Below are 144,179 nucleotides of genomic sequence, written 5' to 3'. Positions count from 1 at the left end.
TAACTGAGAGATGTTAGGAGAAAAAAAAAAGTGTCACTGTATAGAATGAAGGTTAAGAGAGAAGCAGCATTTCAGAATGTCACTGTTTTTCACTGGCCTAGCCTTTCAGCTAATATCTGTTGTTAGCATAATGTGATTGGGAGCTCATATTAATACCCATCTTTGTTTTAAAATGTAGTTGAGTAAGTAGAAGCTTTTAATCAGACAAACCAACAAGACATGGGCAAAGCATGGACACCATTGCAGGACTGCATGCGAAAAGTGAATAGTGTAGCTATTCTGGAATAGTTTTGATGGTATAAGTCTGGAATGACTCCCTGTTGTGACATTTTTATTCCACAAAATCATTGATTTATTTTGGAAGACAGCACACATACGCACAATTACCCTGAATAGCTATTCTGGCCAACAGCACTATTTGGGCAAGCATAGAGTGTGATTTTCAGAGCCATATGTAGTTTTATTGTTGTCTGGGTCACTGCAAAATCTCTGGGAAGATAATGGTTTAAATCTCTCAGTTCTCAACACAAAAGCTCGAGTTCACAGCTAGAGCAGTGTGAAGAGTTTTAATTTGTGTCAGCAGTAGTATTTTATTGCTGCTTATTTAAAAAAAAAAAAAAATTTAGTCGTTCTATTATGAAGAATATAAAAATAATCCTTTCTTTTCTTATGTAGTCCTGTTCTAAAGACTGTTGACTGCAATTTTCAGGAACCCCTAAAGGAGAAGGCCTCGAAGAGGCCTTAACAGGCCCTCTCGATCCACTGCCAGAGAAACAATACAACTTCTATTCCTCCTGAAAGAAAGGTGCCCAACCCATTCTTAAAATCTATTAGCTTCAAATTCAGAGTAAAACCAAGAGCAAACAAACTGGAAAAAAAGATCATGAGTGTTCCTCCTCCTGTTTTAAGTATCTAAAGAATTAGCTGGCCTTTGATAAACTTCATTTAACATTTTATAAGGAAAACAAAAGTGATTGTGTCTATGTACATATGAAACAGTAAGGAGCTTTAAGATAAACTTTAATAATAATAATAATAATAATAATAATAATAATAATAATAATAATAATAATAATAATAATAATAATCAGTTCTGTTAAGAGGCTGGAACCTAGGATAATTCCCAAATGGAGCCACAGAACTGCAGGAATTTGAAAAGCCTCTGGACTGCTTCTGGGGGTCAGAGACAGATAAGGAAGAAAAAACAGCAAAAGAAAATTTGTCAGCCAGACACAGGTGCACAGCCATAAGGAAAGTTTTGTCCACCTGCAAACAGAGAGGCTGATCTAAACTGCTATCAATAGTCACAAAGTCCATGTACAGAAGTGTCTAGAGAAACTTGCACAGTCACTGCTATGTGTTAGCCTTGAATCCTATCAGAATCAATTAAAATATCAATATTGTTAAAGAGCTTGTCATTAATACAGTTATCTGTTTCAGTTAGGACGTACCATTTTCTCGTCTTACTGCTTATTAAGGAAAATAACTGTGCTAGACTTTAACCTACAGCAGTTATTGTTTGTAACATTACGTAGGCAAGAAGTTTTAAAAGCCACATATCTAAGTCAAAAGTGAAGTGATAAAACAAATAAAGAAATTAGTGTCATAAAAAACCCATATGTTAATGTCCTCAAGTTGTATCCTTAGGACACAGACGTATTTATATGAGGGTTCCATGACTACCGAGTTTCATCCTTTTCATAAATACACATTCTGTTCTTAACTGGTTTTGAAAAAAAAGATGAGAAACATAAAAAGTAGGAGTAGGTACAAATGCAGCAGCTAGGAACAGACTCCTCTCTTACTGGGTATATACTCAAACACACTAAGCTTTAACCTTCCAAACATCAGCAATAAGGTGAAACCTGCAACAGCCAAGCAGATACCTCAATATTTTCAGATGCACAAATACACTGAAAGGCATCTCAGTAAACTCCTACGAACAAGCTAAAAGAGAGCAAGCAGAAGAGCAAGGGTGGGTTTTGCTTGGCATGCTCTGAAATGCCAAGAGTGAAAAGCTTATTAATCCTAACGTAGCTGAGAACTCTCTCTCTGATTCAGCAAAATGTTTTAAAAGCCTGTATGAGATTTACTGTAGCTAGTGAGATTTCAAATACTTTATACTCTGACTCATGTTGTTATCTAAGATGACAATTCACAAAGCAAGGGAGTTTGTTTTAGAAAGGGAGAGAAACAAACATTTCAGACAATATTTATGGATGCAAGTCCTGTCTAGAGCTTACCTTTGACTGAACTGAATAAATCTCAGAATAACCCAAAGTGTATTTGTACATTTATTGAAAGTGAACTGTGGTATCAGAAACACATTTAAATACAGAAATAGCTGTCAAGCCATTTAGCTCTGTCATGCAGAGCTCGTATATATGGACACCAAGAGCCATTTTCATACTGATAAACATTCTTTGAAACTGCCTGTTGGCAGGGATAAGAAAAGGCAGTCTTGTTAATACCTTGGCATTTCAGTTTCCAACCAATTAAAAAAGCCACTAGACTTTGCTTCCAGTCTCAAGCAACCACAGAAGTATAACAACAATTGCTAATAATACATTATACTAAAATCTCTTTTGCAGCCAGCTTGTGGTATTTCAATCACTACAGAATTTAGACACCACTTTTAGAATATTCCTCGCTATTTTTGTGATAAAGAAAATTCCTTTTTATGTAATAAATACTTCAGATAGCAAGCATATTGTTCATAGGCAATTATGTATAAAATATCATTAATAAAGTCATTGTGATTGTTGACATGCTGCAAGACAAAGAAGCTCATTGGCAAATTGGTATCTAAGAATTGCAAATTAACTACAAAAAAAAGAAAAAAGTACATTTCAATTCTGGAATACATGACAGCAGTAGCCTTTAGGATCTTAAATTAGCTGTTTTACAGACTTTGAGGGTTGAGGATTTAGCAAGTGTTTTTCAGGAGGATAATGTATGATCCTGGTCACATGTTTATGGTCTAGAACGGCCATGGCAGCTGCCTTACATAGTTAAATGTAAGTCTGTATGGAAGAGATGATGTTACTAACCAAAATGTGTGGTCTTGTGGCCTTTTTAGGACTTGATACAGCGGCAGCGGTGTTAAGCAGGGGACTGGGCAAACATTCCCCATCCCATAACCAAAGCACAAGCTGTGCTCATGCTGTTACCACAGTAACCCGAGTAGATCCTGAAATGATGCTTGTTCTCCACTGGGTACCTGTCACAGGTACTCGGAGCCATTTGGATGGGCTGCATTCCTGCTTCCTAGTGGCTATACCTCCTAAGCGGGGCTTACGTGGCCTGACAGGCATCCCTGAGTATATAACAATGTTTGATACGCATTAAGAGAAACACTATTAGGAAGATCATGTATGCATCTCTTCTGAGTGACATATATACATGGCAAATGCTGACTCAAAGGAAGTAATCCTTGTGTTATGAATTCCAGTTATTTGTCTTACCAAAGCAAGTGTTTGGATTCTGCCTGTTAGACAAGACTGACCTCTTGCAAGATCGTTACTTTTACTAAAGAATTCCTTAGAGGCATATTTTTGCAGTCACTTATAAGAGCAGCTGCATACAATAAGGAATTTAGTAGCCCACAAGGGTGTAGTTTACAGCTTGTCCATTAGTTGGTATGTTACAGGCAACAATATTTGAGCTATCTGGCGAGTATACTATTGTCATTCTCTCAAAGGATAACCTGCTCTAAGTACATGAGTAAACTTCATCTCCAGCCACAGTCAGCTCCCAACAATTATCCCACTTACACCATGAAATAGCAAGGAAACTGTTCATTTTGCTAAGAATATCAGGAAGAAGTGTCATAAAAACAGCAACAAACAAGCAATTTTGGAAAAAAAAAAAAAGCCTGGTATCAGCGAGGGTGCCATATTTACTAAGCAGCAGTAGCATTACTTCCTTTCTCCTGAGCAGCAGGCCTTGGTTATAAAGGGCAAAGCACTTGGCACTCTCCAGTTACATCCTGTTCCCTGACCCCAGAATAGAAACTGCCATTACCTTGTGCTCACGTGTAAAAATCTCACCGTCATTAAAGCCTGAGCTTTAAGAGACACCTACCAGAGAGAAGAGGTGCCTTACCTCTCTCCTACTTCAAAGAGACCATGAAGAAAGCCTGTCAGCAACTTACGGTGATGACAGAGGGAAGGTGAATTTGCTGGTTAGTACCAGGTTATCACCGGCTGTCACACACAATGTGCCGCAGGGTCTAAGTCTGGAAACAAATTTGCATAGCGCTATCACAGAGCTCAAACTTGGTTGATTAAAGATCTGGCCACACTGATGTAGCTGCGGAATAGAGGACCGTGGGTTTGCTTATTAGACTTGTATACACACGCAATTCAGGAGGATGGGAGCAACAAACTGCTTACTGCACCACGACTTGCTATTACCTCTATCCATGCTTATGCACTAGGAAGTTGACAGAGCAGTAAGAGCATATCTGTGTGCATTATTCATGTGCATTTATCTGTCAGCAGATACAGTTAAAATCCTCCCGATAATTACTTTCAATATCGATTAAAATGGTGTGCATCTTTTACCATAAGTAGAGACAATCTTTTATCTTCTATGGATTCGATAAGCAACACTTGGTAACTCGATGATTAATTATCATGCAAATGAAGCAAGTTAATTTAAAAGAGGGAGCAAAATTTAAACTATCTTTTCGTTACTTCCTAAACATCATAGAAATTTTAGTTCTGAGCTATAGCCACCATGGTGCTGCAACTCTGAGTTGCTAAGTTTCTTGTTACATTCACCAGACTGTATTTATTTGGCTGTGCTAAAGGAGACTAATGGTTAAAATACTCATGTCTCTTTGTGGCTGAGAGAAAACATCAGAGCTCAACATTTCACAGATTTCTGGGAAGCTAATAAGATGTGTGGCTGATGCTGTGTGCCAAGAAGTGGGCAAATGGCAGCAGAAAATCATTTCGAGTCACTTCAGGATCTTTGCTGAGTCATATCAGTTTCAGTGTCTGCGTAGATAATGTTAAAGCCTGTGTGGATTCCACATCAAACTTGAATCTACCAGAAAGGATTTGTGCCTGTCTTTAATATTTTTATAGATAATTTACAACATCTGCCTGAAAAAGAAAAAAAAAAAAACAACAAATTGGGAAATGCAGACTCAGACTGCGTGTCTGAACATCACATACAGCCACTAATTTGACAGATCTAAATCCAATTGCACACACACCACTACTGAAAAAGTGTTTTCTTTAGTCTGTCTATTAAATGGTGGAGCTACCATCAATACAGATAGAACTATGATAGTATAAAATTTCTACTAATTCCTTTTCATTTTCTGACGAAGCAACTGCTGCTGCATCTGTTAGAGCATCCATGCCTTGCCTATTTCAGACCAAGTGAGTGGCTCAGGGCTCCTCCCTTTATCAAGGTGGGTGGCCAGAGTAGAAACTGATTTATTTTATCAAAGAGGCATTTTCACTCAGAGGTACAAGTTCTGGAGCACAGTTTTCCTCCCTGCTCCCTTCTTTGCTCCATGAAAGGAAAAGAAACCATGCCTCCCAATCAGCAAATCATAATAAATGTGCTCTGCTCAGCTCAACGGTTCTGGCTGATATATTTGGTCAGAAGGCAGAACCAAGATTCATTTTATTTCTCCTCTCTGCTTGTCTACTTGCTGAGAGCCAGAAGAGAAACAATACTTGCTGATCGTCATATCTTTAATTCAGACTTTGGTTAAAGGCTGACATAGCCTAACTGAACACAGCACAAGCAACTTCTGTACCAGTTCCTCATTGCTGTGTTGATATGTGAAGTAAGCTCCCACATAGCATATCACAATAATCTATCCATGAGTAGGTAATGGTAAAGATATACAGGCCAATGCTGATTCCTATTTTTTGATTAGATACAGACAGAACATAAGCCTTCATTGAAACGAGTGTCATTGCTTTACTGTTGTTGAAGATCTTAAACAATCCAGATGGGGAACGAAAGAAATGGATACTGTTCTTGCTTCATCTTTGTCTCCTTCCAACAGAGCAGCATTACCTTAGAATTAGGCTAGCCAGCTCTCACCTGTGCTCACCCTAACCAGACAAATGTTTCACTGATATGAGTTGGGTCAGGGGTAAGTTGGGAGAGGGATAAGCCTTGGTTTTACTGGCATATCAAAGCACACCTGCAACTCATCTTTCTGTCACAACCCTTTCAACAAATCCCAGCTGATACAATCAATGGATGGACTGAATGAGCTTTGGCATTGCCATTATTACGAAGAGCTTTGTTACACATTTATACAATAAGTTCCTTAATACTTTTAAAATTTACTAATAATTTGTCTTTTTTTAAGCAGTACATCAAAAAATCATACTTGGAACATAAACCACTTTATGGCATCATAATTTCAAAATGCCTGAAAAATACAGTTTTGCTGGTAGACAAGAGCAAGTCTCCCAGGGAGAAATAAACATATTCACAAGCCTAGCGCTACCATTTATATTGTCAGGGAGCTACTGTATCCCTACATCATAAAGCCTTTGAACAATGTAGCCTACTGGTTAGACAGTAGTAAAAAGATTTATTAAGTCATCCTACCTCCAATAGCAGTGTGCTTTGTTCACTCTGGAGGCTTCTTCTATTTTCCTTCAAAGATCATTTGAATTAAAATAACTCAGAGTCAAAAAATTATCAGTCTGCATGCTGTAGTTTATCCCAGCTGTCTCTAATTAAATCATACTAATTAGCTGCACTAATGTAAATATCATATTCTCCTGTCATCACTGTTCATGTTCTTTGTATTTATCTGCAGATGCCATGAGCAGTTATTTGTTCTTACTATATGGTAAATATTTTTATGGCAAGAACCCTATTGTGATAAAGCTTCTCTTTAATAAAAATCCACTCTAAGGGGGAAAAAAAAAAGAACTGTCTGCAGCTCAGTAGCAAGTGGTAATAGGCTAGCAGGTGGTAATAAACACTCAAAGACTTCACATCTAACAGTATCATGGGTTAGCAGTTTGAAATAAATATTTTCAGGAGCCTAGGACTAATCACAACTTTTTTCTTTCCTTCATTAGCCTATTAACTACAGAGTTTAGCTTTGTGTTAGCTATTATGCACGTGGAAGTAGTATGTACTTTTTTTCCCAAGCAAATATAAGAGCTAATGTGATTAAATATGATACTATTTTCCAAACAGGTAGAAAGAAACAGTGATCCTAATCTCTTTGGAGCACAGACAGGAGTTGCAGATGATCAAAGAGAAGGGAGAATAAGAGAATTCGTACAGTTTTGCCAGTTTTGGAACTATTTGGGAATCTGTTTTACAGTACAGTTCAGTACCACTGCTTCTGCATGATGGTATCTTCTACAAAGGACTTGTTTGGATGCAGCAGTCACAAAATTTAGCTTGAAATTTTGCAGTCAAATGTTAAATTTCTATTTTTTATGTCTCTATTGATATTCCATGAGCTATCATCAGGTTCTGCTTTTTAAGAATGTACTTTGTTATATATAAGTACATAAGTAATTACAATCAGATGTTCAATGTCAGATTTTGAGGTTTTATGCAATTTAACTGCAATCCAGGTCATGGGTTTATAAGATATATTTTTCTTATGAAGAAGCACAGTTTGCATAATTCAGAAGTTTTACACAGAACTGTATTCTCAGATGGATAAAGATGTGTAAATTCCTCAAAATCAAAGAGAACTGATACCCAGGAGGGCAAAGCAGACAAAACAGCCCATCAGCAACTCAACCACATGAAAGACCACAAAGAAACTCCAAAGCCACCCACGCAGCTGCCTGAGGAGTCTGTCAAGGAATGAGAGGCTCTTGTTCAGCTCATGTTGCTGCTGGAAATGTGTTTGAAGAGCTTGGCAGTACATCTGGATTTTACGAGTGGCACACAAAGATGAAAAAAAAAAAGAAATCAGATTGAATTATATGCTGCAGTACATTGCCAGTGTCACATCTCTGCTAACTAGCATGTAATATAATTTTCAAGATAACGGAACAATATCCTGCATTTGTTATTTCTAGAGGGGCAGCTGATAAACATATCCAGCTTTTATGTACAAATTTAACATGATAGTCACCTAAAAAGCAAAGAAGATGGGATCCTTTTCATAATACCTTAAAGTACAACTTTTTTTTTTTTTTAATATATATAGAAATCCTTTCTTTTTGAAAAATGAATGTACAGACCTTGAACACCAGGATAGGTATGGTGAAAAATCAATCCATTTGTTTGTATGCCCTTTAGAAACTACCAGTACTTTCTAGTACAGTAACAGAATAACAACAGCTAGTATATCAATTGTTATTGCTTTCTATCTGTTTTATGTAAAGGTGGCAGAAACGTCCCCAGTCTGACTTAGTCTTTCCACATCTGAAAGATACTCCTTTAAAAATTCTTTGTTTTCCTCAGTCAGAAAGGAACATGGCATGACACATACATTCAAAGTATTTGTCCAGAAACATTCAAAACAATTTGGCTTAAATTTTTACCTCTATTACAGCAACATGGCTCACCTAGCTGCACTGAAATTTGAAGAGTTTTTGATGAGAAAACACTTATTTAATGTATGTTTTAAATTAATTATTTTAGATAATCCCTAATTGCTCAAGGGAGTAGAAGGAAGAATGAGGAGGAAGCTGAAACATTGTACACTTGTTAAATGCTCCCTTTTTGTTCACTTTGTGAATCTGTAGTGAAATGAACATGATCTTAAACACACACAGGGAAGGCTGTGAACTCCTTACTCAGTCTCTGTTTAATCTTCCACAACACTTCTTGTTTAAATTTGTGAGTGACTCACAGCAGTGGCTTCAGCCAAGCTCAGCACAGACAGACTCTGTGCGTGCCTACACAAATACTGATGAGTCTATTCCCACTGTTGGCTTGTAAGATTCCCACTATCGCTATCCTGAGCTCTTCTGGGGAGAGATTATTCTTTGCATTGGTCTCTGCCAAAGTATCTCATATTCTGGTGATGGGAATAGCTAGAGACAAGAGACTATATATCCATTTTCATTTATGACCTAATATAGCAGATTATTTTTTGCATTAGTTCAAATGAAATACTTGTCCTGTGAATTATGCTTTTCTAGGCATATGCAGGGGCATAATGCTGTCTTATTTACAGTTTAAAAACTCCGTAGGCAGTAACTTTTGTATAAAACAAATGTGAGTAGCAACATTCTGTTCATGAACAAAAATTCATTAGCTTTGACCTTCTGATTAAAATCTTAAATCCTCTTTCACAAGAGAATCCTCTTCTTGCAAAATTCCAGCACATGACTAGGTTAAAAAATTATTGTATAGTCTGTTCTGTGCTGTAGTCACGCTTCTATTCCTGCAATAATTAAACAGCATGCTTGTTTAATATGAAGATCTGCTTTTTAAAAAGCAGGCAGGATGTGATTATCCAGCATAGAAGGTCCAAGCAAGGGGATCATTATTGTGCTAAAATGATCTGAATTTTTAAAGAAAGGGTTCTACCTCAGCCTATTTTTCTGAGATGGATTACTTTCTGCTGGTGAGGTTGGTTTTAGACAGATTAATTTTGTCACCTGATATATTTCCTGACTGCTCACACGCCAGTGTCAGGCCTGAAGGAGGCTGTGCAAACGCACAGCTTGGGGCAGAGGAGGATCTCCCTGGTTGGGGCTGAGCTTAGGTCTGTCTCGATGATCCTGGCACCCCGCTTGAAGATTCTGGTTGTCTATTTTTAAGTGCACCAGCAGCAGTGAAATGTAACAGGATTTAGCTCTATGGGAAGTTTTACAGCAGTTCATCAGAGTGCTGCTCTTTGTGGAGCCAACCAATACTAATTCCTGGCTTTTATCCCTTTAAATATGCAAGAGCATTTCATACATGGTTTATACTCTACTGAGGCATTAGGGGAAAGTATATACAGTTTGGGATTAAGTTAGTGTTGAAATTCATGAGATTTGTCATCAAAATTGAGGCAGGAGTTGACTATATTGGAATATTATCCTGAGAGCTTTTATATGACTTTTGATGTAAACCCTGTACATACTCTGATGGATTTCTATCACATTGAAATTTGTCTGAACTGTATTTGATAACAGGCTGCTTCTAGCCTTAGATCTGCCTCATGGTGAAAAGCATACTTCTGAAGCTTGTATTCAAGGAATAAAATTAAAGTTAGGAGTTTGCCTGAAGAAACTTGGTGCTGACATTTCTGGTTTCAAGCTAACATTTCAGGACTTTTCCTTAACATTTATGCAGGTAGATTAAGACCTTATTTGTCTGCAGGGAGACTATTATTACCTATGGGCCTCATAATGCACTTACATCTCTGAAGATTTTCCTGTGTTTTGATGCTCTCAAGCAGATAAATTCTGAGTTGATAAACCTGCATTTCTGGCCTTCACTTCAGCTCTCTGAAGAAGGCATTTGTGTCTCAAACTTCACATAGGACTACTGTAATATTCGCTGTATTTAAAGTCTCAATTTTATCATTGGCACTCTAGTTACTCTCCAGTCCAAAATTTCAGTTAAAAATCTTACCTTCTCGTTTCACAAGCAGCTTTGGCTGACTAACGCTTCCCATACTGCACACAGCTGAAAGACTCCAGATGTACCAAGAGGTGCGTTTTACAATTGATCAGCAAACAAAGATCCTTGAGAGAACAATGGCATGCGCTAGGTCAGCCTAGACCTTAGGGCAGCAAATGTGACTCATTTCTCTTCTGATTATATCATACTTTTTCCTGTTATTCTAATTATACCTATTTCTACAGCAATCGGATTGATTAGAATTTGTGGGAACTTGGCATTACGCAAGTAAGCTGAAGTACTACATAACGTAGCATACCTTAGAAGAAGTTACGGTAAGAGAAAGTATCTTCAGAGCTCCCCACAGTTATTGCAGTCTACAGAACAGTACTGACTTGTAAAATGAAGGCTGAAAGATAAGGTTCTTAAAAGATGCCCAGTGATGAAAATATTTCTTCTGTGCACATTCTGGTTTCAAGGTTCTATCAGACATGGGGGCAGAACTACAACGGGGCCATCTTTGACGACTAGCTGCCATGCTAACTATGATAACCAAAGTGATAAATAATTAGCCAGTTGCTTTCCTAGATACTTTAAAAATAAATGATCTTTTATGCTTAAACCTATCCAGCTATGTACTTATCAAAGGCTGTGATGAAAATTGACAGCTTCATATTCAAGCATCCTTCAAGCTTCAGAGAAGGCAGGAAAAAAGTTCATAAACTGTTTGCTGCTACCGTTGTGACACCAAACAAGCTTGGGACTTCACATCAGCTTATGATGCCTCATCGTAACAATAGGGTATATAGAGAAACAAGAAGGAAGTCATTTCAAACACCAGCTGGGTTCACATCATCCGGACAGCTGCCAGGTGGTGCTCTGAGCAGCCTGGACACCCCACCTGGGTAGTCAGAGTTGCCCACACACTCCACAGCAGGATGAATGTGCTCTCTGCATCACCTCCTCCCCGAGCATGAGGCCAGCTGATTGCACCTGGTGTGGATCTTGAGGAAGATCACTGGTGCAGTCATCAGCAGGGAGCCCATGGGCAGAGGGAAAGGCTGACAGTGTTTCCTACATTGTCCAGAAGTTCCTTAACTGTCAGTTTTACGTGATTTATTCTCTCTCTGGGATTAAGCAATAAGCCTCTGCAGCTAGAGATAATAGGATGGTTTTCAGCGCTGTCCTACCAGCCAAGGCAGGCAAAGGCTTCCAAAATCCTTTCTCAGACAGAGGTGAGGAGTTATAACAAAGGGAACATGAAATGAAAAGGTAACCAAAGTCTACCTGTTTAAATTTCCATTAATCAAAATGTACAATATAAATACAAAAGCACACTGGATTATTAATCTCTAATACAGGTAATTTTAACAGCAATTAAAATGATTATTTTTATTTTTGGTGCATCAGATTTAGATGTGTATCACACAGCTAAAATACAGCTGATTTTCAGCTGTATCTTGACATCAAACTTGAAATGCTTGATCTCAGAGTTGGCAGGTAGATGTTTACCTGTAGTGACACTTAAAAATCAGAACAAATTTATACATTAGGCTAAATGTACAGGCTTACTCTCTAACCCATACATCTTAGTCTTTATCAAAGACAATGAATCTCAATGCACTTGAAAAAAGTGGAACTTAAAAATAATGTTAATTCACAAGGTTTTGTGTGTTTGAATAAGTAGTTTGAATAAGCTATTTAATTTAGAAATCTACTTGTGCATTATTACACTTTTTTTATATGTCTTGAATTGAAAAATATGAGTTTCTTAACTTTTAGTACTATATGCAGTGGATTGCATTGTTTTTGTTAAAATTTTCACTATCTATTTGCTAGTTTCCTTCTTGATTTGTATCTTCTTGTATATTTATATGACGGAGGTCAGGTCAAGAAGTCTATTTTGAACAGAGAAAAAAATGATGGCATGATTTGCAATAATACTTAGGTGCTTTAGAGAGGTTGTTGAGAAAAATATGTCTCTCTTGCTGATGAGTTTCAATTTTCTTATGGTGAATATCACCACATGACTGAGCTGGACGCTATATCCCTTGTGTTCTGGTCCACCAGATTTTATGTATGCAAGATAACCGGTCCCACACTGGAAAAGGAGTCATCTTGTAGCATTATGCAATTATGACTGCATAGTCACACTGGACCTGTCTCCGTTTGGAGAGGTGATGATAGGACACCACATACCCTCCTGGTAAGCAAGAGGGAACAGCACTGGTTACTCCTTCATAATTTTTTATTATTTAGTCAAAATGCTGCAGTATGTATTTGCATATTTTGCAAGCTGAGCTTGTTGGGAAATTCTCATCCCTTTATGCAAAAAGTACTGCTGAGTTACTGGAGACATGATTCCCAGAATATTTTATTAGTTTTGGTTTATCTTGAAAGCAGACATCATGACAGGAAGCAAATCCGTGTCATTTTTTCATTCCTTTATTAGCAACCATTAGGAAGAAACTAACCAGTTAAATGAAAACTTTAACTTTGTTGTAACGACATGGTTCCAAGAATAAGAGCTATCAAAATGAAGCTCCCATTAGTAATCTAATGAGTGACGCTATTCTTTTTACTGACCAAGACATGAACTCACAAGTTTTGTGCTCCTACAAGTGCCATTCCTTGAACAAGATATAAAAGAAAAATATATTCCATATGATTTAATGAAAGATGAATAGAGAAATACTGATCTGGATAACTGTGTTCCACCAATAAGCCGAATCTTACTTCTGTTGCAATTGACACATGGTTTTGCTCTGCACTCATATCCACCATGATTAAACCATGATTAACCTGGAAGTAGCTGTCTTTTAACAATAATTGTAAAGATAATTAATATATACATACTGATTTATCTTGTGTGCTATCTGCACTAAAATGTGGACACAGAAGCGTCTGTCTCTCTCGACATGTCAAACCAAATGAAAAAAGAAAGCATTTAAATCACACAAGAGGTCGAGGTTTTCAATCTTGTTTTCAAACTAAACCATTCAGCTTTACTTCAGAAACTAATTACATCTTCTGGATCCTTTCTGAAGAATAATGAAAAAATATAAAAATAAATAAATAAATGAATGAACAAAATCTTTATGCTTGAAAGAACCATTCTAATTTTTCAGCAATACCACACTTTCACTGATTTTACTTCTTGTTTGGACTGTTGATTAGATGCCATAAGAGGAAGACTGGCAGTGAGCAGTCTTCAAAACAAATTACTCCAGGTTGTATGGCAAATACTTTGATGTTCTATATCAAAGAGGCACATTCTGATCACATCGATGAAGAAGCATTGATGCAAAAATGTTCAAATCAAGGGGGAAAGAAACCCCAGCCTTCGAGGATTGCTGTAGACCAGCAATCAGCTTTGAGATATGAGATGAAGCACAGCAGTAAAAGCTAAAGCAGGACTAAGGAGTAAAAAGGTAGTCTGATCAGCATCTCTGAAAGGCTTCTTTTCCTTTACCGTTTTCTTCACAGAGAAATTTCTATTTCTATTGTCCATTATGTTCACTCTTCTTCTGCTTGATTTTTTTGAAGTGAAGCTGAATAAGAAAATCAAACAAGTGTTTTTTTGTAAAAGCTTGTGCATTTATGCTAAAACGTCTGCTTTTGACAAAGCAGTTTTGTGTATTTTCTTTACCTGCTGTACAATGGGGAAACAAAGTTCCATTCACTTTGTGCAAGCTGTAACCTTCTGTACTCTTGTTTTATTGCACCTTGTGCCCATCGCTGCAATTACAGAATTTTAAAATGCCCTGAAGAAACATGCTTCCTTTTTTGAATTAAAAAAAAAAAAAAAAGAGTATTTATGCACACATACTCTTGAATGTTTTGCAGTCTGAAAGGAAAATTCCTCATTGGCTCCTCAGTTTAGGGACTGATGTTTCATCTAGCACTGCACAGCAGAGAATAAAACTGATCTGTTCTGGGCTTTACAGAAATATGGTTACGTGTTAGACACAACCTCTGAGAAAAAATACTTAGACGACTGAAATTAATACAAGGAACCAAATGTATTTTCCTTCTTTCTGTCTCATACTCTGGAATGAATATGTTTATTTAGCTGGCTGAAATTTATCCACCAAAAATATCAACTGACAGAAATTTTATCAAACGTGATATATTTGTATGAAGGTTGAAAGTGAGCTGAATAATTCAATGATTAATATAGTGGTGAGGGACATAATGGCTTATTTCTGCTCGTAGATGACATCATGCCTTAATTTGCTGGAATTATTCAGGCCTTGAAATGGGCCAGGGGAACAATGCTGATGCCTCTCAAAGGGAAGGGTGTGGCACATGCCTAGGAGAAAGAACTGATAGAAATGGAACATCCAAAATGTTCATGAAATGCATCAAGATGAGCACTGCAGGCCCAATCTGGTAAATCTACAATAAATTTCCACATCCTCAAAATTTAGTTCATTTCAGACTATTTTAGTTTAAATTTAAATTTTATTTTATTTTTAATTTATCAATTAATTTATTTAGTTTAAATTTTAGTTTAAAGTGTTTTGTTGGTTTTGTTGGAAGAAAAACTTCAGTTAAAGGTAGTGTAGGAAGACAAAATTTTGCTGGATGCCAATCAGCCCAGCTTAAATTTTAACAAGGAAGTGAAAATCTCTACACGTGCCAAGCTTCTACTAATGCCAATTGTTGGCGATACCAATTTCTGCAGATAATCATAAGGAAAGATGACATGAAGTTTTCAAGGAGCTAATAATGGGCTAATAATACCCAGGCAGGTAAAATCATCACTTGGTCTATATCTATAACTGAGCACTCTTTTCCTTTTGTTGTGGTAGGCAGGATATAGGGAGATTTTACCAACATATTCAAATGTTTAATTTTCTATCTGATTCACATGGTAACCCCTTTGCTTTCACTTGTTTCTACTAATTTTATTTTTCTTCTACGAATCACAGTATTCTGGAAAAGGAAGAAAGCAATTTCAGAGGAGATAGTAGCAATGAGCTGTCTACCAGTCAGGTAATAATAAATTCAAGGGCTGGAATAATGCAGAAATCCAGAAGCCCGCAGTCAGCTTAACTTACTGGCTGGCTAAAGAAACATAAGGCACAGCTGGGGTGAAGCAGGGATGGAATAGGTGGCTAGAATGTACAAGGCCTGGGCAGCAGACTTCCAGCTTCTCGGCCTGTCCCATCCAAGCTCAACATCTGTGGAGCTCGTGAGAAGCAAAAGCAGAGGGAAAAAAGGTGGAGAAAGTGTAAGAGAAGAGAGAGCACATGGCTTCCCTTAACGTGCATGAAAAGACTGGTGAATAAGAGGGAAATAATCTTCTTCCTGATGATCTCCAAAATATGAGAAGTTTTTAAACCTTGAATTTGTAAATAGTGATTATAGATGGGTATATGTCTGTGCACATGGGGGTATGCATATAAATCCATTGCTTTGGATTTGAGATCACTGGCTGTTTAGCTAAGGGGGAAGATGTGACTTTCTGCATACAATGTATTCTTCTCTGTCCATTCTTGCTTCATTAATATTAATACAAACTTGTGTGTCCAAGGCATTTGTAACACCGAATTACATTAGTCAGTGGCTCTAATTATGTTATTTCTTGAATTTGAAATTGATTCCCAGCCTTACTCATTTTACCAGGTTTAAATAAGAATATGATTCATCATTTACAGAAAGCATATTACATAAGTTACACAGTTTCACAACTGAGCATACTGTCTACAGGTAAACTACAAATACGAATAGAAATAGAGAGGATTTTCCATCCTTACTTTGAAATTAAACTTAGACTACTGTGTCAGTCATGTGAGCTCTGGCTTTAATGAGAACAGAAAACATTTGTCATGTTTTAGATGTTCCAGACTAATAATAGTTTGGGACTGGTTTTCAAAGAAAGATACAGCTGTGCTTAGGAAGGGTGTGAATCCCAAGTACAAATGCTGCAAATAAATGCTTTGTTTCTTTCTTTTTATTTATTTTTTTTTTCTTTTCTGTTGGTTTCCTCACGAGGAAGATTTACTCCATATGTAGTACATATAACATTTTGCAAGTCTAATGAAAAGCGTTAACTACAGGCAGATTTTACAGCACCAAAACTCTGGTAGATCCAGCAGTGTACTGTGGTTTACAGATGTGATTCCAATAATAGTAAGTGAGCTCATCCTTAGTGCAGAAGATTATTCATTAGGGAGAGAATAATGTAAGTGATATGATCATTACATCACCTTTTCCTGTACATTATTCTCACTACAGCTGACAGGAAAAACATTTCTCAGTTTGAAGTTGCATGATGTTCAAATTTTATAGAGTATAGATAAAGTGGTGTTTGAAAGTGCCTGTACTTGTAAAATTTGATTTGAACCCAAAGAAGAGCTAATGCTACAGTGCTGAATTATTTGTTGAGAACATCTATCTGTTTTCTTTGTACAGAATAGGCATTCCATAGTATTACATCCCACATCTATTAACACTAACAATTTTACTTTTAGGTAACTGTTATGAAGAAAAGACATTTTGAAGCTATATAAAGAAGATGTGTTTGAATGATAAGATCAATCTGATTAATATAAAAGAGGTCTTAATACTCATTTCAAAAGAAAACTGATAGAGGTTACAAACTCAGTGAAATTTGAGTTCAGATTGCAGCAATAACATATTTCCATGAGGATGGAGACAATGCAGAAATATGACAAGATTTCTTGGCTTTTTCTGTGCTTTTGGTAATCACAGATTATATCACTATATTTGAGGATGGGGAGAAAAAACGTTCATTATGATCAGAAAGGAATTCATCATAATTAACAGTGTTTACTGATACTACTGCAAAAAGGAGGGAACAATGCAAAGCAACAGCAGAAATTCTCCTAATTTAGAGACTATGACAATCACAGTTTTGATAGTATGGGTATTTTGATCTTAGTTTTCCAAATCAGACTGCTGGTTCACAATGTTCTCAGCACCTACCATTGGAATGAGAAGTATTATCAACAGTTTGTAAAACCCCTAGCCCAGACTATGTAAGTACAGACATGCACATTTGTATACCATGGCTTAGTTTTTAACATTTCCATGACTTAAGGATGCTGTGATGATTTAGCATGCTTATGTGTAAATCTAACTTCACTTTTTTAGAACTGAACTAATTGAACAACAACAAAAAATACTAATTTCAAGATGTAAAGAGTAGTCCTATTAGTGTTGTAGACATGCTTCTTTAAAATAAACTCATTCACTCCACGTGGTGTATTTTATATTTTGCTTACACCTCTTTGCATAACCACTTGTCACTGCCAGCCTCAGAAAAAAAAATGTTGCTGACTTGATCACTGGAAAGTACAACTGACCTAAGTATTTTGTAGAAGGAAATCACCACAAAATATTTACCCTTGTTTTGGCTTCTTTGCTATGGTATCTACTTCATGTAGTTGTTACACTCACAAGGATTTCCTGCAGTTGTATACACCAAACTACTTTACTACACGTTTCTACTTTTGTACTATATTGTTTTTACTGCCCGAACAGTTACCAAGCAGTACAGTATCAGTCACTGTGCTAAATCTAAATCATCTAAATGCTACAACATAGACAAGTCTCCCAAACATGATTAAATCAAATTCTGGAAAAGTGCTTGTAAGCATAAAGTTCCATTTTCCTTTCAGTACTGTCATCCACAGATGTGAATGGAAGAGAAAATGTTTTCTCTTTTTAAAATTCAGACATTACTGTAGGACCAAGTGTGAAAACTATGACAAATAAGTGGTCTCTAAACAAGATTTCCCTGATCTAAAGCATTGCAGTCCTCTGAGGGTCTACATTTTTTACATGCAGATACACTTGTAGACTCGTGGTCTCATAAAACACTTTGCAGGGACCAAGCCCATTCAGTAAGCTGTGCAATAAAGATCGGGTGACTACGAGCTGACATCCTACTTAAGCTACCATGACTTGCCTCTTTTCATTTTGTGTTTTCTTCTTCCCCTTCCCAGCCTCGGTGTTCTGTCTGTTTTGGATCAGCAAGCAGTAATATGCACTATGGCTGGCGTGGAACTACATGTATTTGCGAGTAATTTGCCTCACTGGCACCCACACGGGTTAGGCAACTGGCTACAGCTTCTTGTAGGCAAAAGGAGATGGGTTGAAAAGCTCACTCCTGTCATGGAGGGCAGAAATATATTTGGGTATCCTGAAGTCTTTGACACCCCTACTTCTCCATCAAGTTTGGCTGACCAAGAGGTTTAAAGATTATTCCAATCAACTGCAATAACAGTCTGCAAGTAAAAGGTTTGCTTCCATAGAAAAGCAGAACAGAAATATAGTGGAAAAGATGAAGGTCTGGAAATAACAAAATACTCATTTCCTTACAACTGGGAGTACAAAATGATGTTAATGTTACTGAGACTGATAAAATGATTTCCCCCCTGGTCCCCCTGCTGTAATTAAACAATTGAGATCTGTTTTACTAAAATATTATTTCCTTCTCCCTTCATTCAACATTTGCATAATTTATTTTTTTGTTAACTTTCAGGTTTCTTGTCTGTTGTTCACATTTTTGGGGGTTCAAACCTGCAAAATTTTCTCCTCAAAAACCAACCAAACAAAAAACAAACAAACAAAATCTTTGATCTTTGTAGCAATGGTATTATTAAATAATCACCTGATTATAGGTGGACCTATAAGAAAAAGATCAGGCACTACAAGATCTTATAACTATAAACTATCCCTAATGATTTTTAAACATTAGTGTTTGTGATGTGAACAAAACCACATAGCTTATAAGGTTGAATTCAATCCTTCATACTAATAGTGTTACTTTATTCAGCAGACTCCATGATGAAGCCTGTAACTTAGCACTTTGATTATGGGTACCAGGTGTTCAGAGTAGGTGCTATCCATATAAGCAAAGTGCTCATATGGAGCCCAACACCTGAATGTTTTACCATCTCCTCCCAGAAGACCTCCACGAGATAGCTGAGTCCCATCACTCTGCACATGTGAGAAACAAAACCATTATATTTCTGCAGCAGAAGGCCTTGTTGCTAGCATGTACTGCCTCGTACCTGCTGACCTTGCTGTGTCACCAGAGTGTGTGCCCCGCTGGGTGCCTTCTCCAGGGCCGCGTGTCTATCCCTGCAGGAAATTTCACGGGTAAAATCAAAAAGTTTGCTATGAGTGGGAGCAGAAGTTTCTGGGTGCCAGTGCTGTTACATCATTTGCAGTGTGGTTTGTGGCTGAGGGTTAGTTTGGTAAAGGGAAGACAGTTTTTGTTTCTAAAGAAGGGATATGTTTTGCCAGGTTACAAACTTGTGTAGGAGCATAGGGCAACTTTGCTTAGAAAACTTTGTAGCGTAGATGAGGCCTGAGGAAATGAGGCTGAAGTTACATATATTTCACAAATTTAAAACCAATAAAAGTACTTTAAAAGTTGACTTAAGCCCTAACTCAAAAATATAAAAGTGCAACAGTATACCAAATATATTTGCTTTAAAGATCTAATCAAATTAACTGTTCACACAAAATCTACACAGTCAGCTTGACATTGCTTCCTTTCCAGCCTGACTACCTCCATTTCTGATAGATTTAAAAGGTTTCCTTCCTTCCCCTGGGATTAAAGAATGATGAGTGCTAATTAGCCACCTGCACCCACAGCACAGTGCTACAGCTTGTTTACCTTACAAAGGCTGCTGCACCCCTGGGGAAAGTCATGGTGTGATGGGTTTCTTTCTTTTAAACCTTTCAAGTTCAGTTCTTCTAAGAAAAGTTTAATTTAATTTTGGTATTACTAGGAGGAGAAAAAGGCCCCTTTTCTCACAGCGCTACCTGGATTCTATAGAAGAGAAAACAAATATCATTTATTTTCCTTTTCTTTTTAAGCTTTCCTTTGTTAATTAGCAAACTGTGTCTAACATCAAGTGAATCACACATTTTGTTTACCTACAGCGCTCTGTAACGTGTCAAATGGGAACTTTGAAAATAAAAGTAACAGCTAGCATTCATGTGGTTCTTCCAAGAGTTTTACTCATGTTAGCGTCACATGGAGTTCACTAACCAGCCAATTACAAGGAAAAAAAAAAAAAAAGAAAGAAAGAAAAGAAGCCTCTTCTCAAATCCTTTAACGCAGTGATGCTTAACTACTATTTTTTCAAACTTTTTTTTTTAATTTTCACACTATGTCTTTGACCGAAGCATTATTTAGCATTAGCAGCTGATAAGAGTCATAACTTAAACTGCATTCTGCATCTTGTTCAATATGCTTCCTTACCATGCCTGGCTAAGAAGGGTAAACACCGCTCTCCTTTGTTTGTCTTTTATACATTCTGATCCAGTGGCGGGCAAGTACTACTTACAGGCCTGATCTAAAAGCTCATGAAGTCAGCTGGGATGTTTCCAATGACTTCATTAGACTTTGGATTGGGTCTGAAGTGCAGCAATTTACTCAACTCCGGAGCATAAATTACAGACATAAAAAAACAAAACCAAATTATTTGTGTGTTGCTGGATCACTGACAGCAAAACGCATGATGTCAGAAAAATAATAGGCAGAGATAACCAGCACAAGTTGGAAAAGCTTAAAATGTAGCCAAAGATAGGGGGGTACTCCTTGGCAAGAATTGAGACAGTCTCAGGTCCAGTGCTGATGGAGGAAAGATGAGTAATTTGTCAGAAAATTAAATGAGTAGTCTAGCAGGAGAAGACACTATCTGTCTCGGTCACCACTCTGCTGCTTGATCATTGGATTAATATCTGGATGAGATGCCGGTCTGTTATCACAGCAGGAAGCATCCTGAATCAGTAACAACCGATGGAAACCCCTTTGGGAATGTTAAGAATTCCAGTGGCCTAAGCTCAGAGCAAATGCGGACGACGTCAGCCAAACACATCAGCCAAGTTTGTTGCCAGAGTAAGCACGGCAACATTAAAGGGAACTGAATGTGAAGGAAACTTAAACAACTAGAAATCAAACAACCTCCACCAGAAACGTAAAAATTTGTTTTAAAGATCTCCCGAATATTATTGTTGCTAAATTTCATACACTATGTCTTCATGAATTAGAGGAGATACAAGGAGCTAGGTACTCGTTTCAGTCAAAACTTACTCAATTTCCTCTTGTTTGAAAACCTCAAGATGCTGGCATCTGACCCTTAGCTACCTTAGGGGAACCAACAAAAACATTTGTTGCAAAGCGGTTGTTTGACTGAATCAGCTCTTTCAGATGAGTCCTGTATTTCAGCATTAATACTACATTAATCCAATCAGTGAAGAGTAGTTCTACTTTGCAAAAGGATTAATTTGGAATAAACCCATTTTTGGTTCTGGAAGAGCCTACCCAGTCAAGAGCTGTTGTCATGAAATAGCTGATTATGCAGCAGCTACATCAATCCACTTCTAATGAAGTGATCAACTGTAGTATTCAAGTACTAATTTCCTGCAGTTCAGGAACATTTCTAACTTTCAGAATTCGGTTCAGGTTACTCGTTAGCTAGGCATATATTTCCTTAGCTTCATCTTATTGGTAAATCAGGAAGGATTTTTAATTAGAAAGGTATTTATGCAAGGCATTTTGTGTTTTCAGAATGTTAAAAGGCATGCAAAATTGGGATTTAATGTGGGTAAAATACCTTTTCATCAGACGGTAAAATTACATCGCAAAACATGTAACTGAAAGACACAAATATCTTCTTTATAAAGTTGATATGCACGTTAAAAACATATTTTTTAAAAGATACAAAATTGCAAGTTCAGCTTTGACGTAAGGTGCATATTTTCTGTTAACAATTTCACCTGATGTTAATTTATATGCATAATTAATCTATACAGTAACAATTACTGATTTCTTTTTAAGGAATGCTTTGCTATTAGAATTCATCTTCCTCTCCCAAAAGCAAACAAAACCACCTGTCAATAAGTTAAAAACCAAAACAAACAAACAAAACCCACAGAACAAAACAAAAAAAATAACATTGCTTTTTTTATTCAAATTTATTCAACTCCTTTGCTTTCACAAGAACAAAATTAAAAAGGGATGGACTGCAAAATGGAAGACGAAAGGCAAGATTTTCATAAATTATTATTAAACCAGATGACACAGTAACAAATACAGAAAAGGTACTGGACAAACCAACCTTTCCTTAGATCACACTTTAAGACATATGTCTTAAACTATGGCAATTTTTTCCTTACTATATTAGTCTAATTGCACATTCTCCTCACAAACGTTTCTTTATTCACTGCCTCAAATAGTTACGTTCAACACAATCCTATCCAGGTTTGAGGAGGACGAAGGAACAGGGAGAATCAGCAGAGAAGAAAACCTTCAAATATATTGTTAATACTTTGAAAGAAGAATTCTGAGTAACTGGTAATGTCTGCCTTTTAAAAATCACTATAGAAAGAAAGATACTTTTCTGGAATAATTTTCCTCTTTCTTCTAATACTGGTAATAATAGAGATGTTTCTTTTTTTTTTTTTTTTTTTATTAAACTTCATCTGTTTCCTGCTGGCAGATCACATTCAACCTCACCTTACAGGTGCTGAACACTCTTAATTCGTTGCAGTAAAACATGCTTAATTTTATGTATGCATACTCCTTGTGAATTAATGTCAACAGATAATAAACCATTTGATGCAAAAAGCTTTGTTTCACGTTATTTAAAAAAAAATGGTAGGATTCCCAGGCAGGAGCTATACAGACATTTTCCCACATAAGATGCCCATCAGTAATTATACGGTATGAAAAGTGACTTCCAGTTCTCTAAGTTTCATTTAATTTGGGAGCCAATATGATTTAGAGGCTAGACTAGTTTAAAAGACAAGGAGCCAGAAGAGTTCAAAATTTTGAGGAAGGCTGAGCCATTCACTGAATTACCTTGGGCTAATCACTTAACTGTTGTGTTCTGTAATGAAACCAGCTGCAATACAGGGTCAAAACACACACACACAAAACCTCATTGAGGAACAGATGCTTAAGTCTGGTTCGGTTCTCCAAAGTAAATAAATTACAAAAAAGAACACGACAAATATGGCATGAGAACAAGACATTCCTTTAGCAGCCTTACTAAGTCAAACTGAGAAGCAGCTGCAATGAAAGCCTACTCAAACGCAATGTGGAGCAAAATGCCAGCACAAAATACAATCTGATGTCTGCTTGATTATTAAAGGCTTGCTTTGGAACTAGAAGACAAAATTCAGGCTTCTCAAACAGACACAATCACACTGATTTCAGGGAAAAAAAAAAAAGTGGAAATCCATTGAGCAGTATCATATGAATTGGAGCCTAAACATCACGCATACAAAAAGAGATATTTAAGTTAGGAAAATAGGCACTGGCAGCATTCAATATTTTGTGGGCTTTGTTGATACATGTGCTTACTCTAAAGCACTGTGCATTTTTATGGTACTCTATCAGACAGAAAACAGTTGTTATAGCCATTGTCCTAATCTGAATGCTAGCTCCGATTTATGGCAAACGGCAACACTATTACCATAAAAAGATGTACAGTAAATGGAAAATAAATCCGGCAATTAAGGCACAAGAACAAAGATCAGGAATCCACCCACGTTCCATTTCCAGGTATGTCAGATACTTCATAGATGATAATGTGCACATCATCAAATTTTGATGTTCCAGTTTCCTCAACTATAAAATGGACCTAACAGCACTTATGAAAAATGTCTTGTGCTTTCAGACTGAGATGAAAAACGCTTAAAAGGTCTGCTGTTAAGGAAGGAGGAACTACACATTGCTAAGCATGACAGCCATACTCGATTATTTTCCTTTTCAATTAATGCATCATTCAGTTAATTCAGCATATCATTGAATATATTCTGGAGTAGAGGTAGGCACTGTTTAAATGCACCTGTGTCATCATCAGCTATACTGACACCATCTTTTGCACAGAATACACATGAATTTTGTACTTAAAAGCACGTGGAAGGCCTTAATCCTACTAAAATGCAACACAGTATCTAGAAAATGCATAATTTCAAGCAACATTACCTGCAGTGGTTCAAAAAACTGGGAACACAATGGCATTTTCAGCAAAGCATTGTACTGTAGGTTATATTTCTTTTCATAATCTTAAACACAACTCCTTATTACAATGCTGCCACTTCACACATTAATGGTAGAACTAGACCTAACCACTGCAAGGGGAGCCACTAATGTATCACTTCAGCATACAAAAGAGCTTCTCATGGCATAAAGCCAACAAAAAAGGGTACTTCTGTGCCTGCATACAGCTGGCAGAGGCAGAATAGATAGGAAAAACAACCTGACAAGCCCCTGCTGCTTTATTTACACCTCAGAGCTGTTTCAGTACAACGCCTGGGGACAGACCAAGCTCAGAATTAGACATTCCTCAACCCTGTGCTCTGGAGCTGGGCTGTATCTTTCATGCTTTCTGTCAAAAATCTCTTTCATGTTTATTTTTCCTCCTTTGTGAGTGTGTTGGAGAGGAGTGGAATGGGAGAGGGTTGGAACAGCGTGCTTTGAGCATACTGACTGTGCTCCCCTTTACAAAATACAAGTTCAGAAGTTACTGGTGTGTTCCCTTTCCATTATCTCACACTTGAACACGTTAGAAAATTAAAAGCTAGAATGTTCGAGGAGCTAATGCCATCTAAAGGCTAATAAACTGAACTACAATATACCGTCACTAGCCTTACAACCTTAAGGAAGGCCACTGTAGTGAATTGCTACATATATTCTCTCATTCTGTTGCTGAGAACAGTAGAGACACCACAACTGGAAGAAATATTATGTAGTGATCATTCAAAATCCCTCTTCTTGTGTATAGTTTATTATTATTATTATTTATTTAGCACCAGAGCTGTATTAGTAACAAGATTTATCCCAATTTTATTTATGAGCATTATTTCATGTCATTGCTTTTGCACTTACTTCAAGCAAAGCTGTTAGGAGTATGAAACGTTGCACATTTCAAAACACATCAGAAGTCAAAGAAGGAAAATTCTTTAGCAATATTAGAGATTTCTATACTTTAGTGTTATTTTTTTCCCAGCTTTGCTAAAAGACAGGCTCCCTAAGTCATCTGTAACCTTCTTAAATGTGAAAAAAGTACCTGGTTCCTAGAAGTTTCAGAGTTTGTTCTTTATTTATGTCTAAGGCTGAAAGGTTGTTCTTCCATGGTAACTTCTCCATGTCTCTAAAATAAAATAATAACAGAATTAATTGGATCAGTTAATTTAAAACTAAATAAAATTGACTTACAAAGAACAATACTACAAAAGTAGCATTACTAGGTGATACAGACTTTCTGTTCAGGCTATATGGAAAATCAAGCTGCTGAATGATTAATTTCAGTTTACTAAAGTGTTAAAGTTTTTGCTAAGCATCTTTTTTCTGCAAGCTAGGTGGCAATACTTTCTTCATTTCTGTTTATTCAACTAGTCCATTTAAGTGATTTATCCCTAGCTGAGAAACTAGTAGAAGATCAAAAAAGCTGTTTTTCTTTTAATTATTTCCATCCATTAAGAAAAAAAAAAAGGAAAGGACAAGATAATCTCTACAAGTTCTGCAGGCTTAAAAGACTGAGTGATCAAACCAATTAAATTATCTTGCTGCAAGTGTACTTCCAGTTTTTAATAACATCTTTTTCAATGCAAAACATACTTAGATAATCTTCATAAGAAAAAGGTTCAAATACCTTGATAGTAACCTTGTTTAACTAAAAGCAATAATAAATATTTTTTTATCTTCTGATTTTTTTTCAGTTCCCACATTCATCCACTAGGCGCTCGACATGAATCACAAGCAAAGTATAATAATAATGTAGTAAAAAAGAAACAGGACTAACAAATATAAAAACTAAGAATGTGTATAAATGTTGTGTTAAACTCTGAAATGTCTCAATATATGTAGATACAGCATGTCATCTTTGTTAGCAAACAGAAATGCTAAATTATGTATACAATATAATCAGCACATTTTAATGGTTTCCAATCACTGAAAAATCAATCATTAAGAAAAAAATAGATTAAAAGCAATCATTAAAATCAAAGTTTCCTATGCGCTGATTGGAATCATTTTCATGATGGTGATTTAAATCACTCCTCTAGTATATGTTGCTGTTTACTGAGTTACAGAAAACTTTTTTTTTCTGCTTTTGAACCAAACTGCTGCTGCCAAACCCCTCACCTTTTCTAGCTGCAGTCACACATTTACTTCTGTAAATGTCTCTTCACTTCCTAACCCCTTCCATGGACTCCCCCTGTCCACCTCTTACTGACGTACAACATCTTCAAGATGTTTTGATGAAGAAGTGTTCCTCAAGGGTAGGAGCAACAGTTTTTATCACCACACATTTTTTATCATTTCTCTCATACTGAATGGCAACCATTTGCCTAAGATAAAGCAACAAAAGCAAATTTTCTTCTCCAAACTGGTGGCTGTAGCGGAATATTCTGGTCAGAATCTCAGAATGCACCCACTTAGCAGTGTCAAAAATACTTCTGGTAGGGAGCCAAGTCAAAATGTTACAGGACTGCTACATTTTTGGAGTATGATAATCTTAAGCTCCAGAAGACTGCATTTCTGTGGGTGCAATCATTCCTCCTGCAGCCATCCATCTCCTGAGATGTAATGGAAGGTATGTAATACGGGGAGTATATGATCTTTCACTCGTGGATAAGGCACAGTCAGCTATAAATTGTGTGCAGGAGTAATGCAACCATTACCATAGCCTTCCATTATTATTTATTAGCTATTATTACACAGCTATTCTGCGAGACAAAGATGAAGTCTGGGCCTATTCTTCATCAGCAGAATCACAAGGAAGTTTGACTACACGCAGAGATCCATAAAGAAAATGGCTTATATGGAAAATACTCTTATCCCTCTGTATTTAAGCCTGATCCATCACCCACTAATGTGGACGGAAACCTTCCTGTCAACTCAGCTCAATGCTGGATTGAACTATCCGTGCTAGCTACCTCTGGTGTCAGGGAAAGTGCGTTTTTTTCTTTCACCAGGTAAGAGTATCTCTTATTTACTATTAAATTACGGTGTGTGCATGTTATCAAAGCTTCTGCTTGAGGGACGTGACTGTTTTGTAGGTATCAGTCTGAAAACTACTTGGAACTGAGAACACTCACAGAAGACTCTGTGAATGCACCTCCTGAGAGAAGGTACGCTGAACTGCGCCTGACCAAGTAAGCCTGATTATACAACCCCAGACTCTTTTGGGACCAAAAATGGTCATTTCAGAAAAAAAAATAATGAAAAAAAAAAGCCATAATCGGCAGCTAAGGCAGCGGGCAGCCCCAGCAGCCCCTGCCCGGGCCCTCGGCGCAGCCCGGCCCCCTCAGCCCGGCCCCCTCGCGCCCTGGGCGCTGCCCGGTGGGGGCAGGGACGCGGTCCCCGGGCCGTACCACCGCGCGCCCCCCGCGGGGGGAGACACCCGCAGCCGCTCCCACCCCCCACGCCCCAACCCCGCCGTCATCCGCTTCGCCCTGCTCAGAGCTCCCCCCCCCGTTCCTTTACAGCGCCTGGGCAATCCTCGCCGGCCTCCTCCTCCTCCTTTCCCCCCCCCGCGCGGCGAATGGTACGAGCCGCGGCCCGCCGCACAGGTGCGGCCGATGGACCGAACCAACAGCGGGGGAGGGGGTGGCTCCGCTGCAGCCTCCGCAGCCGTTGTCCGGGGGGAGGGGGCAGCCGGTAAGCGCCAGTGCGGGGGGGGGGGGGAAGGAGGAGGAGGAGGTCGGGGCTCGGCTGTGCGGGGAGGGGGGGGGGTCGCGGGGCCCGGCCGCGCTGCGGCTCCGTGGGGCTGGGAAGGGCCCGGGCGGGCGGCGAGGCGGCGGGCAGGGCTGGGCGCGGGGTTGCAGAATAAAGGCGCTGTGCCCGGGCTGGGGGGGGGCTGCCCGCACGCCCCGAGGCTCCCGGGGTCTGCGTGGGTCCCGCCGTGTGCCTGCGAAATGGCGCCGAGTGCGGGGTGGGAGGCGGGACAGCGGCTCCGGGGGGAGCAGGGCACCGGGCAGCGCTGCCTGCCCCGCGTGGGGAGGCGGGCACGGCAAGGGGGGGCTTCTCGGAAGCTGCCCCAGCGCTGTAATTGTGTAATCTCCTCCGTGCTGAGGAGCAGGCTGTGCTCTGTCACCTCCTGGGTGACCTCGTGCACGCAGATGTTCCTAAGGGAATGTCCTCGCATCCTGATCGAAGGCACTCGCCCGGCCCCTCGCTGCCTTCAGGGGTGAGGAAAGACAGCTTGGTGGGTGTGTTAGGGTACGGCTGTGGCCCTGCATGTGGTGCACAGAGTGAGGAGGAGGATGAATGTTCCCAAGAAGCGCTCACAGTTTGTATTTGCAGCTGGGATGACCTCTCCTGGCTGCTGGTGAGAAGCCTGGGCTGTCCCTCCAGCCCCTCCCCAGTATTTACACCTCGTGCTCCCAGTCCCAGGGCCCGCGCATCCCAGCCCTGCCTTACAGCTGGCTTTGGCTGCTGGGTGTCATCTGGGCTTCACTTTTACTACTTTCAGTTTCTGTTCTCCTCCTCTGCAGCGTTCCCGGGGAATCTGCTTTTGTCTCCTGCAGACCAGTTCCTTTTCCCCACAGGAGGCCGGCTTTGCCAGTAAGGAAGTTTGATACTGCTTAGCTGGAGCTGCTACAGTGCTTTCTCCTGGCTCAGCCTGCTTGTGGCTTCTGTTTATCAGCTATGGCTATATTCAGGTCTCAGCTCAAGCCATAGCCCTCCCTGGCCTTACTGCTGTTGGCTGGAAGTAAAAATCCATGTCTTCAGTCCTTCTGTGCTCACCGCTCTTTCACACATCAAAATTTGTTCATTTAAACTAAAAAATGACGGGTAATGTTTTATCACTAGTGCCATGGAAAGTTCTTAGCTTTCCGTCTAGGTAAATTAAACTACTAGTGTAAAAAAAATATATATATATCCTTGCACATTTGGAAGACTTCCTTTTGGCCAGATTTTGTGCACCAAAGCCTTCTAAAGCCTGCTTGCAGTGCCAAGCAAGATGCAGGCATGCAATCGTAATGCAAATGTTGGTGGCTTCTTGCCAGTAAAAGTGACACACAGGAAGGTGGCAGGGCCCCGGTGGTGTGGGGCCGGGGACAGCACGGGTGCCGCTCCTCTGCCGGGACTACCGCTCCCAGCAGCGCCCGGGCTGAAAGTGAAAATAAACTCCAGGTTGCGCTTCTCTTTTTCTTCCTCCCCTGTCTCTCCCCTCCTCCTTTGGGTAGCCGCACATGTCCTTTCTCTTTTGTTTTCCGCCCCGCAGGCTGGCTGCGTGCTAGGTCTGCGGAGACCGCCCGGCACCGCTGCCCCGGGAGGAGTCGGAGCAGGAGCCCGCTACCCGGAGCAGCGCTTTGTATGTGGCCACCCGCCCAGGCCGAGCAGTAAAACTTTCCCGTTTCTCTCCGTGGTTCCCACATGCAGGTTGATAACGCCAGCCCAGCCCGCCTTTCCCCTCGCTGCTGCTACCGTGGGTGCTGGAAGGCCACCGCTCCACAAGCCGGCCTGCTGCGGCCTCCTTTCCCCAGCCCCAGGGCTGCTGGCTGGCTTTGTGGGGCCATGTGGGGCTAGGAGAGGTGCAGCCAGTCCCCGCGGCGTGAGGCGCTAAACATGGAGGCGGCGAGTAAACCAGATGGCGGGGAGCGGAGCCATCACGGCAGCGGCACGGACGCTCCCGGGGAAGCTTCCATGGACTGCTACTTGCGATCTCAGGGCTTGTACAGGAAGAGAGTTGCCAAGGATGGATCTTGTCTTTTCAGGGCTGTGGCCGAGCAGGTAACTGGTTGCTTAAAGAAAGCCGTTTCTGGGGGGAACCACGGGGAGTGGGGCTCGTTAGTAGGTGCTAATGCTAAAATGTGGACGAGTATTGGTTAAGGTTACACAGACATGCACTGAGAGGGGGGGAAAAAGAGGGAATTAGTGTCTCAGGGGGAGAGAAGTTCTGTGTGCCCAGGCTTCTCCCCTCTTCAGAACACGTTACCTCCTAAGTTGTGACCTTTCACTGCTGCCTCAGAGCATTTTTTGGTGGCAGATTTCAACATTTGGGTACAGCTGCTCTGTATGTGACTGCAGGAAGCTGAATTCAGTGGGAAGAGTTTAAGAGCCTCGCTCTGAGTTGTGTTAAGTAGTTTACTGTAAAATTAGAGAAAGTGAGTAATTTATCTTCAATTCTTCCTGTTGCGTTCCCCTCCCCCATTTCAATGTTACTGTTAAAGGAAAAAAGTGACAGCGTCATCTTGTCTTAAATACAAGCAAACAGCAGTGGGAGCTCTGGTGCTTCAGATTGTGAGAGCCTAAATTCCTGTACTAATTATACACAGTTCACATTCTCTTTACTTTTTTCCAAAGTATTTTTCCCACTGAAATTAAGTTTAGGCAAGCAAACACTTGTTCTGTTGGAACTGTGTTTTTTATTTCAGCGGAATGATCAGTGAATGCACGTTGATATTCTGATTTTTTTCATTAGTTTATAGAAAGACTTCCCTCACATTCCAGTGTATATAGAACGTTTTTAAAACTTTTTATTAATTTTTTAATACTTGATTCTTATTTTCTTAAAGGGAAGGTCTCTAATTCAGAGTTAATAGGTGTTTAGTCACAATTTTTGCTGAATCTCTGTACTCTGTGCACAAAATCTGAACAGATCTGAATAGGAAGCCTCTTAAATTGAGGGTAGTATGTAAGAATTGCAATTTAAATTGACTGGAACTTCCCCATGTTGTAGTGGTGATGCAGACAAAGTCATGCTAGACATACCTCTGAACCTATGATGAAAATAATATATGTATTTTTTCCAGTAGAGATTTGAACAGGGGGTAGAGTGCAGGTGTCACTGGGATCCTGGCTTTCCAACCACTGTTTGGGCAGCAGAACTCCTCTAAATCAAGGGAAAGCAGCCCTGTGGTCTCTTGGATTTGGTTGGATTTCCTGACAAGTGCATGTTGGTAGTTTTTTTCATCCACTCCTGCTGTAACTTCAATTGAAGTTCTTTGCAAATGATTCAGTTGAAGAATGACAACAAATGCTACTCCTTTCACATAGTAAATCCACATGTGGTTGAATGTTTCAATTTAGTAAATATATGAACTCTGTGGGTACTTAATTTTGGATAAGTAGTTGAGGTTTCACCTCCGTAAAGATGTTACTGAATGAGTAAACATTTGAAATAGTCTTAAAAATAAAACTTGAATATCTCCAAGGCTGTATGTAGACTATAGTCATCAAAAATTGTAAGACCTGGTGTCACTTTCTTTGATTTCTTGCGTTGTAGGTGTTACACTCTCAGTCTCGGCACATTGATGTTAGGATGGCTTGTGTAGACTATCTTCGGAAAAATAGGGAGAAGTTTGAAGCAGTAAGTATTCTTCTTGTTCTCTTTGTGAGCTTTTAATAAGAATATTCCTTTTTTCCTTCACTTTTCCAAAGTATATTCTCCTGTTTGTGAGTATTTGTTGCAGCTATATACTAGTTGATGTTTTGTAAAGTAAGCGCACTTTAAATTAATTAACAGGTGGCAGTAACTCATTGTCATAAGCCTGGGGAAAGACCTGTATACTGCTTGGACTGGGCAGACCTGGGATAGAAAGAGTAGAAACTCCAGTGTTCATTTAAAACTAAAACCATACCTTCTTAAACTCTTCAGTTTGCAGTGGAGTAATGGAAATCTGAACTTTATTTTAGTATAATGTCTACTCTAATAAAAATTGGAAAATATTCTTATTGTGCTGATTAATTGGTTTTATGATATATGAGGGAGTTTTCTGATTGGTGAAATTTGTTTCAGGGTCAGCAGTTTATTATGTGTTGCCACTGTGTTTTTTCGTTTGTTTTTCCCCTTTCCTAAACATCTATAACAAATTTCTCCATCAACCATGGACATCAAATATCATTTTGGTGTATATCGGACCAGTGTCATCAGTGCCAACATTCTAAAATCCTTTTTTAGTTCCCTTTAAGAGTGGTAATAAATAATAGTGCTCCTTCTTGTGTTCCGGTCTATGCACCAACTAATTAATTATCAGGATAGCCAAAACAGGATTATATTTAAGCATTTCTTAGTAGAGGACTGTTACTCAGGTCTTTGTTTTAACTTTACCCAGACACAGAGTAAAAAGCCTGCCTTATGTATACACTGTGTACTCCAGTGTAGGGAGGAGAAGGGAAGCAGGATGAGGAGTTTGTGTATATGCTGTAATTTCTGACAGTGTCCTGTGCTCTAATGTGACCGCTCACTCAATAATGTGGAAACTGTCAAGAAAGACTTAAGCAAAGTGCAGTGAATCTCTGAGAGGATTCGACCGACACTGACTTGCCGATTTCCATTTGCCAGAACTGTTTGATTTCTTTGTGCCCTGTCCATCTGATGACTTACCAACTCTTAGATACCTCTCTTTTTTTTTTTTTTTTTTACCTTGCCCCCTTGCTGCTAATTCTCTGATCCATTTCTTTCCAGAATTAGCCCATTCACTCCAAAGCTGTTTGTCTAGACTCGCTTTCTTGTGGCATTATGAAGTTCTGGGAAATGTTAGGGGCCTTCCTGACTGTAAATGTGTGTTGTTTTCTCTTCCCTGGTTCTGCCATCTTGGTTGGGTAACTGTGTTGTCAACCCTAGCTACTTTTAATGTCATGGTCCTTGCCACCAAACTCCTAGGCTCCATGTGTATAACATCTCACTGTTCTTTTTTCCCCTCAGACTTGAACTAAGCGATGTGACCTCTCCTTTAACCACCTTTGCTGTGCTTCTGAAAAGCGGAAAAAAAAAAAGTGCTCCTCAAAATAGGTGTTTCATGTGCAGGGTTGAGGTGTTTCATATCTTTTCTTATTTCCTAGTAGTTCTATTCCCTCAGATATCTCACCACAGCTCTGCTGATGTCCTTTGCTTCCCATGCCTCTTACTATGCATTGTGTTTTCTGTCTAAAATATGGCATTGTTAACTTTCTTCTCTTTAAAAGAGGTATGCCTTGTTTCCCATGTCTCTTCAACTACTTCTTCATCTGCTGTTTTAGTAGTTAAGTGCTGTTGACATGTACCGGTGGTACTCACTGAAGTTCTTCTGTCTATTGTAACCATTTCAGCTTGGATATCTGTCTCTTTTTGTCTCTATAGCATAGATCCTTCTATAACCAAAAGTTTCAGGTGACTGTGTGTAATCACAATTTTCATTTTCATCCCCATCTTTTCCTGAAGTGTCATCTTTGTTGCTGTCTTCTCTTCATGTTTGTTTTTTTTTTTTTTTTACCTCTCCAGTTTTCTGTGAGAAATTTCTGCTGCCCTTCCTTTCCTCCTTTTTGCATTATCTTTATGAGCATAGACACTCAGAAACTACTGTCTATGCTGCTGTTTCTCAGCTCCACCTTTTTACTTTATACCTGATTACTTCTGCTAAATTCTGATCAGACTTTGATGCTTCTTGGGAACATCACCATCAAGTCAGGTTCAAAATGGCTAACGCAGAACTTCTAATCCCACTGTTCCTCATGGTTTTCCTTATCACCGTGTTTCTTAAAAACTGTGATTAGAGGGGCTATTCTGCCTGTAATTTAAGAAGTAGTTCCCATTATGAACTTTATTTTGTATTCTCTCTGTGCACGTTAAGGAGTGCAGCTGAAGGATTATTTCCTTAGCCTATCACTTAGTGTTGTATGTGTGCATCCTTCCACTGGAAGTAAAAGCAGTTTATTTGAAGTGATACAGAAAAGGGAAGAAGTTCTTTGACTTGACTACACGAAGTATAGGTACTATAGAAATGTGACTCCTGCTTGTGCTTGCCTTTTGCTGCCAGTTTCTTTTAACAAGATACTTTGATAAGCAGACACATGCTCCAGTGATGCCTTGCATGCCTGGAATGAGTTCCTCATAAACATCTATGTGATGCCCTCTTTACTTTTTTTTTTGTATTCTTCTTTGGCTGCTTTTTTTTGTTTTGTTTTGTTTCTTTTGTTTTGATTGTGTGAGATCTCGAAAAGCTGTTTATATGGTTTTCTAGGATGCAGACCTATACATTTAAAGCCTTTTTTCCCCTTCATTTCTACATCACTTTATGTGATTGTGAGCGCTTTGAGGGCAGGGTAGTCTTAGATTTCTAATGATAATTTATGTGGGTCGCAGTAGGGAATACAGTGGGTCATAGACTGGGGAATCCATTTGCTACACTAATAAAAATATTACTTTTTTTTTTTTTAATACAGTTCATAGAGGGGCCATTTGAAGACTATTTAAAATGTTTGGAAAATCCACAGGTATGGTACACTTATAGTAGAAAGCAGTTATTTTGTTGATTGGTAATTCGGATTCTTTTTGCAAATATTTTTGAATTTGAGATTTTTGTATTACATGATTATATAGATGTGTACTCTATTGTAAAATGTTTTGGGATTTTTTTCTGTTAATTTAAATGTGTTATTCCCCCAAATTGTATCCAAATGTTTCCAGCCTCTAAAAATGCCAAAAAAAACAAAGCATGGCTTGCTTTTTCATCACCTAGACTTTTAGACCTTTATTCAAGGTTGTCTTAAAAACAGTTACTGACATAAGGAATATTATGTACAGTAGCTGCAGGCTGTTACAAAGATATGGATGTAAAGCAAAATTGATTTTTTCTATTTCATTTTAGTCTTTTTTGTTAGGGTGTTAACAGTTTATATAAGCTGAGTCTGTTTGCTTTGTGTTAGCGCATTTCATAAGACCATGTCAAGATGCATGTTTTAAGCAGGAGAGTTAACCTTCAGGGCTCTTTTTCCGGTTTATCTTTAGTTTAAGGCCTACAAAACCAGACGGTTCTGAAGGCAGAGAGTAACTTTTTTTTTTTTTTTTTTAAAAAAAAAAAAGCACTTGGTAGATGTCACATTTGGTAGGCTGACGATTGTTTACCAAAAGAAAAAAACGAAACACTATCACCTCTCAAAATCACCCTTTTTAATGATAGCTCTGCATTTATGTGATTGTTTTAAATTCTTAATTTAGTACGGAGCAATTTTTACTTTGGGGGAGAAGGAGAGAAGCTTCCAGCTTCTATTCCTTAACCTTACTGGAACAGCTATTATTTCAAAAAATACTCGGAATACACTCAAAGTTCCTTGGCTGAACTTCTGTCTCAGTGTCAATATATTTATTTTTGAAAATGATTTTTTGCTTCTCTTTATCTGTGCGTGAAGTATTCTAATTGTGTGTTTGAACTGAATTTTCTTTTTTCTTTTTCCAATACAGGAATGGGTTGGACAAGTAGAAATAAGTGCCCTTTCTCTTATGTACAAGTAAGAAAACTTTTAAATATGTTTTACTGAGGTCAATTCAGTTTTGTTAGTTAACCAGCTTGAGTGCAAAAGATGGAATTGTGTTTTGCATTGTAGTTCTTAGAAAATAACAAATACACTTTGAAAACTGCAGCCGTCAAGGTATTAGATAAAAATAGAAGAGCGAGCTTTCAAAGTGACACTTAATCTCAGATTAGAGTAGCAGTTTGTAGTATTGTCAGTCTACTCACCTGCACGAGTAATTGTGGGTAGAATCATACTGTTTTTATTTTTGTTTATTTTTATATCTTTTCTGTTAAAACTGCTTTTCTTCCTATTTCTCACCAAGGCCTTAATAGTAGCACTATCACTAAGCAGTGGCCTGTATCCATTTCTTTATTGCCTCTCTACAAATACTCTGATGTAGATTAGTGAGATTGTAGGCTTTATGCAAGAAAGCCATTCTCATACCTCCCCTGTGCAAAGCTGTGTAAGACTGCCTGGTTTACTGCTGGTTTTTTAGCTGTATTCTCTTTTCTGTGGAAATTTTCCTTTTTCCACTGTATCAGTACAGGCAAAATAAAGTAACTGTATCTTGAGCTATGCTTAAGAAAAATTTTGGTATTTGTGCATAGAGAAACACTCTTCTTGGTGAAAGCAGGGATGGTGATGAAGGTAGAGGGAAAGAGTTGCTTCTCTTCCTGCATGCTGGCAGACGGAGGGAAAGCAGAAGTAAAAGTTTCCTGCTCTATGCCAAGTGGAGAAGTGAGAGAGCTTGACTTCTCAAGCACAGGATAAAAATATAGTATCAATCGATTTGTCATCATTTCAGCTCCTCAGATCCATAGCATATCTACTTTGGTTATGCTATTTTTTTTCTCCTCCCTGAAGCAGGCGGCTTCCTGAGCTACAAAATTCTTCTCAGAAATGCTCTTTTTGAGTTGTAATAGAAGGATGGTAGGGGGTTGTTTTTGTTTTCAGTCCAAAAACTGCAGTGAGTATACTTAATCATTTTGCAAGACTAATTAGTCTTTTATTTTGTGAGCAAAGTTGTTGTTGAAGGAAGTGATGGGCTAGTGAGCGAAGAATTCAAAGGGAGCACTGTGGATAAAAGAGAGAGGAAGAAATAATTCGATGTCAGATCATGACATTGATTTATAACAGAAAAACACATAGCAAAGAATGAGTTTCTAGGAAAAAAAAAAGCATGTTATGTTAGTATCAGTTGTGGATTTTCTCTTTATTTGCCACTTTGACATATTATACTTTAATAAAAAAAAAAAGAATTAAAATTCTACGTTTAAGATGTGGATAGCAAACTGAGAATTTACATACCTGTAGTAGTCCAACTGTTCATTTATAGTATTTTTAATCATCTTCAGTGTAATGAGGGAGTCATTTCACCTTGAAAAGTAGTCATCACATAGGACTAAAACTCAAGTTTGCAGAAATAAAATTTTCTAAACCCGTTTTGAGAAAGTATGCAGTGGCAGCACTGCAGCAGCACACAATTGCAGTTTTGGTCCAGACTTCACCCAAAGCTTGTTTTAGTTCTCTTGGTTGAAGAGACAACAGTGTGTTTTTTTTTCCTGCTTTAAATCTGGCAATTTGAGTCCAACGAACACAACGTGATATTGGACTCTGAGCTGCTAGCTCTGTCCAAAGAGGAAAGGAAAGTGAACCCCCGGATGTCTTTTTTTTTTTTTTTTTTTTAGTGTGTTAACCATTTTACAAAGCAGCAGGCAAGAAGAGTTTCTGACCACAGGTGTGGGCTGCTCTGTTACTGCTCTGTTAGCTGGCCTCAGTGCCCAGAAGTGTTCTTGGGCACGTGTAATCGATCCGCTAGGACAGATTTAGCCAAAGTCACTGCTCAGCTTCTGGAAACATTGCTGTTTTCTGTTTCTTTTCATAAAACCTCCTCTTTCTTCTAGTGGATTTCCACATGGCATAAATGAATTTCTCTAGAAATGGGCAGCTATGAACTTTCCAGGCGCTGTTCTGTCTTGACTTCATGGATGTGCTGCACTTGTCATCAGCTCTGTGTGCGTTGCATCAGTCACTGTGTTATAGTAGGCCAATGTCTGTGCTTACAGAAGAAACACCACATTCTCTGCTCAAACTTACTGACTTCTTTGGTACCCTTTTCATGTATAATGCTGTATTTCTCTGAATTGAACTTCTGTCATCTTTCTTGTGTTGGGAATGGTTGTAGAAAGACTTTTGGGACAGTGCATGAGCATACACCTCCAAGGCAAATGGAAGAATATGCAAATGTGTTCAGAACACTGCATAAGATCATTTTTAAAAGTCAATTAACAGTAATTATATCAAAATTGTCTACCTGAAAATATTGGTAAGTTGGGAATAATAATGATTGTACTGCTACTTAAAAAAAAAAAAGGAAAGAAAACACAAGTGCTTATAGAAAATAAAAAATACAAGAAATGGGAATATTAATATGGGATGACAATTTTGCAAGAAATTTGAATGTTTGCACTGAGAGAGGAGTAGAAATAGCTTGGAAAAAAAAAAAGCTGTGTATTTAAATCACTACCAACCATTTCCGTGTTAAGTCTCTTCTGTGACATTATGAGCTAGAATTGCTATGGTGCTCTGCAAGCTCCTCTTCCTGTGCATCATGGCAGATATGGTCTTGTGTAGAAATTTGACCTATAGTGAAAACTGGAAGTATAAGGTAATACTGGATGTTAAATGTAAATATTTTCTGCTTGAACTCTTCCTGAGAAAGCAAGATATTTCATAAAAGCAGGTCTCCTTTTGATCAGCGTTTGTTGCACTCTTCTTCAGTATTCTTTTCCACTAGGTATTTTTTCTGGTTATGTATGTTCCTTGAACTTGGCTTGAATATTTCTGTTCTTATTGATGAGTTTTCACGTGAATTACATTTTTTTTTTCCTTAGGAAAGATTTTATAATATACCGGGAACCAAATGCTTCTCCTTCACATGTTACTGAAAATGGCTTTTCTGATAAGGTAAAGTAAAGAATTGGCTACTGTGAAAGACTGAATGAAGACTACTTTAATTAACAACAAACAGTATAATGGCTTTTATTATTCGACAGAAAGAAAATGTTCAGAGAATTCGATTTCAATAAATTATTTTGTACATATTTAAGGCAGCTATACTGTTAATACAGGTAGCTCTTTTAAAATAGCTGGCTCATATTTGGAGTGTGGCATATCTTCTTGGTGGTCTAAAATTCTGAAAACCTATTTACCACTGATGCAGACTCACAGCTATCAGTGTCTTAAATTCTTCTTGACTTTTGGTCAAATTGGTTTTGATTTAAAAGATGTTCATTAAGCTTTTTGGCTGTTTCATTGGAGCTTAGAGATCTTGATATACAGCAAAGCTCGTTGGCACATTGAGTTTAAAAGGCAGTGTTCATATGAAAAATCAAGTGAGATGCAAAACTTAAAATCTGTGTGTTTTTTAATAGGTATTGCTGTGCTTCTCAAATGGAAACCACTATGATATTGTTTATCCCATAGAGTATTCAGAAAGGGCTGCTCTGTGCCAGTGTAAGTATTATGTTGGTTAGATAAAAGCACGTATTTTTACTGGAAACGATATCATCAGGTTTCAGTTAAAGAGAAAAGGCTCTGTATGAAGACTTATTCTGTAGGAGCTTAGTTTTCCATTTGAATTGTCAGTGATTGTATGATTTTGCAAGAAAATAAATTCTCCTATGCTGATTCTTGAGACAACAGTGCAGATTATCTACCCAGAGGAGAAAACTTACCTCACTCCTTGAGTCTGGGTGCTCTAATATGAACAGAAAGTGTTATGCTAATTTATAATCTATTGCATTGTCTTAGGTCAGCGTTCAGGTTTTGATTTTGTTTCAGATGATGTTAGCAAACTTGTTTATATTAAGTTACATATGCAAGGATAATTTTCTCAGAGGAAATAATGGGAGTTGCATGTGCAAAACAGACTGAAAATGTCTGCATGGATTACTGTGGTTGTTTTTTTTTTTTTTTTTTTTTTTTTAAACCAGGTTGAAGCAATGCCCAAAGGTTCTAACCAGGCTTGATGGGTCACTTGGCAACCCCTGCAGGGATTCTGATTCTTGATGAAAATTCTGCCCATGTGCAGAGTTATAGGCTAAGGCCCAATTTGCCTGTCAAGAGACCTGATTGCTACTAGTAGTTTCATGCATACTTGTTAAACTATAATAGCTGCAGCTGTTTTGGCTTCTAATGACTTCAATGTTTCAGTTAACACTTCAAAATGCTCGTTTGCTTTGATTGAAGTAACTTCAAGTGCCTCTATCATGATGGTGTAAAATCTCATTTAGCTTATAATCGATTTTGTCCTGCCACTTTCTTGTCCCCCTCTCCAGCTCTTCTGTATGAGTTACTATATGAGAAGGTATTTGATACAGATGTGAAGAAAATCATCGCAGAACTTAGTGCTGCTGGTGTGACAGAGGAAAGTAATGGTAGCAGCGAAGTGTCTGCTTCAGATTCAGAAGATGACAGCTACAGGTAAATGGGGTTTAGAATTCAACACAAGATGCCTGTGAACAATACATGTCTCTTTACGTAAGGGAATACTGCTGTTGCAATGTGTCCCCCTTCTGTTGAAAACACCAGAATCCCCTGGGAGAGTTGTCAGTATGCCAGTCTGGCATGGTAAAGTCCATGACAATTTGTTGCCTCACTCTCAGCACAGTAGAATTACAAGAATTTAATCCAGCCTGTCATACTTCTACACTTGGGCTGAGATCTCTGCTTGATAGAGGGTGTTTAAATTTAGCTAATGGAGAAATAAAGATGTAGCTTGCTCTGCTTTGTTCCTTGATCATTACAAAGTGATTATATACATGGGTTTCAATTCCTCTTTCTGGACCTGGATGCTCTGGATAGCTTTTTAATATTTTTTCCTATTGATTCTTTTTGCACAGTAAGTCTTTTACAGTGCCAATTTTGCGTTTATGCATTGGCAGGTTTTCTTCTGTTGTCTAAGACTGTTCTTAAAACCCTAGCTTGTGTGAAATTCCACTGAAGCCATGAGAATTAGTGCAGCATGCCCCCTCTTCCTGTTGAAAGTCATTAAAGTCCCTTTTGGGGGCTTTGCATGCGGCAGAAGAAATTCATTGAGACTTTGGGAGCTGTTTTTTTTTTTTTTTTTTTTTTTTTTCATGCTCAAAACAACAGAGAGGAAGCTGATGGAAATCACCAGAGAAAGAATACCAAGTTCTGGGAATGGGATTAGCTTCCTTTCTTGTATGGAAAAAAATAACAGGGAACATTTCCAGTTAAAATACAAAGTATTTCTGCCTAGAGGAACAATCATTGTAGTTAAATGCCAAAGTATGGAAACCCTCTCTATTTCTTTGTGGTTTTGGAACTTTCCTGAGCTTCTTATGCAGCAGCATTACCCTGTATTATTGTAATTCATGAGCAAACACACTGCTAACCTCTGTAACACCTTCGTAAATTAAGGTCATGTGCTCACTTGAGACCATCAAACTCAATGCTTTTGATTTAAACCATATGTCTTTTGACGCAAGAGCTAGTGGGTATGACTCTTGACCTACTTAACCTGAATTATGAACATTTTGCTCTGTGTATAAAGTCTTGAATTTTTTTTTTTTCATGTCTTAAAGTTGACTCCAGCTTGTTTCTTCACTGAGTTCTCTGAATGATCTTTTTCATTTTATAAACGTTAACATTTCAGTTATGTTATTTTTCAACGTTAGAAGCTATTTTGTTTTGGAATAAGTTAACACTGATAGTTGCCTACAACTTGCAGTGATGTCAGGTGTGGAAAATAGAGTAAGTTAGAGTGCCTGGTACTTGTTAACTAATCAAGCATGTTTTTTGTTTGATTGGCTTTGATGGCTTCTTTTGTCCTCTTTTTAGAAACAGCAAAATATTAGTGGAATTTCTTATTTCCCTTGCCACCCTCTCTTTCTTTTTAAGTGATGGCTAAATTTGTTTGTATAAGGTAGACTTCCTAAAAATTGTACTTAGGAAAAAAAAAATCTTAGTTTTAGCTCTATATGGTATAGAAATAAAGTTAAATCTAAAACAAGAACTACTAGATAAAGATGCTGCATGGTATGTTTCATGCAGAAGAACAGGTAGAGAATAGTAGCTTTATTTTATCCACTTCCAAGGTGTTTCTCACTGGGTTTCCAGTCCTATTTGCACTCTGCTATCACTTTTCCCTTTGTTCTTTTGCAGAAGTAAAACTACAACAGTTGGTGATATGAATGGATTAAAGTCTCTTTCTGGCAACAAGGTATTTATATGTTAAGATTAATTTTCCTCCCATAAAATTGTATTCTTATTTTCAGTGTTTAGTGTTCGTGAGATAATGTTGAAATTCTAGTTATCCTAATGTAGTATCTTAAAAACGATCCATCTTTTGGCACATTGAATGCAAACATTACTTTTGAAAGAAATAATGTCCTTTCTAGTGCTGTTTTGTTTTCATTTAGTTAATTCTGTTCTGGTATGGTTAAAAGAACACCATACAATTAATTTTTCAAAACTCTATGCTTTGTCTTTTTGGCTCATTTGTATTTCAGATCAGAATTTTTAAGTAGTGATTAAAAATGCAAAACTTATAAACCTCTGTGTAATTGACCATTTAGCACTTTGTTTCATTTCATACAGCACCTTAAGAGCAATGGAAATCCCACCTTGTTGGTCTTGCCTAAAAAAGTTCTGAGATCACTCAATCCATCAGTGTACAGAAATGTTGAATATGAGGTTTGGCTACAATCCAAATGGGGTAAGTGACTGCATACTTACAGTTCCAACTTTTGCATGCTGATGTATGAAGGGGAGTCCTCTAGAACAGTGATGAAAATGACAGTTTCATTTTAGGCAGGAGTCTTCCTCGTATGAGTCAGTGTGTTCATTGAGGGCTACAATTACTGCTTTTCAATTTTACTATATTTATAAAATGACCATTTTAGTGTATTTAAACTAACAGTATGTTACTGCTAATGTATTTACAGATCAACAAAAACAAGATTTTTCCATTGCTGCTGGCATGCAATACTCAGTTGGTGATAAATGTAAAGTAAGTAATACAGACTTACAGTTTGAGACACTAATGTTTTCTTTTCAGGATGCCAATTTTCCCATTTAGGTAACTGTTTTTAAATATAAATTCAATAGTTTCTAAGTATTTCATGCTTGTGTATGTGTATAGCTTGGGGACATGGTTTAGTGGGTGATATTGGTGGTACGGAGACGATTTGATCAGATGATTTTGGAGGTTTTCCTCCAACCTTTATGAGGTTGCTCCTATGTTCTGGACCCCAACCTCATCAGACCTCCACCACTCCCGTCCTCGCCCCCAGCCTTCCCCCCAAAGGGTGAAAAAAAAAAACTCAAAAAAAAAAAAAATGTACGGTTGATTATTTACTGCTTAATAATGTGGGCTTAAATTTTTATATTGGAGATCCTAAGGTTGTTCTTTGTAGTATTGACTTAAAGGTACAGAAATTATTAGTAGAAAGAACTCTGTTAATTAACATACCTTCTTGGTCAAATTTTTTATATACATGGTGAAACAATAAGTATACGGGATAAAAACATAGGAAGGGAAGATGAAGGAAATAATGCAAAGTGAAGTTGACCAAATTAATACAAGCAGAAAACCAAATGCTATACCAGAATACTGTTAAGTTTGGTTTATATTTAACAAAACAATTTTAAGAACATGGAATGTCTGTTTTTATGTTCGGACATGATTAGTGTCACTTGTCTACAACTTCTTCCTTTAGTTTAAAAAACTTTTTAAAGAACTACTTCTGAATTGGAGTCCTTTATGTTCTTCCTGAAACTAAATTTTAGTGAAGTCAGTCAAGGATTTTTCTCTTCTGCACCTGGATTTTAACAAGGAAAAGCTCTGGGATTTTTTATTCTGAGAGAAGCTGAAAATTCTTGCTACACCGATATGTTCCAAAACTACATGACACAGTTTAGAAGTAAATGTTTCATTAAGTAATGTTACCTGGAAAGCTGTTGATGGTGGTGTGCTTTTTTGATTGTTTATTTTTTTTAGAAAAGCTATGAAGACTTGTTTTTGATGCATTTACTGAATTATGTAATGTTTATTTCTCAAGTGTTGTATTGCCTGGAGGAAAAGACCTATTTTTAATAACGCTAATAGTTTAAGGAGTTACATTACCTTGTTCTCTTCTTTGAGGCTTAGGTCCTTTTTTCCTTTTCCCTTAGGTGCGCTTAGACCATAACGGGAAATTTTACAATGCCCACATTCAAGAAGTTCGCTCAGAGAGTGGGCCAGTTATTGTATTTGTAGAAGAGCTTGGAGAAAAGTAAGTGTTTTATTTCTTCTGGAAAAGAGCGCCAAACTTACCCTTGGTAATGGTAGCATTACTTTAGTTCAGAGTTAGTTTCAGCCCCTGAAGCGTATATACTTCTTTACTTGAAGCAGTACTGCTACAAAAAAAAAAAGGAAATATATTTAAAAAAAGAAGAAAAAGGGGTTGTGCATTATTGCCAGACTTTTTAATGCAATGTTTTCTGGATATTACTTGCAGAGTATATAAGTAACTGCATTATTATTACTATTTGATTAGAAAAATAGCATTTTGTGTTCCTTGCTTCACTGTTGGTTGGGTAGCTCTGCCTGATATCAGAGAGAGAGAGCTAAGCTGCTGTTCAGATCAGTGTAATCTCTTCACCCTGCCTCAGGACAAATTGACTGTTTAAAATTGGTGATGATGGTTGTGGTGGTTTCATTTGCGGGGAGGTTGTCTATCTCTATTTTTATCTATAGATGTTGTCTTGAGCTCCTCTGTAAGTTCTTTGACTCTTCTGGGACAAAAAAAAAAGCCAACATTTAAGCATAATGTATTTTGGGAAGAAGAAACGCTTTCAGTCAAGATAAATGAGGGAAGGAGGAAGATTTCAGTTAAATCACATGCAATCTTCTGTAAGAAAACTGATGATTTTTCAAGAATCGGGCTGTACTTCCTGTCTATAAATAAAAATCAACCTTTTTGACCTGTTGAATACTGGCTAAATTTGCATTGCCTTATCAGAGAATTTAAAAAATAGGAAAAAGTTCCACATGCTGCTTGAGTGTAATCCTAAAGAACAAAAGACTTTGAGTCCAATGTTCTCAAAAATGGAAAGATCTGTCAGTCTTTAAAACATATGATATTCATTTATGCACACCACAGACTAGTCCTAAAGCCATCTTTTTTCTTCCTCCATCATTCTTTTTTTTGCTGTTGTTTTGTAGGCATTCTGTGTCACTGAAGAGCCTTAAACCTCTTCCACAGGCCTCTCCTATGGAGGGCTGGAACACTGTGCCAGGGAAGAAGATGAAAAAGTTTTTCCCAACGTGGGGGCAGAATGCTCAGCCTGGTAGGACTAAACCTGTCTTTCTGTGGCAGAATCTTTGTTGTCAGATACTTTGTCCCAAAGAACTTATATATATATATATATATATATATATATATATATATATATATATATATATATATATATAATAAAAAAAAAAAAAGTAATAATAATAATGAATAACTTCTGTCTTCTCTTGTCTATCACAGATGTAGATTGCAGAGGGTCAAAGAATCAGAACAAGTCAATAAAACCCCAGTCAGCACTACCTCCTCGACTTCAGCATACTGTGGGAACCAGGCAGCATCAGTTCATATGTTCTGGACCCCAACCTCATCAGACCTCAACAGAGCAAAAAGCTCCAGGCAGGAATCCTTCCCAGAGTGGAAGGTAAAACTGAAAATAACATCTTGCTTGTCTTCAACTCTTAACTGAGCTTCTTGGAGCCCTAATTCCTGTTTCAAGTGCTTCTGACTAGTCTTTTGAAACAGGTTGCCGTTGAATTCCTAGGAAGTGTTTTAAGTCTATAAGAATAAACACAAGCTCATTTTTAAAAAAAAAAAAAAAAAAAAAAAGGATTTTATTCCCTTCCCATTTATTTTTCAAAATTGCTGCTATCATGAACTCTCACTTGTTTTCTTGCATGGCAATACCTGGAAGCACTGTGTGTGAAGCAATAGTTTCTTCTTGGAAGGTGGATTTTTTTTTTCTGTTTGAGGCTGAAGTAATGTTGCAAGTTGCACTTCTTGGGCATGGCTAAGATCTCTCAGCTTCTGCAGAGCCTGGTAAAGATGACTGCCATGTATTATGACAGATGACTTGGAGTATGAGAACATCATTTTGCCTGCATTTTTGGTAGTGATTTTTGATTCATTATGCTGCTGCTGCAGCAGCAGAGATTGTTTTGATTGTTTCCACTCTTTCCTACTGGAAATACTTTATTTGCATTCATACTCTTAATGGTCTATTTTGTCATTCTTTTGTATTGTAACTTCTTGTGATACAAATGACTGGGGTGTCTTTTGAGACTGCCACACCCCACATTTTAAGGGCCTCTTTCTCACTCCTTTTAACCCAAATACATAAGTATCCTTTAAACATTTAGTTAAGTAGTCCAGCAAGCTCAAATAGTGATGTTGTTAATTTTGTGTAGTGATGTTTCAGGCATTGAAGTCTATAATGCATTTTCCCTTCTCTGTTTTATTTACAGAAATGTCCTTTCCTGATTTTTCTCTTGCACAGCCATAGCAGCTGGGTTTGGTCAGTTCCCAGTAGGCACAATTTTTTTTCCATTTCTTGAGTTTTATCCACATGGATAACTTGCAATAGGCAGGAAGAGTTCCAGTATGTGTAGAATCACATAAGCAGTGATGTAAAATTATATTCTTTCTAAATCATTAATTTTTATTATGTTTGATACTGATGATAATGGATTTTTTGATAATGTGATCCTGTTTTGCTTTTTCCTTTATAGAAAACCAGATCGGGAGAGAACCGAGGATCTGAACCACGGTGGTAGAGATTGTAACTATTTTGGCCTATCTCCGGAGGAACGCAGGGAGAAACAGGCAATAGAAGAATCTCGTTCGCTTTACGAGATCCAGCAGAGGGATGAACAAGCTTTTCCTGCCCTTTCCAATGTATGCTTTTTTGTTGTTGTAATTAATTAAGAGCATTCTTAGCACCTGTCCATGAACTGTTAACCAGAAGTTGTAGAGTTGTTGAGTTGCTGCCTTTGCAGTACGGTACAATTCAAAGGTTGTTTACCTTTTTGGATTACCAAATATGGTAGAAATAAGAGCTTCTGAAGCCATGGGATTCTTTCTTTGTGTTCTTCTTGTCTCTGGAAGGCTTTGCACTCCCCTACAGTTATTTATCTGTTGTCTTTTTCCTCATCTGGTAGGATCATGCCTGAATGTGAGGACAAAACTGCCTCAGAAGTCCAGTTTATTACTGAGAAAAAGCTCAGTAAAATGGCACTGTGGTGCTTGAAGTATCACAGACATCTAGGCGGCTTTTTCTGAGTTCACATAAAAACTTGTTTTATTTAGAACTGACTTTCCTTTTTAGCCTGAGAACTCACAGATGTGATAACTTGCCTGGTTTAATAATAATGCAAATATTTTATGTCAGACTTCCTTGCTCTTTCTGCACTAGAGCCCAGCTGGCTTCAGTGGAGTCCTCTCTCTCTGAAGGAAGATTGTATCCTGTAGATTTTTTGACAGTTTGTTCTATTGAAGTTATTTTCTTAAATGGATTGAAGTCTCTGTACATCCAGGCAGAAAACAGATCCTGTGGGTAAAAAGATGCAATTTTAAAGTGTAAATTAAATTCTTCAACTAAAGCAGTTTTTGTTTGTCATGTAAACTAATGACACAAATGCTTTCAAAAGAGATGCTGCAAAATTTAGAAATGAATGAGAGGGTGGATGAATCTGAATACTGATGAAGGCTGCTTTTTCCCCCTCCATGTTCTGCACTTAAATAAGTATATCTGTCATGAAGGAAGGCTTAACAGTGTCACGTCAGATGATGGTGTCTAATATATGTATTTGCATTTTTGCTTTTGTCAACTTCTTTAGAATCAGTCGGTCTGTCAGGCTGCTGCACAGACTGTGGATAATACAAATCCAAAAAAGTTCTCAAATAATGAGAGAAGAAACAGCAAGTGGACAGCAGAGGTGGAAGAACAAAAGGATAAAGGTAAAAATAAATGTTCTTAGATCAAAGTTTGTTTACCTTTTTTCTTTTTATTACCAATCTATTCTCTCCTCATTGCCTAAATAATTTTAGGTAACAGCACCCAACTAATGTAAGGTCAAGGTAGTAAAGGTGTGGTTGGGGAAGAAATTGCATGTTTTCCTGTTCTGTGAATGTGGCTGAAAGAAGTAGGTAGGTTCCTTGCTGGAACTTTTGCAGTAAATGGGAAGAGGAAAGAAGGGGAAAAAAAAAGAATTATCAGAGCCACCCTAAATTAGGTCTTATTGAAATTCTAGCAAGTATAGCAGAAAGTACTAGTGGGAGGAGTATTAACAGTGCTTACTGCAGTAAGTCAAGAGAAAAGCAGGTCAAAGTATTCAATGAAGTCTGGTGAAGAACTAGCATGCAATGGTACAGAAAGCAGGGAGAGGATTGCATACAGAAAAGGTGACAATACCACCCTGTTCAGTTTAGAAGGGTTCCTCTCTTGAGTCTCTTGTAACACTCCCTGGCTTCTCTTCGTTGACTCTAAGCTTTTCCTCTTTTGTCAGGAAGTGGAAAGTGGCAGTAATAGATGAAAGCTGTATCTGTCAGGAGGTACTTAATTAATCTTTGCCAAATACCTGCCCTTTCTCCTTCCCCCCTTCCCCCGTCCTCCCAATAAATGTTGCCTGTCAGCTTTGTTATAACTAAACACCAAAATTAGCCTTAGCTGTTCTGTTTTTTTCCCTTCTTCACTAAATAAAAAGTCAAACTCTAGCTGCCTCCTAGAAGCTGTTATTTTCTTGCATTTATTTTTGTTGTTCCTTTATATCTGGTAAAAGCAGAGGCATTGATGTGTGCTGATGGAACTTGTGCCTTTCAGTTCCTCTTACACCATGAAGTACCATTTTGAATAGTCTTGCAAAGACTGATATTACCCATTTTTCTTTACTGAAACACCTGAACCTTGTTTAATTTGATAGCCAGTTTCACCTGTGATGCCAAAAAGATTCCTCATATAGGGGAAGCTCTTTATTGTAGTGTCATGATGAATTTCACTGATGTTCATGGCATGTTGTCTTTTCTCTGTTTTTTGTGATGTTTTGGATTGTACTGCCTCTGATACTAAGTTAATATATCTACAAGAATAAACTGTTATTTCCTTATCAGTACTTTGATATATCTATCAGTACTTGGGGAATTGCCAGGAATTCTCATAGTCAATATTGGGTTTATTTGCATTGTTGTCTAGGTGTTACAGTGGTGGTACACACACTAAGCTTTTAAAAAACACATACCTATTTAGCAGCTGCTTTTAAACTGATGTGCGTGAATTTGGTTGACAAGCAGTGTTAGCCAGATTTGAAAAAAGGTAGAACATAACAAACAAAACAAAACAAAAAAAGTACTGATCTTATTATATGAAGATTATGCCAAGACTGTTCTTCAATAGCTTCTTTCCCCCCCCCCCCTCCCCCCCAAGTATTTGCTGGTGCTCAAGAAATTGAAGTTTCTGCATCAGTCCGAAATCTTATTAGATCTTTTGGACCAGTGAAACTTCCTAAACTCATCTATCTTCTATTGTTTTAACATGTGAATATGGAAATGCAGATCTCAAACCGTTTTCACTTTAATCAAAGTACAAATTCATTTTTAAATTCATTTTTTTTCACAGCAGGGACTTAGAATGAATGATATGTGTTTAAACTGAAAAGACAGCTACATTTGGTGATGCCTGAGGGAAGTAGGAAAGAAAAATTGTTAACAAACATCAATACAGAATTTCTGTAGAGGTTTGAAGACCCAGGTTTAAAGTCTGTTCTGTTACTTCCCTATCTACTAGTTACTTTAGGATGTTTTGATCTTTCGTAAAAACTGAATTCTGAAGTAATATGTGCTGAGGTAGGTTTTATTTTGAGGTTTAACTTTGGAAAGACAAACTTTAACTGGCTTAAGTTGTGATAGCCATAAATGGTGTAATGGTTCATTTACTAGGTTATGTCTTGGTGTTACAGAGTCAAATTCCAGGCAGATCCACTTAAGTCAGAAGCTTGAGCCAAATTCATCCGAGGTAATCTTAAAGAAAAGACCAAATTTTTTTTTTTCTTTTAATGTTATTGCTTCTCTCTTACATGATTAGCAGAGCAATAGCTGCCTTTATAGCTGTGATTGCTGCTGCTTTACAGCTTTAATTGAAATACTTAAAAGATTTGAGGCTTGTATTGCCATCAGCTTTCCTCAGCCCCTGTAACAGATACTTAAAGTCTTTCTTAACAATCGGAGTTCCCAGATCTGGGCTATCGAGAGCACTTACAAATATGCATTTGTAATTGCTTAGTACAGTCTGTACTTCCAGCACAATGGGACCACAAAAGATGTGATGTTTACTAATAGTTACTGTGCTAACAGACCACGATCTCTGAAGTTCAGTGAAGATTTGTGGCCCATTGTTGGCTTCTATTCTTTGCTGTCCTTTCAATGAGCAAAATGTTATACTAATATAATAATGATTGGGTGGTTAGCCCACTTTGTATGTAGAATGCTTTAATATCTTTGAATGCCTATTGGAAAAAAAAATCTCATTAGACTAACTGTGTTTGTCTGTTTCTAACTTTGCTTTAGAAGAATAGTCAAGATGAGAGGTGTCCAAAAGCTTCATCACCTTTGGAACAAGTAAAAACAGATTCTCCAGTTCTTGCTGAACAAGTAAGAAATGTTTGTTTAATTTCAAAATTTTCCAGTCAGGAGACTTCAGACAAAGGGGAGCTTCATCACAGCCACGTATTGTGATACTGGCTTTTAACTATGCAGTCATTTCTATGGTGATAACGCTAGAAGTCCATACCTTGAGTTAAGAGGGAATCTTTTATATCCAGTGTAAAGAGTGTGGAAAATGCTACCCTTGATAGAAAAGTAAAAACATATCCTTTCTTTTCTGAGAAAGGTGTTGATTCATATCTCTTTATCTGAAGTTAACTGTGTTTTTCACTTTCAATTCTTTTATGTATGCAACTTGATACATTTCTAGTTGATGTTTTGCTATTGTGCTGGTGGCAGTCTGGACAGTACTGAGTCTTCAAGCTTTTTTTTTTTCGAATAAGTTGGACATGTTAGGGCTCACCAACAATGCTTATTTAGAATAAATTCACCTGATCTTTTTGTTTCTCTAGAAACTGACAGAATGCTTACCAAGTGTAACTCCAACACCCTCACCAGTCTTTTCTGAGGTGCATTTGCCTCCAACAGTGCCTTCTGTACCAGCCATTGTGCCAGCTTGGCCAAGTGAGCCAACAACTTATGGACCTGCAGGTCAGAAGAAATACTAATGTGAATTAGAAACTACTAACTAGCTTTAACTGTCTTGCTACATTGAAAATGCCTTCACGGGATGTTTTGTGTCTTGTAACTTTCCATCCCAAAGGCAGTCATCTATGGGAATGTATTTATTCATTGCTCAAAGTTAGTGAGTTCTGGTAGATGTTTGATTACACATGCGTAGCTCACTTGACTCCTTATCTGAAGGTAGAAGAGAGATGTGTACTCAACTCTCCATGTTTCCCCTGAGTGGGATTGCTCTGAGTTCTGATGGGGCTTATTCTAGAGATTTGCTTAACATAGAACACAGCATGTGTAAGGTTGATAGGTGTTCTGTGCCCCACATAATAAGCCTCTGATTTGCTAAGGACTCAGAGTGGGTCTGGTAGGTCAGGCTCCCTTTGGAGCTCAGCTGACTTGTAGCAAAACCAGTGTAGTATTTTTTTCTGTGCTGTGAATGTTGCCTGATAAATGTAATTAGATGAGATTCAATTCATTATTGCTCATTAGATGAGGTGCTGTATTTTTGTATTTCTGTATAAGAACTAGTCTTGGAATCAGCATAGAATGGTACTTTAGTAACCATAATGATCCTTTCATACGTGACAACATCTGTAATGGAAGATGCATAGCCCAGGTAATCTCAGCTCAGATCGAGGGTTGACATAAATGACTAGACTGAATGAGAATTGTAAAGGTTCACGTGTATGTTTCAGTTCACACCTTTTTCACCTTTTTTCTCCTTTCCTTTTTTTAGTAAATATGATAAGGGTTTATCTATTTCTGGAAATCTTAATGGTTTCACTTCTTTCTGAAAACTGTTCCTTGCATTTAGCCAAATCTTCTGTTGTTTCGAACTTCCCAGCTCTAAAGAATTTCCTCTTACGCCTCCCCGAATACCTTTGTTATGTTTTTTCTTTTGTCTTTTGAAGCTTGTCTTTTCCACTTCCACTTTCTTTTGTAGTATTACATAGATTGTATAAGATTTTGGATTTTATAATGTTACATGTGAAATAAAACTTGTGTTTGTGTGTTTTCTGCTAGGTATTCCAGCCCAAATACCTGCTTCTTCACTGATGCCAGCCCCAACAACAGGACCTGACTCTATTGTATCACAGGCTCAGGTAACATCTGCTCCAGTTGCTGGAGTTCCTGTGTCGATGCAAGCAGTTAACCAGCCTTTAATGCCTTTGCCTCAGACTCTGAATCCCTATCAGGATCCACTATACCCTGGATTCCCTTTTAGTGAAAAGGGAGAAAGAGCCATTGCACCCTCTTACTCCCTGTGCAATAATGGGGAGGACTTACCTAAAGGTGAGAAGCCAGAACATCTGTATTTCATACTGTTTTTCCCAGCAGGCTTTCTTTGCCTTGCAAAAGACAACTTCTTTTGACACCGGCTAGCAGTAGGACCAAAGATTTATTTGTTGCCACTTCATGATTAAAGGGGTGGGAGGGAATGCTGTATACAGTTGTTTTGCTTCACTTTATGGTGTTAATATTGCAGTTATTTTAAGTGGCTACACTTAGAAATCTGGTATGATTGTTTTATGGTTCTTAGCTTGACCCACTGTAGCTCCAGGTTTTGTGAACTGATAGGATTTTATTTGGGGAACTGCTTCCATTTACACTAACAAAAGTAACAGATTGTCTGTTGCAATCAAAACCTTGGAAGTTGTTCAGCATTTCCTTACTGGTCTGCGAAAAGGCAGGTTTTGGCATACTATAAATACGGAATATGCTCATAAAGAACATGCCATGTTTGACTGCATTGGTAGTGTATGTTTACTGGACTGTACCTCTAAAAATCAGAATTTCAGTTCCATAAGCAGTTAAAATGGAAATTTAAACTGCAGGTGTGTTCCATTTACTTTACTAAGGTGGGTGGGGAACAGGAACAAACAAAAAACCAACAACAAATCAAACAAGGACATGCAAAACAACACCATACCTGTGTTTCTCTACTGAAGTGGAACTTTATGCAAGGATTAATTTCTAGATCGGATGAAGTGTTATACAAGTATTCATATTTCTATTTTTTTTTTTTCTAGATAAGAACATTCTTAGATTTTTCTTCAATCTTGGTGTGAAGGTAACTCTTCAAACTTACATATATCTCTGCTTGGTAGCTCATACAATTTGCTTTTACTTGGTAGTACAGTGCTGAAGAGTGGCTGCTGCAACTATACACTTCAAGTTTATCTTTAAATTTGAAGTACTTTTTATTTGGTCTTCTGTTGACTGGGATCCCATTGCTGGTCCACACTGAAGTTCAAGTCAACAGAAATAAATTTCTCAACAACAGTAGTCGGAACTATCTGCTTCCAGTAGTGGTTATATGCAGTCCACAGAGACTGTGCTTTACAAATTCACAGGTAAACCAATATTGGATTGAAGATGCATTCTTCTGGAAGCAGCATATAGTAAAAGCGAAATGGCCTGCTGACTTGGACCCCGTCTGGGTGCTGGCAAAGCTGTTGTAGTAAAAATACCTTGAATTGCTTTCCCTGGGGAGACTCCCTCAAGTAGCTGCTTGTCTGTCCAGTCTGCTCAGGTTGAAGACTGCAAAATTCGGCACAAGTTAAAAAGCAAATTTAGATTTGATAACTGTGTACCTAATGCAAGTCTTTTTGGTTTGTTTATTGCAAAGTCTGTAAGTCAGTAGGAAGTGCCACTGCATTATATTTAAACGGTGTTTGTGTCATAAACATGTGTTTATTTGGGACTGTCCTTATAGCACTTCGTATTATTTAGGGTAAAGCCCCTCATTTTGAGGCTTCAGCACCATCTAATGGTGAAAGTACCGTGCTCTGGTAGTGCAGCTGACCAAATAGTGTGGTAGACCTGGCAATTGTCTTCTGGGTTCTCCTGTGCACTGCTTTGGTCCCAGATCCTGTCACCCCGTTGTCCATCTTCCAGCTGCTTGTTCAGAGTGGACTGACTGGTTCCCACTGGGAGTGGGTCTGGGTAGGCTCCTCCACAGACTCTCTGTACAGATGATGCAGACTGTAGAGTTTGGGAGTCTACCCCCTTTCCTACTCTGTTGTTTTCTTATCCTTCTGCCTCCAGCAGCCTTGCATGGTGTTCTGTATGGCCTGAAATAAGTGTATTTGACACACTGTACTATAAAAACATCCTACAGTGTTGCTTGTGAGTTGTCAATACCTGAAGTCGACCACCTCAGGTAGAAAACCCTTTCCCTATCTCCTACTTCCATGTCAGCTAACAAGCACGTAGTGGCCTGTGATCACACTGCTCAGAGTTAGAGTTGATAAATGCAGGCTTTGTGTTCATGTGTTTAAATTGACTATACAGGAATTGTGTTACTAAGTTTTCTCACTGGTCATAACTGGTGCCTACTTCAGCTGCATTTGGAAGGAAAAAAAAAAAAGAGAACACAATTTTGAAAGCCCAGAGATTCTCCAGAAGTGAGGGCAGTCACTGGAATTAAAATTACCTTCCCGTAATTATTTCAGAACAGTAAGCGTGTGCTATTATGTCTGTCTACAAGTTCAAATGACCAAATACTTTTTCTTTCCTGTCTTGCAGGCATACAGCTGTCCCATGTGGGTTCCCCATTCTTACTTGTACCCCCTGCACCAGGCCTATTTGGCTGCTTGCAGAATGTACCCGAACGTGTCCCTCCCCGTGTACCCGCACAACCCCTGGTTCCAGGAGGCTCCACCGACGCAGAATGAGAACGAAACTGCACGAGCAAGCAGGCACTTTCCTATCCAGACTGAGGCCAGGTCCAACGGTCAAATTTCACAGGTTGACAGCAGATCTCCATCACTGCCGCTGATGATCCCGACAGCTCAGGTGTCTGAAAGCCAAGGACAGGTCTGTGTAGAATCGGAGAATCCAGTGCAAGCACTTCCCTACGATGAGTCCCTGAGAGGGAAAAATCTGTTCCCACAACCAGCCTTTGGACACAATCACTTCCTGGGAGCTGTACCAATAGCGCCTCCTTTCTTTCCTCACTTCTGGTATGGGTACCCCGTTCAGGGCTTTATCGAGAATTCGGTGGCGAGGCCTAACGTTGTCGTGGCACCTGAGGACAAAGAGGCAGCAAGTAGCACGTCTGCAAATCTCTACGTGGCTAAAGAATGCAGCCCTCCCGTTCCTGCAGTGAAGTGTGCAGAACAGCTTCAGAAGAGTAACAGCAGCGGCTCAAACACTGCCCCGTTCCCTGTGGCTGGTGTGAGCAGTGAATGCAGCGCCCCAAAAGAGACTACCACGAGGGCACCTCAGCTGGAGCAAACCTGCATTGCTGCTTCTGCCAAGCAGGCAACGGCTGGGCTGCAAAACCGTTCTCCCCAAGCACAGGGGATCGAGAGGCAGCCAGGGGTGTCCAACGCCACACCAGCGGTGGCAGAAGCACCCAAATACGAACACAAAAGTGCTACACCCAGCCGTAAGGAGAAGACTGATAAAGGCAGAGATTCCAAGGGTGCTGGTAACCTACAGACAGAAAGCAGGGCACAGAGAACGAAGGAAGAGAGCTCCGAAGATGAGAGCGAAGTTTCTGATATGCTGAGAAGTGGCAGATCCAAGCAATTTTATAACCAGACTTACGGAGGAGGCAGAAGGCCTAGACTTGAGTGGGGTTATTCTAGTAGGGGTGGCTACCAGTTCCAGAGAAACGAGGAAGCCTGGAAAGGACCACCCAGCAGAAGCAGAGAGGAAGGCTGCCAGTATCAGCGAAACTTCAGAGGAAGGCCATATAGGAATGACAGGAGAAGAGCAACGCTGGGAGATAATCAGAGGGGGCATCAAGCATAGAATGAATGGATAGTTTGAAATTTTTCAAATGCAAAAAGTAATTTGAAGTAGCAGTTAAAATTCTTAATCTTTCTTTATAGTAAAGTCCAAGGATATGTTTAACTTTTGGGGAGTAAAGACTAGGAGGGTGTGAGCTCCTACCATTTTGTTTGGGGGGGGATTGCAGAGTTTGGTTGGCTTAGCGGTTTATCCTCGATGTCAAATTAGGAAAAACGACATAGGTTTAGCGTTTGAATTTTTTCCACAAAGGTTTGAGTTCATGATGTAAGATGGATACGTACGTTTACTAGGGTGTCAAATTATAGCATTTGATGTGAGCTAGATTCTAAAACTGATGGTAACATTGCACCAAATATGAATATATTTTATCATACAATGCCTTAGTTCTGAACTGAGCTAAAGGAATTCTCAGCCTACTGCACTGTTGTCTTTGATATGCTTCCAACCCAAAGGCCTTTCATCTCAAAAATCTGTCAGACTTGAATGTTTCTCTTCAGTGTGTTACATGTATGGCAGCCAGCTAACCCCGTGTCTTAGGTCTGTTGTATATAGTTCTTTTAATATTCATAGGGTATATTTTTGAATTTTAAAAAGCATTTATTTGTTGAAATCAAAATCAAGACAAGCAGTCAAGAATAGCTGTGTATGATTTGGTAAGAATGGCTGTTTCCACCAAGAATTCTTAATGCTGGTGTGACTAGAATGGTGCCTATGCCAACTAAATAATTACAAAGACAATAAAAATGTAGATGCTATGCATTTCAAAGATAATTCTGCATCTGTTATAATAGCAGAAGTTTTTTTAATGCCACTTTAACACTAATGCACTGACAAATCCTAGATATTTTGTGAGAAGAGATGCATAAAGTACATGTTACATTTTTAAGTTTGTATGGTTGAGCTACTGTTCAGTATTCTTTTTGTTATTGCACTGTTAATGCAAATTTATGTTTTGCATGTACAACTCATTGCTGGAACTACTTTTTGAAAGCGAGATGGATAGTCTGTGTTCTGCTCTTCCCTAGACTTCAGAAGAAAGTGGCTTCTGCCTTATATTTTTACACTGTATCAGAGTTCTGATGCTGTTTCTTCTGACCCTTATAATGATCTCTGCTGCAGTGTTCCTGTTGCTCTTGCAGTTTGGACTTTCAAGTTATCCAAACTCGGAGTGCGGTGTGCAGTGTTCACTCAGCCCTGCTCTGTAAAATTAACCGTTGTGTATATTTTTATATCTCTGTATATACTAGTGTAAGAGGTGATGGTACCCTTTCATTCATGTCTGAGATTGTACACCCTTGGTCAGGAAATGTGAGTGGTAGTTACGTGACAATTTCTTTTCAGATGCATGCGATGTATAAAACTCCTAATTAAAATAAATGTTTGTGTTTTACATTCTTTCTAAATCATATTTATGTATTTGAAGCTGTTGCAGTGACATTAACTGTATATTTTTGTTCTGCTTATGTAGTTATTTCTGCTGTTTACAATCTTGAGGCAGGCTCCAAAATGCAGGTCAACAAGATTTCTTCCTGTCTGAAGTGGTAGCAGATTTTTTTTGTAACTTAATGGAAAAATTATTTATTTCAAGAGGCAAACCTCAGTTTTTCAAGCTGAAAAAACTGAGCAATACTGAGGGCTGTAGGAGTTAGGCTGAGTGGGGTACTATTCAAAGCCTTAGCAACAAGCTAGGTGGTGTTTTAGGTACATGAACTAAAACCCTACTCTGTTCAGCTTTTTAAAACTCCTCTAAATCTAAGGGACACTGCCAACAAACCAGCTGCCCTACCCTCTCATATGGGAGGATATACAAGAATTACTGTTTTGTCATAAGCTTTGTGTAGCTGTATTGTAGAACAGTGCAGGAGGAAGGTTCTGTTGATGAGTGGTCAGTACTTTAAGACAGGTTTACTGCCTAAATACCTACTTCCCATAGTATACTGTAGAGTGGGTAAATCAAAGCAATGAGAAACATTACCTGCCTTAACCCTACATAAGTGAAACTTGAAAGGATTTTAGTATTTACCTTAACTGATTATTCTGTAATTAGGTCTGAGAAGATGCACAGAGGCAGAGGACTTGAAGTGTAGATATCTTTACACTGTAACAGGTAGGTTGTTGTACTCAGTCTTGTTTCTTTCTGTAATCTGAGAATGTGTGCATGACAGCATAAATACACAGATGCTGCTGAAATAAAGATTGAAGAATGTTTGCATTGTATCACAAAACAAGTAAGTTAGGAGGATATTTATTTATGAAACTCTCATCCAGAGAGAGTCAGCATCTTTAAAATTAAGAGTATCTTCTGTATCTTGACATTCATGGTAAGTCTCCGTATCTTGGACAGAAAACAGCTTCAAGGATTTTCAAAAAGGGGGAAGTCCAGTCAGCACTTGGTACACGAGTAGGTAGAACATATTGAAAACCTCCCTTAAACTTTGAAAAAGCTGGAGACTTATTTGCACAATTCAAGATGGTCTATTTTGAATTATAACACTGAAAATAGGGCTATGTCAACAAATAGAAAGTGGCAGTTTTACACAGCCTAGAATTTATACACTGCTACTGATCTCAGATGTTACACGCAGCAGGAGACTTTAAGCTCCAGAAGATGAATTGTTCTAAAACCTGATTGAGCCTTCTTATCCACAAGTATTAATTTCAGTATGTGTTTCTATATGCCAGTTACAAAAGATGCTCAAATTCAACATTTAGTCATCCAAGAAAAAGTAGTTTCCACTCTTCTTTTGTTCCACATCCTGGGGAAGAAAAAAAATTATCATTACTTAAAATAGTCTTTGGCATACTTGAACATAGCTGAACTAAACCATGCCTGTCTAAATTCCTTTCTACTGTCCTTATTACTTTCATACTCATTCCTTGTGCTGTTCTCCAGCACAGCAAAAACAGCAGATGGGTCTTCCTTTTGTTCCTTATATTAAAGTTTTAGTCAATGTTAAACTGTCATGGCTTCCTCACTGTAAAGGTGCTTCTCACTTACCTTGATTGAATTGAGTTTGTTTATTCTTGGTCTGTAGTTGTTAGGGTCTCTTCTGAAAGTGATTTCAAGTTGAGATAAAAACTTATTCATTCCAGCCAAAAGAGTCTGAGGACTGTTAGGAGAGGAGAATGTTAGAAACAGCACTCACACTTCCCAAACAAATTTCCAGAAGTTCTATAACTTGTACAGGTCAGAACGCCTGTAGTTTGGAGACAGCTTTGATTTCAATCCTGAGCTTGTTCAGTTCTGCAAGCTGGTATTTGGCATACCAGGATTCGCTACATTTGCAGAAAAATGTAGCGAATGAGAAGTTAATAACTAACTACCATCTTTCAGCAGGATCCCAGCATGTCACTGCAAGTCTTCGGACTGCTACCTTTGCCACCTTTTCACTTAATATACACAGTTCTGGGTTGGCACATGTTTACTTGCATTAAAGGAAAAAAAATGAAGTTGCACCAATAGCAAGGTGTAACAAAAATCATAATACATAATGCTGAGTAGTAGTAGTTATGTGATTTGATTTTGTTCCTTAATTCAAACAAGTTTAGTCCTAGGAGGAATGCCATCAGAAACAGACTGGTACATATGAAGACCACTGTGTTTATTTCATCTAGCTCCTATTAAGTACTTGATAATTACACTGGTCTAAAAGTCTGGTTTCTAACAGGGCTACTCCTCCAAGTTCCCATAATTTACTTGGAATTGTTTACAGGAACAAAAAGAAGCGTAAGAAGGACACCTTTATACTCAACAATATAATGCACACTGTGGTGTTTGTGTTGCTGTCAAGACTTGTACTTCACATAATATTTGCATATGTGCCAGGAAGAGCCTTAGTTCTCTACTATGTCTGGAAGTCAGTTTCCATAAGCATACTCAGGTTACAGTCAGCCCTTTTCTCATTCTTCCCAACTGATGCCCCTGACTTCTCCAACTGCAATTTAATTGCTGTGCTGTTTCTTAAGCCTGGTATAAGCCAGGAGCTAGTCCAGCCCTTTCTGCCTTACTTGACTTTAATTGCAGTGTAAGTTTCCACAGGCAAGGATACTTCACCTCATTTTTGTTAATGCTTCTGATAAACAGTTTATTTCTGTTTTGTCATCTTATATATTGCTTACTAACCCAAACAAGTCCCTTACCTGTTCGCAACTGTGTTCTTGGAGGGAACGCCATCAAAAACAATCACACGATCAGCAAGATACGTAGCCATGATAAAGTCGTGTTCTACCACAAAAGCTGTTTTCTTAGCATGGAGAATGAAACTGAAAGAAAATTGAGAGATACCTAAATGTAGAATGATTGCAAAGCTACTGTAAAATTCAAATATTTTCCCCACTGTGTATACGTTACCGTTTCATGACTCTAGCAGCCATTAGACGTTGTTCAGAGTCCAAATACGCTGACGGTTCATCAATTAGGTAGACATCTGCAGGTTTACCAAGACAAAGAGCTAATGCAACACGCTGCAACTCACCACCAGACAATGTCTGAACCTAGTAAGAGGAGGAGAGAAGAGAAGAGTGAGCCGTATTTCCTTTTTGATGCTCAACTGGTACCTGAATTAAAAGTTGTATGTTGTCTCAGGCCATTAATACCTCCTGGTCAATGATGTTTTCTATTTGAAGAGGTTTCATTACATCAGTTACAAACTGGGGGTGCGTATAGGCATCTCTTATCTTCTCATGCAGCAGCTGACGGACACTTCCCTATCAAAATAGAAATTTTGCCACTTAGTTTTACATGCCACACTATAAGAAAATAAGAACAAAACCTTCTTAACTCTATTCTAGGCATAAAGAGATTCTACCTGTGTACTAACAACATGCTTTTTGCAGCAAACACAGTACTTAACAAATAAGGCTTAAACATACTGTAGATTTAGGACTGATCTTCTGCGGCTTGTAGCTGACATTTAGAATTGGGACCTCACCTATAAAGAGAGAAAATTTATAATGAAAACAAGAGTCTCTCCAGTATCTTCACAACAGGTTTCAACTGATCTATTAAGTACTACCTCCTTCATCAGGTGTAAGTCTTCCTGCAAGCATTCGGATAAATGTAGTTTTGCCAGTTCCTAAAACAAAATGCAAGTTACATGTATTTAAGACACTTTAAATAACTTAGCCTTATAGCAATTAAGTCAGTGATAAAACAAAATACTTAGTGAAGAACACATTTAAAAATTAAAGAGAATTCCTCTGTTTATTTCAAGCAATTAGTACTTGCTATTTCTTGCTTTTTTCAAATCGCAGATATCTAATGCTATAGTAGTCTAGACATGCAGCTACGCTCACTAGGTCAATCATCATCATCCTGCCAATCGGAGTTCTTAAAATGGGGTAACAAATCAAGACAATAGCATCATTAACATTCATTAACTTCAAGCTCCCACTGCATATAGAAGGTCATGGCACACACATCTTCACTAGGAAATGAGCACTTCAACTGGACTTAAAACCAGTAATTTAGAAGCCTGGCTCCCAGGCTGTAGAAAGGCTTCAGGAAAAGTATTTAGGGCTGTAGTAATCACTTCCACAAAAATTTCACTTACCATTTTCCCCTAACATCACCATAATTTCAGAATCTGTGAATTCTCCAGCTACAATGGATAGTTCAAATTCTCCCATCTTTTTTTTCATTCCTGGATATTTGTACATACACATCTTTTTAACCTCCTCTTCATTAGCTGTCTCAGCCACTTTAAATACCAGAGATGCATCTCGAAACCTTAGATTTTCAGTTGGAACGTAGCCATCTAAGAAAATGTTTATGCCTATGAAAGGAGAAAAGATAATTAAAAACTGCCTACAACAAAAGTAAAAAAGGAGAGATTTTAGCTCTTGGCTGTGAATTCCAGGCAGATATGGAGAAGGTTGGATTTTTAATGGTTATGTTCAAAGAAGCAAGAAACACTTTGTTAAAGTGTGAAAATGATGCAAATTCAATGAACAAAGTAACTAAAAATACAAAAATGCTACAGGCTCTTTTCCTGAAAACTTGTCATGAGTACTGGTTGTTTAAGGTTTACAGGAACTACTGCTTTTGGACCTGACCTCGCAAAACAATTTACTGCTAAATCTCAGTGCAAGATGGGTGGTCAATTCAGTTCAACATTACCCACCTCTGTACTGTGCAAACTGTCTCCTGCCCTTTCTTTACTATTTATAGAGTCTTTTGTCTAACTCCAGTCTACAAAAACACCTGAAAGTACCAAAATCATGTCCACAGCAAGCGACAAAGGGCCTTTTATAATTAAGGCTTTTGGATTGAGTTATAAAGTTTGGTTCAGAAAAAATGAAATTTCTGCACAGAATAAAAAACTAATTTTTTAGTTACCAAAGTACTATGTAACAGGAAAAACACATTCACATAATAGACTACCAGTATTTTGATACCTTTTTCTTCTATGGACTTTTTTGGTAGGTTTAAAAAGCAAAATATGGCAAAAATTACCTTCTCTTACGCTGAAAGGCATAGTAACAACACCATAAGCACTTGGCACACCATACAGGCAGCAGATAAAGTCAGAGAGATAATCTAGCACACTCAGATCATGCTCTACGACAATAATGTACCTGAAAAATACAGTCAGAGATTTTTTTTTTTACTTGAACACTACATTTCTAAACAAGTTTCTTTACTTCAAACACTAACTTCTTTTTAGTGTAGTCTTGCAGACACACAAGCTATCAACACGATTTTCACTTACTTACTACATAATATACTCCAATGCTGAAATAGTAACTACAGAAACAATGGGAAACGGATTTTCAAAACGTGCAGGAAGAAGATGCTACCGACTTAGAATATTTTAAACATCTATTAATGTACCATACCGAGAAATTAGCATTTACAGGGAGACAGACTGGCTTTTTCTTTACTCTGCAATAAGTCACCTACTACTATAGTTTAGCAAAATATTTTAAATTTATATTTACCTGTCAGGGTTTATTAGGGATCGAATAGTAATGGCAGCTTTCAAGCGCTGCTTGACATCTAGGTAGCTCGAAGGTTCATCAAACATGAAGCTAACCCCAAAAGAAAAAATAAGTCTTAGAGAATGTAAGCTTCAACATATTCCAATCTAATACTAACATTTCAACCACTACATAAACAAAAAAACTTACTTTCATACTGAGAAAAGAAACAACTATTATATACTGACACTTGCCTTGAATCTCCAATGACTGTAACATGAAACTGTTAAACAAGCCGAATTAAGCCTTAGCTCACCAAAAGTTCTGAAAAAGTTATCAAGTGCTATAGGGAGTCACCAATCAGCTAGGAATCTCACACACTCTGTTCTGACTCACTTCAGTTTAAGTGAAAAGTGCAAACCAATGGACCTATGAGACTGGAAGAAGGACATTCTCCACCCCCACATCAAATCAAAACAACAAACAAACCAAAAAAAAAGACAGATAACTAAGTCTTCTGCTCTTGCTTTCTTGATCCAAGGATGGACCAGGCTTTTTTTAAATTTCCTGGTCGTGATATACGTGAAGAACCTTATTTTTGTCTATTTCTTATTCAAAAATGATTACAGTGAGGTACACTGTCAAATAGCTACCTCTCTGAAATTAGAGATTTCTGTTCAGATGAATTAAAGTATAGAAACAAAACAAACACATCATATATGGAAGAAATATAGATCCAAGCTGCTGAGTTAGTTTGTAAAAGCTAATACAATTATTTTTTGTTCAAACATTTCAAACAGAAGTATTATTTTCAACAATAAATGTAAATTAGAGGACCATACTATGAGACAGGTTATTAGAAGCAATGTGTAACAGAAGTAAATCAAACATACATATCAGCCTTCTGAATGCAAACAACCGCACAAGCAAATCTCTGAAGTTCTCCTCCTGAAAGGTCCTCAACATTTCTTTCTTTCAGATGGGTTAGGTCTGCAAATAAGAGGCTAGTTTTAGATATGTTATACCCAACACAACAATTCATATGTTTATTACCTATGGACATATGTATAATCACAGCAGACATCCTACACAGAGGAAAAAGAAGAAAGAAGTAAAATAAGAACAGTGTAAGGATAATTTATTATAGACTGAATGCTTAAAGAGTCACAACAGGTTATGGTTTCTCTGCAGCACTAGCTAATTAATTTGTACGGCTGCTTCCTATCATTCAGAAGGATTACATTCCTATTTGCTTTTCCACAGTACATTTAATTATGACTTCTGTCCCTGAAAAGAAACTGTACCAATTTTTAAATCATTTCTTGTTAGACTTTCTAATGAAGTTCTAATTTTCAGGAAAATCAAATCCTCCAAGCATTATAGCAAATAATATAAATAACAAGGCCAAGTGCCGGGTCCTGCACCTGGGGCGCAATAACCCCAAGCAGAGCTACAGGCTGGGAGATGAGTGGTTGGAGAGCTGCCAGGCAGAGAAGGACCTGGGAGTGATGGTGGACAGTCGGCTGAATATGAGCCAGCAGTGTGCTCAGGTGGCCAAGAAGGCCAACGGCATCCTGGCTTGTATCAGAAACACTGTGACCAGCAGGGCTAGGGAGGTGATCGTCCCCCTGTACTCGGCTCTGCTGAGGCCGCACCTCAAGTACTGTGTTCAGTTTTGGGCCCCTCGCTACAAGAAGGACATCGAGGTGCTTGAGCGGGTCCAAAGAAGGGCGACGAAGCTGGTGAGGGGCCTGGAGAGCAAGTCCTACGAGGAGCGGCTGAAGGAGCTGGGCTTGTTCAGCCTGGAGAAGAGGAGGCTCAGGGGCGACCTTATCGCTCTCTACAGATACCTTAAAGGAGGCTGTAGAGAGGTGGGGGTTGGCCTGTTCTCCCACATGCCTGGTGACAGGACAAGGGGGAATGGGCTTAAGTTGCGCCAGGGGAGTTTTAGGTTAGATGTTAGGAAGAACTTTTTTACTGAAAGGGTTGTTAGGCACTGGAACAGGCTGCCCAGGGAGGTGGTTGAGTCACCATCCCTGGAAGTCTTCAAAAGATGTTTAGATGTAGAGCTTAGGGATATGGTTTAGTGGGGACTGTTAGCGTTAGGTTAGAGGTTGGACTCGATGATCTTGAGGTCTCTTCCAACCTAGAAATTCTGTGATTCTGTGAAATGGCTGAAGCCAGTATTTTCTTCTCAGCTTTATGAGCAAGAAATTTCAAGAATGTGACAATTTCTAAGAAGTTAAGCATGGCTCACAGACCATACTCTTGCTGGCACAACATATCGGAACCTTTACTACGCAGCTCTACCAAAAAGAACCCTGTTGGTAATTTCGCAACAACTGAATTTAGGTAACAATTCAAAACACCTACAAAAATTACCTGGACTATGCAGATGTTCTTATTAATTACTTGATTCTCAGAAGTGAATACTACTCCTATTGTAACTAACTACATATAGCTTTTTTGAGGAGTTTTTTTTTTTGTGCTTAGATTATACTTTCTATATGTAATGGTTCTCACCATAGGATACTATAATTTTGCTCAAGTTGTAAAGCAAGCAAGAACAGCAGATGGTAACTGGATTTTTTCCAGATTTAAATATTACCATGAAAGAGAAGCTGCATTTGATTCTATCAACTAACATGTGTCAGTTAGTTTGTCACTAGAAAGCATTACTGGCATTGGTTCAGATAATACATATAGCAAGCCCTAGTCTTCATTGCAAAGCATTTTTGCATATTTGTTATTTATTTTTAAAGTTGGTACAATTCAAACCGACCATTATATTAGGAGTAACTTTCCAGTAAATATCAATTTCTCAGATACTCTGAAGTTTGGCCTTACAAAATTACTTACCAAGCTGCTGACATACAACAGTTTGTGTCTTAGTTTCATCCTTTCTATCCAGAATTGATCCCACTGTTCCCTAGAAGAAAAGCATACAGAAAACCCAACAACATTATTTCAACAATAATTATTTCAAACTGCAGTGGACTTTTCACATTAAAATAAATAAAAATCTTGAAATACAAAAAAATCATTACAGGAGAAGCCCCCAGTTTTCCTTTAGCTAATGAAATTCCTTACCTTTGCAGCTTTAGGGATCTGGTCCACGTACTGAGGTTTAATGATAGCTTTCAGGTCATCTTCCAGGATCTTGGTGAAATAATTTTGTAATTCAGATCCTCGGAAATAAGTCAGAATTTCTTGCCAGTCAGGTGGATCCTAGGACAAAATTAAAGCCTATGTTTACTTATACCATTTTACATACACTAAATTTTTTTAATATTACAATTCCAACCAACACAGCAAATAGAATGTGCTTGCAAGATTAAAAAAAAAAAAGCCTGAATAAAAGCTAGTTACTAAATGGCTGTTACAAAATTTCCATTAAGAACAAAATAAACTAATTAGAAATGGAGGACAAAAGCTAGGACTTTTTTCTTTCTTCAGATGTTCTGTCATTAGCTCTTCCAAGAAAAAGCATCTTAAATTGCCACCTAGAAGGTTAAAGAAACCTGTAAGACAAACTACCTCTCAGGGAAAAAAGATGTTATGGATTTGCATAGCTGGATACATTAGCTATCTGACCGGAGAAGGGCTGGACTGATACAATCAACTTCCACAAAAGATGCAACAAGAACTGGTTGCAAAACTCTTCTCTGCTTTCAGCCAACATTTCCAAGGAAACCAAGAAACAAAGTAATGAAAAACTACAAGAAACCCATCTTGATTAACAAAACCAAAATAAACCTGTTCAGCGCAATCACCCAGGGGGAAACAAAAAAAAAACACAAACAAAAAAACAAAAACCACAACCTAACCTGCAGAGTGCCGTTTTGCACAGCGTTACTACTTTGAATAGTGCTAAATTATTTTGCTGGTTAACAGTACACAAACGGAGTGATACAGCTGCCACATTTTCAAACCAAGCAAATACAAAGAGGCAACGGTTCCTAAGTTTTGGAGCAGAAGCGACATGTAACATTTGATTCATACCACATGCTTCTGTGGTCATAATGATTTGGCTCTTCACAGGGAAGTCTGATTTTGGGAGCAATTCCATTAAGTACATTGAAAGAATGAAAAGTTTTGCTATTTCTGCAGTACTACCATCTGAAACAAGAAGTCCACAAAATAATATAAACCAAACTTGAATTAGAATGGAAAATATAGGTGGAAAATAATGATTTCTTTGCAGTTCTAAGTGACAGCCATAAAATGGATAATTCATTAAAACGATAATCTTTCAGATAAAAAAAGGATCAACATATACCACAAGGTGATGTGAAGGTAAGTAGGCGGTAACTGAAATACTACCTGATAAGAAGAGTCACAGTAGTGATTATTTACATCTTTTCTGTAATAATATCCACTCTTTGGAGTAGTTTGTTTTGTAGATAAACAAACTTGTAAATTATTTTGCTTGCTTGCTGTACAGTTTAACACCATTGCTATGTCTAAGTATTTAACAAGATAAACTAATAATTTTCAGAACAGTGTTAAAGTCTGCAGCGAGAAACATCATCAACAACTTATGATAACCACATACTTTTATAGGTCTTAAAAAAAAATCAAAGATTAAAAAAAAAAAAGCCCAAGAGATGAAAATGATACATGGTGCTGCTCATAGACACTAGAACCGTTCAGACTTAGAGGGAGCTCCAAAACCTAAATCCCTTGGTGGGAAAGAAGTAAATTATGTAAGCTGGGGGGAAGGGGATGGGCTGGGGAAGAAAGTTAATTACATTTTAAAAGACTGGTATTAAAAAACCAAAAACCTTGTAATTGCAAGAATAAAATGTGCTTCTGATAATCATCTTCATCGAGTTGTAAGTACTACCATTATCTATCTTGAAAGATATAGAGGATTTAGAAAAAAAAAAAAGCCTCTTAAAACCATCCTTCTTCTATTGTTTCAGGGTGGAGTAGGTCTTTGGCTGTTACAAGGTAAACTGCCACTATCCTTGCAAATTCTACCACATTAATGATTATGAAAACTCAGTGAAAATGTATAACCACAGCTACCTATAATGGCAATTGCATTTTATTGCTGATACATACATCATATTTTCCAAGATTTGGCTTCTGTTTTCCTGCTAGGATTTTCAAGGCAGTTGATTTTCCAATACCATTGGTTCCAACCAATCCCAGTACTTCCCCTGGACGAGGGATAGGCAACCTGTATGCAATATTGATAACTTCAGATTATATTGATTTAATGCCATCAGACACCAAGATTTAGTAGTAAAGTAAAAATTACAGTCTGTTTCAGACTTGCTGATTATTTTAGCCTACTTTGTTAACCTAACAATATTTGATTCAGAAAAAAATAGAACAGGACGGTTTTTAACTAGTAGGAACACTCATTCTGTAAAATGAGTACTAAAATTCAGTTTAATGATAGTATGTTTAAGTAAGAAAAACTTTCATTAACATTAAAAAATGAAGCTACTGAGTGAATAATCATGAACGGGATATGAACTTCTAGCTTAGATGAACAAAAGCTTGAAAAATTTTGTCCCTTTTACATTGGTCTGGAAAACAAAATACCTGTGAAGTTTGAAGGCATTGGCACAGTATCTGTGTGTTGTTTCTTTCTCCAGGTTGCTAGGTAAGTTAACAATTGACAAGGCTCCAAAAGGACATTTCTGTAATTGAAACAAATTTATGGATTACTTATGCACACAATTTATTAACAAAAATTCTCTGATTTCCTGTACTGCACTTAGCTGTGCACTTAAGAGTTCTTTTACAAATATTTACCAAAAAATTACTTCACTGCCATTTAGTTAGTCAACTCCAAAGAAGTTCCATACCACACTTTTCAAGATAAATGCTTAGCAATTTAGACTGCAAGCAAGTCATTCAGCAGATCTCTCTTAGGAGAGCATCCTTCTGCTGTTAGATCTCTATTGCCACAATACCAACCAACCCCTCCTCCTGCCCTGAAGCAAAGCATTCCAAGACAAAGCTACAAAAAACACAGCCCACATCCCCTGCCAAAGCAGTTCAGTAACCTGACACAGTACTATATAAACAATAACAATTAACAATGTCTGATTATTCTCAAAGTTACTTTATGAAATTACCATATGCACTGCTAAACATAAGAGCACGATAAAGAAATGTTATCACTTCAAATAAAGCAGGCTTTTACCTTGATGCAAATACCACAACCAATACAAAGCGTTTCTGAGATCCATGCTATTTTGCTCTGTGATGTGACTTCTATGCAAAGTTTTCCTGGTGATAAAGAATAAGATGAACTTAATAAAGTTTCCCATGAATCATATTTCTTACTAGTACTACTAAATTCCACAGAAGAACATGTAACCAATTAATAGGAAGATCTTTACCATTGGGGTGGTGAGGCACTGGAACAGGTTGCCTCACCTGGATGCATCCAAGGCCAAGTTGGATGGGACTCTGGGCAACCTGGTCTGGTGGGAAGTGTCCCTGCCCATGGCAGGGGGCTGGAACTAGGTGATCTTTAAGGGCCCTTCCAACCCAAACCATTCTGTGATTCAATGATTTTATAAATAGTCACTGAAGCTGACTATAATAGTCATGAATAGCTACTGACAATCTGAAAAGTGGAATTACTGCTACCAATTGCTCATGATTTCAATTATATTCAACTTCTAAGGTCTTCATAAAAAGAACGTGTGAATGACAAACAAAAAATAGTTATATATAAAAAATAGCAACCCCTTCCAGCTGAACATTACTGTGGACTTCTCCAAATGCTTACATACTTGGTTAAATTACATCTCTTACCCATTCGAACCACAGGACAACTCTTTTTGCATTCTTGACGGCATTTCTTTGGCTTACACTTGTCATGGTTGACAATAGCAATTCTTGTTAATTTATCCGCCATGATGCACAGTTTAAGGTTACCCACATACACCAATTACAAGGAGGAGTTCTGGGAGTCTTGCAGATCTTAAGGAAAAACAAAAACCAGATAGGACATTATTACTGACAGCACAGGAAATATCTGAAGTTATGTATCTGAAGTTATTACCAGTAGAGTTCAGAGGCAAAAAAAAAAAGCAAGATTACTGTTTTCTCTCCCAAGACAGTTTTCAAACAAGATGGCAAACACACTCAGATACAAGTGCTGAGGGTACTGCTATACAAAAAAACCCTGTACAATCTTCAACATTACCTTCCAATTCCATTCCTTTTTCTCCACAGCAAAATAAAATCATGATTACATCTGAGAACGTTTGTTTCCAAGAAAAGCATGCCATAGTAAAAAGGGAATTATCTTGATTCTATGCAATACATATTAGTGGTTCAAAGATGTAACGTCAGGGAGTCCTGAAATACTTCCCGTTTCCACACAATCTGCACATGGACTTGCTTCCAAGAAAAAGATTTCAACACTTATGATCAAGCAAAGTATCATGTATTGGACGTCCAGTTCATCTTTGCCCACTGAACTAAACCTTTACAGGTTACTTACTACATATGGATATTATATAAAAAAAGGTTGTGACTTCAATATCCTAAAAGAAGCAAAAACAACAGGTGTATGGCATATGTATTATGAGGATGTTATTGGGTTTTTAAATGAATTGTTCCTACGATGAGTATTTCAGTACTTCCTTTTAATCCTGGTGGTCTTATTTCTTTTCTCAATTTCCCAAGTACTTTGAAATTAATGCCTAAAGATAACCTGTCAGATATAAACGAATGCAATCCAAGTCACGCCTCCAAATTTATCATGGCAGTTTCTACTTATAATATTTCTATTTTTTTCTTGAATCCACAACCTTTTACAAATAGACAATAAGTCTCAATAACATCATTGGTGTTATTAAAACTGACTGACCATTATAAAGTCGCTTTTTAAAAATATGTTTTAGTATCATATCATTAGACCACACTGACAAAATAGGGCAGAGCAAGCATTGTGATTGTATCCATAGTCCATGCCAGTAAGAGAGAAACTGATCAACTCCATAGTCCAGTGGTTAATACATTCATTGCAGACATGGAGCAATGGGTTTGCAATTCTCACTTGAATACATTTTTCTTACAATTGCAAACAAGAAACTTAAGATCTGCAAGGATGCTTGACCCAGGGTAATTTTCTAGAAGATGGAAATAATGGATTTTGACAGCGTTTCAAATAAGGCAAAAATACGTTCTTCAGAAACACGTCCTAGTGCCCTTCACAGGAGCCCTGTGCAGCACACAGAGTACCTGGAGGTGAATCACTCGCTCTCTTTGGTTTCCCAGATAAAGTGCCTGGCGAGCCCTTGCTCCAGCACGGCCTGTGTGGCTGAGGACCTCGAGCAGGCGGACTGTAACATCTTCTGGGCAGGACTTTCCCTGCTTGTCATCTTGGCTCTAACTAGCATACAGGCTATTTCTATGGGTTCCAAAAGGAAGCTCTAGCAAACAAAGCTGCTGTACCCTACCCAATCTCCCAAACTAGTGCCTGAGCAGCACAGATAACAGACCAGACAGCTTCACTTCTCCACCACCCTTCCCTCCTGGTGCTTGGCTTAAAGCAACACAGGAGGAAAACAGGGTTGGTCACTCTAAAAGATGAAGCCAAACACAGCTTGGAACAAATTGGTTTTGCCACCTACTTCAACAAGCTTTGCAGCCAATCTCAGTGGCATAAACAGACAAAAGTTTTCACTGCCATCCATTGCTGAATCAGACGTTGGTTCCTAGAGTAACCAAACAGCCCATGGATTTCTTTTTCTGGAGCTTAATTATATGGGAAAATAACCATATCTGTGATGAAGATTTTGGATGTCTAACAGTCAAAGATGTAATTGTAGCAAGCATTCAAAGAGACAGAACTACAGAACCAGTACGGAGGTGTGGCATCATGCATTGCTGCTCCCATCTACATGACGAAGCGTCAGCTTATCCAAAATTCTCCAGTGGTCTTAAATCATTGTCAGAAAGCTAACTTCTATTTTTTTTTTACTTTTTAATTTCTGTCACTTCTGCAATATTTCCGCGACTGTGCTGATGTCTATGACAATAGTTGTCCAGAAGAGAAAAAAAAATTGATAGAATTGACAATTTAGAGCAAATTAAACAAACGTCCAAAAGCAGACTGAGCTCAAGCTACATATTTATATGCAGTTACTTTGGTGGCACTTAATTGAACACACTGAATATGACTGTCTGATTTCATGGTGCAGACAGCAGACCTCTCAGAACACAGGTCAACATCATGAACAAGATGTATATGCTCCAATACAAAATAGCAGTAATTGCTAGGTACAGTCAGCAGGAGGAACTGGTATTCAGAAGCATTTATACAGCTCATACCTGTATTTCTGCTTTCCAAATCAAGAAGAACTGAAGACAAAGTCAGGAAACCATTAATTTGTTGCTAACTACAGAGCGATACATTATTTTGGATCAACGAATTCTAATGGAGAGACAAGTGGTAATGTTTCTAGAACAACGGACTAGAGACACTGGTAAAAGGATGAGAGGAAGAGTAACAACTGCTAACAACAGAAGTGATAAATGCTTTGTCAGTATCATTTATTGAAGCCTAAAGCTGCCCAGTAAGTCCAATTACGACTCTTGTACAACCACTAAGTCATGTCTAAGACACAAAAGAAGACCACTCTATCCTGCTACAAAAGGCAACAGAAATTTCTTCTACAGGTTGGACATTAAATGTACTTGCCTGAAGAAACGCCAATATTTATTCTCTCAAAGGCATTAGAGTTTATACAAAAAGTTATTGAACCAAGTCAATAATGACAGAGAAGGATTTGCAATTGCTTTGAATTACTCAGAATTAAGCATACAAACATGAACAAAAATTGTAAATGAAGACTGAAAACCCAGAGATGATTCAATTAAATGTGGTGAAGGAAGGCTGTGTTGAGAACTGAGTCACACTTCAGTTACTTTGCAGAAATAATGTATTATTAAACTACACTGCACCTGATCTAAACTAAGTACAGAGAAAAGAAATAAGGATGAGTAGTATCCTCCGAAACTCATTTATCTCAAGAATTCTCTCTCAATCCATTGGTAATGGGCTACATATAGTGACTTCACAAGAACAAAAAAGGTAGAATATCCACAGGAAATTTAAATGAAACACAACAAGAAAACAGCCTTTCAAGCTGCACATGGGAGATCAGTAAATTTATAAGTGTCAAAGCAGAAATAGTAGTACGTGGCACTGCTACAAGCAAGATCTACTAGGAAATTAAGAACGAGTCTATGCTTGAGGCTTTGACATTTGTTTTAGAAACTGAAAAGATGTTGTACAAGAGCTTTAAACAAGCCTGAAATCTAATGACTGTACTTAGCTTGTATTGCTCATGAGGCACAACACGAACATGAAAATAAATGCAACGTTAACATGAAAAGCATATGCTCAAATACACTGACGCAGCATTACGCGTGGGTGTGTTCAGCTGGTGCTGAATGGCATTACTTATCATTCAATCTTTAATATTTTCTTTTAACGTGAAATGAAAGGCCGGAGAATAAGCCCCAAAACTGGCAGCAAGCCACATGAAAATTACAGCAGGATTTGGTTTTTCGACCTAGGAAACCACAGATGAGAAACTGAAGTTAGGACTTGCAGGCAGTCACAGAAAGTTGCAGAAGCAACGAGGTGCACTCCTGAGAGACAACGCTACCGTGGCCCTCAGGAAAGGCCCTACCTGTTTTTTGGTTTTTTTTTGGAGGGGGGGGTTATCCGTTTATTAACACTTACCTCGTGAAAACGGCCTCACCCCACTCCCTTGCCAGCCCTTAAATAAGTCTTAATCTCTCCACCACGTGCTAACTTTCTGAAAACGATGTAAAGCGCGGCTTTCTCCTTTAGCAGAGAAAACCTCCCCAGGAAAAAAAAAATAAATAAAAATAAAGAAGCCCCCGCATCCCTCCTCTCCTCCCGGCCGTTGGGGCCTCTCTCTCCACGCAGGCAGCTCTTGCAGCCTCCGGTTTGGCTCTGCTGCCACACGGCAGCCAAAAACCAACCCCCAGCTGCCAGCAAGGAGCCTTGAGGAGCTGCGGAGCCCATCCGTGCCCGTGCCGGGCCTCGGCTCCCTCAGGCGGCGGCCGGGCCCCGCTGGCTGCCACCGTGTGGGGCCGAGGCCCGGCTGCCACAACGGCTCCCCCGCTCCCCCCCCACCCCCTGTAACAGCACCGGGACCCCCCTCGCCGCGTCCCCACGCCCCCCCGGGGCTGCTTACCGAGGCTGGGGGCCGTGAGGCGCCCCCGGGGCCGGGGCCGGGGCCGGAGCAGGGCGGCCGAGCCCAGCGCAACGTGCTCCGCTCCGCGCCGCGCCGCGCCGCCCGGCCAAGATGGCCGCCGCCCCCACAGGGCGGGGCCTGCGCCGCAACGCGCCGCGGAGACGGGGCTCGGCGGGCGGGGTGCTGACGTCATCGGCGCGGGACGCCGCTCCGCTCTCTCGCTCCCCTGACCGCTGGCGGGCGGCGAGCCGAGCCCTGCCGAACCCAGCCGAGCCCTGCCGAACGCTGCCGAACCCAGGCGAGCTGTGCCGAACCCAGCCGAACCGTGCCGAGCAGTGCCGAACCCAGCCGAACCCCACCGTGGTTTAAACCGAGCTCGCGCGCCACGCTGGGCTCTGCGCGTGCGCGGCCGTTGAACGGTCACAGCGCCGCCGGAGGAGGAGCCCAGAGGGAGCCCGCGGAGAGGCTCCGCGCCCCGCGCTCCCCTCAGCGCCCCCTCAGCCCTTCCTCCTCCTCCTCCTCCTCCTCCTCCTCGGTTCCCGGGCTGCCCCCGGGGCTGGCGGCTTCTCGGTGAGCGCCCGGGAAGGGAGCCCTGAGGAGGTGAGTGGAGCGCGGCACCGCGGTCCGGGGATGTAGTAATTAATTAATTAATAAATGGAAGCCCTCGTTAAAGAAAACAAAAAGCCGGGGGGGCCGCAGTGAGAGCAGCCGGGCTTGTCAGGCTGCATCCGTCCTCTGCTCGCTGTGCGGGTAAACACTGCGGGTAATCAATATCAATGCTTAAGACCTAATAGTCCTGGAAGCTTGCCTTTCCGTAAAAATGTATTTTAAATATGCTTTCACAAATATTTTATTTATATTTTTGAATAACTAGGGGCGTGTGTACATGCAAATATTAAAAACTGTTAATATACTTCTTGATGTGTGACTGCTCACATTGTTTTCAGTAATACATGAACTTGTGGTCCTTACACTGGAAGGTTTAAGCTATTACCTCAGAGAGACTTAAAACAGCGTAATACAGGCAGAGTAAAAGTAACAGGTGTTCAAAAGGGTGCTGAGACAATAATACATATAATGGATAATTATACTTAATATGGACGAATATGCTGGAGAGCTGGTTGTTGCTGAAATAGGTTGCTTCTGAGCACTTACTATTCAATATTAAATTAATAATTGAACGTTAAATGTTCTTATTTATTCTTTCACCTGAATAGAAATTGTAAGCATGGTAAAGGGCTGGCTTCTGATTAGATCTTGAGATCTTTGCGGCCCTTTGTTGTTTTAAGGCCTTTACAAAGAAAATGAGAGCAGTGAAGAGCTTATGAGGTAAAAAAATGAATAGAATGAGTATAAAAGTCATGCAATCTAAGGTATGAAATCCCTTTCCATTAGAATGAATAAGAAAAACAGACTAATTCATGTGTGTTGCAAAAAGTCTGGAGTAGTGCTGCCTTTGTTCAGTTTTGAAGTAAAAGTTGTAGTCAGGCACTTTCTACTACTGTGTGTAACAGTACCATGGGAATGCAGTAAGAATAGTAATATAAAAAAAAAGGGGGCAAGCTAGGTGAGAGAGTCAGTGAAAGCTGATAAAAATCTTCCTAGTACAATAGGGATTTACCTGAAGTGTTTTCTGAATTGTAGGAGGTTATTCTAAGTATTTGCCCAAACTGGATGCACCTTTGAGGCCTGGAAAAGTTCAAACCTAGGATTTTATTTTATTTTTCAAGAGTGGGAACAGATGATGTGAGGAAGTCAGAGACCAGTGAACCTAGTTTTTATCCCCTGGAAGATGAAGGGGAGATGACTTGGGAGAAGACTGTCAGTAAGTAGAAGACAATTAAAAACGACGTGTGAATAGAAGATGGCCTACTTTGGTTTATTAACAATCAGGACCAAACTTCTAATGAGGATGGAATCTAAGTGATTTTTCTTGAGTTTTACAGGATTTCTGCCGTTGTCTGGGTTGATGTTGTTAAAAGCAAGGACTGAAATGTGGTCAAAAATAATTTCCGTGAGATCTGTGTACAGCTGATTGAAAAACTGATTTCAAAGCTAAGTTTAGATAATTCACTGTTAGGGATGTGAACTCATGGGGAGTTTTGTTTTGAATTTGTTTGTTTTTTTTTTTTTTCATGGCAAATACAACACAGGTACATTGACAAGTTAGAAGGATTGCAAGCAAAATGATCAAAATCAGTGTAATTAATCTCAATAGAGATGAGAACTGAGGGAGGAATTGAACACAGGGACAAAATGTCAAAGGCAGAAATGGAAAAGGTGTTACTGAGTAGCAGGCAGTATCTGCAAAAGTGTATGAATGCTGTAATGTGTAGTAAATGAAATATTAACAATATGATGTTATTTGAGTAAGAACCTTTGTTAAAGTGGTATGCCATTGTTTTTTAACCATAGTATGTAGATCTTTTAGACCCTGCAAAAATATTTGTTTTGCAAGACTTCATTTTTCAAGAAAACTAAGTGGCATAGGCACTCTTCTAGAAAGGAAACAAAGTAAATTTGGGTAAAAAAAAAAAGTTTTTTACGTAAGTGTTAGTGATAAACTAGTCCTTGAGTTCTCTGTAAAACAAGAGAAGAAATCATGCTTGTTTTTAAGAAGATAACATGGGTTGGATGTTAAAGCAGAAACTGTGTTTGCAAGGAGATAAAATACTGAAGCTGGCTCTGTGAGAGGAATGTGAATGGCTGGACAGATGTCTGATGGTTATAGTCTGGTCTGTCAAAGATCCTTATAGATGTGCGTTTTAAGCCTTTCTGTACTAACATGGTGGAATTAGAAATTGTACTTTGAGAAGTCTGCTTGACAATCTGCAAAATTTTCATTGAGCTTGGGTATGAAAAGAAAGGGTCAAAATGTATCCTCTGTCCCCTCTTCAATGTGATGCAAGAGTGTATGTTTTGTGAAAGGTTTGCTTTCAGGTGTGCATCTTTTAAGTGTCTTACAGTGCTATAATCAGAATGACTTATTTGCTTTGATTATGAATGGTAGAATGCTTGAACCATCTAAATCCACTTCGCTGTGTTTATAAAATACTTCTGTTAAATTGGGTTTAATGGTTATTTCATGCGGAGGTCCTCCGGGAAAGAGCTAACTTTTCTAAGGAAGATGCTGAGGGATAGAGTTCAGGTTGGGTTAAGAAGCTCAGCTTTCTTGTTTTAATTACAGGAAGCATACTTTGCTACTGGAGAGCAGCAAAATGAAAGTGTGACATTGATTATATCATTGAGTTAATAATATGTTCACGTTGCAATTAAAGAAACGGCAAGCCTACTGATGATCATTTGGAATAACTGGATTGGAAAATTGAAGATGTTTCCAGCCAATGCCTCTATGGATGCGATATGTCTTTAAATTTTTAGCACATACTAAGTAGAAAGGCTTCTAGACAGACTGCTTATTTTCTCCAGAGCTTGGGGGGAAAAAAAAAAACACCATTGTGTTCTTCTCATTCCATTGTCTTCTCAGTCTAAGATTCTTTTTTTTTATAATTTGGTGACTTAATTCAAATGCAAGTGTGGTTTTATTTTTAGTAGTAACTATTTGTGTCTTTCCCAAAATAAGGAATTTGTACTTCTAGTAAAATGTCAAAAAGTGTTGTTGTTTTTTTTTGAGTGAGTTGGCTTGTATTATTTTCCCTTGTACTTCTATTGCCTTTCTTGCTTTTAAACTTCTTTTTATAAGGAAGCTTCAGCAAAGCTATCTAGAATGTATTGTTACAAAGCTGGTTAAACAGCTTCAGTCATGAAAAACTGACTGGATTAGTCCAACTGATTAGTTCACACGCTGAAGGTTTTCAATCTTTCATTATCACTTGTCTGTGATCTGTGACTGATTTGTCAGTGATTCTCACTGTCTGTTTCAGATCCCCAGCATGTACACCTCAAAACTCTGAACCAAAGCAATACAAAGTTGTCTAGAACTTCTCTGTGTGCCCTAAACCTTGTAAGAAATCTCAGCATGCTGTTCATTCAGGGATTCTGAACACTTTGGGCAAATAGGTGATTTGAGTTTTAAAGTTCTTAAGAAAATACATGTAGTCTCTTCAATGATTAATAAAGATAACTTGAGTTTTGGTTATTGGGACAAAAATGTTTATTTTTCAGATAACCCCAAACTAAGTGTTACATAACTTTTTCCAAGACAGTTTTAAATTCTCAAAAGAATATTTGTAATACTGTATTTGATTGAAGTTGCTATCAGTAAATATAAAGCAAAGTTGTCCTAAGAAGCTACTAGAGTATATTATTTTCTGCTATGGTCTATGATCTGTTCTAGACATGAAAACCCATTGGATTTGCAGTGTAGCCAACTCATCAGAGCACAGCTAAATTTTAAAGACTCAATAAACATCTGATAAGTTTTTCTTTTTTTTAAAAGGATAACACAATACTTAAATACAACGGGGAGCAAAGATTTCTGTTAGTGTCTAGCTAGTGGCTAAATGGTTTGTCCATTTCATTTTTTCTTAATACTGTTTAGCTTTTGAACACAAATTTTGTAGGAAAACTTTGTGATGTTTTTAGAATTTGTAGATCTGTGAATTATACGAGCATATACAGGATATTTGGGATTGGATTGGATGTGTAGCATTCTACTCATTTTTTTCCAAGATGATATTTGATCAAGGCATTTTGTTTGTGGTCTTCTGCAACAGTTGCTGTTATCAATGCTAAGGTTTTACTACATATGTAATTGTTTCTTAATTTTTTTTAATGGTGATCAGGACTGCAATCTTATATCTGAATGAGTCATAAACAAAAAAACTGGTAGTCATTCTCAACTCTGCAAAATTAAGCATTAGGCAAAGGCCAATAGAAAATCTTTGGTGCAGACCAATATATACTACAGAACTCAAATTTCTGGTGTTCAATAAAGTTTTTAGCTGCAGAAATATTCTTGTATTGGAAAATACTGTTTTTGTCTATGGCTTGTATTGCTTCTGTAGTGGGTAAGGTCTGGATTCTGTGGATATCAAACTAATTCAGAATCTCTGTCTAGGTGGGGTGCTGGAAGTCTTTTTTTTTTGTGATTTAGCAGAGCATAATATGCTGTCATGCATATAAGCAAAGGATTAGAAGTCAAGTCTAATTCGTTGACTCTTGAGTGCTTTACATTTAGTCTTAGGCTTTTGATTCCTTGCATGGAATTTGTTTCTTTGGAATCCTTTTTTTTTTTTTTTTTTGGTTGGGGGGGTGCTGGGAAAGGAAGCCTTTAAAGCTATTTCCTAGGCAGTAGTAAGGGCCTCTACATGACATGAAGAACAACAACTTCTATATGGCAGTAGGCCAGGTGTGAGACTGAATGATTACTTGAGCAGTGTAAGTCACAGGTTACTGATTCCGGATGAACTTGTGAAGTTAAGTAAATGGACCATGGATACATGTGGCAATGACCTGTCTCTTCCAAATAAAGGACTAAATTATTTATTCAAATTTTCCTCTCCTATTTTTAAGAAGTGTCTCAAGGAAGACTGGTTTGCTCTAGACTCTGAACTTGGAGATTAGGAAAACTTGTGTGTGTGCTAGGACAGAAAATGAAATTGTAGTGCTAGCCTTTACATCAAAAGAGTCTGTTTCCATTTCTCTTGGAAACAAAAACTTCCTAAAACCCCCAAAATGAAACAATAACTAATTCTGTATTTGTGTAAAGAATGATACAAGTAATGTAACTTAAGAATGTTTCCAGTGTACAACCTATTTTTACACAGACAATTTTTTGCATGTATGTGGAACCTCATATTTACAAGATTTAAATATTGAATCTATGATAGTTTATAGAACATATGGTTTATACAAGTTTGAGGTCAAAGAATTAAGTCTTCTATATGAACAAATACAATCCTTTAGTTTTCCCATCAGCCTTAAAATATGTCAACTAACTTGTTTGCTTGTTTTTTTATTAGAAATGACTACCCCAAACAAGACACCACCTGGTGCTGATCCAAAGCAATTGGAGAGGACTGGTACTGTTAGAGAAATAGGATCACAAGCAGTTTGGTCACTTTCATCTTGTAAACCAGGTAGAATCACAACGTATGATTCTATGTAAATTGTTCTTAGAAAATGTAATGGGTTATGTTTTGATAAGAAGTCATACATGCAGAGTGTAGCAGTAGAATTGCTGTAATGTAAATTACGAGGAGGGTGTCATTAAAAAAAAAAAATTGCCTAGTTTGATGCAATTTGAAAGAGTTATAACTATATTAGAAACCCTAAAATTAAGAAATATGTCACATTAGCAAAACAGAGCTTTTGCTGATTTTAAACTAAACCGTATTTTTACTTGTTCAGTGAACAAACTGAACTGTGTAAGCACTGTGTAATTATTTCTGTAGTTTGGCATTGACCAAGTAAGTATCTTTGATTTTAAGTCAGACAAACAATCCATGCAGTTAGCCAACATAAATATTCCATCCAGACTTTGTGTAGCTCTCTAAAATCCTGCAAGTAAAATGAAGCCATTGTAAATGTTGCTGAGATATCATTAGTGATAGTTTACACCTGCTCAAAATATCTGCAAATCTGTTCTTTTCATTTGAAGTGGTTGAGCCGCTATTTCGGAAACAGCTGTTGAGTGCTGATCTGATACCTAGCTGCAGCCTAGTGTCAGTGATCACTTCATACTGCAACATTGCACTCAGGCTGGTCTGATGTCCTGGTGTCTCTTATTTGAAGAAAAACATCATATGGCTCTGTCACTTCAAATGGAACAAAGATTTCTTATTGAAGATAAAACTGCCTCTGCTAAATTAAAACTGCAGCTTTTGAGGGCAGTTATTAATGATGTGATTAGTAGAAGGGTAGGTAATGAGGGAATGGAAAAATAAATGTTCAGAGTTGTTTCTTTAAATGTGACAGCTTTTATGAATATTGGTTTTGGCAGCTATTGCTTGTTCTAGCTACTAACTTTAAAAATATTCCAAGAAATGGCTTGTAAAAAATAAGTTATATTTGCTAAAATTTTGTAATAATTGAATGATCTGTTAGTGGTGGTTGGACCAGATGATCTTGAAGGTCTTTTCCAACCTTAATGAGTCTACGCTTTTCATGTAATTCATTAGTTCAATTATAGAATAGGTAGAAATCATAAAGTATTGTTCTTGCAATTATGAGTTATTTCTTCACGTTTGGAATTCCAGGACATGTTGAAAGGTAACAACCACCCCCCAGATATCAATAAGAGATAGAACATAAAGACACCGTAGCACTGCGTTTTTATTGACAGACACCTGTTTTAGTTCTGTCACAAGTACAACTTGAATCTTTAGAAGTATTTCCTTATGTTATAGTTTAAAATGTGTTTTAGTTTGTAAAAGCTGTAAAAAAAAAAAGTCTGTGATTATATCACAGATAAAGAATATTCAAGATTATCACCTTTTCTTTTTCTTAGGATTTGGAGTGGATCAGTTAAGAGATGATAATCTAGAAACTTACTGGCAGTCAGATGGATCGCAGCCTCATTTGGTGAACATCCAGTTTAGGTATTAAAAATTACTCTGTATGCGTTAGAATGTTCCGCTTAACTTTGTGTGGATGACTGTTCACCAAGACTGGGACCTTGGGAAGTGCGTGCACTCTTGGACTAGTCCTGTGTTACCTTACAGTGTTCATGAAAAAAAGTGTGTTTTTTTAAATTGTTATAGCTACTGAATTCCTAAATGAGCCACAAAAAGGAATCTTTAATTCCATTTGTAGCAGTTTCACATTTACCTACATAGGGTGACATTTGAATCTTGACTTTTTCTGTCGTAGACTGTGATTTGAAGGGTAGCTGACTGTGTTTAAAGCAGTCCTGTATTTAGCAACTGATTGTCTGAGAAACCTTTTCCTGTTTTATTCTGCTGTGATTGACAAGACTGGCTTTTTGAGTCACCTTGATGATTCTTTTGGTATAGTAGTAGAGCCCATATTTGATAAGCGAAGCATATGTTTCATCACATATAAGTGGCATTTTGCATTTGGCATTTTGACCTTTTGTTGTAGTTCTTGGTATAATGCAAGTTCAGAAGACAGTTGAAGGATAATAGTGAAAATCTATTATGTGTGCGTTATCCAATGCATGAAGAAAATCTGTTGATTTAACAACAAGGTTCTTATAAATCAGTAAGCGCACTTTAATATTAAGTTTTAAAACATTCAGATTTTACTACAAAATAACAACAAACTCTTCCTGAATGTTTTTCTTTAGGATGCTTACATTGTTTCTTTTCTTCTTGCAGGAGAAAAACAACAGTGAAGACGTTATGTATTTATGCAGACTACAAATCTGATGAAAGTTACACTCCAAGCAAAATCTCTGTCAGAGTAGGAAATAACTTTCATAATCTCCAGGAAATTCGGGTAGGTCAATGGTATTTCACTCTCTTAAAGTAGTCCTCTCTATGCGTGAAATGTTTTTGGAGGTGAAATGGCATTGTTCTTGGAGGAAATATCTGGGTTGATTTTGGTGTTTGCTTTTACTTTCTTATTTTGTAAAATTGTTAGGTTGGTTTCTGTTTTTGTCAGGCGCGACTACCAACATAGTTATAACAGGGTTCATATGTAGATCCAGTAATGGAATAAAGAGTGGGATTTTGCAAAATAGGATTCTTTAGAATTAGTGTCTGGAAAGCCTATTCTTGGAACAAAGCAACCAAAGGGAGACTCAGCTTCTAAATACTTGCAATTTTAGACTTTAAAGGTGGGGGAAAGCAGGAATTCAAGTTCTTTTCATGAATTTAAAATACAGACTTTAGTTGTGGCTCTGGATGGTGCATAAATATCTTTGGTATCAGTCTGGAGTTAGATTTAATTTCTGGGAGGCTGCATTTATTCTCATTAACTAGTAATGTCTGTTTCAGAGCTCATTTTGAGGCCCTGGCAAGAAGAAATTGCAGGGCAACTCCTCCTCCTCATCAGTTATGCAAAGTTTTCTTTGTATTCTATTAGGTAAAGAATCTTCATATAAGTGAGAATTTGTTATTTATTTCCTGATAGCTGACTCTAGCTACTGTTGATTGTGGGGCTAGGTAGATTGCAATGTTAACTCTTCCAAAATAATAATATAAGCAAACAATTCTCAATTTAAATTGAAAGTTTAATTACAATTAAAGAGTTGTGTATTACAGTTAGATATGTACATAAATGATGTTTTACTTCTGAGTATTGTTTTTGATCTTTCTCACCGCTTTCTTGTAGCGGGCAGTCACTGAAATACACGAATTTTGGGAAGTGTGCAATATTTTTGTTGTAACAATAAGATGCAAAATCCAATTTCTACTCACTAGGTGTGGTATTTGATGCTATAATATTTTAATCATTAACATTCTTCTTATTTACAAGAGATAATAGTCAACAGTGTTTTTCCACAATGATGCTTCTAGCCAGAAGAAAATTTCTTTGAAGAAAAAACTAAGATCAGATACGAGTTGCTTTAACTGTTTAGTTTTGTGTACTAGCCTTTTGTAAATAGTAAAGGCAGATTTCAAATAATTCGTATCTTTATGGGAGTTTGCCTTGTAAACTAATCAGGTTACTTATGAGCAAGTATCTTTTGATAATTTTGAGTTATAGTGACCTCATGTTTCATCTTCCTCGTCCCTGGAGTTCAGCTGCTACTGGCAGCTGTATTGTGAAGGTTTAGCCTACCTCCCTTATATGGCAGGTATTACAATAACAGAAGGATCAGTAATAACTAGAAAAAGGAGGTATTAAACAGTGGTCTGAATTTGGACTTCTCTGCTTTTTGTTTCCCTTCTTGTTTTTCTGTGTTTGAAGTCCCTACAAGAACAACTTGTAAGTAGAAGGCTATAGCTGCAGTGCGGAAAGAAAGCTTAACGTGCCTTCACTATGTTGGCAGTCTATTTCCTTTCTCAGATTTGTGCTGTTCTTTCAAGTTATGGGTAATTATGCTTTTATCCTAAATCTTAAATGGAAGAGCCTTGCACTCTTTTGAAGTATGCTTCTGATATGAAATGACACTACTTGAGGTGTCTTTCATCAACTGCATATTCTGTCTTTTAATCTTAATAACATCGTAGCTGTTTGGGAGTTTGAGTAAGTTTAACAGTAAAAACAATGTATTTTTCTCAGTAGTCTATAGGCCTGTTTTGTGAGTGTCCACTAGATGTCATTGTTGTCCTTAATTATCAGTTTCTTTTTTTTTGCTTGTAGTCTACTTTTCCAATAATTAAATGTCTTTTTATAATAATGTTTATTACAGCATTCTGTGTGTAGCCTCAGTGACATAACTTTCTTATAAAGTGGTGAACTTCCACTTTTGAGGGTATATGTGTTAAAAACTTATATAAACAATAAAACGTATTTGTAGAATTATTTTGAACCTGTACTGTTTATTATGAACATATTAGTCTTCTGCAATTTCTCAGGAAATTTTTCTTCATTTTTTTCTCACTGAACACAATTCTGTACATGATGCATTTGGTTAAAAAAAACTTGTACATGAAATGTTTCGTAGGTCTTATAGTATATTAATGGGGCTGTAATATGTTTCATGAGAGCAGTAATTGTTATGCATACCACATGCTCATATGCTTTTTTATTTTAAAACTGAGAAGAATATGTGGTCAAGCTTCTTACTAATGAGGTGTGATACTTTTGATGCTGTGAAATACTGAAGACTAATTCTCTGGCCACTAATGTTAAATATTGCTATCAGTTTTCAGATTTTCTAATGTGCTTGATATTCAGAATGCATTTCTGAATTTTTTCTTCAATCTAGAAACTTTTTCTTCAGCTTTTCTGACACATGTTGTTAAAGCAGGGTGAACCATTATGAGCTCTTCACAGAAATCTGCTTAATTACACAATGATTCTGTTGGCTTCAGGAACGATGGACAGGGTTGGAAATCCAACTAAATCATTTTATATTTTTCATGAATGCTTGCCCAACTCATAGTATCTAAAGAAAGTCCTACGATGCCTCCATGTGTTCTTTTCCAAATGGTCTACTTGAAACAATGCCATGTGCTGTTAGGCTAGGTTTAATCAATAATACAACAGTAGCTTGAGTTTGTGTTCTGGTTTGTAAGAATGTCCTTTTTTGGAACCTAAAATTAAATTATTTTCTCAATAAAGAGAAACAAGTCATTTATAACCCATTCTATAGGTGAGAACAATCCTTGTGATCTGGCAGTGTTATACCTTTGTTCGACTGGAGGTACTGCAGTTGAGATGTGTGCACAGTAAGCCTCCTCTGACTTAAAGTGCCTTTTTACCTCAACTGTCAAGTTTGGAGAACAAGTATTTTCTTGTTTCCCATTTTAAGAGTTCTGCAATGTAATGGTGCAAGTAGTTTGTATGGACAAGATAGAGATACTGTTTTTTTTAAACAGACCTCAGTATGTGAGATAAATCATTATACTTGAGATAAGTCATTGTACTTTTTCACAATGTGAAAATAACCTGCTGTAAAGCAAGTGAACAAAAAGCTTGCTGTAGGAAATCGCAGGTTGCCAAATGGTGCTCATCTTCCTGGTTGCCTTTATACCTCTCCCAAAACATTTAGGTCATCTGCAATTCATCTTCCCATTATAATGTAATCTTTTAATGGTAAGCTTAAGTAGAATTTCAGATTATATTTTTCTATTAGTTTCAGTGGTTTCTGCTGTTAGTCTGTAGTGTAGGGACTTTACAGTTATCTTGCTTTGCTGTGTGAACTCTATTAGTGCCAATTCTATGTTGTTTGTTATAATTTATACTTTGGGAAGATGTTGGCCAGACTTGGAGAATTGTTACTTCTCACATCCTCTCAAACCTGAGAAGCTGCTCGTGTTTAGTCCCCAATTTAAAGTTGCTGTCAGAGGCAGAACCCCTCTAAAAACAAGCAAAGTTGTAGTGTGCATTACAGAGGACTCAACAATAGAATACGGTGTACGTGTCTTGGCAGTAACTAGAGATGCAACTGCAAAGGTATAATTTGTTTCCTATTCCAGTAAGAGTTCTCTTCCAGCATTCTTTTGGGGCTTTTTGTGATTTCTGATTTGGAAGACTTGCTTTTTCATTTAGTTTGTGTAGTTCAGAGAAAACAGCAAGATTTGTGATAGGCTCATGCAATTGCTAGTGTATGGCATTGCTACATGTACTGTTTTTCAAATTATATAAGGACAGTAATAAGCCACATGGTGGGTAAGACATACTAATGTTTGGGTTTGAAAAGGAATCATCAGAAACCCCCTGTGAAGAAGAGTAGCAGACCATGAATGCTCTTTGTTTATGCAGTAGGACAAGTCTGCACGCAGAGTAAGGACCTGACTTTGTGTAACCTCAGTAAGTAAGATCCTTGCTTGCTATTTGCCTGTTCTGGAAACCATCCAGGCAGAAGCAATGCTGCTAGAACAGGGTAACTCCCGTGGTTAACAACTGTTACAGGTATCCAGTGATCCCTCACTGAGCAGTGATGGATAGCCTTATGTGGGATGAAGATACATTGTCACTGGCAGTTCTACCTAGCAGACTTCGTATCAAACAATGATACCAAGTATTAAATGTTGCTTTAACTCTGTTGTTGTCCCCTTTTTTCCTGGAACAAAAGCATACTTAACCTTTTCATCAAGACTCAGTTCTGGAGATGACTTTGCAATATCCTTGCTGGCAACAATGTGGGTCTTCTGCTTTTTGTCAGGCAGTATAGCTGTCTCTTTTTGAATAGCTGTTTATTTTGTTTTCAGCTTGTTTTCTGACCCTTTTGGTTTTGATTCATGTTTTGTAACTGGCTGCTCCCCACCCATAGCAAGCACAGCCATATCCCTGGTGCCGTGGTATTTTGGCCAAGCACCACGGACAGGGGCGCTTCTTTACTGATTTCAGACATTCTGTGCTAGAGCAAGGAATTGTCAACCAGGAGAATGTCCGAGCTGGGGAGCTTTTCTCAAAGATAGTTAAGGAAGTTTGGACTCTTATTGTAATCTTGTTACTCTACAGTGTCCACTGTAGCGAGGAGGTTGGACTTCTCTAGATCAAGTTCTGAATTTCTGAAATTCGCCTGTTCTCTGTATGTGATGTAAATAAATACAGATACTGAGAAACAAGAAGATGTGAACTTGTTGTAGTAGTGTTGCAAACTCATGAATTAAGGAAGTGTACTGTTTCTGAGTTTCTGGTCAGACATCTCTAATGTGCATTTTAAATAAGTTTTCTCTAAAGATGGAATATAGAGCTGATAATTGCTTTTTATTTAGATTCCTCACTAAGTTTCAAGTACTTTTACTAGAAACCCTTCCTCCATATTCTTTTTTCACATGTAAGAAATGATGCAGTGCCAATCCCCAATTATTCCTTGAGTTCAACATTTCGCTTAAAAATACTCAGCTTTCAGAAAACTACACCTGATGCTAAGAAAAGACTAAGTTTTACTTTCACAGAATTTCAAATCTAGTCTTTCGTGTCTGTCTCTAGGAGGTTGGGTCAGTAGATGAAGTCATCACACCAGACTGTTCATTTTGATTGTTATCTAGCTGTTTTGCTGATTGGGCATGGATTTACTTCACCAGGATGCAGACAGTATCTGCTGCTAACACCTGCAATTTACCACTACTGGAAGCTTTCAAAACAGAATAGAATGATCCACAGGTATTTGCTGTTTATTAAGCCTTGTGATTTTTGCCAAGGGGAGGGGGCCAAGTTCAGGAAACAGGCCTATTCCTGCTGATGCAGCTGGTACTCCTTGTGCCTACCTTCTGAGAGAGCATGTTTTGCCAGTCTGGGATGTTTGCGTGAATCCTTATTTGCAGGAGAAAGGCTAGTTTAATAACTTAACATCACTGTTCCCTGCAGATGTCATTGCCTGTAGAGATGATATGAACTACTCATTGTTCTTATGCTTTTGGAAATCAACTAGTATATGCTTCAAACTTTGGAAGTTATAGAAAGGATGGCAGTTGTTTTGCTCTTTATGTCCTGGAATGGTAATATATTGGAACAGAGCCATGCAATTGTGAGAAATGCAGTTATTAAAAAATATATTTTGTGGATATGAATTGCGTGTACAGCAACATCCACATTAGTTCTATCATCTCTAAAGAATGGAGGCTTTTTTGGCTCCACAACATAAAATCATTCAATGTTTTTCTTTCCTTTTTTTGAAATGATACTTTAAAAGAGAAACATCACTTCTGATGGATCCTAGAATTTCAAAACCAAACAAAAAACCCTAAACATTGGTTATTACGCTGTGGTATATGTTGCATATAGAAATGTTTTCTCTTGTTTTGTATACCAGTGTTCAAAAATGAATCTTTATGGAGGGACCTTTTCCTGTCTACAGAGGAACTCAATCAGGAAAGGGTGTGATAAAGAGGCCCTTTTAATTTTAGTACTGTCAATCTGACCTTACCTACTGAAGTAGAGGAAAAGTCATGTCAAAGAAAGTGGCAACAGCTCTATGGAAGGCAGGAACTTGATGAAGTACAGAGCTTTCCGTAAGGGAGCTCAAATATATAAAGCCTAGGAATTTGAAAGCATCTCCTGGGATTATAACCTTTGTTGTGATTATTCGATCTAAGTTCTATCATGGCAAAGGAATTAGAAAATGCATGTGATTTTTCATGTAAAAGTAAAAGAATTTCTCTCTCTCCACTGCAGTTAGAAAAGGCAAGATAACTTACTAATCAAATTGGCATTACACAGCAGAGTGTAAATGATTAATACCTGGTTTGTAGTGACTGATTAAATTGTTACATCTCTTTTTGGTTCATGAAGTTCAAGTAGGAGGATCTGAAAGGAATTCTTAAAGCTTGTTGTTTAGATGTTCTAATGTTGGGATGATTTTTCTGATATGCAAAGCTTAAAACTCCAGTTTATAAATGTGCATCATCAATGCATGCAAACCATCCTTTAATACAATGGGGGAGTTTTTCTTAGACTTTGCAAGCGTTCTCCAGTGTATCCTAGTCATAATACTATAAACAAATTGTAGTCCTACCTCTGGCAGATGGGAACAGTTTGCAGATAGTGTCCCATATTTGCTGTGGGTGAGAATGAGAGTTAGACAACTGATCTTTCTAAATTAGTATTCTTGCAGTTATCTGAATTTAAAAAAAAAAAGTGATAAAATTGTGGCTTGATAGCAAGCATAGGATAGTATAGAAAACTGCAAATTTAGATTTCTTCAATGCTTTTGAAGTAACATGATAATACTATTGTAGAATGATAATAGTGAATGGTATTAATCATTTTGAAGGAACGTTGATTTGTTTGTAGTCTGTGCAGATACTCTATACTGTTGAACCAATATGCCAAGTCAAAGTCCCCATCAAATTGTGCCTTTATTGTCTGGGTGATGTTTGAGGACTAACTGTAAGAGGGAACTGAGGTATAAGATATGATACCAGTGTGCAATGTGGCTTTGATCCCAACAGGTAAGCATAGATGCAACCGTAGTACAGTGTCTTGACTCAGTATCCTGATCTCCAAACCCTTGCTCACATAGCAATGAAGCATGTTAAATCAGACTTCCAAAAGAGACTTCCTAGTTAAAACTATTCTCCCACTTACACTGCAAAATAGCAGACTGAAGATCTGCTAATACTTACGTTTTCACGTGAATTTATATGCTTTTTCGCAGAAACTGATTTGATACTCAGTTTGTACCTGACTGAAACTCATAATTGTGATGTTCACTGAGACCAGATTACTTGAGAAGGTTTGGTAGTTTTGTTTACATCAATTAGTTCTGACTAGAATTGGTTTCAATGGTATAATTTACATCTGCCTACAAGATCCCAAGGTAAAGCACCATACACACTCATGTATACAGTTCCTTATTCTGTTAAAGCAAAATAGAGCACTCCCCCTTCCAGGCCTTAAAACCTCTTCTCACTTGTTCGTCAGTTTCATTAAGGCTTTTGTTATATTGACTCAGCTTTTTTTTCGTAATGCTTTTCTGAAAAACTATTTGTTTTCAGTGATGCTTTAACATGGATGAAATAGATGTTAGAGGGTTAATATACTGTGAATACTTCTGTGTTATTCACCAAGGTTGTTGCTTTATGGAATACGTATTTCCTTATTGATCATTCTGGGGATTGTCTCCTGTTCTCTGGAGTTCCCCGATAGTTTCAGTAGTCGGTTCAACTTTTGTAGTGAACTGTATAACATCCAAACTGGTAGAACAGAGCCATGAAAGATTGCCGGTTTTCCATGATAGTTAGCCTCTTCTTGATACCCATGAAGGATTTGTTCAGGGAAAACCTGAATAATGAAGAACAGTTTACTGTCCTGGACTGTCCTCTTTACTGTGCTGAGTTAGTACAAATGAAGAATCTCTACTTTGTAAGAAATAAATTCCGTATGTGAATATAATAATAAAAGGTCTATGAGACTAAGGTCTATTACTCTTCATCTTCACACACTTAGCTGGCAGCATGGCCACACTGCTGACCTACAGAAATTCTAGCTAGAACTGTGGAACAGTCACCTTCCTCCCACCCCCCCCCACCCCCCCCCGCCTCCTTCTGCAGCTGATTTTCCCCCATTTCACTTCTCCCCTCCACGCACACACACGCACCCCTTAGACCTTCTGTTGTGCTGATGGCTTTTGTGAAACCATTTTATGTAGCCTTTAACCCTTCATGCTACATATAGCATCTCTTTGTTTCTTTTAAATCATTACTTTACTTTTTTTTTTTTCTTCCTTTTTAATGCTTGGATAGAGCAGAGAGGCTGATCTGTCTCTTTGACTGCATTACCAAATTTTAGGAGCTTCTAGGGTGATCAATCAAGTGTCTGTGTTCTTTAGTTCCTAGGAATTAGTCCAAATGTGTATATTTAGGTACAATAGATCATATATATTTAAAAACAGTAGCCCCCCTCTTCATTCCTTGAAATTCAAGCTGTAATCAAACTTATGTGCTATCAGGCTGAGGGGAGAAAAGCATGTTTTTCTTTTACATGCCCAAAATGTAGTGAAAATCCCTGTGGACAGTTGTGTTTACAAGGGTAACTGTCTGCATTCAATTGTGGGTTATAAAAGTGCTTGCTTGAATAAATAGACTGAGCTATCAGACAGAACAACCAATAGTTCGTTGGACTAATTGACCTTGTCAGTAGAATAGAAACACTTGCAAATAAAATTCCCATTGCCAGAAAAGTTGCAATGAAAACCCCTGAAGAAACTGTGTATATCCTCTAACTATCTTGGAATGCAGTGATTCAAGCAGCAGACATGCAGGGGGGATGGGGGGAGGCATCATTAACTAAAAGTTTTATATACCAACATTTTTCAGTGATCTCTTTCATAGCATGAGATTATATGCATTCCTAAAATCATTAAGTAATTTGCTTTCTCTATTCAGAATTGTTTTCCAACAATTGTTGTTACTTTTACCATATCTTGAGTCTCCTTGTATTATTTGTTTTGCTGGTCTGCTTTTATTATAACGTACCCTTTTCAGAAAAAGCAAAGATGTTTGGCTAGTAACCACAGCATGTTGTAATGAGGGTGGAGTATGTTTGTCATTCTACAGTAATAGCTGACTTACATAAATGCCAGTGTCTATAACCACTCATACTGTGGCAGTTTATCTTTTTGAATATATTCAAATTGCGTAATGATGGAAAAGAATCACAGTAAATAACAGAATATCTGACTTTCCAATTGAAAGTATGCTAGAACTGTTATTTTACTTTACTAGTGATGAGTCATGTATCTTCATACAAAAAAAAAATATTTCTCTCTAGAAACAAATCTTCACAAATGAATTAGTCATATATCCAACATTTCCTTTAAAAATTGGATAATGTCACACAGGTGGAAGTAGAATTATAAAAAAAAAAAAAACAGCAGTGGAAGACAACAGGTTTTCACTGTGTACTATAAAAAGATTACTTTGGTTAGAAAAAACAGGAAAGATAGCACTTGGGGGAAAAAAGGTCTGAAAAACAGTCTAGTAGGTTGCTAAATAAACTTTAGAGATGAAGGTTTAAAAAAAGCACCAAGATTTGTAAAAAGGGGGATAGTGTATTTCACCTTAAGTAAGGGACAATGTGTAATAAGGGATTTTGTGGTTTTACAGCTCGGTGCATGTGTTTGAAAGCTGTTCTCTCAGCAACGTGGGTGGCAGGTTATGCTACCATATAATGTATTGTAGTTGGCTCTCCACACTTGTCAGGGTTAGCGTTCAACCATTCGGAAAATTTTCCCATTGTTCTATCATGTGAACCAAGACTAGTGTTGAATTCCCAATAACCTTCTGCAGGAAAAAGAGGTTTAATTAGAAAGTTTGAAATTTGATTACTTCTGTTATTGTCTTAACGTTCTTTATGATAATTTAGGTGTTTATCTGCAAATGTGATCAATTTTTTCTCAGAAAGCTGAAAAACCAAACTTAACACTGTACTGCAGTTGCTTCAACACTTTTAAAAGAAAACTTGTATACTCAATTCTGTCTTTCTTCAGCATTAACACTCTATTTCCATCTTAAACATGTTTGCTTTAGATGGATCATAGCTTTTGGCAGCTACCGCATTTTTAGCAAATAATACTGTTTCTAGTAAGGGTTGCAAAAAAAAAAAAATATCTTTGTGTGAGGTCCTTGTAAACTGAACCTTGGGAACGTTATGTTATTTCTGCATTTTCCCTTCTTTTGTGCTTCTTCTCTATTTGTGACATGGTTATAAATTACATCGTTTGAACCAGAGAATTAAAAGCATTTTATTTAGTGATTCCAGTAATTTAAAAGAGAGAATGTTTGTTATACATGTATTTTTTTTCTTTTTACCTGTTATTTCAGAGGCTGGCACACAGAAATAAGCAATTATGGTATTGAAATTCCATTGTGCCAGCACCTCCAGGGCATAATCCAAAAAAAAAAAAAAAAAAAACCCAAACAGAAAAATCGCCTGCTGGGTTGTATGCAGTATGCTTGTGTGAACATCAGTGTCTGCTGTTCACACATCATTTTTTTTTTTTTTTTTTTTTTTTTTTACTGAAAGTTCCTGTTGGAATAAAGGTTCTGTGTTTGGAGAGTGCACCTTATTTGATATCTGTTGGTCAATGTTTTTCAAAGTTTGTGGGCATTTGTGATTACAGTTTACCAATACAGGCTCACAAGATACTTCTTGCAGATAGACATTAATGCTTCAGAATTAAGAAAAGCAGATACAAGGTTCTGGCAATATAAATGGATATAGCAAGAAAGAGGTTGATGCTCTTCACAACTACATTTAAACATTCTGTTTGGAGACAAAACATGGGAATAAGGAGACAGGTGGGTGGAGGGGTAGATGACAGCATGGCAGAAAGGGCTGTGTTACTTAGTTAACCTGCTTCAATATTTTAACCCCTTTAGTTCCTCTCTTTTTTCCCCTTTTTTAATGCAAGAGTGTTGGCTAATTGATATTTTAAAGTAGTATGTGTACATCTAGCATTACAGCTGACATGGGTTTGGGTGTTCAGGATCAGGTAGAATGTCTTCTTGATGCTGGATCATAGAATCACAGAAGGGTTTGGGTTGAAGAGACCTTAAAGCCTATCCAGTTCCACCCCCCTGCCGTGGGCAGGGACACCTCCCACCGGACCAGCTTGCCTAAAGCCTCATCCAGCCTGGCCTTGAACACCTCCAGGGATGGGGCATCCACAGCTTCTCTGGTCTGGTGCCTCACCACCCTCTGAGTGAAGAATTGTTTCCTAACCTCTAATCTAAATCTTACCTCGTTTAGTTTAAGACCATTCCCCCTTGTCCTATCACTATCTGGCCATGCAAAAACTTGCTCTGCATCTGTTTTATATATGTATGTTTCATAACATATAGTGCAACACCCCTGCTCCTCCTTCACTGCCTGTCTCTTCTGAAAAACTTGTATCCTTTGATTGCAGTGTATCAGACTGCGCCTTTCAGTTGATAAGGATTCCTTTTAACTATAGCTTATAAGAAATTTCTAACAGTATTAATTTGCAAACTGTAGTGTGTAGCAATATTGATTTTTCTCATTTGTTTTTAAGGGAGAGACTGTTACAATTTCTAATCCTCTGCTAGATTTGTAAAACTTAAGATAAAGGGAAGTTATGGTAAATCAGATTTTAAGGTTCAAGGTGGGTAAAATGTTAGTTTATCTTGATATTCAAGCTGATTATCAATTTGCCTGACCAACTATTGCTTAAGTCCTTCTACCAGTGTAATTACCAGTGACAAATGATTTTGATGTATGTTAACCAAAAGCATAATGTCTACACTAGTAATCTATCAAAAAAGAAAAAAGATCAGACTGACTTCACTGTTCCCTGTCCCCCCTCCTCCCTACAATGTTTTAAGATCACATCATGACCACAGAGCTACATATGTCTCTTTCATTCAGTGTAGTAACTGCAGAAGTGTATGCATGTCTTTACTATTTCCTATTATTAATAAGGTAATAGATTAATTCTCTAAGGTATAGATTCAGTCTTTTTTGGATTGAAGCATAATACTTTTCTACTCAGGTATGGCATTCTGTGTTAAGGAGGAAATCGTGTAGGAGTTTGTTACTGAACTGTATCATGTTTTGTGAACAAATACGCTGTAATCCATTGCAGAAATTAGGTCAGTAAGGTCTTGGGGAAAAGAAGTAATAATAAAAAAAAATCTTGCATCTTTTTTCAGCTTTCCTTGCTTGTAAATACTTGAAGGGAAGTTTCAAGTAATACTTTAATCGTGTGTCTCCCGAAGGTGGAATTGCTTTGTGGATTGTAATTTTTTTGTTGTTGGGTGTTTAAAGAGGTTCCTGGTTTCATCTAAGGAAAAATAAATCTTTGTTTTCTTTATTTGCCTGCTGTATGGTGTATTGTTTGGAGGTGGGGTAAGCATGTGGCAGAATATGATGAATATTTTGAGGAGTGCAGACACTTGACTTCACTCCAGTTAATCAGCAGAGCAAGAAGGTGAAGAAATTGTCTGGAGCAAGGGACCTTTCTTTCATCTCCAGGGAGCATGCTAGAGAGAAGATACTGGAGTAGCATGTTCTGGTATCAGCAGACCTCTATTTGAAAGGGAGGTTCTGCTTTTCTGTAGCATGGACATTACTAAAGAGAGCTGTTCACACTTTTAATTTTCTTTTTCTTAACACATACTGCAACAGTCTTTTTTCCTGTCCTTGAAGTTGCCCGGTTATCCAAAGTTACCTGCTCTGGTTTTGGATCCCATATGTAAAAACTTTTTGGGAGTCCAAGATTGAAGCATCTTCTTTGAAAGATCTGAACCACAATTTTTCTGTGTCAAAAATGCTAAGACCACGCTTGCTTACTATCACTTTTATTTTGAAATATAGAGGTTGTTAGCCAGTTGGGAATACTTTTCAGTGGCATTTGAGCTATTCTTTTTTTCCCACAAACTGTAGATAAGGGTTGAGAGGATAAAGTCAGTGAATTATAAATAATCAGCTTTGATTTACCTGATTGTCTTCACAGGCTTAATTGTGGGAAGTAATCATTGGAATGAGTACTAGATGATTTCAAATAGTGAAAAGTGATGAGGGGGGGGAAAAAAAAGTGTAGAAAGGCCAAGACAAAGATTATTGCTGATCTTCCCATGTGCTACTACTAACCCAGCATAGAAATTCTTTGTAAAAGAAAAAACAGCAGCTGACATTTAATTTGTGTTAAGCATAAGAAAAGATATGAAAGGAATGGGAACTTCTAAAGCTTGCAAAGCACTGAGAAAGTCTTATGGTGTCATCTCAACTGGTGCTGGACGTTACCACACCTTATTTTTTAAGTAGCCAACTTGTAGGCAACCACAGCTGGGAATGCCCTGTGACTCTCCTTAACAGTTCATCAATGGGCTGAGGAGAAGTGGCACCAATGCGGAAGAAATTAGGAGCCAGTTTGTCCACCACTTATTTTCTAGCCTGTGTGTGGCTTCTATGTTATAAGCATCTTTATTTGTATCAGTACAAATTCACTGTGGTTTTTGCTACTTGTAGTAGTATTTCCTTGTGGCAAAGACATTGAAGCGTAAGATTTAAAAACTGGAGCAAAAGCCAACAGAAAACACATGGCATGTGCCATGCTTTATGTCAGGCCACCAGCGAAACAAATAACCAAACATTTCCATAAATTCACAAGTACTGTTAATATATGTAAACAGTAGTAAGGATATATTATTCTGTTTTTATAAGCATGCAAACAGACTTTCTTAAAGTGAAGTTAGATCCACAAATTATATCCCATAGAGGTATATGAGGAGTTTTTTTATCATTAAAATCATATTTGTATCCTCATTCCTGAAACTTAACATTTTGATGGCAAACATGGAAAGCTGAGATTCTCAGCATCATTAGAAAAGTAGTTTTATAACCTGACTTCAGGCAAAAATTTATACAAAGGAATGTTGTTCACATGACAAAGTCATCCGTGAAGTTCAGAAGTAAATGTTATCTCTACCTAGCAATTAACAAATATTCAGACAAAATACAAAGTTCCTGAGCAAGGACTTCAGTTGCTCTAGAGCTATCTTCATGATAATCCTTTGCAGAGTTGGGTCTTTCTCCATTGATTGCCTGAATGTTATTTTTGTTGGGAGACCTGTGTCTGCAAGGAGCTTTGGCCAAAATAATGCTAGTAGCATCTACATAGAATTCTTTGAAGTTCTTTGGGGGGGAAAAAAAAGCAGCAAATATGTTTTTATCCCATTCCCTGTCTCAAGTAGACCATGGAAATGTTTCTACAGATCTAAAATGTAATTTATTTTTTTCTGAGGGCTGCTCTCCATCTTATTCTGTCATAAGATAAGAGATCAAGCATTTGAATCAGAAAAACCTTTCCCAGGATTTTCCTGTTTTCTGTAGAAACACACAAAAGAGTGTGGCATGAGAGTGATAATGTGAGCATGTGTGTCTGGCTTGAGGGACTGTGTTCTCTAGACTTCTTAATCCAGTTCCTAAACTAGGTTTATCTCATATTCCTATTTTATTTCGGAATGAATTCTGGAATGTTTTCTGTCTCATCTTTAAGGAATGTTAACAAATACAGTTTTTGAGGCTCTTTATGAACACTGTTCTCAGTCTTGAGTGAACTATGAGATTTTAGCCCCTAATTCTTTTTATGCTTTTATCTTTTTAAATTTCTTCTTTCCCCCTTTATCTGTTTGTGGTCAAATTCAACTGTGTGTATGAAGGATTTTTTGGTCATTTTTAGTAGCAAATGCAGAAAATCCTTGTTCTTATGCTGTTTTTTATTTTTACTTCTTAGCAAAAAATAACCTATCAGATGTTACTGAGACTAACTAGTGAGGTTAAAACAAAGTTATTGTTTTTTTTGTCTTGCTTGGAAAACAGTTGCAGTTCCTTATTGGGGTAATGACTTAAAACTACTGAAGTAGGCTTCCATCTGTGTTGTAAAAGTCACTGTGTCTATTGGAGAGGTTTTCCAAAATAGTCTTTGGGTAAACCTAGCATTGCTGGTTTAAGAACTTCTGTTGTGGAGTTATTAGACTTTCTTCTTGTTTGTATTGTCTGTCGTGAGGAGAAAGAATTACTTGCATAGCATTAAATTAAGCAGAGGACCATATGTACGGACAGTTCTTTAAGACAGGCTGTAAGACACACAACTTGCAATCCGATTCCATCAGCTTGTTACTGACCTTACATCTGTAAGCAGTAAGATGATGTCCAACAGTAGCTCTGGTTTTAGGACTTACTAGGCCTATTGGTAAGCAAGTTTTCAATTATGTCACTTCTGGGTTTTGTTGTTTCCATATGCCCCCTCGTTCTTCAGGAGCACACATGATGTTATTCTATTTCCATTTTCATACATTTGATCGTAAAGAGCTTGCATTCTTAATATCTGTTGAATGTAAGACTATGCAAGACTCCTGTTAGTAGACATGCTGTTGCAGTAAGATAACATTAACCCAACCTAATATGTCCATTTGAATATCTTCTTGAGCTCTGCCTTTTCGGAGTGAATAGCTACTTGAGGACTCGTCAACTCCAAGAAAGAAGTCAAGGAATGGAGTTAATCTATATTGAGTGAAGCAGAGTCTGAAGTTTGACTTCCATGTTAAACAATGAAACGCAGCCTTGCATTTTACTGGACACCCTTTCATATGGATTTGTAAGAAAGCCCGAGCAGAAGGTTAAAAACTCTACTGTATTTGTTCTGGTACACTAAAGAAAAAGAAATTTTATGTAGACTTAAAATTAAATGCTTCCATTGGGCAACAGTCCTGATTCCAACTTTGCAAATTTATGGAAGTGTATTCTGGCTCATATAAAACTACCCAGCTGAACTTCTGTGACAGATGCACTATTTCTTCTCCTTTAAAGTTCATTCATATGAAAATATATCTCCAGTTAGACGTGTTTATGAATTTGGGATCCTTCTCAGATGAGACATAGTGTTGCCTTTTTAAATTTACACAAATAGTTTTCACAACAGTCTCTTGCATTTGTTTCCAATGAGCAAATATTCCTTGAGTTTAATGTTACATCTACTCTGGATCCTGTGAAATGTTCTGCATTTGCTTATTGAAGTCTGGCATGCTATAATGAGTTTAGGTAATGTTTCAGTTTATTGGGTTTTGCCCCACTCACTATCACTGAGTATCTCTATCAGTTTTGGAGTCTTCATCCAGATACAAGAAAAGTTTACTTGCTTGTATACTGTACTTGCATAGTATTTGGCAATTACCTGCATAGGTTTAGGGTCTTTTCTCTTTTAGGAGAGGCAACCCTTTTTTTCATTTTTTACTTCATTGGAAACAAATACTGCTCAGAAAAAAATATATATATTCTTGTAGACCCAGGATAAATGCTTTTGTATAACCCCATTTTTTTTTTCAAAGCAGCATATTCTTTACTAGTGAGATTTTTTTCTTACTTGCTAGCACTCAGGTATAACTTACTGCATTAGAAATATAGTTCTCTTCAATGTGTAAAAAGAGCCCTTTACAGTGAGGGGAATGGTTTTCTTTTGTGTTAGATGGACCTTCTCTCTTCTGTACCTATAGAGGGTTTTTGAGAGCTAGCAGCTGTCTGCTACTACAACCACTGACTTAAAAAATATTGTTTCCCCATAGTCATTTTCAAAAGTGCTTCAGCATTCTGTGGGATGCAAGGCATAAAGTGTAGTCAGTAGGGTATCTCTTCTAAGTTATTCAGAATGATTTGATATAGGATTAATTCAGTGTGACTAGTGTTCAGACACTTAGAGCTTTATTATCATTTCATAATTTGATTTTTTTTCAAATACTTTCTTTGTATAATTTAACTGTGGCTATGTCTAGACATATTTCCTGGGTATGGCTAAACAATTTTGAAGGTAAAGTATGAGCTGATTTTTTTTGCACTTTCACACAAACAAAATATGATTCCTTTATATATGGAAATGGAAACTGCAGACATGGGATGTACAGCTTTTCAAACCTCTGCACCTTTGCAAGAGTAGTTATTTCCCAATAGATTTTCAGTCATCTTACCTTCCATTTGTAATGGATTTGTGCAGTGCATTCTTGAAGTCCATTTATATTGTTTTCTCCTTGTGTTATTTGGTAGAACTAAAGTTTCAGACTACCCAGCAGTTCTGGTTTGGAAAAATTGATAGGACCTCTTCCTTTACCCTATTCTGTCCCCTGGTTTCTCATAAAAACCTTAATTTTGTCTGCCTTTTAAGGTAATCTTGTATATGGCTATCTCTTAATGTGTAACTATTGTAGAAGTTTCTTTTAAAATGCTTGTTTTTGTATGATGCTTACAGGAAACTCCGCATATTTTATTCTTAGAGGGTTCTGTGGTGTTCTGTTACCCCTCATGAAAGGCAGCTGCTGATATTAATCACCTTTTTGTTCTATTCACCAGTCAGCAGTCTCATTTGTAGTGTAAATTCACCTGAATTTCAGATTTTTTTTAGTATATTTGCTGTCTGGTTCTTTGCTGTAATATATTTCACTGCTTCTGTTCAGTGTTTTCTGTCCTCCTTATATACTTGTCTGCTTTTTCATTTTCTGCTATACTATATTTCCTGTTTTCCACTACCTCCTTTCAGAAGATGGTTGAAGTGCTATCATCTTCCCTGAGAGCAGCCTGTCATCCTCAAATAGTAGGAGATGATGTCCCTATTTTGGATGATTGCTGCTGGAGAGTGACTAAAGCTTTTAGATCATAGTACAGTAATTGGAGAAGTCATAATTTGTGTGTGTGTTTTTTGGGGTGGTGGTGGTGGGGAACCTTAAATTCATGACAAAGAATTTTATTTAAAGGAATAGTGATGTATCCTCTTAGCTAACTGATAACTTTATCTATTTTCTTTATTCTGGAAACCTTAGCCATATACTTAAGATGTTTTTTGGTAGTTTTGTCACAAATAGGGCTATGACTTCAAAGTTCGAATGCAGAAAGTGTAGTTTATCAGAATGAGTTTGGCAAAATGTACAGGGTTTTTTGTTCTTGTTTTTCAGGGGGAACTGGAAGGAAAAGTTGCGTGTGGAAAGTGGTCTCTTTTTCCTTTCTGTATTCTGATTGGATAAAAGTTTTCAAAGGAAACTAGAAGGGTTTTCAAAGAAACTCCTCTAGGAATCACATTTGCCATGTTTATGTAATAGTTTTCTCAGTTTTTGCAGTGATTGATCCTTTAAACAACTGTCAGAGAATCTCTGAGTTCTCTATCATCACACAGCATGCTAAAAATACAATTATCATATCATCTGGTCCTAGCGTGCTGGGCACCTGCTTACTAGGATACTTACCTGTTACCTTGTTAGTTTTAGCTCCTCTTTAGTTACTTGTCTGTAAAATGAAAAAATGTTGCAGTGAAATAATGTTTTAGGGCTGAAGTGCTTCCAAAAAGGTACAAAATGTTTGATTTGCACCTCTTTCTAGAAGTGCCGAGCAGCAATATTTTCTACTTTTTTTTGCTTTTTTTTATGTATATGGTTTCCTACCTCCCATCCGCATCTTTCATACTCTGAGCTACTGATAATTTTAGTTGGATAGTACCCTGTTTAAAAATAAAATAAAATTTCCCTGTTCTCTGTCTCGGAATTCTGGAAAGTTTAAAGACTTGCAGAAACCATAGCTTTTCCAATCATTCATTTTTTACAACCAGACTGTTCAGATGCAGTCCGTTCCAGTATGTCTGCAGCTTAGACTTTAAACAACTTAGGTACCAGAAGTAGGCAAACTGAAGCAGAAAATTTGTTTTGGGCTGCATTACCTATTTTTTACACTGTCAGCCTAGCACTCTAGAGCACAAGCTCAAGAATTTTTTGTTGCTTTTTTTTCAGCGTCAACATATTTTCTGCCAAGCTCAAGGGAAGTAACAGATTCACATTGGAGCCAAGTCACTGTAGGTCTGAAGGATCTCCTCTGGTATCAAGAGTCTTCTCAAAGTTTAATAGTAGTGCACCTGCAAAGGTATGGCATTCCTGTCTACTGTGACACAGCTGGTAAATGAGAAGTAGGTCCCAGCAGGAGAATGCTAATGAGCTCAGGATATGCTTGTTCTCTCCTTTCTACACCCTTGATTGATCCATAAATGAATTTTGAAGAACATTTTTTGTTAAACAAGAGATCTCAAATGAGTTGTTGGGATTGATTTCAGTTAGAGACAGGGTTCTGACTAGAGCAAAAGGTGAAAGAGGGAGATCTGTTTGAGCTGAAACCATACTATGCTTAGATGGCTTGCTCTGGAATTTTAAGCTTTACATAGAAATCTCTAAGCTAGGCTGTGTTGTCACTGTTTTTCGTGATTTGATAATTTTGATTTCCAAAGGGACATGGAGAAGGCTTTAATATTTTCTTAGGTTCCAACAGACAGGATGATTACCACATAAACCATGTGAAATGAGGCAGTTTTTCTAATGAAAACTAATTTATGGATGTATCACATATAAGCTGTATGATGGAAAAGTTCAAGTAACCTTGGTCAATGAAAAATAAGAATTTGAAGATGCTGAACGTGAGAGCAAACTGTCCAAACCTATTTAACATTTTTGCTCTTCTTTGAAACTGTATATAAATCTTGAGACACATCCCATCTCTTTTTTTAATGAATAGGGAGCTGCCTAACCACCATCCTTCATAGATCATAAAAAATAAGACTAAAAACTTGTGTATATGACACAACAAATTTGAAAAGTGTTCTTTCCAGAGAGACTTTCATAGAAATAAATATGACAAATTCCTAATGGTCACTGCAGACATATTTTCTAGAGTCAAGAATTGTTTTCAGATAAATTATAGAGGATGAAGTACTCAGAGATTGCCTGGTTTTGTTTGCTTTTTGTTTGCTTTTGCTTGCTCTTTTTCTGCCACCCACAGTTAGGCAGAAAATCATTTATTGAAATGACGATTGAGTAAGATAGCTTGGGCTGACAAATCCATTGTATCTATGCATTTGGCAAAGTATTCATTTCTCAGACTGCATGCACCTTGAATGTGCCATTGTTGCTGGCAAGTGCAGTAAGCAGGTGCAGTACTGGGAGTCTGAGGGCTGGGGCAGGGACTGGGGAAGTACCACGGACAGGGGCTCCTCCAAATGCCTGTCAGCACAGTCCAGGGTCACCTGTGGGACTGCCCCGATGTGGCCCCATCTGTCAGGAGTTTTTCATGTGGGCAGTTCAGCACGGTCTTAAGTCTTGCAGACATCAGCACTTATGATTATCACTTGATACTTAAAAAACAGCTGCTTTTATTGTGATTCCATGTCATAAGTGTTGGAGATGCCAAGGCATGTGCAATTTCTCCTATTTGACAGTAGACTTATGGACATACTTAACAGGCAGTCCAGGAGCATGTCTTACTGGACTGTCTGGTGCGTATGTCCTGGAGCATCTCTTACATGCTCCTCATCTAGTGCCAGAAGACTTGAAACATCTTTCTGCAAAGACAATGACCATAAAAACATAACTTTTTCCTCTTTAACGTTTCATGGACTAAGATTCAACATGCTGTTCTTCATGTTGTAGTATTGAAATTCTCTGAATCAATGAAGTACATCTGGAAAGAAATCACATTTTTTTTTTAATAGGTAGAATCAAATTACTTGAACTGTTCACTAAACTCACCCATCCTACGTGGGGAAATTTGAAACATCAGGGCACTCCATTGCGAAGAATATCAAAATGCGCTTGTCAGTGAAACAATTTCACAAGTTGGCTAGCGAATCACTTCTGCCAAATGAAAATTTACATTGCATCATAATTTTAAGTTCACATTATCTGCTTAACTCAGAACTGTTCCAGTTTGTGATCTACAAGGGGGCAATGTGATATAACTCACTGACACTGTCCAGCATGTGTTGTGCTTCTGTAATCTGAATATGATATCCAGAGAGGCAATACAAGTATCTGTTTGAGCATCATAGCTGCTAATTCTTGTCCACATAAATGGGATACAGCATGCTGGTTACCCATGCTGGGAACCTATAGATGTGTTTTTGTAGAGTTCCTATTTTCTTCCAGTAACTGTGATTCTTGGAGGTGTTGTAGTTGGGCTACTATGGTTAAGCCACCTTTGTTCTTGGAAATGCTAGGAATTTAGGTGTTAAACTGTAAGGAAATGAGAATGCACCAAGACATTTTTTTTGGTGGTGAAGGCAGTATAGGACTTGTACATGACACTGACAAGATACTGGTTCTGAGGATTTCTATTTCTTCAAATATATTTTTGTGTCCTTGAGATAATGCAAAAAGGGAATACCCATAGGCAATTCCATATCACAGTTTCCTGTTGGATAGCCATGGCAGACGTGTACTAATGCTCAGGTTAGTAGTAACGGCAATGAGGTATTGGAGTGGGGGGCATGGTCTCAATAAATTTGGGATCAAGTTTCAAAAATGTTTGTCGTTCCTGAAGAAATGCAAAAAATGCAACACCACCTGATCTCTGCAGATTATCCATCCATCTAGTTGGATTTCTCGTGTGTAAAAACCTACTTAAAATTTTCAGTGACACCTGCGTTACATTTTTAGTTTCAGACATCACACTAGATGAAACTTAACGTTTTTATCCCATTTCCTAAGTATTGTTTAAAAAATAGCTGTATAGGGCTTGAATCCTTTTGTACCTGTCTGTTGCTCTTTTACAACTTGTATAGGTGTTCGTATGTCTTTTACTAGATCACTGTAAAAGATCCTCAAGAAGGTAGTGAGCTGCTTTTGCTTGACTCATTAAAGCAGAAGTGCCACTTTACAGTGTTTTCTAAAGACTATTTAATTTTCACAAGACTTACCACTTCATTCAACAGTTTAGAAATGATTGAAAGGAAGAGTGACTGGACACTTATGCACTGGCTGTTTAATTGCATAAACTGAATTGGAACACTTGGTGCATTTCATTATTTATACGGGTACAAATGAGTTTGAGAGAAACTCAACAAGATGTGTTGAAAACTGATCTGTACAAAATGACATCAAATTTAATGTACTTCTGAAAATGTGGCCTCGTATTTTGGCATGTTTCATAGTGTTTTCCTGTTATTTTACTGAGCTGATTGAGTGTCCTTCCAGTAAATTTTTCAGGGTCTCTGGTCTAGTGGACTTGTGTAGTACTACTAGGCTTAGTCACATAGTTTGTAACATGTTTGTTTATTGCTATTTCTATTTCAATCAGGTACAATTCTTTACTACCTGGGCATTGGTTAACTTTGACTGTTTTAATCTGGAGTAGAATAGTCTAAAGAAAGAAATTCTCTAATTTTTTTTGCAAGGATCTTTGAGCTTTGTTTTTCAGCCTCCCAAGTCTTCCTAAAAATTTGTTCTTTCAGCTTGTTTGAACAAAAAGATTATATATGATATGAGTCTTAAATATTTGCATGTTGTGCTGTCTAATATGGCTTATTCTACAGTTAGTCTCCTGTCTGCCTAAATTACAGTTGAATCTTCTTGAGGGATGGGGTGTGCTCCTCTAGACTCTTCAGGAACTACTGTTGGGAAGAATGGAAAACTTCTCCTACCTAATGGACTGAAGTTAGATTTCTTGACCGTTTAAGGAGGTGACTGATTAAGACCACAGAGCTACCTCCTTAGGTGGTCGTTGCTTCGTTAGAGCAAAGAAGTGTGCTTTTCACAGTGAGTTCTTTGAGCATGTTTCTGTGATTCTTGTTAAGTTGCTAATGTGGTGTCCCTCCTTTGACTCACTTGGAACTTGCGAAGTTTCTTTTGGATCTGCTTCATTTTTCTGTTGGAACTGGTGCATCACTGCTATTAACTGGTTCTCTTCCTTCCTAAGTGAAGTGATGGCTGAAGCCCAAGCTCTGCTACTTCCAGTGTTGACAGTTAGAATACTGGAATTATGCGTAGGTCTACTGATTGTGAATTCTGATAGCTGTATGGTAGGGCATGACAGTTGTGGAAAGAAAATTTTTGTTAACTGGACTAGCCTTCTTTCTTGCTAGTTATTGTAGAAACATATTTGGATAGTTGGGAGAAAAATAAGTAAGCTAAGCAGGGAAAAGGCTTTCATGTATTTTATTACACAACTTGGAGAAAGTCTTTGTATTGATAAATGCTGCATGTATGAAAAGAGCATTTATTTTATTTAAATCTTCCTCTGCTTGGAATAATACATTATTGAGAACACCTGCTTTGAGAAGATCTTTTTAAAAATATAACTATGGTAAGAACTAATTAAGCATGTAGATGCTTAAAAACTTGGATTTATGAAGAGTTTAGCTATTTCTTTTAATTTCAAAGGTGGCAAGTCACTCAAATAAAAAGAGGTGGCTTTGACAGTCTTACAAGAAAAGTAGAAAGACCAAAATCAAGTGTTGCTTGTTTTCAGAGCCTGTTTTATAGGCAGTCACAGGAAATACATGTTGCCATTTGTATGTAGTAGTACAGACAATCAATTGGAAACGTGATCAAGTACAAACATCTTGAGAATTATACTCTGCCTTGCTAAAGCTGTGATGGCAGTATTAATTCTCTGCTCTGTCAGGATAAATACTTCTTCCAGCAGAGTAGAAAACGGAAACTTCTTCCTGTATATGCACCGAGGAGGTCATCCTTCTGAAATCTGGGAGCCCTGTCTAGCATATGCTCTGGGCTATGTTTGTAATGACCCTGAATATGAAACTACTTGTGATGGTTTTATCCTTGCTATATCTTTGTAGGGCAGCAAAAATCCTGCATTGTTTGAATGGGTGTTAGCTACTGTAAATATAACAAACAACTTGGGTATTATAAGCTTAGTAGAAAGTAGCAGTTTGAGTTACATACCACTTTCAAGAGACCACAGGATTTAAACAGAATATCACTGAATACAGAAACGAGGTCAACGTTCAATTTAAGAAGGATTAAGTACAATAGAAAAATTGATTTGGATAAATCACTTTCTTAGAAACAACTGTGGTGCTCAGGTGTGAAAATAATTAATGGGCAGACTTGTTGCAGAGTATTTATGTACGTTCTGGGGCTCTAGCCATCTAAAGTGCATACCCTGTAGGAGATGAATTAATTTGAATATGACAGCAGACTGGTCTCAAAAAAACCTACAGCATGGGAAAGATCAGGGAATGATGTAAGAAGGTCTTAACCACCTTTTATTTGTATATACTCTTTTAGGCAGGTAGCTGCAGAGAGGTCATAAAGGAGTTACTGTACTCAAAACATCCATGTCTAAGAAGGCAAGTTTATCCAGGCCCTGTCCCACTTTAATGACCACATGGAATTAGTGGCTTTGTGTATCAGGAAAGACTAACCAATTCTTACTAGTCTGAAATAATTGCCTAAAGAAACAGTAAAACTTTTTGTGTTTTTGAAATATGCTGTGTGAGGTAAAGGTGGTAGCATGATGATGTAATTCTTCACTCAATAGTAGCTGCCAAGATTACATTGCATTGTGTATTGGTTACCTTTAGGTGTTCTGTGCTAGTTGTTTTCCTGATGTTTGGAAATAGCATGACTTGCTCATGATTCACTTGCTGTCAAGCAAATTTCTCTAATCTCAACACCAGAAGTTTCCTGGTCTAGTTGAGTTGTCTAGCTTGAGCTGTTCTTTGTGGACAGATAAAGAAAATGTAGTCTACGGTCATTGTATCCGTCCCTGCTATTGTGCTGTTATTGGCCAACTGCAGTTGAAATTAACAACTGAATTGTGGGATTCAGCAATGAATTCAGCTTGTTTTTGTGAGCTTATGACTGGCTAGAGGAGTTCAACTGCTGAGGAGAATGTGCCTTAGCTTCACAACCATCCTCAGCAGTGGTAGTAGGTGGCTGACCAGGCAGGCAGCATGCAGAGTTGTGAACAAGCCATAGCTGGGTTTGTTTGCCCTTCTACCCAAAGAGTAGGTCCAGGGTAGATGGCTGGGACAAATGTGCAGAAAACCATGTTTCACTAATTCTGGTGGGGATTTCTTGGGAGAGATGTTGGGGGAAGGGGGAGAGTGTAGGATTGCTGTCTTTTTATTTTATTTTTACTTTTTTTTTTTTTTTGGTAAGACCTTTTCCTGTCTACCTATGTTGCTTTGTCTTGGTTCAGGATGATTTCTTTCTATCTGCTGCCCTTAGCTTATTACCACTGTTCTTGACTGTGGCTTCTCTCTCTTTGAAGTGGTAAATATAAATAGTTTTAATGCTATACTGCTGGAAAGATCTTGTAACTTCCTTATTAAATTTGAAGGAAGAAGTGTGGTAGTTGAATGATTTTGACTTCTTATCCTATAAGGCCTGAAAAAACAGCATAGAACAACTTTCTTATTAAAGTTTTGGTCTTTCATTCTATCATCTCTCTAAAGTTTAATTTGCTTTGGCCTTGATGTTTTGTGTGTGTGGAGTTTGTATCTTCTATGGTAGAGCATCCATTAGTGGCAGTAGTATCTTTGCCAAATGCGCATGGAGTTTTCTAGAACCTCTGGAGTATACGAGAAAGTGAAGAAACAGGGTTATTAATTTGGTGGTGGGGATTTATATTGACAACATTATTTCTACTTTGGCTTTCAAAATAACATATAAACTCTTACTTGAGTAATCCATACGTAAAGCCATAGCACACAAAGGACAGGAAAATAAGAAAGGAATGGAGAGAAAGCAGGAGAAGAGATAGATAAGAGTGTATAACAGCAGCAAAGGAAAGGTGAGTGACTTTCCATTTCAATTTTTATCCCTTTGTTTATTCCTCTATTTTGCCTTTCACACTCTGCTTGTTTACCAGTGGTCACAAAATTTATCACATTAGAAATTAATTTAAAACAGCAAACTTTTAGCACATCGTATATAGGATTAGCTTGTCCAGAGCTACTAATATTTAACTCTCATTGATTCTTTACTTTGTTTAATTATATGATCTTTTTTTGATAAAACAAGCGAAATTAAAAACTGGAAGTTTCTTTCTTTAGGTAATTAGTAACATAATTGATATTTAAAACTTTCCTGGAGGACCAGTTAATGGTGACTGATTCTTAATAAATGACCTCTACATAGGAGGAAAAAATACAGGAAAAAAATTAAATCCATTTTGAGGAAATGTCACATTTTCTTTAGAGTTAGCATGGAACATCTATACACAGTGTTTAGTGTTTTTAAAGAGTAGGGTTTGCAGCAAAGTCAGCTGAAATGGCTTTAAAGCATAGTATTTACTGTAGGTAGAATTGCTAATGGCGACCTGTACTTAAGGTTGTGTGACCCTTCCTATTTTAAGACTTAACTCTTAGTTACTTTAAAACTTTGCCAAAGTTCAGTTCAGACTGTGATTTTTCCATGCCAGATGTCTGCTTTGGGTTGAATTTTTTTGAAAGTTACAGCCAAAGGAGTTCTGTTCCAAGAATAAGGCTAGTGAAAAGTATGTTATTTTGCTTGTGTGAGAATATTCTGGTGTCCTTCTTTGATGCTCCAGTGCCCCCAAGCTCTGAAGCAAGGATTTGAAATTTGGCAAGAGTTCAGCCTTTGTGTCGAGGATGTGCCTTTTGCCTCCCTGTAAAAATCCACCCAAATTTCCAGACCAGTTTACAAGGCTTTGAAAGATTGCCATTTGCATGGGCTTAATAGGAATTTCTTAAAACTTCACAGTAAGTTTCCTTTAGATTCTGTTCACACTGGGAATGCTCCAGGCAGAACTGAGCTGTGTATTTCATCCCATTTCTGCTACAAATTGTAGTGGCTGGATCTGGGTGCTGACATTGAACTAAGAGTGGGCAGCATTTTGTCTTGTACTACTACCGCCTATTCCCATGTCCTATTCCCTCTTTAAAACCATGGACCTGGGCCCTCTGGGGAAAAAAAAAAATCATCTCACTTGTCTGAAAGAGTATGACAGATATGGAGGAGAACAGAGTTTAGGAGTGCTTGCATGTCTCGTTTGTAGCATTCTTCTGGTTACAAAAAATGTGTGCATCACTGGCAAAATATTACTTCATTTTCTGATGGATGTTCAGATAATAGTTATTGTAGTTAAACTTCAATAGTTGAATGAACTATGAGTACTAGTTGCTGAGCTATGGAGGCATCAATTACAAACAAGTAAATGAGAAACAACAAAAAAGTTATAGTACGGGAATGTTAGATTATGAAATCAAAAGCTCACTTTTTTTCCCAAATGTCTACATCTAAGTCCAGACCACTTGCTCTATTGTAGTGTGCCCTACAATCTCATTCAAGAGTCTCATATATCCCTCTTCCAAGAGACAATTACTGGATTAGAGTGGGGTCTATTTTGAGTATGAATCCAGGATTTCAGCAATAAAGGCTTGTGTATTCAACTGTTACACAAGTTGGAACGTGTGGAGTAAGTGAAGCAGAGGAGAGTTATGGAATAAAATAATTCTCAGCCACAAAGACTTCTTTGGAGTACTGCTCACAGAATTGTGTGCAATCTGTGCTTAGTCATGGTCTCTTTTACACAGTACACTCAAATAACCGTGTTCCTAGGTGGCTACTCGTATATCGTGTGTTCCAGTGGCTGATTTGAGAATGTTATTAACTTGTAGAAATGTGAACACTTAGATCTGCAAGTGGACTCTGTGGGAGCTAAACTTCATGTAAAGTACTGTATGTTACTAAGGTCAGGAAAAATCAGCTCCAAAGTGTGCCAAATCTGACATCTGAAACTAAGGGATATTATAATCTAAGTAATTTAATGTCTCAGTTGACTGCTTTACAGATGTAGAGGCTACTAGTCCAACCACCCTTGAAAGGCTAGGGAAGAAATTCATTGCATAAATAACAGGATTGAAAAATAACATGCTACAGATAAAGCATGTGACTAGCTTCCATTGATAAGGGATGAAACAAAGTATTGATAAATATTTAATTTAAAATTATGTCCTATGACATGGGGAAAACTCAGTTTTGCATTTGCAACTCTCAACATTGAAGTACTCATCTTTATGACCTTAGTTTTCTTTGGTTGTGATTTTGTGTGTAAAAGTCATAAGCATCTAACTTCCTTTTGAAAACGTAGTCCAATTTTGCCAATCCTTTGGTACCTCTTTTGATTCTGGAGCTGGAGTCATTTTACTTTTTGTGATTTCTTTGCCAATAAAATAAATACACCTGGATTATTTTAGATATGCCTGAAACCAATAGCATCAACCTAAAGAAAGTGCATTAACTAATCGATTTCATACTGATCCAAGCATAAAAAAAACCAAAAACAAAACACATTTTTTTTAGCTCTGGAACTTAAATTTTCACTTTGAATCATCAGTCAAAATTTGTAAACTTTGAAAATAATATTAAAATGCAAATTCAGTTAGCTATAATCTCTTAATTCTATTCCAAATCAGAGGCACTTTAACTTAGCATTATCTGCTTAGCATATTGCTGGGATTCTCATTCTTTCTGTTTACCGTGGAGATACAAAGCATGCTTGTGCTAAACAGTTCACTACTACCTCACAACAATGAATTTTCCCTATATAAAGCTGCTTCAACAGTAGGTCATTTTTATTCCTTTTAAAGCTAACTGTTACCTGAAGCTTCCTATGAAAAAAAAAAAATCTGATAATTTGAAAGCAACTTGTTGGAGTGCCTGCAGCAGTGGAATCTCTTCTTAAAGTAGAGATGTGTGAGTTGTTTTTTTTTCTTTTCCTGTCTCTTTAACCTTAAAGCAGTCATCAAGTGTACTTTTGACTTCCCTTATTTCTAGAGTCATTCCCTTACAGTGCTTGGTAACGCCTCTGGATCAGTCGATCTTGTGTGGGTCTTTAAAATCTTAAGGCTTTTTAAGCATTTGATGGGATGTTTGTCTTGCAGCGTGTTCAGGAGAAAAACGGAAATATTGAGCTGCTCAAAGCATACTTCTTTTGCAGAAGAACTCATCTGCTAAGAAGAGCAGTCTATTTGCTTAGCTTTGTGAAATTCATTTGCTTATGGAGAACTGTTTTCCCCCCCCCAGCCTCCCGAAGACTGCTTCTGACTTGTGTGCTCTTCTATATGTGTTTTGAGCTGTGCTTTGAAGTTGGGCAACTAGCTTTAAACAAAAGCTGTCACCACACTTCTGCATAACATCTAGCTGGATTTCAGTATGCTGATGTGTCAGTAATGTGGTTTAGAGTTAACAAAATGCATTTCTTTGTTTGCTTTGACATTGGTTTCTGTAGGATCAGAAGTAAAAAATGAAATAAAATAAAAATCATTTTACACTTGGCTTGTTGTGTGAAAGCCAAGTCAAAATGGGTCTCAAAATGTGATTAAATGGCTGTGCAGCAGTTATTAATTGGTTAGGCATTTGTCTTGACACACGTATAACTACACGGTGATATGAAGTCCATGAGTTATCCTGTATTTTTTCCTCTGTCACCTTCCCCTTATTCCTTTTCAGTTCCTCTAATAACTGAAGGAATTCTGAAAACCTGCTCACGTGGATTTAATTTCATATCTAAGTCATTCTAGCATACTTTAGTTCAGGGTGTGTAGATAAGGGTTCAAAGAATTTAAAGATGCACATTTTCTATCATTTTTGAGTAGTGTCCTTTCGAAACAAGATACAAATAGGACTGTTTTGACTTGATTTATATTCAAGTCTATTTTTATATTCATTTTTTATTTTAAGCCTAAGGTGCAAAATGAAGGGCAGATTCTGAGAGGTAAAAGCAGACACAACTGTAGTCAAATTAATTTGTATTCAATTACACCAGCAGTAAATTAGCTGTGAGTTTTCAACTCTATTACTTCAAACTGATTTTAAAAAGTAACTAAAATCTGACCAGCAAGACTCTTCTGTATTAGGTTTAATATCATTAAATATCATGTGATCATTTACATTAAGTATATTAACTGTTCCTGAATACTTTGCTTTTTGTCTTGTTTTCGACAGCAACTTGAATTAGTGGAACCAAGCGGCTGGATTCATGTTCCTTTAACAGATACCCATAAGAAGCCTATTCGCACATTTATGATTCAGATTGCTGTTCTAGCTAATCACCAAAATGGAAGAGACACTCACATGAGACAAATCAAAGTATATACCCCAGTGGAAGAGAGCTCTATTGGTAAATTCCCTAGATGTACAACAATTGATTTCATGATGTATCGCTCCATAAGGTAAAACTTCATAACTGGAGATAATAAAGGCATTTTTCTGATGGCAGTATTGCAGTATTGTTGTTTAAATACTCAAATACTTTTTTTTAAAGGTTTATCTTGGTGTAATATCTTTACATTTATACTTTGTACAGTCCTGAAATAAAGAAAATATTGTGTTATTGTATTTTGTAGTGTGTAACACTTCATTGCTTTTTCTCTGAGCCTCTGGGTTCTTTTGAACCACCTGGGATGGGGAGGAGGAACTGGGCATACTAAAAAGTGTGTTTGTGACTTGCAATCAGTGATTGATTTAATAGTTTTTTTTCTCATATTTCTTTTCTGATGATCCTGTATAGAAGTAGTTTGTTTTACAGCGCTACTGTTTTTACAGGAGTTTGCTGTTTTTATTAGGAGTTTTCTGTTAAATGTATTTTCAGTCATTTAAAGAGTATCTTACTGATGTTTTGCCTTTCTATGTAAAGAATGGAGCAACAGCAGAATTCCTGTTCAGCAGAAGCTAAACTAGTGCCTTGCATCAAGTCTCAGGCAGTTTGGTGGATTTTATTATGTACTCTTATGAAATTGTTGCACATGCTTTGTTATTTATTTGAAGCAGAGATTATACTTGTGTTGTAGCACTTCTTATTTGAATCTAGGCTTGCAAACAAAAACACCAAACCAAATTACGACACTTCCCCCCCCTTTGGATGTATCCATGTATCCAGTTGCTTTGTTGATAAATTGAGTAGAAAGAAGGTTGTTAGGTATGCAGTTTTCTGTGGTTTTTTTTTTTCTTTTCTTTCTATTTTCCCTCCTTTAAGAAGGTAAGGTTGCAGTTACCTTTGCTAGTTTTGTGTTGTTACATCAATGTGTTCCCTACTTCCTGTTTTTACCACAGGATAACCCTGTTCAGGAACACTTGAAATACTTTGATTTAAAGAAACTCTCAGAAGCATCCTCTTCTCTTTCTGTACGTTATTTATTGTGTACCTCAATAATATAGTCATTTATTTTCTGTTCACAAGAGAACAGTCGTTGAAATGAACGTGAATACGTTCTGCATGAGGCATCCCCATGAATAGCTGAGGTTGGAGTTCAAGGGTTGCATAACCAATCAAATGTGTACAAGTTAAGGGTACGTATTTTAAAGACATGCCCGTTATCTTTAGGCTGATGAAGTCTAGGTCAAGTTACTCATAGTGCACTCTGAAGAACATAAGCAAGTAGACTAGGAACAGTGCTGTCAGCCCAGTCTTGTTCTGCTTATTTCTGTCCTGCCTCAGTAGGAATGGACCTTTAAAGAGCTATTTCTGGTCTTGCTGCTTTTCAGGACTGCTATATCCATGCAGAAGAGGTGCCAAATATTTGTCTCCAAAACACAAAAGTTGCCACTTCTGACAGTCAAGTTGAATAAGCTCAAACCTATCTTGACTACTTACCGTGCGACTCTCAAATCATAGAGGCTGTTTAAGTAGCTGTAAAAAAAAAAAAAAAAAAGTGACGCTTACAATTAAACTGGATGCTGTTAAATGTTGCTGTAGGGGGGAGAGCTGTACTTAGAAATTAAACTTTAAATAAAGCTTATATGATCTTTTAGTAGACTTTAAGGTGCGCAAAGTTTTTTAAAGGTTAAGGCTGTAGTTACATCTGATTCTTCTGTTAACAACAGCTTCAGACTGTGCTTGCATGTTACAGTATTTTTGCTTCTGCTTTATTGCCAGAAGTTATCTTTCCCATAGTTGTGCCTTTTCAGATGATTCTCTGGCTGCTCTCTAAACTGTATCTGTGAAACTATTAGGTCCTTGGCCCTTTAAAATATATTTTTAGTATTGGGTAGAAACAAAATGGTCTGTGGTAAGACTGTGTGAGAGAACAGTGAGTCATGATGATGAGGGTGGGAGAAGATTAAAAGGGAGAGTACAACTGGTAACATCTTCAACTACTGCTGACAGGAAAAATAATATATGACCATGCCTGAAAGGCAGTGTAAAAATGCAAACTCGTTACTACAGTTCATGTCGTCATCTTTGATATTCAGTATTACTGGAAACAAGTACAGTGGCTATTCTAAATCCATCTGAAGTCTTTTCTATGTTTTTTCATAACAACTGTAGCCTGCATTGGTATTTAACATTTGTGCAAGTACTCTTTTTTTCTAACATTTCTGGTGCTTAGTCACATAAGGCTGCTGATTTAAGTGATGAGATCCTAGAGGATTGTGTCTGAAGTAAGTTAATGCTTGTGCATTAATAAAGCACTTTGAATTTGAAACAGATAAACTGGTCTGCCAAAACATTACAGGAAATTATTACATGTATATTGTGCATAGCTGCTGCTCTTTTTTTTTGGCTTGATTTCTTTTTTTAGACATAATTCTTTGGGATCTTATCACTTAAATGAGCAATTTTACGTAACTAAACTACAGTTGTTGGGAATACCAATCTTTCCAAGGACTGACTTTGAGAACAGAAAGTTCTTGTAATGTTAATTTAGTTGAAGCTTGTATATTACCTAGCCAAGAGCTTCTTTGGAAGGTGTCAACAAGTGCTGTAAATTAGTTAACTGTTAATGTGTGCAGGAGATCCAAAATTGCAAACCTATAGAAAAGCCTAAATGTGTTATCTTTGTAGTGAAAACTTGCAAAATATAAACATTCTTAGGCTCACGTCTAAATAGTACTGGTGGAATACTATAACCATTTTGACTTTGATTTCTCATGAATGTGTGTCTTTCTAGTGAAAACAGGAATAACATTTTAGTTCAATATACTTGTCTCTCATAACTTGTCTCTCATATTCACTTCCTGCACAGTCTCAAAAAGAAATTTCCTTGGCATCCTTTAACAATATCTTATATTCATAACTACTTTTTAGTGCAGTTTTACTTTATTTTACCCGTGTGCATACTTTAGTTGCTGTTTGTAAAGAGACAAGTGCTGGGAATCTGTAGTCTTCTGTATATTCAAGTTGTCAACCTCTCTGTGGAAATGAATACCAAGCTGCATCTCTAAAAGGCATAAAGCCAACAAATGACCTATTTGCCCTAGAAGGTGGTTGAACAAATGTTACTTTAAGGGATGCAAAACTCTGGCTACTTGTTGTTAGCTTTAATATGTTTTAATACATTTTTTTAATGAGCAACGAGGGGTGCTGCTTCAGCTTCAGTTTGGGGGGAGAGAGGGAGAATCAGATTTTCACAGATGCAGCTTGCGAAGACTGTGTCTAAACTTTAGGGTGGCTATGTGAGTATTCTGGCTTGTTTTGTGTGAAAATTTATTTGCCTGAAAGAAGAAAGGTATACTGGTTACAAGGACAGATGATCTTAAATAATTCTGATGCACGGGGGGAAAAAAGTGAGCTTTTATATAACTTCAAAAATTTCACGAAATGTATGCTCACAAAAGTCTATTTGACAAATTGCAAGTAACATGAAATCTTGACATTGTTTTTAGCAAGTTGACTACCAACTGAAGGAAACTTTTTTTTAACCAACAACTGTCCAGAAGCTGAACCAAGGGAGTTCAGTCAGTTTTTCTTCTCAAGAACTATAAAACACTTTAGACCTATATGCTTGGAGTAGTGTCCTCATGGAGAGGAGTGAGAGCCAGGAGGCCACCTATATACCATGATGACTAGTTGTGGCTGTACCTTACAATAATTTGATAACTTTCTGGTAGCTAATGTAAAAAATGGAGAAAACTATAGAGTTATTTGTCAAGACTAGAAATCTATGAATTTTATTTTGATTAATAATGAATTAAAGTTATCTTTAAAGTAGTCTTATGTCTTCTGCTCTTCTAGTTTGATCTGTAAGGAAAATACTGTTGCCAACACTGTCTATAGGAACACAGCTGATGCTGTGTATTTGCTTGCTACCTTAGGTTGTCTTCTTTACAAAAGAAAGCGTAACATACTGTTTAGCGAAGGATATACACAGCTGTCTTGTGTGGAATATGGAATGCTTGACATGAAATTGATATTAGCATGATCTGAGTCTGACTCAGATCTGTGAACATGGTATTTTCTCTGCTTTCTTTTGTACAAATGTAAAATATTTGACTTCTATTGATTTTTATTTTTTTTTCTTCTCATCCCGTAGAGATACTTGGTATGTTGAGGCTTCAGATGACTCTGGCCCAGATCCTCAGTTACTGAGATATGGGTGACAACTTTAAAACTTCATTTGCTGCCTAATTCTGTAGCTGCCCAAGTCCTCACAGATAGGCATGATTTTAGGCTGTGGGAAGCTTGGAGCTCTAGTTATTTATAATCTCAAATTCAAACTACCAGTTTAGGTGTTTATTGAACAGTTGGCATGTAAATAGTTTTCTGAGAATTAAAGGCTTGATTTGTTTCTCATGAAGTATGAGAGATCAAACACTGAAGAAAATCTTAATCTGGGACTTGTTTTTCTTCATTTGTTATAATAGTTTAACGGAAGTAATTGAAACATGATTTAAGATTGTAATCTATTTATATGCTAGAAATTGAACCAGATGCCCAGATTGCCAGTGCTGATTAGTAAAGCTGCATGAACTTGTATGCATAAAATGGTGCAGCTGTAAAGTGTGAAGGACCATGGAGAGCTACCCATTGTTGGGAACGCAAGTGATCTCTTCATCTAAGGCAGAGAGCTACATCTCTAGGCAGCATGCTAGTGCTTGGAAAAACTCTCACCTTTCACAGAACAGCCAGTAAGAATGTCATTGTGCTAATTCTGAAACTGCAAGTGAAACACTTCTTCATATATGAAACCAACATAATTTACATTGCGAACAAAAGCTTGCACTCACTTAGTCTGCTTCTTTGGTTTCTGGTGCAAGCCCTAGATTTCTTGCTTCAAAGTCATTGTCTCCAAACTGTTTGTTACCCAGTTATGATACCTTTTTCCTTCCCAGTCTCATCTCCCAGTCGCATTTGTTTTTCCACTTTGCCCTTTATCTATCCTTTCACTCCTGTTCTCTTTCTGTGGAGCTCTCATTTATTTCTGTCTCTTTCCCAGGTTCACTGTTGCAGCGTTTCCTTTATCAGTCACATTTTTTTCTCACTCAGTACCTGTTTCCTCAGTGTCCCACCCCAAATCCCATAATCTGCCTATTTCCCCTCCTAGGAAAGTCTTAAAGAAATTTCTTCATTTCCTGTCTAAGTCCCAAATAATAGCACATACTTCTTCCCAATAATATGTGATCTGCCTGTCAGCTCTCTCCCCATTGCACTAAAAGTAGCAAGATAATGAGGGTATTGAAAACACAGGGGAGGGCTTTTTCTGATTTTGGTTAGCCCAGCCCAAGGATGCAATACCTGAAAGCAGCTGCTAAGTTGAAACTGACTTTGCCCTATAGTTTCACACCAGGAGCTGTGTTCAGGACTGTTCTGTGGGGTGTGCACATTTTAGTCTTGGCCAAAATTGGACAGATGGTCATAAATGGTTACATAGGTATATCCTCTATTCTCTTTCCCATCTAATTTCAGAAACCCTACTGTAAAGCATTTGAGTGCTAAAAGTTTCCAAATAAAAGGTGGTGAGAGTATTTCTCTGAAATGGCTGAATAGTTTTGGCTGAAGTTTTCCAAAATAAATTCAGCCTGAGGCAGACAGCTGGTATGGGAAATTTCAGCTAAAAGAGTTGCAATTTGGCTAAGTTTCTCAAAACTGAGAAGAGATTTTAAGGGGGATTAACCCCGGGTAATGTTTCGGCTTTCACCAACTACTGTCATCTTGGCATATGCTTTGTTGCTTTGTGTAGAACCTTCCCATTTGGTTTAAAATTCATTCTTCTTAGTAGCCAGCTTCATGGATGTAATTCTTGTCTATGTTTCCTCTGGAGAAGATCAAAAAATCCCACCAAAACTTCAATACAGTTTTATGTAAAATAAGTCTGTTAAGCTTCAGTGCTGTAAAAGAGCTATTTTTGTTTGGGGTTTTTACCAAGAAGTTTTTTGAAGTAATTTGCTTCTCCAGTGGTTGAAGTAGCTTTCTATATAGGTGTAGTCTGCCAGGGCCATTTGTATTGGAAATGTCTCAGTTCTTTATGACTGTTCATAGCTTACACCATGTATTTCTGCTAGAGAAGCACTCTTACAGAGCTAGTGCTCTCAGACAGTTTTAACCTACCTTCTGTAGCACCATGCTGCAAATCTGCTTCCCTAATGTGCAGTCTGTATGGCAAGAAAAGAAACAAAGCACACTCCTTCCCAGTTCTCCTTAACTATGTATATAGCCAGACTTACTTGCACTCTTGTTATTCAATATCTGTCATGATTAAACTTTTCTTCTTTCTCTTGGTATGTTTTGAAAAGCTAGGGGAAAAACAATAATTTGGTTTCAACCTAACTTCATTACTGCAGACCTTTTTGGGCTGATGGATGGTTCTTGATTCCTGGTATCTGGCTATGTCTGTGACCCCTCCAATCTATTCAAAACCATTAAAAAGCCAGTGTTGTCTTCTACTCAATCTTCTATTCAAGGTTCTATTTGCTAGGTAGATATTCCAACCATTTTTATTCTCTCAATGTAACAAAACTCCAGGTATTTTTATCTATCTGGCCTTCACATACAAAACTCAGTCCTACAAATTAGGAGGGCTACCAGTTGTTTCTAAATTCTGTGCCTCCTAAATCCAGAAGTTCTACTGAAGGCAAGGAATTCCTTGACAACGATGAATTTGATCATATGGAGTCTTTGTGCTCCATTAGTCCTGAGTCACAGAATGGCTGTTGTTAGAAGGGACCTCAAAGATCATGCAGTTCCAACCTCCCTGCCATAGGCAAGGATGCCACCCACTGGACCATGTTGCTCAGGGCCTTGTCTAACCTGGTCTTGAACACCTCCAGGGATGGACATTTACAGTTTCTCTGGGCAACCTGTTACAGTGTCTCACCACCCTCTGAGTGAAGAAATAAAATCATAGAACCAATGTGAAAGTAAAGATGATGTCACCGCCACCTTGTCCCTTTGAAGGTGGTTAAGACTTTTCTCCATCCATTTCATGTTAGCTTGTACGACTCTCTGGATGGGTGGTTTGAGATGAGTACCACCTCAAGACAATCTCTTCATAAAGCATAATGTCTTGTTTCAAGCACCCATTAAAAAGCAGTCTGATGCTAAAAAGGGGGCAGTGTCAGTTTAACTGTTGGACTCTTAGGATTTGCAGTGGCTGGTTCTGCATAACCTGACTTTTATTGCCATTTGGCAGCAGCTCTCAGTGATGCAGAGATCTGTCAGCACTTGCATTCAGGGTTTGGAAATGCGAAGATGGTTTTGAAACCATTCATGTTTTGCTTTCCCCACGGTGCCATTTTATACTCCACACTAGATTCCAAAAAGAAGGTGGCTGTAGATCTTATTTCATTCCTAGTCCCTCTAGAGGATGGGTTGGTTAATACCAGGAAAATGAATGAATACATACAGTATAAATACATCAAAACAAAAAAAAACCTGATGCACTCAACACCATGTCCATCATTTTATTATGTACATCAACGTCACAGCAGCATGGGCAACAGAAAGGGTGGTCAAGAGAAGAAAAATAATTTGGGTGTTGGACGTTCCATAAGCACTTTACTTTTTCCTCTGTCGGGATACTCAGACAAGTTTCAAAGCATTTACCATTGAACAGTCCCTGTACAAGATAAAGAAAAGCAAACAAATTGATATTCTATTTAGCTTCAGAAAAGTAAATTAACTAGAAGATGAGTTTAAAATACTTTTTCTAAGTGAGTTAAAATTGCTATTGGAGTTATCCCTATGGATGTTATGGAGATCATTTAAAGATGCAGTATTTAAATCTCCAGAGCAAATACATAACACCTGAAAAAAAGAGGAGCAGGAAGGGAGAAGGAAGAGAATGAGATGAAACAAACACATGAAGGCAAGTTCTTAGAAGAAGATGCTTTCCCAGAGCCTGAAGTTTTGTTCAAATACGAAAATAGAGAAAAGTCTGGCAGATCAGGGTTAGAGAGTAATAAAAAGTTAATTAGATTAGCTAATAAGAGAACAAGGCATACAGGAATTTGGAAAATAAGTTCTAAACAGCTTTGTTGTTAATAATAATTCAATTGAATTTGCATTAGCAGCAAAAAATGTCATTCATTAGGTATATTAGGTAAACAAGTTATACACTTAAATATAACAACTAATACACATAAGCAAAGGAGTGTCTATACTCATCTCCAGCAGTATGCACAGTCCTAATCATTTCTCAACTTGGTAAGAGATGAAGTACAGCTATGGAACAATTGTCATGAATGACCAAGTAGACTAAGACTCTGGTATGGAAAAGATAAAACAAGCAATATCTTAAACCATAGAGTGAGTGGGGACTGATTTCCCCATCACCACCCCAATGTCTTTTCCAGTACAAGAATGAGAGGGCATCAAGTTGCATCAGCAGCTGACAGGTTCAAAACAAATGAAGATGGTTCTCAAAGCTGAATTTAAGCTGTGTAGCTCCTGACTGCAGAAGGCTGTAGATGTTTAAAGTCACATGAATTTTAAACATGGCTGCAAAAATTCATGGCAAAAAGATCTATTGAAGAATACAAAAGCCACATGTCATAAATTATTGGAGATTTCCCTAGTCTGTAGGACTAGGGAAATATCCTTACCTGCTGGTCCTTTTACACTCCTGCCTAGGCATTTGTTTGCTGGCCCTGAGTTATATTAGTTCCTCTTTTGGAAGAGGTTGATGTTGAGCTCCCCACGCAGGAACTTTTGCTTGGAAGAGGAGGACAAGCTAAGGGAAACAAGTTTGGAAAAATCAAGTGATTGCAAAGAATAACAAACGTGGAAGGGGTCTAAGGTTCAAAGTATCAAAGATAGAAAATCAAAGATATGCTGTTCAGAGCACCCTCTGAAGCACGAGAAACTTAATGAAAATGTCCAAGAACCCAGTTAATGCTTCCCAGGGCCTCCTAACAGGTTGGTGGACTACATGAACTAGATACCACCATGCGTGCATTCTTCAGTGGCTTAAGTTCTTGGCTGTTGGCAAAGTTTCCTTAAAGCATGAAATCAACTGAGAACAGAAACACTGTGATCTGAGAACAAAGCATTGCATTTCTGTAACCCCAAAAAACAAACGTACTCAAAGTTTGAAAAAAGTGGGGAAAAGAAACCTGTTTTCTCGTCACAGTATGCTGAGAAAATGTTTAAACTGATATATAACCTTAGTAGTGTTATGTTCTATAAAATTGGCAAGAGCTTAGTTCTTAGTCTGAATGCTATGCTTGTTTTGAAATTTAAATAATAAACAATTTATATATGTATATATTTTAGCTTAAAATCACATTTTGTCGGATTTGGCTGTTAATAAAGGCTTATGGTGGAATCAGCACTCTGTCCTTCCAGTGAAAATATGAACAGGACCACACAAAATGCTTCCACTGTGTCATTTCTTTTACTGCTGTTCCATTAAAATAAACTTCTTGCCACAGAACTGACTTGTCATTTCCCACTTCTCAAAAATATTGCAACTAGTATAGTTTCTAAAGCTTTTCTACTTCTAGCTTTGGTATCTACTTCACTATATTTGTAGAAGATCCCTTTATATTCCTCCCTACCATTCCTTTTCAACCACATACATTACTGGAGCTTAACTATATTTTATTAAATACATTTTTTTGGCCAATGCTGCTTACAACTAGACCTAGGCTAGTCAGATGGTGCCATATTCATCTTGGTATCTGTGACTGTTGATTCCAGAAAGAGAGCACTTCTGATCTTAATGTATGTATTCTTCTGTCCATGTACATCTCAGTATGTACTGAGATAAATTCTTCTGGTTGCAGTATGCTTTTTTTTTTTTCCCCTCATTCTCCTGGATTTATAGCTTATTGAACTCCACTGAAGTAAAAAGAAAGAGACTTTAACTTTTTGACTATTTTATCTTGCTTGTGTGTTTATGCTGTTTCCTATAATGTGGCCCTGTGAGGTTCTCATTTCTGCTGGGTTTTCTTGAATCTTTGAAACTGTGGGTGTGTTCTCTTATTCATTCTCAACCTAGTTTTTGTCTCATCTGGCAATGTTTTTTCTGGCTTTTTTTTTTTTTTTTTTAACAGAGTGAGAGAATAATATTTTCAGCACTCCTGAGGTTTTTCTAAGTTACTTTTCTGAAGGCGAGCATAACTAGAATTTGTTTAGAAAGCAGAGGAATCAGTTTAATAAGAAAAATATTTTTTGATTTCTGCATTATATGCACAAATGAAAATTAACAGAATTTCTTTGAATACATTCTTAAAACCCCCCAAAAGTAGATGAAATACCTTCAAATCACTAATGCCCAGCAAATTGTGAACTGGGATCCTGGAGGTTTTAGGATAAGTTGTCATAAATTAATATTCAGTACCACCAACTTTAGTGTTTTCTTTGACATTATATCTTCTTCAGAGTAGATAGATGAATTTACTAGAATACTCTCTGTAAGACTCAACTAGAGCATCATGATTCAAAGATGGTCTCCCAAATGATAAGAATATGTGATATGAAGTGCCCTAATAGGGCTAAAATTATGTTCTAGTGACCATATACAGTAAAATGTTTAAATGTTTGATGTGTTATGGACATGCTTTAAAAAAGTTTTTTGTTTGTTTTTTAAAGCATGATTCATGATTTCTTTTAGTTTATAAATTGATCTAATTCACCTCTTAAAAGCCTGGAGTCAAATAACGGTGCTCACTTGCTCCTGCAGCTGAATCCCTACAACATTTTGTTACATTTTTCTATGCAGTTAGTTTCCAACACTTTCTCTTAGTTTACAAGAGTGTGAATAATCTGTGTTTACGTGCACTGCCAGTAGTGCTCACAAGCTGGCAGGCAGGTAATACTAACTCACAGGACTGTGCTTGAATGCATCACTTCTGCTATGCTCTTACCCTCCGCTGTGCCAGCAGCTGAGAGAGCTGTGAGTTTTCCCTACACTCACATCTTCTGGCTCATTGTCAGTCAAGCCATGCCAACTTCACTAGCCAGTAAAAGCATATAGGAAAAATAAATTTGTCATAGGAAAAGTACAGAAAAGTGATGACTTTCATGCAAGACTACAGTAAAGGCACTGTTAGGCTACACTTTGCAAGTGATGAAGAAATAGCTTTCAAAGTCAAGGTTTTTATCAATGATAGTGTGTCTGAGGACACTCGTGCTCAAAGGGTTAGGACCAAATCTAGTTTTTTAAAACTTGTTATATAAGCACTTTTAATAACTTTATCAGTGGATGAGACATGATACCATTGTGCTGTATTGTTCTCAAGTATTTTTGTTTAAATAATAGGAAAGGGATACTCAGAGATGCTATCTGATACTCAAGAAGACAGAAGATGTGTGTAACAAAAATTGTTTGATGATGAACTGAAACTTCTACAGTGGTTCATTTCAGTAATAGAAAGTAAAATAGTTGGTTCAAGTACGTTTATGGAAACATACACTATAGAAACTCAGCAAATGTTTGTTTTCTAATCTTCTCTAAACACACTTTTTACATCTCTCTTTGTTATTAGAGGGAGGAGAAATGTAACAGGACCTTTCTTTTTCTGTAGAACTTTGCTTGTAATTGCAAATTATAGCTTCAGGATTCCTGTGATTATTTGGTGTCTAATTCTTCTGGGGAACTCTGCAGGACCTGCAGAAGGCATTGTGGTATTGAATGCTGAAGTTTAAGCTTAAAGTTAGTTAGTCTTGGTATGCTGATCTAAACAACAGTGCTTTGGTTTTTGTTACTCATTCATGTTTAGCATAACACTAAAATTAACATGAAATAATGTACACAGTGTTTGTTAGAACTGTCTTAATGGACTGTGGAAAGTGCATCTGTCATTTAACTTGTAAGACTGAGGCCAATCTCATTGATCTATATTTAAATTTCATTGACACACCAGAAACCTAATTTCTAGCCATCATTTAAGATGTGTTACAGACAGCAACTGAGGAGAAATAATGGACGAAATAAGGAGTACAGGTGATGGAATGGACAAATCTTCTGAAGTCAAAATACACAGAGAATATAAAATGTACAAAAAATTATAGGTGCTTAGTTTTGACATTTATTGACAGTTTTATCAAAACTTGGAAAAAACACTCTGCACCAAAGACTGTATTTTCCATTGTAGTGAGGAGACTTAAAATACCAAGAACATTTAGCAGTAATTCTCATGGGAAAAATATTTCCTACACAGCAGAAGACCTACAAACACTGCCTTCTCTCATACCTCCTATTTCCCTGGTCCTGATAAAAGGTGAAGAAGGTGTGTGATAAACTTTGAGTAAAACAAGGGAATGGTGCTGGTAGACTACTTCATATCAACACCTTACCTGCCATGAAACGCCTGATCAGCTTTAATGATGGAAGAAGAGTGGGTCATCTACTGTCCCATTAGTTCAATACATAGAACTTCGAATATGAAGCTACCTATCAGGTGGAGAAAGTTGTATGTAACAAATAAGAAACCAAGAGAAAAAATAGTTTCTGCAGTACAAACATAACTAATAGAAAATTAATATGAAAACTAATACTAACGTAGTTAGTAAGATACTCTGAAAGCAAGGCTATTAGCAGTGTAGCTTATAACAGTCTTTCCTGAGGAGAGGAGGCAATGCTTTTCTGGCTTCTGAATGTAGGAAAAGCAGGTTTTCTAGTAACAGAAAGTCAATTTCGATCAATGGGTCAGAGATTCTTGTATCTGTGTACTTACCATGCCTGGGAGGTGAACTTAAGAATTCCAGAAAAATGCTCTGTCTTGCAATGTTTCTAATGGCCCTCCAGATGCTTTAGTTAAAGCTCTCTTCTGCGATAATGTAAAACTTGACAGTAAAGCTCTATAAATTAGGAATAAAAAGTGATTCAATTTCCCCATCTTTTCGAATGTAGTTAGGTGAGCAAAATTCCAAGAGATACATGTCCCAGAAAATCTGTGATGTTTTTTCACTGGGCTCACCTGAGCCTTGTAAAGCCCCCAGGACCTTGAATTATTGTCAGCTATTGTCATATCTGTGGAAAGGCTGTGGCCTAGATCACAAAGACAATTTAAAGGCTTGAATGCTAAGGGCAACCCCTGTTTCGTAATACACATTTTTGATCTCCAAAAATTCCCACTCAGTTATCTGGCTGTATCTAAGATCAATGGGACCTATATTTTCACTGTTTCATTTTCTCAGAGGCTCAAGTGTTTCCCTCTGGACATCTCTGGATCACCCACATGTGATTTTAGTTAGCAATTGTTATGAGTCACAGGTGTGTGTTTATGAAAAAGAGCAGAGGAAAACATTCTAGCCTAGTCGTTCGGGTATGTCTCTAGGAATAGGAAAAACTTTGTTCTTTTCCTTGTGCTGGCCAAACCTGTGTTTCATTCCAGTGGGCCAGTTCAACATGAAGATTCAATAAACTATTTTCCTTCCTTTTCTTTCCTCATTCTTGCATCCTCTCTGAATTGCCATGCAAGCTCCTTGGTTAGTGAGGCAGTGAGGCATCATGTGTAGACAGATACGATTTCAATTCACTCCGGGTTAGTGAATTCTGGCCTTGCATGATCATGGTGAGTGTTCTTATCATGACATGGGTGAAAGGAGAGGGAATTTCACCATCACTTCCTTCTCTAGTCAAACCCCAGGGCAGGGTAGATCTTAAGATGTGCTCCTTCTTGTAGCCCAGAGTTAGATCTTTAAGAGCACATCTACACCACTGTCTCAGACCCTGGGTTGCATCAGATGCGTACCAATCCTGAAGCTAACAGTACTGGAAACAGCAGCGTAGATAATGGTGTAGATTTACTGACTGGCGTTCTGTTAGCATTGTGTAAAACATCCTTCAGTTTCAGGAGAAAAGCGAATCCATCTCCAAGGCATTTGCTGTATTCAAGTCTTAAACAGCTCCAGGCGCAACTTAGTCCCTTGGAGGACTCTTCCTTTCTGAAGTGTCTTTTTCTCACCAAACGTTGCCAAGCGAGCTGAGATAGTCAGCTTGGGACTGTGTTTCACTGCGTGGCAGAACAACAAAAGTTTGGGAGCTGTTTCAGTGAGTACCTTCTATTATATTGATCTGTTTCTCTTTGAAAGCTCTGTGATGCTGTGTCTTTATATTGACTGTGACTTAGGCTCAGTAACATTGTCTTGCAAGCTCTGGTAAACTGGGAAAGGGAGAAGAATTAGAATTTTCCTGACTCTTTTTTTGTGTAGAGCTCAGAGGAAATATGATGTTGCTGCAGTGGTAGGTGAAACTGCATTTTATAAATGAGCAGAAGAGGAAGTACAGAAGATCATTTTCATAGATGTATCTTAGGGATAGTTCCCACAGGCCTATTTGTGGGAGGAAGGGGAGGAAGATATGTTAAAAGAGAAGAAAGCAAGCCCCACCATAATGTGAATCTGCAAAACCATCTATGGATTGGAGTGGTAATTTATGGGCTGTTCTGTTAAAAATGTGTTTTAATAGAATTCATATATGTCCGAGATTACTGTAATGATGGCTGCTTCTCTTGAAAGGAAAACAATGCATTCAGTGAGAAATCCCACACAAATGGATTAAGCACACATTGTGTCTTTCACTTGTACTCTTTTTTTTTTTTTTTTTTAATAATTTGAATTTTTCTTTTGAACTGACATAAACTGTTCTTGAGAAACTACTAACAACTTCTTTTCAGCTTACTCCACCCTCTTTTCCTGGATTTCTCATGCTTCGAAACAGCAGTGAGAATACATCTATCAGAATTAGTGCAGCTCTTCACTGTTGAAGGAGAAATTAATTGCTCTCTATTTCTCTGGTATAACAGGGAAATTACCACAAATAATCTTTTCTCATGGACCAGAAAATAGTCTCTAAATTGGATTGACATATATATATTAATATGGATGCATGTGGCTGCTTATCATTTTTTTGTGATTGGTGTTGTAGTGCAATGCTAAAAATGAAAATTTGGCTTAGTAGGGAGCATGAGCCATACTGTAGTGGTACCACTATACTGGTTGACCTGCTCCTGCAGCACATTGTTCCAGTATTTAAGGAAGCTATATCGGGATACATCAGCATAGTCACAACATTTATCAAAGAGCTGTCTCAGGAAAAAAACTGGGGGGGGGGAATTGATTGAAATATCTACTATTTAGAACATTTTTTTCAAGCTGTAATATTTCATAAACACATTATTCTGTGAGGAGCTTATCCTCCTTCCACACTCTGTGGAGGAATAGCATTTTCCATTTTAATACAATTTTGAAGAGATTTTTGTAGAATCCTTCTAGTTGTGTGGTTCTCAACTGAACAGACATACTCTAAATTGGAATTCAGAATTCATTTTGTTCCTATTGTTTGTCATTATTACTAAGTCTCAAGACAATATCATTAGATATTAATTTAGAATTCAATTTGACAATCCTATTCTTAGATGATTTAAAAAACCCCACTATATTAATATTTTGTATATTAATCTAGATAATATCAATTTAGATCTACATGAAGGAATTGTAAGCAAGACTGATAGTCCACAATTGATGTAAGTTTTACACTGGTATAATTATGTTGATTGTGGTGGCTTCATTAGGTACAGAAACAAAATTACTACAATTTGCAACAGCCAAGGAGATCAGATACAACAGTCACACATTGTTGAGTTGTTTCTTGAACATTGGTGGAACAAGACTGATTCCTTACTTTTTTTTTTTTTTTTTTTTTTTTGCTTTCCATAAACATACACTGTAACCGCTTTCAGGTAGGAGAGTGAGCCATTTATTTTAAATATTTAATACATAAACATGACTGGACCCTAGAAAATATAAAATTCATCATTTCAAATCATTTAACATTGACAAAAGTAATTTAAAGGTATTGTAATAGATTATATTAATATATATAATATTTATCTATATTATTACATATTATATGTATATAATATATAATCTGTTATATTAATCTGATTTCATTAGATATGCTGATAAAGATGGATTTTTTTTTCAAGGTCTCTTTCAAAATATCATTTTGAACTCAGAAGTCATTCAATCCATGATCATGAAATGATTTTAAAGTAGACTGGTAAACAAGAAGAACTGTAAGTTTATTGTATTTTTTCATATGCTATTCAAATTGAGCCGGGAGAGACATGGGTAAGTTATTTAGGGCTTAGAAATCTTCAGGTATTTTTTAATACATGGCTTTTTTTTTTTTTTTTTTTAATCTCCTGTGAGGAGATCATTGTGTTTGAGTTGTTCTTCAGGAACAAGTTAGAAGTCAAGAAATCACTATTACATGTGGAATATTTCAGACATTCATCCCTTTTTCTTTATCCTGTACTAGAATACTCGTACTAACAAGATGTTATTAGGAAAGAAAGAATATTCATAATATGTCACTAGTCGTTCTGCATACAGGGTTTGGGCCTTTGATTCTGTTGGTCTGCACTGTTATAAGTGAAAAATATGGTCTTTAAATTAGAAGATAAAAGCTGGAGAGAAAAGAATAAGAGAATTAACAACAAAGTGCGTAGTAGTTTTTAGATCCTTTCTGAAATGCTTTGTATTTGCTTGGTATTTTACATGACCACAGTTTTATGAAGCTTCCACTCAGCTTCCAACTGGCAAAAAAAAATCATATTTTTGATAATAGGAAAGGTGGTGGTTATGCTGTTTTGCATTGCAGAGTGTTCCATATCCCATGTTGTGTCATGTCTCAGAGTAGGTCAGTATGAAATCAAGAATGAAAGAAGTGAAACTTTGAAGATATTTGTTTTTTCCAGTTCAGTAACTTAATATTTCATCAAGGGCCCTCTGGGAGCTGATCTGAATATCCTGCAGTGAAGAGAGCAGCCAGGGAGGAACTCTAATGAGTCCTCAGTATACATTCCTGACTGCGTTCAAACAATTTGGCGGCCATAATTTTTAAAAACATTCCAAACACTCATCTCTCATTGTCTTTTGTGGTTTGGACCGAGGATTGTTGATTGTTGGACTGGTTTTGAGGTAGTCCCTTGAGTGAAATTGTGGATCCTACCTCACACATTATCATCTACATTTGCATATAATTGAGACATAAGCTTTCTGGCAATCTGCAAAAGAAATGCTGTAGAGCTGTTGTTAAATTTTCTAAGAACAAACACAATAGGAATGCCATCCTAGGATGTAGGTCAAGAATGTTTCCACGGAATATTCTTTATTAAATCCATTGAAATCCTCTGGATCTTGTTAGATACGAGTTAAAGGAAGGACCTGAATCCAAGACTTCATTCACTGAACTATTGGGCATAAGATAAAATGAGAGTTACATCTCTTTTGCCTCGACACTTGTTTTTTTTGGAAAATAAAATAATTCCAGGCTTGTTCATTATATTTTTTGGAAACTTTATTTGAAAACAAACAAAACCAACAATAAACACCACCTCCTAAGCACTCCAAAACTCAGGCTGTCACTTATGTAAATAACGTCCATGCATGAGAGAGCGTGTGTCTGTATTGGAGGCTGAGGGGTGAGTGAGAAACCACAGAGGTACTTTATACTGAACATTGCTCCTGCAGCAGCTAGTAGGGTGAGAGGTGACCTTAGCAATGACTTACATTACATAATACCTCCCATCTCTCTGCAGATGTGTGAGTTTGTTTAAATGTTTTATGAGATTTTTATTACACTGTAATATAGTCCCAACCCCTCTGCAGTTGCCAGTTTGGTCACAAAATATAATAAATTTTAAAATACCTAATGCTTCAGCTATTCAATAATTTTCTGACAGGGCCCCCAATGCAATTACGGTACCACTGTGTCACTGAGCTACTTTTGTTTGGGCTGTTTGGAATAGCACTTTTAATTCTCTGATCCCGTTCTACAGAATCCATGAGTATAAGCAGATTTGAATGTTCTGTACACTTGTAAAAAAAATAAATATATATATATAGTATATATATATATTTTTTTCTTTTCCTATCTTTTGTGTGTTGTGATACAATAGCCAGTTGGATTACAGTAACTTCTACTTTCCCACTCTTTTGATGTTGCCATGCCTAGGTAATTTGTGAAGTAGCAGTCTCAGCTATAATGTTCTTTGAGGTTCTGAAACAAACTGAGTTCATGGGAGGCATCTGTACTACATGCTGATATGCTGCTTTTCACCTGTATGATAAAGTTTATATTGAAGTAGCCTTTGTCCACTGAACATTAAACAACCTTTCATGAGAGACGTGAGTACAGGCCAGTGTGGTCTTCTCTTTATATTAGAGCATTATTCCTCTCTATCCCCCTCAGAGTCTGAATTTTTTTTATGAAGGGGAGGAAAGTCAATGTCTAAAAGAAAAAATAAAAAGGCAGCAGTGCACTATGCTTTAAAAATAGACTTAATTTATAAGCTGCTGGTAATTTTTAACTATTTCATACACTAACAGAAGAAATATATGCATAAGGAAAATGATTCCCTACTCCCAAATTCCAGTTCCAGTAAGGCAGCTTTCAGTTAGGCTCTGAATACTCAATTGACAGCCAATGTTCAGATCTTGTTGGAGAAGGCCTATTTTCCATTTTGAAATCTCTCTCCAAAAAGCATGGCTCCTCAAATGCAAAAGCAGGCAAATAGAGCTTGGGGATTTCAGCTAAGAGTTGTGCTCTGAATGAACATGTGTTACTATGTGATAGGGAAGATAAACCATGGGAAACAGCAGCTTCAATTTTTGTATGAAGTCTCTGAATTTAGAAAGAAGGAAAGTGGGTGCATTTACTGAACTGAGAGGAATATGTAAGTTCTATACAATTTATTTCTATGATTATTTCTTTAAGGATGACATGTAGGAATGGAAACCTCTAATTTCAGGCATTCAAACCCAAATGGTCACCCAAAATTCTGGAAGAAAGAAGGTTTTCCATGGTTAGAGTCTACCTTGCACTTTACAGCAGATGAATGATTGTCTTTTGTGCTAAACTGGACACTTTAAGTTGCCCTGTTAAGACAACTTCATTAAAATATATACAGGCAAGGTACAATAAAAAAAAAAACATACTGAAACACATTTAAAATAGATCTGAGAAGTGCCCGATTGTCAGACATTTTCCATCACCATATTTCCATTACCATATAGCCTTCTGAATATTCTTTGTAATAATAGGCTACTCAAAGAATACATTTGGGTCTTTATTTAGTTTTTATCTTCTATCTATCTACCTATCTAGCTGATTGTTAGAAGTATCAATGTTGTTTCATTAACATAGCTCTGTCAATTTTAAGCTCATTTGTAAATTCCTCAGGTCACTGCAGCAATAACAAGACTTTTCATGTAATTCAGAGATCACAAATTTATACTAATAGGGATTACTACAGGGATTAATAGATACTACTAATTTCATGCCAGTGACTCAGAGCTTAAATCCCTAGACATGGTTCTACTGGTCTATCTAAAAAGTTAAAAAATGAAGAGTGACTCTTTGTTACCATTGTCCTCTTCTATAGCATGACATCTATCCCAAATTGAACAAAGACAGATCGGTAGCAGGATGGGATCTTTTGAAGAACTGCAAGAATTAATGTAAAATAATGTAAAATCCATTGCTATTTTTTTTTATCTGGATCAATAATCACTTGCCAGTGCCCCAGCATGGTATTAGTAAGATCTGAAACCATTGCCTACACATTTTAAATATTTTGTAACAATTATATGTATCTGTGATAGCTACAATTAGATTTTGAGTAATTCAATTATCCTTTTGATAATTTGTGATAGATTTGTTTTTATTCTGCTGTTTTGTGATGTCATTAGTCTGTGTAAGTACTCGCTTTCCATTGTTTTGTAGCTTGTTGTGTTAAATGATTACCTGCATATTTGTACTGTGCTTTGGGGGTAGAAGATGGCATGTACCTACACTTTTTTAATGTTAGTGGATAAATCCCTATTATCCTTACATAGAAAAGAGTCAGTGAGATGTTCAATTCAATGCTGAGTGTAACATAATATGAAACACTTTGGTAATTTGCTGTTTTTTCCCCCCTCTGGAAATGAAATATTAGAAATAGCAATCTAAGTTGAGAAGAAAGAATTTTAACTTAATTTTAGCCAGATGGAAACAGTTTATAAGCAAGGGTGAGATGGGAGATGTTCTTCTCTAATTATGGCCTTTGTTACGTGGGTGAAGAGCAAATGGGAAACCTATAGGGAAAACAAGTGAAGCATAGTTACCTTAATCTTAATTCCAATGCACTGGGACTGAGGGCACTAAAATAAAGCTGAGAAGGCACAGTCAGTACATCAAGGTGAACTTTGACTTGTGAAAGAGACGCGAAGAGAGTGAGATATCCCTGCCCTTAGCTGGTATATAGTTCAGTGGGAGTTAACTCCAATTGACATAAGAACTGGCAGAAAGGAAGGGCAGAGATTTTTGGCTGATGCTTTATTTTCTTCTGTGTAGCTTTGTGAAGAAAGGAGACTGATTTTGTTAGAAGCTTTCATCAATTCAGAAAGAGCCAGCCATCTCCTTTTCTGCTTTCCACCATCTGAATAGGAATCGGGCAGAAGGCCCAGAAGCTACATTCTCTACCTTACCCCAGTGATGCGTAAGGAAGCCAAGAGTCCTCTTCCAAGCAGTTGCAGTGGGAAAGGGCCAGCAGCTACTTAAGAGTGCCCCTTGCTCACATCACAGATACTTTGGGGGCTAGAAGGGAAGTAGTAGAAGGCAGCTGGGAGAGCTGCCAAGTGTCACACTTTTGGCAGCTTTGTTGCACATTCCTTTAATTTAGGATTTGGCTCTGCCACAGGAAGGCTTGCAGGTTTCTGCTTGAAGTGTTCCTCAGTTACCACTTGGGGCCACTGTGGCACTCTTGAGCAGGAAACATGGGCCATCTCCTCCCTGTTGTATCCCAGGCAGGAAGGAGCTCTTGGGAGGCAAAAGTTGCATGTAGGCAGGACCATTTCTTATTGTCCTTACTGCGCTTGCTTCGCTCCAGGTGACTGAAACAACCTAGAGCATCCCAAGAGCTTGCTATCACTTCTCAACTAAGCAGGTTCCCTGGCAGTCCTAGACTAGCACAGACAGATCCTAGACCCTGGTTGTTTTAATCCTCTTCACAGTTCTTCATCCAGCTGGGAGCACCTATTCCAGCTGCCAGGAGTTGCATAGTTCTTACTTTACCCTTACCTTCTTCAACGTAGAGTGTGCTGACAACAGAGTTAGGTATTTGGTTATCAAAAATTACAGTAAGGGGACAAACTAAATACCAAGTCGTACAAAATTGTTAAGCCATGGAAGAAAGCCTGGACAGTGGGACAACTTCAAAAAGTTATATAATTGTTGTTAAAGATACGTGCCTATCTTGAGGTAATGAAGTTCTCTGTTGGTGGCAAAGACACTAGAGTTTTTAGTTCAAAACATAATTGAAACAGTGTGTTAACTCTTTCTCCATCAGGCAAATGCTTTACTATTAAATTTAATACAGTTAAACTATTATTTTTTCTGTAGCAGTACCTGAAAGAAAGTACCACTTTATTATTGCCTTACTACGTTATTCTTTAGTATGTAGTTAGGAAAGCAATTTTCTTTTTCTCTTATATTTGAAATGTCACTGTGTTTAGGCTAAAAAACATTCCCTTTTCTAGTTGGATCAATGCTGGAAAGTTGGTTTATTTAATTTTACTTATTATTAGAACAGCACTAAATTGGAATGCTGTTTTCTATCCAGTTCTCTGTATGCTTCATACAAATTAAAAGATAATTCAGGACCTCACATTGACTCTCACTTTTGTTACAAACATTAAGATGGCTTCTTCAAAAAACATGTAAATAAAGAAACAGGCAGCGGAGATTGTTTCTTTGAAGGAGCTGGAATGAAAAGACAAATTTGCCATTCTCTCGTTTTCATGATAGCAAGTGACCTGCTTAGCCTGGAGCAGCAAGTCTCCAGGGCCCAGACATCCACTTGAAGCAAAACTGACCACACTGACCCACCGCAGCTCTGGTTCTCCATTGCGGGGGTGTGGATTGGTATTGGTTTTCAATTTAGACAAGATGTTGTGTGAGTCACCCTGCCCCCTGCCCTCCCACCAGTGCTATGAATAATAAACTCAGTGAGAAGTTTCAGGCCAACTGATGTGCTGCCAGGGCACAGCTCCTTCTCCCCATAGTCCTTCCCCTCTCTGCACTTTGCTGGACCTGCAGGGCTTGTTGTGGGTGGAGGTGAAACACATCTGGAACCGGCTGATTCAAATGACACTCGTAAGTGAAGAAGGAGGTTCTAAATCTGACCCACCCTGGGGAAAAGAGGCTGAGGTCATAGGAGGGTAGAATGCAGAGTATTATTATGATGAAAAAGTGAAAAAAATTACATCAAATGTTTGTTTAAGGATCAGAAGTCCTGGCCCAGCCCCTTCGGTTTGCCAAATATTACATGAAGCTACATAAAAACCAACCCTAACCTCTTACAGTTCTCCCATTAGGTCACATTAAGCTTTGGCAGGGAGGATGGTCCTACTTGGTGGTTTTCTGATTTGTGGTTTGAATTTGGCCAACCTTACTTATTTAAATTTATTTTATTTTGTAAACGCTCAATGATAGAGTAAAACTCTAGAGTAAACTTGTTCTGGCCAACATTTATTGTGGAAACATTCTGCATTATCAAGAGATCTTTGCAGAACAGCTAACAAATTAAAACAACGCATTTCAAGCACATATTGAAGTTCTTTTTGTAAATGAAGGAAATGTACTGATGGCTTCAAGCCATTGCTTTTGGTTGTTATCCACTTGTGTCCCTCTGGGCTTTTATAAAACTGGTGTCTTTTCACTCCCCTTGTGAGGACAGCAGTCCCTTTGGCAGTGGAGCAACCAGGGGAATGAATCAAAATATGTTCTCCTCCTTTTAGCTTTGTTAAATTTTTAAGAAGTTTGTCTTTCCTCCCGTTATGAATACCTTGGTGAGCCCATTTGCTTTCTTGGAGGCTCAGTTTGACTGTTGCCGTTGAAGTATGGATCGCTGATTCCAAGCAGGGATTTTCCTGATCTGAAGGAATACTGAGTACATTGTGTGTAAGATATATTTTGCCCACTGACAGTAGAATTTATAGTATATGGAGAATGGCCTAGTGATTTTTTCTCTGTAGAGAATAGCTTAACAAGGAAGGAAAAAAATTGGTTCCATTGTCCTTAACTGAATATTTTGTTAAAATATTTGTTAAAAATTATAGAAACGCTTTATTTTGCCATTGGATTGGTAGGCAGTGACTGAACTCCACCTACCAGTGGTAGAGTAACAGTTCTACTCTTTCTGAGAACTATGTTCTTGTGATTTACCTTCTCTCCTTTATAACTTTTCATTGTGAAGTTGCCAAGCTGTATCACTGGAGCGTAGTCTTGCTATAGATGAACAAGTTGTACTACGTGTAACCCAAATAACAGGAGCTGTGGAACACTTGGACTAGCCTTGCCTTTGAACTTACTGCCATCTAACTTTCTCAGTTTGGGAATGTTGAAAATTTCATTTAGATGAAAAACATGCAAAGAAATCAATTGAAATGTTTGTAATATTCTTTACAACTTAAGGATTTATGAACTTTCTTGATTTGAGGGGTAAAAATGGCATACAACTTCTTAAAACTGTTGCAAAATTTCTTTATAAAAATAAGCAACAACAGTGCATAGGGAGTCTAATTAGGATTTTATATATAAGCTATTTGTCAAAAGTATGTCTCATAAATTGTTCTAAGAAATATGACTTCATTTTTTTAATTCAGCAATTACAGTTATGTCCTGCTAAAATTCATTATTTTATTCTGTGCATGTGTGTTGCATAAACCAGCTTTTCCACTATTCTGCATGTGAATTTAGGCTCTGCACATAGCAGGCTGACAGCTCTGTAATCTGATGATTATACAGAACAGGTTCAATACACGCAACAGTGTTCATACAACATTCCCCATATTTGACTCTTACCTAGGTTTAACACCCTGCTTTTTGCAGGTTCATTAACCAAATACCATGCTCATTGACACCTCAGCAGAATTGTTTCTCGTCCTGGAATTAGCTTGTTTAAATGTTCTTAGATTGTAGCACCGTCAGCAGTTTAGATATAAAATATACTCTAAAAGTCACTTTAAAAAATATAATCTCTGTTTATTTATTTATTTTTATTCCTGTGCAATCTTTGGACTCTTGGCTGTCTTCTTCACAAAGGATGGCAACTATAGAAAGAATTTTAGTGATATGTTCAATTACCTGTTAACTGCTGTTAGAACACCAAACCATTCCACAAGAGTTAATGATGCACTGGTTATTGATGGCCTGGCTGGCAGTGAAGAGTGACATAAAGACATAAAGAAAAATTTCTGTATTTTCTGAAACTCTTGAAGCGTTTTGTTCAGCTTATTGTTTTTTTTTTTTTTTTTTTTTTTTTTTTTTTTTTTTATTTCACAGTGAAAACACCTTTAAATACCAAAGCTGAATTGTCATAGCTGTCCCTGACCCTAGAAAACAGAGTTGCAGACACTTTTTTACAAGGAGACGTATCAATGAATTATTAAAATATTGTAAAGCTAAAGATTGTTGCAGGAAGAGTTCTCCAAATCTGTTTGTACAATGTACAAATTGGAAGCCATCTGCCAACAGTATTTCCATTTCCTAATGAAATCTAGACAAATGTGACTATGAAAAGGGTCATACAAAATCACAATAATTTGTTGGATGAAAAGTGTCTGTTGTAGTGTCTGTTGTTCATTAGCAGTAATCTGCTATTATAGTTTATGATTTTGCGTTTATGAGGTTTTAGAGTTTCAAAAGTGGTAAAAGAGGTAGTATATGACGTTTCTCATTGCAGGGTCAGCCTATAAGTACATCAGCTCCTCCAAGTTGTGGTTAGCTGTGCTCACTAGCTTGCCAGAGGTTCAGAATAAATGTTTAACTACCATTATGCTAAAGCCGAGACAAGGTGATTACTTCCAGTTATATGAATGAATAAAAATGAGGAATCTAAATAGTTGCTGTTCTCTGGGTCAGTATCAGTGATTGCTCTGAAAAACTGCTGCAAAATATGTATTTTGTGAAGCTGCTTATATTTGCTGTGTATTGGGCTTAGAAGGCTGTGTAATTAGCTCCCTTGAAATTTTAAATAGCAATCAACAAGGGAATTGTACATTTTTTTCTTACAAATCAGACTACTACATTTGTATTATAACACTTTGTTTTGATTTCTCAACAAGCTTCTATGTCAGTAGCATTTATACTAATCTTGGCTTTTATTGTGCCCTGGCCAGATTTATACAGTCCTTATTTACTTACTATAGACTGGCTGATCTCACAAACAGCCAACACAATATAATGGTGGTATCCCAAATTTCGATTTGTGATGCTCCTCAGATACGGAGAAGTGTTCTGTCTTTGCCTGGCCCCTTACAGTTTCCTGTAGCCTACCTCTGAGTCACTCCTCTTCAACAGTGTTGCTGTTGGTTATTGGTGCATAAATATAACGCAAATGCATTATAGGGGTAAATCTGACCAACAATAGGTTGCAGTGTCAGGGCCCCCTTTTTGTGGTTTGTCTCTTGATCTCTTAACAATATTCAAGCTATATTGATACAACATGTAGGCAATGTGTTCAAGTTCAGGATGCTGAATACAGCATAAAGAAGTCACTAAAAAGAAGCTAACACGCAAGAAACCCCCCTAAACTAATTATAAAAAAAAAAAAAAAAAAGAAAAAAAACAAACAGCAATCAGGAGAAGTAGTTTAATAATGTTAAGTTTAGGAAAAAAGGAATTGCATATTCACACACACTCACAAAGTTAAAATACCGGTTGTTTAAGAAAATGCCAAATGTTGCTTTATCATTAGATAAGCGTAGAATTATTGAATCCGTTGCATGGATATGCTGCTGTGATGGTATACTTCCATGATTTGGGAATGATCATAATAGGTGCTCTTCTGTTATGCTGGAATTCTTATTCATGTTTTTGAACCTCAGGTGCACCTCCATTCGTACTACCAGTTCAGAGCACAAGTTTGCTTTTGTAGCAGATTCACAGTTGTCCCTACTTACTACATTCTGGTTTGTATCACAGTGAAGTCTCAGAGGACAAACCAGGATTCCTTTCAGGTGAAACACGTTCCAGGAATTCACCTAATATCCTCCAGACTCTACTGATGTTTAGTCCATAATCCCAAACTAGAGCAGAGTGGAACCAGAAAACCTGAAAACGCACATACATGTATATGCAGGAGTATCAAGTCCTCAATGCTGTTAGTATAGTTACTGTTACTTCAATAGATCCTTCAATGTTAGTTACTTCAATAGATCCACTTCTATTGCACCACGCTGTACACATGTAGTTGCAGTATCTCTTACCTTTTTCTCAAGATTAAACTTCAGTTTATAAAAGGTATACTCAGCGAGGCAGATAAACTGACCTTTCCTGTGTACTAAAATTTATTCTGTGTCTATTGTCATCCTCAAGCAACAAAACAAGATACCTGTGCAATGCTAAGAAATGGTTCGAGATTCTATTGAGAAACATTCTGCTCTTATATGAGTTATGTATGGTAGTATTTGCTTTTTCTTTGAATGTTGGAGCTACCACTTTTCCCTTTTAAGACTCCCCTGTGGTGACAGTAAGCATTGCCAGTCACATGGCTAAGATTCAGAGCTGGGAGAACTGCCATAGTAAACTGAATTTGAACTCTGGTCTTCCCATGCCTCCACTGGGATCTATAACTGTCTAAAAGCCAGGTCTGGCCAGAAATTTTTGTGTTGCAAAATTACTTTTGATGTGCAGCTGGCTATGTAAAACATTTCTTATTTGTTTGTCCAAATTCCAAAGCTGAATTAAGCCATGTAGACTAATCAATAATACAAGTTATTTTAAAAATTGAAAATATTTATCTTTTATATTAGCTCATTTGATGGTAATTGAACCGAAGCATTTTTGAACACCGGACTCAAACAAAGCTCTTGAATTTGTTATAGATTGGCTTAGCTGGCTGGTGTAAATCTGTGTGGAGGCAATGACAAGCCTCAGGTAGGTCACAGTTGTCAGGGTTTTGTATGCGGTCCTTAAAAAGCAGGTCATTCCTGTATTATTACACATTAACTTACTTATAAAAACATCACTTTTTAAAGCACAATATTTGTGCACAACATCCTGTAGGTTTGCTGGTATAAAACAGTGGAGCTTCATTGCATTCAAACAATGACCCTGTCCAAGCTCCTTGTGTTCAGAAACTTTGTTTTAGAAACCTGGTAACACAGCAAGTGAAAGAAAAAATGTGTAGGGAAATTTGAACTAATAAAGTATGCACTCATTTTGATAGTGAATTGGTTTGCTTAGGTTTATAATAGATATTCTTGGATGGAATAAGAAAAAAAAAATCTATTTTTAAAATAGATGAAAATAATTGAGATTAGTTTACTTTTAATTTGGGTGCATTTTGGTATTCAACAACAAATTAGTTAGTATACTCTTATTTAAAACTTGTGAAAAGGTTGCCAATAGAATCTCAGTGCTCAGAGAGCTACAGGAATTTGAATAAGTGGCATCATTCTCCTTCAACCAGACATGAAAAGAAAGCTACTTGTCAGCCTGTTTACCTTCAAATGCATGGTAAAGACTGACAGAATGCAAAATACAGCCAGAGTGCATAGTAAATGTATTTTACTATGCATGGATCACAGCCATTTGTTTATACTACATTTTTCACTCTTTCCACAAGTTAACAACAGTGTGATATTTCTTAGAACACTGATTGAAGGTAGATTTAACAGCAGGGCAGAGGTTTTAAAGTGATGGTGTTCCTACAGTCTTTGTGGGAATTAGATGGAGACCTGCATAAGTGCTCTCATTGAAGGAAGAAGGTTTGTTTCACCTTGACAGTCTTTTGTACCGATGGCTCCAGTGGCTGATCAGTCAGCAAATACGCTGACTGGCCGGTCAGCACAGCTGTACCTCCCAGCCAGCCACTGTATGTGCTGCTCTTCAACCAGCTCTGATCAGAAGCACTGCCTCCAGGCAGGTGGATGAGAGGGGTAGGGGAGAAAATATAAAGCTGCCATGAGAAACATTCTGACCAGTTCAGCAAAATGAGGTCAGGGAAGAGATCAAAAGAAGAAATGTGATGAATGTAAGAGAAGAGGGTAGATCAGAAGAGGAAAAGTGATGCATGGAGAGGGAGAAAGGATATAGGAGAGACACAAAATACTACAGAGTGGAAAGGGAGGGAAGCAGAAACAGAGGGCACAAACCTTGCAGCAAGTCTTAATTTGTTTCACTGATCACTGGATACTGGAAAATGATCAGCGATCATTTATCACCAGGTTTATTCTCTGCTGCTATTTGTATGACCCTTAGGCTTTCCATATCTTTTACTTCCTGGTCTTCAGGTATTTTGTGGTTTGGGAATATAGGACAGGAGAATTCTGTAACCATTATTGCTCTGAGAAAGCATTCTTGGAAAATACAGTAGGTTTAAAGGCAATTTTACTTTCTTGGTATGACTAGAGATGTCTCTTGGAATTCCAGTCTGGTTTTTAGACTGGTGAACTCTACTGAGGAAAATGAATTAGAGGCCATAGTAACCTTACTAGTTGCAGACATTTTGCCATTGTTATTCAGTCTTCTAGTTCTAGTCTTTGTATAAATGAAAATCTTTTGATGACACTTCATCATTTTCCCTACTAAGCTATTTTTTTTCTAGCTTTGAATGAAGAATGTCATTATAAATATTTTAATAATCTAAGCTGAGAAGTGCTTCTTAAGCACTTAATTCTCTAATTTTGTCTTCCCAGTTACTTTTTTGCTGATTTTGTAGGGCAAATACATAACAACTCTTGAATAGTTTTGTCACAATCCTAAGATATTTGTCAGGTTGAGGATTTTGTTTTGGCCTGCTACAGTGCTGTGGTTTTAGTTTTGAGTTCTATTTTCTCTGAATATTTTCGGGATCTTGTTTTTAATTTACGAGGTCATATTAAAAGGGAACTCACTCTATAAAGCTGGAAATCAATATTTCATTTGTATGGTAAACTAAATTATTTTGTAAATAGTTACTTTTAAACCGTATATAAACTATGTAGATTTGGCTGATTCTAAATAAAAAGAGAAACTTATCTGAAGAGCTAGTAAAATGCTTTGCCTGTGCTCACTCAGACTCACTTTTTTTTTTTTTTCTTTTCCCAGACAGTGTCACAATCCCTAATTTTTTGTATCTTTTAAAATTATTATTTGAAGTATTTTGTGCATTTGGCAAGTAGGGAATAATTGGTGAGCTACCACTGATAGCATGAAATATTCAAGCATGTTATAAACCACTTTTCCTTTTAAGTTTTCTGTGGATCTCTCTTCCATTTGAGTACCCAACCCTGCTAAGACCCCTAAAAGGTACCAGCACAGCTCTTCAACTGGTGTTGGAAGCAGATGCAGCTTGGTTCAGTATAAAATTTGTCCAAAGAAGGTAATAATGAAAAAAAAAAAAAAAAAAGACACACCCCCAAACCCTGGAATTTCTTAAGTTCTTAAGAAATACACACAGCTGTAGGAAAGAACTGCCAATTAGTCTAATTTGCAACAGGTTTCAAAATCTTGACTTAGAGCGTGAGTTGAGTCTAGGGAGGATATGTGGAAGGGAATGGTGAAGTTCAGGCAAAAGATGCAGTGGGGCAGGGAAAAATGGGTAAGCGACATCTGGAAACTAACTTGAAAGAAGAAACAACCAAAAGTGCAACTGGTAAGAGAAAACAGAACCCAGACTGCAGCACAACATTGGAAAAGATGAGAGGTAGCCAAGAAGAGAGCTGTGTGGTAATGTGACATGCAACAGGACATGAACGTGGTTGTTCCTTTTGACTTGGAAAGTTCTATCAGTTCCTTTCAGTATGATGCCTGCGTAATTAGTTTGGCAAGTTGCAAGGCCTGAGATTAACAGAGGTTTGTTTTCAAAGGTGGGAAGTAACCTCCACTGCTTTCTTGACAGTTCGGCTATCGTTGATTACCTCGTGGCTTTAAAAGTTCTTTCCTTACATGAGTATTGGGGTGATTTTATAGTCACTTTACTAAACTGTGTGTTTAACTACTGTGTGATGTGCCTCTAGAGGAGCATCTTTGGTTGTGTACACATAGTATATCATTAGATAAATACTTTGTTTGGCAGGTTGCTTTATAAGTCATGTTATCATCACCTTTGCCAGTCATATGGAGCCAATCATAGCTTTCCCTGTTCATTGCAAAAGAATGCAGAGCAATCCATTCAAAGCAGCCCACAAACACTTGGTTTAACTGTTACCAGTTGCTTTTGTCATCCCTCGTTGTTACTAATGGATGCTCTGCTCCGTGTTTATGGCAGTATACATGCATGTATCACTGAAAGCACGTGCTGGCTATGGGGACTGGACAGCTAAGGGTAAATGTGTACCGGGAAAACAACAGAGAAGAGATGATTAATTTAGTGATTCTTTCTCGTTAAAATTGACTCTTCGTTTTAAGTTAGGACTCTTTTCCATCTCTCACAAACCTGAGGAATGTGACAGTTCTTGGGGGTGAAAATTGAGACGCCCCAAGTTCTAAAATATCGTGTATCTGCTTATAGTTGTAAAAACACTGAAAATTCTTATGACAAGAGAAAAACAACACCATTTTATAAATTGGAAGCAAAGGAAGTTAATCTTCATGAGACTAGTTAGGCGATTTTCCAGCTGCCGTGGTATTATTAGAATATCTTATTCATATTTGCATCTGCCTAAAGTGAAAATATTTTACTTTCCCAATCTACACATCAAGATGCTGGCAATAAAGTGCATAGGCTTCTGAAGACAGGAAAAAAAAAATCATCTGAATTTATAGGAGCAATTAACTACTACTGCTATCTGAAGTGATGGATTTTGGGGGGAACAAAAGTCATCCTTTGGAAAACTGCATGTTAAGATGTTCTTCAGATATCTGAAATTGGATGTTATTTGGTCTCATCTCTCTCACCTCCAGATTAATTTTTCCTGCTCATTTCTAAGGCATATAAGTTATATGTGTGCCTGTCTTGTTTAGCAGTGGGTAGCTCTTTTCTCATCTTCTCTATGGTAGAGAACTGTTTGGGTAGGGAAAAAACTTCAAGAATATCTACATCCAAATAACACTTCATGCAGATTCCATCCTTAGCTACTCAGCAGAGAAAGTGTTGCATTTCATTTTACCTTCATTTACATTTTCTGTGCTGAATTAATTTTGGTTGTGATTTAGAGCATGTATTTTTAGTAATGAGTACTAAACATTTTAGAACTCTATTTTAGACTAAATTCTAAACCCAAGGAGGACAAAGCTTGCAGGGTGGTCTGAGGCACATGGGTGATTTGCAGCATGAGAAATGATAAATGCAGAACTGTTCTTTCAGAGGAGAGGTTAGCAGTGTGGTTTGCCAAATGACAAAATCTGCACTGGTACAGAACAGGTTGATTAGACAGCCTAGAAGTCATTCACATGCTCCACTAGGTGGCACATTTTAGGAGTCTTGGTGACATGGTGTTGTCAATATATCAATAATCTTTTTATGGAAAAACTTTTCTTTAACACATGTATAGCATGTGCTGTGTGCTTTTACAAGTGTAAATTTTGCTCTGTGAGCTAGCATTATTAGTCCCATACTTCCTTCTGTGCAGTGTAAGGTATGTTTTCAGACCAGTAATGCTTGTGTTTGTACACTTTAGACTGCAGTACAATATCCAAAGTAAAATGTCAATTGTTTTAAAATGTAATATTTAACATCAGTCTTTCATTTCTTTAAAATCTTCTGAGGCTTCACAAAACTTTAACAATATTACCTTGTAGCTTCTCTTCATTTGGAATTTGTTTGAAACAAACACCATACACAGTGTGGGATAGAGATAAAACACTCATTTTTG

The 144,179-nt window shown here is 37.6% G+C and overlaps 3 protein-coding genes across 15 annotated transcripts; 2 read left to right on the top strand and 1 right to left on the bottom strand.

Annotated features, from left to right (window-relative positions):
• The first annotated feature begins 28,035 nt into the window (after positions 1 to 28,035).
• On the top strand, positions 28,036 to 57,250 carry OTUD4 (OTU deubiquitinase 4). Of its 8 annotated transcripts, XM_068680844.1 has the most exons (23): positions 28,042 to 28,186; positions 29,915 to 30,265; positions 31,761 to 31,844; positions 34,679 to 34,729; positions 35,697 to 35,743; positions 38,644 to 38,716; positions 39,184 to 39,265; positions 40,090 to 40,234; positions 41,939 to 41,996; positions 42,374 to 42,491; positions 42,721 to 42,785; positions 43,949 to 44,049; positions 44,982 to 45,106; positions 45,292 to 45,472; positions 46,557 to 46,722; positions 47,664 to 47,784; positions 49,779 to 49,834; positions 50,386 to 50,469; positions 50,934 to 51,072; positions 52,123 to 52,202; positions 52,278 to 52,392; positions 53,130 to 53,170; positions 54,628 to 57,250. In XM_068680844.1, exons 2-23 carry the CDS (start codon positions 30,101 to 30,103, stop codon positions 55,858 to 55,860), a joined length of 3,330 nt encoding a protein of 1,109 aa, XP_068536945.1. In that variant the 5' UTR covers positions 28,042 to 28,186; positions 29,915 to 30,100; the 3' UTR covers positions 55,861 to 57,250. The 8 variants fall into 8 exon arrangements, with proteins under 8 accessions (XP_068536946.1, XP_068536944.1, XP_068536945.1 ...); XM_068680843.1 differs by having other exon boundaries at positions 28,041 to 28,186; positions 50,389 to 50,469; positions 52,123 to 52,392; XM_068680837.1 differs by having other exon boundaries at positions 52,123 to 52,392.
• An 839-nt stretch (positions 57,251 to 58,089) lies between these two features.
• Positions 58,090 to 74,155, bottom strand: ABCE1 (ATP binding cassette subfamily E member 1). The gene is made up of 18 exons (XM_068680849.1): positions 73,992 to 74,155; positions 69,562 to 69,729; positions 68,942 to 69,027; positions 68,335 to 68,432; positions 67,846 to 67,963; positions 65,869 to 66,006; positions 65,638 to 65,707; positions 63,672 to 63,768; positions 62,800 to 62,889; positions 62,315 to 62,436; positions 61,413 to 61,634; positions 60,876 to 60,935; positions 60,733 to 60,791; positions 60,457 to 60,567; positions 60,212 to 60,354; positions 60,001 to 60,123; positions 58,859 to 58,970; positions 58,090 to 58,616 (listed from the first exon to the last, which is right to left on the bottom strand). Exons 2-18 carry the CDS (start codon positions 69,662 to 69,664, stop codon positions 58,569 to 58,571), a joined length of 1,800 nt encoding a protein of 599 aa, XP_068536950.1. The 5' UTR covers positions 69,665 to 69,729; positions 73,992 to 74,155; the 3' UTR covers positions 58,090 to 58,568.
• A 23-nt stretch (positions 74,156 to 74,178) lies between these two features.
• ANAPC10 (anaphase promoting complex subunit 10) lies at positions 74,179 to 112,564 on the top strand. Of its 6 annotated transcripts, none has more exons than XR_011096143.1 (6): positions 75,745 to 75,816; positions 79,916 to 80,032; positions 81,403 to 81,493; positions 82,232 to 82,352; positions 110,815 to 110,916; positions 112,172 to 112,307. XR_011096143.1 is itself a non-coding variant. In XM_068680852.1 (5 exons), the coding sequence occupies exons 2-5, from the start codon at positions 79,918 to 79,920 to the stop codon at positions 112,400 to 112,402; spliced, it is 558 nt and encodes a 185-aa protein (XP_068536953.1). In that variant the 5' UTR covers positions 74,179 to 74,591; positions 79,916 to 79,917; the 3' UTR covers positions 112,403 to 112,564. The 6 variants fall into 6 exon arrangements, 3 of the variants coding, with proteins under 3 accessions (XP_068536953.1, XP_068536952.1, XP_068536954.1); XR_011096142.1 differs by lacking the exon at positions 112,172 to 112,307 and adding an exon at positions 101,204 to 101,333 and having other exon boundaries at positions 75,746 to 75,816; XR_011096141.1 differs by lacking the exon at positions 110,815 to 110,916 and adding an exon at positions 101,204 to 101,333 and having other exon boundaries at positions 75,747 to 75,816; positions 112,172 to 112,308.
• Positions 112,565 to 144,179: the final 31,615 nt, after the last annotated feature.

Source organism: Anas acuta, chromosome 4 (genome assembly GCF_963932015.1).
Source record: "Anas acuta chromosome 4, bAnaAcu1.1, whole genome shotgun sequence".
Taxonomy (NCBI): domain Eukaryota; kingdom Metazoa; phylum Chordata; class Aves; order Anseriformes; family Anatidae; genus Anas; species Anas acuta.
Note: the sequence above shows the minus strand (reverse complement) of the source record. Positions and strands in the feature narration are given on the sequence as shown.

Bases quoted from the DNA above. Each gene is read 5' to 3' on its own strand.
- OTUD4 (XM_068680837.1), top strand. From the start codon at position 30,101: ATGGAGGCGGCGAGTAAACCAGATGGCGGGGAGCGGAGCCATCACGGC. The intron at 35,744-38,643 runs GTAAGAAAACTT...TTTTTTCCTTAG, and splicing joins GCCCTTTCTCTTATGTACAA to GAAAGATTTTATAATATACC. The intron at 53,171-54,627 runs GTAACTCTTCAA...CCTGTCTTGCAG, and splicing joins TCTTCAATCTTGGTGTGAAG to GCATACAGCTGTCCCATGTG.
- ABCE1 (XM_068680849.1), bottom strand. From the start codon at position 69,664: ATGGCGGATAAATTAACAAGAATTGCTATTGTCAACCATGACAAGTGT. The intron at 69,028-69,561 runs GTAAGAGATGTA...CTTTATCACCAG, and splicing joins TTGTCCTGTGGTTCGAATGG to GAAAACTTTGCATAGAAGTC. The intron at 62,437-62,799 runs GTAAATATAAAT...TGTATTTTTCAG, and splicing joins TCCCTAATAAACCCTGACAG to GTACATTATTGTCGTAGAGC.
- ANAPC10 (XM_068680851.1), top strand. From the start codon at position 75,795: ATGACTTGGGAGAAGACTGTCA. The intron at 80,033-81,402 runs GTAGAATCACAA...TCTTTTTCTTAG, and splicing joins ACTTTCATCTTGTAAACCAG to GATTTGGAGTGGATCAGTTA. The intron at 82,353-112,171 runs GTAGGTCAATGG...TGTTTTCGACAG, and splicing joins ATAATCTCCAGGAAATTCGG to CAACTTGAATTAGTGGAACC.